This window comes from Brachionichthys hirsutus, unplaced genomic scaffold, assembly GCF_040956055.1.
Source record: "Brachionichthys hirsutus isolate HB-005 unplaced genomic scaffold, CSIRO-AGI_Bhir_v1 contig_700, whole genome shotgun sequence".
Taxonomy (NCBI): Eukaryota; Metazoa; Chordata; class Actinopteri; order Lophiiformes; family Brachionichthyidae; genus Brachionichthys; species Brachionichthys hirsutus.
In genome coordinates, this window is record NW_027180374.1 from 13181 (window position 1) to 157359 (window position 144179).

At 41.3% G+C, this 144179-nt stretch overlaps 5 protein-coding genes across 5 annotated transcripts in view; all 5 read right to left on the reverse strand.

Moving 5' to 3' along the window:
- Nucleotides 1-7220: 7220 nt before the first annotated feature.
- Nucleotides 7221-92525, reverse strand: LOC137914203 (serine-rich coiled-coil domain-containing protein 1-like). Its single transcript, XM_068757807.1, has 10 exons — nucleotides 91533-92525; nucleotides 90422-90833; nucleotides 89625-89809; nucleotides 83670-83760; nucleotides 80513-80618; nucleotides 67604-67778; nucleotides 60965-61042; nucleotides 47031-47108; nucleotides 43583-43663; nucleotides 7221-7970 (listed from the first exon to the last, which is right to left on the reverse strand). Exons 1-10 carry the CDS (start codon nucleotides 92523-92525, stop codon nucleotides 7221-7223), a joined length of 2949 nt encoding a protein of 982 aa, XP_068613908.1.
- A 6316-nt stretch (nucleotides 92526-98841) lies between these two features.
- LOC137914195 (E3 ubiquitin-protein ligase TRIM36-like) lies at nucleotides 98842-118685 on the reverse strand. The gene is made up of 14 exons (XM_068757800.1): nucleotides 118623-118685; nucleotides 113892-114126; nucleotides 111352-111381; nucleotides 108521-108867; nucleotides 107713-107859; nucleotides 106546-106641; nucleotides 106218-106355; nucleotides 105938-106053; nucleotides 105259-105380; nucleotides 102596-102713; nucleotides 102314-102519; nucleotides 99903-100086; nucleotides 99489-99602; nucleotides 98842-99214 (listed from the first exon to the last, which is right to left on the reverse strand). Exons 1-14 carry the CDS (start codon nucleotides 118683-118685, stop codon nucleotides 98842-98844), a joined length of 2289 nt encoding a protein of 762 aa, XP_068613901.1.
- Nucleotides 118686-124347: 5662 nt separating this feature from the next.
- LOC137914202 (geranylgeranyl transferase type-1 subunit beta-like) lies at nucleotides 124348-131583 on the reverse strand. The gene is made up of 9 exons (XM_068757806.1): nucleotides 131456-131583; nucleotides 130915-131033; nucleotides 129570-129634; nucleotides 129110-129261; nucleotides 128855-128987; nucleotides 127811-127856; nucleotides 126700-126884; nucleotides 125565-125673; nucleotides 124348-124551 (listed from the first exon to the last, which is right to left on the reverse strand). The coding sequence occupies exons 1-9, from the start codon at nucleotides 131581-131583 to the stop codon at nucleotides 124361-124363; spliced, it is 1128 nt and encodes a 375-aa protein (XP_068613907.1). The 3' UTR covers nucleotides 124348-124360.
- A 223-nt stretch (nucleotides 131584-131806) lies between these two features.
- LOC137914205 (coiled-coil domain-containing protein 112-like) lies at nucleotides 131807-136263 on the reverse strand. Its single transcript, XM_068757810.1, has 14 exons — nucleotides 136222-136263; nucleotides 135615-135739; nucleotides 135285-135406; nucleotides 134948-135037; nucleotides 134649-134724; nucleotides 134145-134271; nucleotides 133762-133878; nucleotides 133454-133591; nucleotides 133217-133326; nucleotides 132913-133039; nucleotides 132609-132776; nucleotides 132422-132520; nucleotides 132152-132270; nucleotides 131807-132037 (listed from the first exon to the last, which is right to left on the reverse strand). Exons 1-14 carry the CDS (start codon nucleotides 136261-136263, stop codon nucleotides 132007-132009), a joined length of 1491 nt encoding a protein of 496 aa, XP_068613911.1. The 3' UTR covers nucleotides 131807-132006.
- A 7813-nt stretch (nucleotides 136264-144076) lies between these two features.
- The window catches only part of LOC137914199 (protein fem-1 homolog C-like), a 7228-nt gene continuing 7125 nt past the window's right edge, over nucleotides 144077-144179 (reverse strand). The window contains exon 6 of the mRNA XM_068757804.1: nucleotides 144077-144179. This exon is cut by the window's right edge and continues 1678 nt beyond it. The gene's annotated coding sequence lies outside the window, so the exon portion shown is untranslated.

Consider the following 144179-nt stretch of genomic DNA (forward strand, 5'->3'; position numbering starts at 1 on the left):
ACCCAGCTCTCCCGCTACGCTGCGGTGCCGTGCAGCGTCCCTGCGGCCGGGTCAGATGTTCCTTCTCGCCGTGTAGAAAAAGTCCTCCCCTTAGCCGCCCTACTGCTGCTTAAAAAGTTTGTCAGTTTGTAAAACTGACCCCTTCAAAATCACGCTACCAGACCAGACAATTAGAATGACTTAAACCTGGAAAGTCCTTCAGAAATCCTTGAATTCTTATCTTTTAAAAAAAAATAAAAGTGTGGGGACTTCTCATAAACAATACTGTTGGAAATAAACCGACACGTATAGAGGTTGCAGATTTGCACATCAAAGAGGAGTTGGCTATTAGCCTTGGCTTGCACTCTACTAGTTGTGTTAAGCTTAAATTTACTGTGAAGATCAAACTTCATGATTAAATATAACAAATTGATTCATCATCATCAACAGTCTGCGGCAGCCTATTTATTTATTTATTTAACTATGTGTTTATTTATTGTTGAGGTTAGGGTTAGCACGTCCGTGGGTTTAAACTGTGTAACTTTATGCAAAGCTGTTTACAAACGTGCTTGTCTTCACGCTGCGTTGAGTGCAAGTGAGCAATGTTGGCCATGCAGCACAATAATCAAGTTTGCTTTGGACACTTAGGGGTTGGGGGGGGGGGGGGGGGGGAGAGAGAGACAGAATGGGATAATGACAGAGACAGATATGCAGGGATGGAGAGCAGAGAAGCGAGAGAGAGAGAGAGAAGCAGATGGGGCACAAAGCTAAATGGATCCAACTCATCCGTGCTGATTTTGACAAATGGCACGGTGACAGGAGAGCTCTAGCATACTATATGAAACTAAATCCACCAATGATCAGGATTCATCATGATGACAAACACGGTTTGAATCAAAAAAGTCACTCACAGCGATAAAGAATCAAGTTTAATTGAGTAGTAAAGTTACACACAAACATTGCTGTCACAGAACACTGAGCCAACACGTAGTGGCAGTCTTCCAGCGGCCTATTGGAAGCGATCACGCAACAAAAACCTAGCTATGCTAACAGATGAAGAATGTTTGGATAGAAACAGCCACAGCATGCAGACCTGTTGCACATGACAGGATGCTTTTTATGATCAGAATTGTCAACAACAACAAAAAATGGTTTCAAAGATGAAACAATTCAAACAAAAAACCCATCAAATCTCTGCATCATTTTTTAGATAATTGTTTAAAATTAAAAAGTGAAAGTTTCCCAAAAGTGGATTCTTTGATGGTAAATGAAAATGGACCATCTGAGAGGATTCAATATACAAGAGTGCCTTTCCACTGGACAAAATTGTCCTGCAGGGCACCCTTACAGTGGACAAAATGTGATTACTAATCCTCGAGGGTGCCTTTCAGAAGACAAAATGCGATGCAGTAATATCTGTTGCGCTCAATGCTTGAACATTAGTAGGCAACTTGCCTCTAAATGGTTAAATAATTAATAGTTCCCTGAGTTTTTTTTATTGTTTATTACAGAGGTACATTCTAGCATATGAGTCTCATAATAGAACTGCAAGGCCCCTCAGAAGAGTTCATACCTCCCCCAAGTCCCAATAGTCCCTGTTTAATTAAGTTAAACCCTCAACCAAATTCCAACAAGACACGCGTGTCATCAGAATGTCCGCCCTCGGTGCGCTCGCATTTTAAAGAAAGTAAAATCCAAACCTCGTTGGTTCCCTCTGTGGCACATGATTATTAGATTGCTGCAGAAATGCTGTAGTTAATGCAGGAGTTCGTCATCAGGAGGAGTTGAACTGCCGAGGGTCGAACTTTTCTTCTTCTTTTGTTGGCAGGAACCTTTCTCGGCTTCTCCTTTGAGGCTGGTTAAATGCGATATATTTGCAAACAGGTTGATGTGGGCTCTTGTTTGCTGAGTCACACTTTCACTTTTACGCTCAGAACAAAATAACGGCAATAACTGGCGCAAAATGTCGGTTTGATTCTCACATCATCATTCACCTGTAATTACTTAGTACACACACTCACTTCAAAATAACAATATTTACCGATAATGGGTTTGTAGTAAAACTGAATAGAAGAGCTTAAAGATTCGTTGCTAAGGACTGACTTATGCACGCAGACAGAAGGGCGCACGGTGAGAAGTGGGCGCACACAGCAAGAGGGTGGTAAAATGACACACTTTGTTCACCAAATATATCATTACTTCAAGCTACGCAATTTCACAGTTAAAATTTCTAGTAATTTAACATGTGAATATATCTTTTGTGCCAGTTGGCATTGATTTATGCCGTCACTGATCTACAGAGAGCAATCTAATCGAGAGTTGACCCATGGAGTCACTGAGACAAACCTCCCTTCAGTTTAAAGAGTGATTTTATTGTGTGATAATGTACTTCATGAAACATTGTTCTGTAACATACAGCTATTCTTCATTTCTTTTTAATTCAAATAGACAATTAAAATAAGGCTGTTGACATAATTGCTTTTCCTACATTTCAGTTTTGTTAAGCAGGAAAGTACCCCTCATATAGATCTTACTGATCTTACTCTATAATGGTCAATTATCACTCCCTTATTCCCGATGTGATTATTTTCCACATTTAGTTTCCTACTAAAACCTACTGATCAGTAACTTTTGCTTCGAGAGATTTCGTGAATTGTCTTTCATTCCATATATTGTTTAAACATTGAGTGAATTCTTCTCCACACATTTGAGAAAGCACACACCTGTAAAATTACGTGAATGCCAGTTTGAAGTTTTTTTTGTTTGTTTTTTACCAGTGTTGTTTTATTATTAATTCAAAACTCAATATTAAATTTGCAATAAGATTAAACAGTGAAAAGCAAGATTTGTTGACATTTGACATCATTACAATGTTTTGCAACTGTTTTTCTACTCTGTATAAACACATTAATGCTAATCTTACAGCAGCTAAACTACACCTCCCACCTATGGCTTGGTCTGTGTGAACTTCAAAGCTCTGTTAATCAGTAGAGGGTTTACTGATTCGCTGACCTTCGGCCCCATCAATTACATCAAGTTAGAATCTAACCTTGGTTCTCTTAATCCAGTGAGTTTGAGTGAATGTGTGCTCCAGTCAGCCAGTCTGATATCACCAACACTAATTGAGTGCAGAAATGAGACGCATGCACAGGTCCTCCCTGAGGGGTAAACAGTCAAAGTCTGCATCCCACACAGCATGCGCACAAAACTCATTCTAACCTAATTGATTTTCTAAACACTTCCATACTTTATGGTCACTGCCAAATGAAACCTCCATTAAATAGGATGGAGGAGGGGATGTCAAATGAGGTAAACAGACTTCTATCTGCACCTGCTGGCATCTAAAGCCTCTTACAGCCCACAGAAACGCTACAGATTCTTCTCTTTATTGTCGCCTTTCCATTCTTTCCCTTTGGAGCTGCACAGTGAAATCTACCCAGCCCACGTTTCACTGATTCACTGCTTATCGCTCTGCTCCACTTTGGTGGAGGCAGAATCAATTGTCATTGCACCACTATGTCCAAGTCATTTCACAGACACGCCTTATTACATCAGCCGAGGAGATGATGCTCCCACCTTGCCCGATGGTGTGGTCCTGTGCCTAAAAAAAAAGACACTGATAAATTGCATTTGGTGCAAAACATGGCAGCACATCTTTCTTTAAATTGCACAAAATATATGAATATTCAAAGCATGCATCAAACACTGGGATGGAAAATAAAATACATTTTGCCCTTCTTTGTTCCCATAAAAAGATTGTGTCAAAATTGCCTATAATTCTGTATGAGATTCTATTTAGTTGTTCCATACATGAGTTTAACACAAGACATACAGTCTATGGTAATTTTACGCTTCCAGTATGTAACAGTAAGACTACTTAAGGTCATTTACCTTAAATATGCAGAGATTACTGAATGGATTTCCACAGCACCTCTTTAAAAGCTGCATAGATCAAGCAAAATCACATACATTTTAAAGATTTTTACTTGTATGCAGTGTTACGAACGGCTTAGGGAAACCTATATTCTTTTTCTATTGTGAGACCAAGACCAGAATATATGATGTCATAATGAGTGTCATATTCATTCAAAAACATCTGTAATGTAAAATCAGTAAACAGTCTCCAGGTCGCTAGGTCGTCATTAAATTTATTTTAGTAAAATACAGCAATAAGGAGGCAGTGGGGGGAAAAATCATTAGATAAAACATTCCTCATGTGAACAAATAACAGAGTGAAGAAAAAAAAAAGAAACACAAAGGTTTTCTGAGCAAAAATAAGCCCAGCAACCAGTGTTTTTTCAAAAGAGATAACATTTCAAAACAGTTTAAAAGGACAGTGTAAAATTAAGTTTTTACCCCCCACCCCATCAATTTATTTGGGAACTCGTCAGAGACTCACAGTACAAGCCCATTCGATAGTTTTACACAACATCGTGACTTCCGCTATAGAAGATTATCATCATCAGCGACTTCTCTGACTCCGTTGGACAAAAGTTTAGAAAGCCATCCCTGTCAGAGTCTTCTGAAGCAGAATCAATCATATTGCAAAGGCTGGATTTCAAAGTGCCCCTCTTGAATCGGCAGCCCTACACCTCGAAGCGAGTTAACATGCCGTTACATTTCCAATCTAGCAAGTCTTCCGATACGCAACTTCAGCGTGAAACACTTTGGTAAAGGCTCAGACTATTGACTGCAGTTGACATATGTCAATGAAACTAACATTCATTGTTTAACATACTGTGTGACAGCAATGCACGTGAACCCTAAGTGCCATTTATTTGGACACCAATATTATATTATCAGAGAACATCAACAGTTATAATAATCTATATACAATTCTATAATTCAACTTCATTATTACAGTGATTGTAAAGAAACGATACAGTAAGTGCGTTGAAACGCTAAGACAGCGTAATATATGTGACGACAATGACATTGCGATGTTATACCGTCACTTCAATCATGATTGCATTTGAATAATCATGATCATGATTATATTTATTTCTTTGTGCCATGTTCCATTCCGAAAGTAGCTCTATGGCAAGGAATACAAATTAGGCATAAAACAATAAATAACCCAACAAATGAAACACGGGACCTAAATAATGTGAAGAAATCCTTGTTCTGACCTCCGTTTCCCTGCGGTGAAATTAAATATCAGTTTGCTCTTACAAATGTTGTCTGGGAGTACATTAATGTGCTTAAAAGACCTCCAAACAGTGTTTGAGCTGCCAAACTCCACCGTGGGGTTTCCCCTTTCAGGATACGCAAGATAAAAACTACCGTTGTGGTTTTCTGAGTTTAATACGACTGAAAGGAGCACAGCTGTTGGGAGGAAAAAATAAAATACGAGTGGGCAGCGCAGACTGAGCCAAACACCCCCACTGATAAGGGACGTACAGAGCAGATCTCAAGAAGTCATCCAGCGACAAATCACAGTTCACCTGAAAGCAAACCAAGCAGGGAACGTTAAACTCAGTCCACACGACACATTCCTGACACATTCCGTCTGACCAGGAATCTAATATGATTCATTACGCGCATGATTAATTCCTGATTACAGCTGGAAAATCATTTTGAGCTAGAGGTCCCAATGACCAAGAGCAAGAGCACTCCAACAGAGTTTCTGATGGACTACATCAGGTGACAGCAAGATACAAAGATCACAGATTAAAAATGAGAGGAGCATGAGGAACCACTAAGCTTTTATGCAGTCAGGTTGGGAGCAGAAAGGGGAAATATCGAGGTATAAAAGGGGAATAAGTCTTGGCTGGATGGAACAATGCTAAATAAAAAAGTGGTTTGAGAGGTAATGTGCAAGTGCAAGTTAAGCAGACCAGAGGGTTGCAGCTTCCCACACTTGGAGAAGAGCAGTCTTCCTTCAGGCTTTTCTTCACCTCGACCAGACCCCTGACTCATGAGGGGTGTATTACAACACTCGCTCACGCACACACACTGACACACGATTTATACATCTTCCCTCGAGGGAAGTGCCGTTTAGAGATCGACAAGGCCAACAGCTTCTCCAAAACTGAATATATTCTGTGGACAGCAGCAGCGGCGAACCTCTGGCCTGTACTTAACAGGTTCTAAAAAAAGGGCCGCGAGTCTATCCACTTGTGTTAATCTCACTAAATTGGACTGCGTCATGCCTGTTCTTTTTTTTCTCAAGTAAACAATGTTTAGTGCAATATTTGCTAATTTTATCTCTACAAAGAACTGAACTCTATTCAGATTGATTAAAATAATCAAAATTAAAACCTAGATTTTGACACTCATTTAGCAAAAGCACCAATAACATTCATGTTTATTGGACCAGCCTTGATGATATGAGATGCCACACTACAAATTCTATTTCCCAATGGTAATGGGGGGGGGGGGGGGGGGGGATGTAAAATCTAAAAATCTGCTATTTTATTATTTAATTACTTTGGCCAGTAGAATGTAAAATGATTAAAATTGCTGACTTCAATGTCTGTAATGCATTAATTTGATATTGTACATTTATTTTTGTAAATAAATATCACAACAATGTGTTTCTGTAAAAAGTGGCCAAGGATGAAGGTTATGATCAATGTAGTGCCTTCCTGATATAAACAAGAGAATCAACATTCAGACTTACAAATCCAAAAAAAGCATGCAGTCACAGAGTCATGGTGTAGATGTTCATCTACACGTATCTGTCAGTGGATATCAAGGAATAATCTGATGTTTGGCAAGTACGGCGTTTATCCTTTAGTTTATTCCCAGGGGTCCTTCAGCAGTCCATGATGTCACCTGGTAAAACGTAAGGTGATTAACAAATAAATAAAACGTTTAACAATAACCACACATGAATAACCCAATTTCAGTTCACTTTAACAACATGTTATCTGTGCAGATTGTGTATGTGTGTGATATGAGTTGTGAGTCAGCATTCACTTTGTGTGCCCGTGGGCGTAAGCACATCTAAACTGTCAGCATGGCACAACGTGGGAGTTCTGATAGACGGGTGAGTGCCTTTTCCATGCAGTCTGACGTGTGTGTGTGTGTGTGTGTGTGTGTGCCCTTGCATATGAGTGTGTTTTAGCAATCAAATTCATGGGCTGGACTGTAAAGAACGTGTGGTTGATGCTTTCTTTTTTTAGGGACGGGGGGGTCTTGTATCGAAGGAACAGCAGTTTCCCTATAAAGTCACCCATTTTGTCCCTTAAGTCGATATGGCTGCTTGTGCTGAGGACGGTGTTCATGTTTATGTGTCATCAAGTCTCTCTCTGTGTCAGAGCTTGCAGCTCTGAGGTGTGTAGGGAATGTTGGAGGAAGACGTTTTTACGGCTGTAGCTATGCAGAGACAGAGGGCCTCGAGGTGGTTGTCCTAAACGACCCATAAATGTAGAAGATGAGGAAGAGGAGGCTGAGGACGAAGTAGGATGTGGAGGGGAGATGCTTGGAGAGGGGCTCCCTCTGCTTGCAAGACTTAGGAGACTCGAGGAGGAGCTAGTCCCAACTGCACGAGGGATATGGCTCGGGGGATGGCGTTCTCCTCTTCTTACTCCGCAGGACTGAAGGACTCCGCCTCCTACCCCTTGAGCTAAGGACTCAGAAGAGGAGGACACCCACACCGACTGCTTAGTGGACAAAGATGGAGCTTCAGTACGAGTAGCAGCAGCTGAAACAGAGCCTTGGTATTGATTTGAGACTTGAAGCTGGGCTATTTTAGTAGATGAAGCTTGGGGTGACATAGCAGAAGTGGCAGAGGATGGGTTGGAGGAGCCCGGAGCCAGATGTGGAGCAGGGTAAGGGGCTGTAAACTGTGCCAAGACCCCATGACAGTGGTGCTCCTCCCCCACGGGGAGTCGCTCAGGGGGTGGAGGCCGGCCATGCAGCGGTGGATGGTAGCGGTGGAGGTGCTGGCTAGAGTGGTCCCCTCCGAGTGCTGCCCGCGCTACCCTTAGGTCCTTTGGAGGCAGGATGCTGCTGCCTTGTCCTGACAGCCGGGCTGGATGATTGGTCTAACAGAGTAATGCAAGGAGAAACAAGAAAGAGATGAGGATTATTATTATTATTATTATTCTGCCTGCCAGAGTGTATGAGGTGTGAACATGTCTCAAGAAAGAGAGAGGGGGAAAGAGACAAAGACTCCGAGACAGATAGTGAGACAGGCAAAACGAGAGAGAGAGAGAGAGAGAGCACTGCTTTGTGTTCAGTATATATTGTTAATTGGGTGGCATTTGGAGAGCGATGAGAGCGATCACTCTGAGCTCCTGCAGCTTGTTCTAATTGTTTCTAAACCAACCAGAACCCGATCGCTACAGAGCAGATGCAAACAAAGAGAGAAACAAGACAAGTTATTATACGCATGTATGAAGATATGTACTCATGCACAAATCCCTACTCACAAAGCAACGGGGACACACACACACACACACACACACACGAGAAGATGCCATGTAAAGCTAGATGGCAGAAATGAGGGCCACCTGTTCTCCTTCACACTCCACTGCACCCCCTTATGCAACATATCTCCTAACTGTCCCCGCTCTCTCTCCTCACAATACCACAATCACACCGGGTACAAGTGTGCACTCTCTACTAAAGGAATACAGCCTCCTCTGACACTGAGACTCTGGAGAGTAGGCTGAGTTGACAATCAGTGAAGCAATCTCTGAGTGTTTTATTGTATGAGGTGGCTTCAGGTGCCGTATAAGGATGTGTATTTACATTCATATAAATACTGAGTGCACGTTTGTGTGCAAATGCATGCGTTTCTTATTTCCACCGTGCATGTGAATGCAATCATTCTGTCTGTCTTTCTGTGTATGTAAATTAATATCAAATGTAATGCAATTACTGTACTGAGGTCGTCGGCAGCAACGTGTATGAGAGGCAGAAATGTAATTAGCTGGGACACTGCTAACTGAAGAAATACCGTCTAACAGCACCAGAGCTAATTCAATGAAACGGTTCCTATTCATGAGCTAATGCTGTCCCTCTGAAATCAAATTAAAGATGCAAAGATTAAACATTAGTTTGATGCTTTATTATACCCTGAGCTTTCAAAAAAAAACACCACAACTTAGATGTGGCTTGTTAGTTAATTTGATATTAATCTTATTTTAATATCACTTCGCTTAGTTGCCTACGTTTTCTGTTTCTGGTAAATTACGGATTGAAGCAACATTTCATATTTTCCAAAAAGCTTTTTTTGATCATTCACACCCTGCATTGCCCCATCTCCCCCTCCTTTTGTGTTTAGTGTGTACATTTGAAATTAGTAAATATGTAGCAAAGATAATAAAGAACAAATTATCATGATTGATTAAAGTAAATACTAAGTGAAACAATAAATAAAAACACTTTTCTACATGCTACACTATTAATAACTATGTATTAAGGCAGTAAATTTCAAAATGAAATTAATATAGCATTACTCTCTTTTTTGTCTGTGCGAAGGTTTGCAATCTTTTCCATCCCCTGAACACCATCTAACTTTTAATATGCTAATGTGAGGAGCTATTTCCAGATATTTTCTTTGCATTTCAAAGTATGAAATCTTTGAGGATTTAGCTGCGACTGTGCTGGGATCTAATTTAGTCTAAGGCAAGTATGTAGTACAGGGATGTGTAAATATGATAAATAGTAACGGTCTAATACATAATAAAGTCTTAGGAAGGTAACAAATAAATGAACAGAATCCACCTGGGTGTTTTGAAACTTATCTTTAGGATGAAGACATAGACTTTCTTTAATGATGAAGCAGAGCGTTTCATGATCTTGCTGTTCATTCCAGTCAAAGGACGCTACCAGATGTTTTTACTAGTGAGAATCTGTCTCTGTTATCCGGACTATTCATGGGGTTATGGACATATTTAGATGAGGTAGGGTGTGGCCTAAGGAACCATTACATTTTGACACTGAGCCACATCATCATCATCTGTTTCCAAAATGTCCTTAAGTTATTCTTTTCTACTGCAGGTTAAGAGAAACTGCTCGCTTTATTCACCTAACCATGGTGTTAATGTATATAGTACTTGTAATGCGAAACATTTTTACACATTAAAGTCTGATCTGGATCCAACTAATATTTTAGATAATTATTTGGAACTGCCAGAAATTAGTCAATAAGAGGGACAGTGAAGGTTAGACATTTTGGAGATAAGGTCAGAGAGACCAGACTTTAATGGTTTGGACATGTCCAGAGGAGAGACAGGGACTATATCGGTAGAAGGATGCTGAGGATGGAACTACCAGGGAATGCTTCAACTTTCGTTAGATTTGACGCATCATCAAAAGTTGTTTGGGCCCGAAGAAAACCACTATTTGCAAAATAGAATTTTTCTTGCATCCATCAAACCAATAATTAGAATTTAACTTGTGGTAGTGTTTCATGGTCAGTGAGTCATACTATTAGGCTCAAACTCTCATAGCATAATTACTTTTTGTTGCGTAAGACTTAATAGGGGAATTCAGCTGCAAGTATTGTTGACAAAAATTATGCTTATGTTACATGCGTCTGATTCCCCGACAGTTCCTGACATGCTCATTTGATATGTTCTTATTTTTCTGAATTACAACCAAGCAATCAGCTTTTCAAAAGCTCAGCCTCCGTGTCCTTTCAGGTTCAACAGAGAAGAAAATCAGCAGCACCCTGCTAAAACATCAAACAGTGTGGCGTTGCCGATACAGCTTAAAGAGTTTAGGGAGTAGATTGAGGATTTCTAATGGGCTTTAATGGGTGCTGAACACTACAAGACAGATTCCTTGATCTAATTAAGAGGAGTAAAAATGTCTATCCTAGCCCAACTTTGTACAGAGCAGCAGCGTTGTGAAAAGCCATGAGGGAATTGCCACATCATTGAATATCTACTATGACTGTGGAGGTTTATTTGGGGCGGCTTAATTAAGGCTAAATGGCTAATCTTCAACAAACCAAAAAAAAAAACTGTGTTGTTTTTCCACCCTCAGAAATCTGAGAAAACAACAGAAGGTAAGGTGAGAACAGTAAAATACAAATTGGTAGACAACTTTGAACAAAATAATTACCAGGCGCACTACAAAGGATTTGCTGTACAGACATATGCTTGGTATCAAAAGATATTTCTCATCCAAGTGTAAAGAGAAAAATCAAATACAACCAAGGCCTGGGGTAAAGCCGGGCGGGCATATGTGTGAGAGCATAAGGAGGGAAGACAGACGAGAGAGAAAAGGGTCAGGGGCATTGAAACGTGAGTAAACAGATAAAAAAAAGCAAGAAGACAGAAGAAAACAAATGAGAGATGGGCGAAAAGGTGATTATAAACACAGCAATAAAGGTAAATTAGAACCAACTGCAGAGCAGCCAGAAAGGTGTGGAGCGAAAGAGAGAGATAGATCAGGACTGATTTACTAACTCGGGTGTCCTTTCTCAAGTACAAGCTCTGCGGCAAACAGGCAAGCCAGTGATAGAATGGCCTGTATGCAAACATCCAGGAGAGTCTCTGTTACACACAGCCCTACAAACACACACACACAAGTACACACACACACACACACACACACAGGTAAATTAGAGTGATTTCAGGGAGCCCTTTCCCGCAACCTTAGTTTTTATTGGACAGAGAAGAACACAGCAATATGGTAATGGAATAAAGGAGATCCTTAAAAATCTTAACCATCTGTATACAGGGGATTTGAAAATGGACAAACTCTTGTTTTTTTATAATTGCAAGATTTTGTTCATGCACTACTGAAAATCTTGTGAAAGCAAATTTAGAGTACCGGTAATAGCCATGTTGACTTCATCCACATAATGTCAAATGACCAGTTCTTTGATGACATATCAGTAAAAAGCTATGAAAAGTAGGGAGAAGATGATGCCGGTCAGAGTACCACGGTTGGGGCAACTGATTACTGCCGATTACAGGGCCCATGGGTGAAAAGGAATTCCTGATTTTGTACGATTTTGAATACTCTACCACAGAAATGCATGGTGTTTATGTATTTTACATCGCTTTTGTTCAGCCTCTCAGACACGGACTTCATGATTCCTGATTCGCGAACCAAATTAGAAGTAGCTTTAGAGAACAAAACAGGTGTAGTGCAAATGTGTTCAAACCCCCACTGTATCTGCCATGAATCACACACCATGGCTCAGTATTCCTGCACACACAGATCAAATATTAATGAAGGCCACGGGGCTGAAAAGAAATGGACCCCTGACTTTTCCAGTTCTTCACAGCGAGATTAGCGAGATAAAATTGTGTAAAGTTTGTATTCTTATACGCCTGCATGAACAAAGAATTCCTCTGGTCTTTTGAAACTTGGAAAAGCCAGTGATTCTGATTACGGTGAAGGATGGTACCCTAAACGTTATTTAGATGATACATGTTGCAGTCATAATGTGGGAACCCAAACAATACCACTTCATTCGGACTACATTTATCTAAAGGAAATGGCTTATTTTATTGCTGTACATGAATTTGGATGAGTTTCTGAAAGTGGAGCAGTGAAAGACTCAAACAGTCTCCCACATCACCTTTGGCATTTTGCAACATAAATGTGTAACAATCAATAACAACAAAGGGCGATGTTGCAGACGGGTCCCGTGTCTCCAGGCCATGGCATACCTCTATTTTGAACTCGCTGATTTTCATCACTGTACAACTTCCAAAAGAAGGATGCCTCTTGTACAGCCTATAGCGATGTCCTTCTCTTTATTTTGGCTTTGTTGTAGTCATCCATCTTTCTCGTCTCTGCCTCTACTATTTCCCCATACAGCGATCCCATTTTCTGCTGTCTCAATCTCTTTGATTATTATGCTGAATTTCCTTTACCTCATATGTTATAGGAAGCCAAAAAAATCACAACAGCATGAAACAAGAAAATAGAAACAGCGGTCAGAAATATTACCATGGATAGTAAAGGATAGGACACAAAAACAATACTGAGACATAAAAGAGTATTGGCTTCTTTCTGTCTGTCCATCCGCCCATCCATGAAATTACTAAATTGCTGAAATTAAAATGCTAAAAGCTATAAAAGAATAGGAAAAAATTTATCTCAGCTACATCTAGGCAATATAATAGATGTTGATCAGATTGCACATGGTGGCGCAATTAGATCATCCCATACCTGGGTACATTACTTTTGATTGGCCTATATCAATAATGATTATGCTGGCAACAAAAACAAAAGAATCTAATTTGAAACGTTGACATTTGGACAATCAAACAATCACACAACCTCTTCTAAGTCTTGATAGAAGAGGTTTTTACTGCGTGAGTATTTCAATATCGGTGTTTTATTACCGGTATGTTAAAAATTGTGAAGGTGATCCTTAACTATCCCTATCAAAATAATCTGAATGTGTGAAATCAAGAATTCTACTATGTATAATTTGCTATAATTTTAATTGCATAATTTAACCACAAAGACAGATCTCTGTCCCTGTCTGTATCTACTTCCCCTCCCTCCCTCTACACCGCCCTCTTTTCCCAGCCTGCCTTTTTCTCTCATCTCTAAACTTCTCCACCTCTGTTGTCCGTTCCCTTTTCCCTTCACTCTTTCTTCGTTATGTAACATGCTGCTTAAGTATGCCCCCGGCAGGCAGGGCTGAGCAGACCCTGACAGTAGGAGGATTGATGGTATGCTACTACTGTCTGGAGACCAGAGTAAGACGGGGGGGGGGGAATAAAGCAAAAGAGAGGGTTGAAAGATGGCAGATATTGTTTTGCGTTTTTGTGTGGTGACAGTTGGGTTGGGTTGGTTGGGGGGGGGGGGGGGGGGGGGTTGAGATTGAAAAAGACGCAGAGGGCAAAAGTTGAGCTTACGTCGCTGCAGATGTCAGTCCAGCCCAGACTGCAGCAAAATGCCAAGCAGTTGGCGTGACGTTCCTTTCTCGATGTTCCTACTGGAGGCACTCACTCAGAGGCAGGACACTACGGTGATGCACTGCACAGATAATCGGCTCGCAATGCTACCAATCGTGATGCTGTCACTGTACTCAGGCAAAATGATCTGCATTGAACCGATGTTATATTGAGTTATGGCAGCCAGGCGAAGTAACCTGCTGCATCTTACAAGACAGGAGTGTGTGTGTGTGTGTGTGCACGTGTACACAACTCAATAAATATTTAGACTTACACATTTCTTAGACAGGACACCTCTACTGTGCATCAGTGCGGCTAAAGGAATGCGTTACAATGTCTGAGACGGAGACATCTCCAGCCCATCTCACTACAAAGAAAATAAACTTAGTTGCAGCAAGAGCCTGGTGGCAAAAACTTCAGCTTCTCTAACCATACAGAACATAAACCGTCACATGAACTCACACGTGTTCAATAAACTGGAGTATTTCAGGGGTATGTTGACCAGTGTTGCACATTTTGATACCTCTCTAATAGCCCAGCTGCTTTGGTTTCCTGAGGTTGGTGCACACAAATGTTAGCGGTTTCATGGTTCCTGTCCGGCGCACAGAGTTCCGACTTTATGCTAAAAGGATAGCCCCAGTCTATGTGGAGATCCTGGTGAGGGCAGGACTGGTGTGGTAAAAAGCTATACAATAAAATGCTAATTAGTTCACAGTGTCCTCTGATGACTTGCAGTGAATTATTGAGCATAGGAGTCACTGTTTTTTGCTTTATGGCTTCAGAAAGCATTGATAAGAACATTAATGCAAAAGAGACCAATATTTTCTTCACTTGAACGGACAAGAATAATTGAACTACGACATTGACATTCCTTTTCACAAGTGATCTACAACCAACTTAAATGTCAACAGCTAAAGAAATAAACAAACCACATTGTTCTTGTTTATTACTCGCTAATATTACAGATAAGTTAGAGGAAGATTAGTTCAAGCACTTTGCACTTCATCTAGAGTTGAGATTTGTTTGTTACCTCTGTCAAAGTGTCTGCTTTTGTTTGTTTGTTAGTATGTTTGCAGGATAGCAGAAAAACTACTTGACAGACTTTTAAAAACAGAAATTGGAATTGGTTTGATTGTGCTTGAAACGGAGTTATATTCTACTGAGTGACATTCTAGCCTTAATTGTCAGCTTCCTGAGCGTAGCTGCAGTGTGTACGGTAGCTTTTGGGTGTATCTCACAGTCATTAATATGTTTCTGAGTGACACCACTACCACTGTGCCACCCCACAGCTGTGTTGCAGTTCAACTTGGCTCCGAGGCATCTGAAATGATCACCGCCTAAGACTGCAGCTGCTGAATTTCAGTGAAATCAGTTATTCTTATAGTCACTACTTATCCTTGTCAGTGTTAAGAAGTGAACAACCCCCAGAATCTCAAGTTCTTCCCAGAGTGAACAAGGCAGCCTGGCAAGTATCAAAGCCAGTGTCATGCTGTGGCCAAGAGTTCTAATGAGGTTCCTTGGGTGGCTCTGATGGGCATATACGCTGAGAGCCTGGCATTGCTCACCCACTATCATCCCCATCAGCTCTGTGTGCACGCACATACTCATCTCATTGATCGACCAGCCTGTGCAAATGTCCTTTGTAAACACTACCCGGCACCATAAGAAAGAAGTGAGACAGAAAAAAGGCTTTATATGAGAGTAGGAAATGAAAGAGGGAAATGAAAGGAGAGAAGGGAGCAAGAAAGTAAAAATTAATGAATTAAAGAAGAGAGGTTCAAACAAATAAGGGGATGAATGGAATGCAGGTAACATGAAGGTAAAACAACCAAGGAAGAGAGAAGAAGAGGAGAGCACAATACGAGGGTTGACAATCGGATGTGTGAGAGGAACAAAAGACAAATGAGAGCAAGAGGTGACAGAACAGACAAAGTTATAGGGGATGAAAGACCGAGATAATTACAAAGTTAGAGTCAGCTATAAAACGGGGATAGTGGTGAGTAGTAGGGAGGGAGGGGCATCGATATACGGCGAGAAGGAAAAAATGATGGAGTCACTTTGAGGGAAAGCTGTGAACTGGAGACTAACATTAATTATTTTTGAGAAATTAATGTCTCAAGAACATCTATTTAAACGGTCATACATGAGTCCAAATAAAATATAGACTAAATGTTCAAACCAAATGAAATATGTCAAGACATATTTTAATCTGGGATACTTAATAGCAGATGTAAAAAACAAAACAAAACAAACTAAAGAATATATATAAGCCGATATAAGCTTTCACAAACTTTTTTTCTAATCTTCCACAAACACTGCTCGGAATTGCATGCTGGTCACGTGCTGCTGCTTATTTTGACTCAATGGCATTGGTTTCCTGATTTAAGTCATAAAACCTTTATTATCCACAACACCACAGCATCACCCATTGAGCTTCACGCATCCATGTATCCATGTCACCTTGGACATAAAAAGCTGCCAAATGCAATCCATTCACCTTTACAGCGACAGACAAATAGCCGATTTGAATCGTTAATCTTCAGGGACACCATTTTGACTCTTCCTCTCCCATTTTAGTCTTCTTTTAATTATGATGAAAATGTTGAAAGAAAAGTACACACTCGCAGTGAGAATGAGCATATACTAGAATGTACTTAATTATTCAGTATCTACGGTAGTCCAAGTTTAAAAAGCAGAACTGTTTTTACAATTATGAGATGCTATATTTGGTTCTCAGGATTGTGACTCAACTCGGAGGAGGGCTGCCAATTAAAAGTTTTATTGTTTTCAGTTATTTTATATGGGAAAAATTTGATTTGAGTTATGAGCTCGGTCCAGAAAGAAATTATACTGATATCATAATAATAAAATGCAGACTGTCACCAACCAACATTCTCCTTCCACAGAAGAAACTTCTCAAAAACTCTAGTATCCTTTCTGGACTCCAGGTAACACTCTTAAAGAAATGTCCATCCATCACACCCCTTCTGACTGAGTTTTTACAGTGTTATGTCCAATGTGCAACAAGTATTTATTTGAAAGAACTGTAATTCTCCTCCTCGCATGTCGCTGTACCATTTACCAAAACTACAGCCTAGAAAATGTTTATTTTCGTACCATCATCAGTTACCCTTAAATAAACCCTTTACCTTTTCGGTGGACATTCGTGGCTATTAGACATCCATTGAACAAATAAACCTCGATATCTGTCGACACTTTTTAAATTTAACACGAAAAACATTTTCACTGCATTCAGTTTAATTGTTTTTGACATATTGTGAAGTTACTTGATTCAAAGGCACTGAGCAGTGTTGTTCACATTGTGTTATCATTAATGTGACGTTATGTGTGTGCAAAACTAAAATGACAGCTCGAGTTTAATGGGAGAGATTGACAGCATGGAAGGCAATGCAGATTGTAGTTGTGACTGTGTCAGCACTGTCAGTGCGACACGCCATGTGGGAGGGCTCCGGAATTGCAGCAGAAGTGGTGGCTGCGAGTGAATTCAAGCCTCTTCACAAAAATGTATATATATACTGGCTGTGTGTCTACGTGTGTGTCGTTCTGTGTGTAATCGCAATGAAGCCTATAACCCGATGGTGAGTGCTGATGGAGCATGAAGCTGATGGAAGCCAAAACCCCTTTTTGCTGCTTGTGTTTATCAAAGCCTCCCCCAGATGCAGCAGCACACACACATACATATATGTATATGTACTGACTGATCACTAATATTCATGCACACCCATGCCTTTCTGTGCTCACACTATAGTAAATACACACATATTTAGAAGTATGCATCAACCCTCATTATCAATATTATTAACTACCACAAACACATAGCGACCCAACTACCCTTCTGTCATTTGGCTAAGATAAGGTACTTTCCTGGGTTCTCAGTTTGTTCTGTGTAGCCGCCCAGAAGAGCTGAAACAATACAGAAATCTGAAAGGTGGGCAGGAGAGAGATAGCGGAGAATGAAGGCTGAAGAGAAGAAAGCACCGGAAATGTCAAAAGAATGAAAATAAATAAGTCGATTTTCCATCAGCTGTCCACAAGGCCTCATAATTATGTTGCAGCTCCCGCCTGTGTCATCGCAATGAGAACAACTGTGACTGTCCTGCTGCAGCAAACTTTCACTTGAGATAACAGACAGGCAGACCTTCATTGATGGGTAAGACATTAAACAAGAACCTGCTCTGCAGGATCCACCAATGAGGCTGTGGTGACATTTATGAAAATGGGAAATGTGTTTCACTGTTGAACTTATTCCTCTTTCTTCTTCAACGCTGATGTTTTTAATGTGATAAAAAAAACAAAAGTTACATCGTAAAGTTTGAACATGATTTCAAATACAATAAAAGTTGCTTTTGAAACTGGAGATCAAGGAAAACACCTTTGCTACAAAAGAGATTTTTGTTGAAATTCCCACAATACGTGATATTGTTTCGACATTGTGGGCCACATCTTCATGTGTGATGAGACTCGGGGCCTTTCTGTGAGGAGTTCGTATGCTCTCCCAGTGTCTGCGTGGGTTCTTTCCGGGTTCTCCGGCTGATTGTCTGTCTGTGTGAGGCCCTGCAACTGCAATGAACCGGCAGCTTGTCTCGCCCGTTGACTGCTGGGATAGGCTCCAGCACGACACGTGACCCGGTAACAGACAAAGCGGTTAAGAGAATGAATGAATGATTTGATTGGTTATGACTGTTACAATAGTCTAACACACCTCCAGTTAAATCCCCCTTCCCCTCATTTCAAACCATTTCACATCTGTGTCCCAGCTTCATTGGCATTCTGGGTCATGAACCAAATCAGCCAATTACCAGGTACCTGTTCATCATGGCTAAGTGAGCATGTCCTGTAAGTCTGGACTGTGGGCTTGTTCAACAGCATGTGCATAATGCGTCTTGAATCACATAAACAAACAAGTCCCAATTGGTCACTTAACAGTGAACAAGTGACTATTTGCTCAGACAACAAACAAAGAAGACAATGTCAACAGTTTTTAGAGAGGCCATTTCTTTGCTAGAAAGTAGTTTCGGTGAAAACCATTCACAGTGGAGTGATCCACAATTACAGTGAAATAATATTAGACAGGCTTCCATTTACTCTCTTTAACTTTCATATTTTGGTGCTGTAAGTACCAATACTTAACTTTATTCCACCTTATTTCTCTCCAAGCAGATTTCTGTAGCTTAAATAAAAGCAAAAGAGAAGTAGAAAAAAAAGTGTGAACGTAGAAAGTTGTCATCGATTGCGATGCCAATGTAAAGTTTATAATTCTGAGTTTTCTGAAGGACTCAAAATAGATCCAGTTAACAGAAAACATTCCAAGAAGAAGAAATGATGAATCCATGCACAAAATATTTTCTGTTTTTGAGTCAATTGAAGTCGGCTTGACGTAGCTAAAGCTGAACTCGTCTAACTTTGGTCATTACAGCCCGCAGTAGATTTCACTTTTGAAATAGTCCTTTGTTTTATGCACCATATTTTTTTTTTATATCAGAAAGTAGTAACTTGTTATTTCTCGAGATTGTATATATTCTTTATAACTTCAAAGTCTCATTGATTCAGCCCATAGTGCTGACTTCCCCAACAAAGGCACTGGCAGTTATAATGTGCTTGCAGCTAAACAAGTATGCCTCTGGAGACATTTATGATGAATGGCAGGTAAACAGAATGCAGCTGCCTGGGCAGACGAAATACAGCAAGTCAACCCATTAAATGAGTCCGACTAATCTTCACACGGATTTTAAATCCAGAAGTGGATGCTTGTAAAACAACTTAAGGAATAAGGTACATGGGCTCAATACTTCACATTCTGTTTATCTGTGCCTGCAGATATGAATAAATTAAATAATAGTAATAACAGTGTCCCCACATTGTTTGTGCAGACCGTCAAGATTATTTGCGTAATAAGAAGCACAGAAGCAGTTAAAACGACCGACAGGAGAACCAGCAGAGCCGCAGTCATCGGTAGCTATTGTTGGCTCAGACGACGGTCGACCGGGAAGAACGCCTCGATTCACAAAATAAGTGTTTACACACACACTCTGTTTCCCTCCATTAAGTGCAAAGAGAAGAAGACAATTAGATGCCGCAAAGACCATGGAGGCCGTTATTAAAATAAATGTCATGTAAACACCAATACGCTTGTCCATTACTCTTAGATTGTTAAGACAGATCCTCATGAGTGCCATCTCAGTCGGCACAGAGAAGCCCAACACCGGCACAGTAGCTTCGCAGAAGAGAGGACGAGTGCAACAACAACACCATGCGAAGTGTGAACTGTTTAGTGGAACCATTACTATTCAGGGTAGAACTTCATGTACATTTACACACTATATAAAGTGAGTAGAATTGCTGTTGCACAACTCCCGGGAAGAATCCAGAATTTTCCAAATGAGGCTGGACATGGAAAATGTGATTCCATGAGTTATTTTGTTGCAATTATGTTTTAATTAACTATTTTTGTTCTGAATAATTGCATCTTTTCTCATATAGAATCAACAGAGATATTTAGAATACATTCAGGATTAGTACTATTATTGTTTTCTGGCCTGACTCCCATTTTTAGCCGTATTATCAGTGGCTACACTAAAGGCCAAAATTTAAATTGCTGTCCATTACTCAGTGGCCACAAACTACCTAACCTCAATGTGAAGACTATCTGCAGAGCCACAAAACAGCAGCAGCGGCGGCCATTGGGTGTTGCTGAGTGGAGCAATGCTGCTGATAGAATTTCCCTCTGGGATTAATAAAGTATTCTGTTTCTGATTCATCTACGTAAATGTAAAAATAGCTCCTGTGGTAAAAAAAAAAAATTGTATAGTTGTCTGACGGGCACAAATGAGTCAAATTATCACATCTGACTGAGATATATAACACATTAATATTTGAGCAGAACTTTAGAAGCCAAGCAGTTAAAAATATATATCTAACAAATGTGTGTGATGTTTATTCATTCAAACCGCTTTTTATGCTCTTCAACTAATAAAAACAAGTATAGAAACACTTGAAGAAGAGGAAATCTTCATTCTTGTCATTGGGCATGCTGCACACAGTACTACACACACAACAAAAGTAATGTATTCCCTAAAAATGTCCCTCTCAACAATTCAAAGGCCCTTCGGCCCCTCTCCAGCCACCAATTAACTTTCTGTATTTTGTCTGGGCGAGGACTTGAACCAGCAACCCTCCAGTTCCCAACCCACTGAACCATGTAAGCACGGGCAGAGAGATTGGAAGAGGGACAGGACTAAGACAAGAAAACATACACCTGTGGGTGTGACAGTCAGCTGTCACTCCTGGTATTCAAGATGAATAAGTTGTGTTTTAGGTTTGTGTTGTGTTTTCTACACGTGTGTGTAATCGTAGTTTTGTTTTGTGCGGCTGTAATACCTGTGCGTCCAATCAGAAAGCATAGGCACACACACTGGAGAGTTCTACATCTCATAGAGAATCTGAGGGCCTTCAAAGTCCAACACACAATCTGTCCATCTGTCTTGGTCTTTTACTTATGAAACAAGCAGCAAAAAGAAGACAGAATAGGGAAAGAGGCAGAGGGAAAACACAAAGATGGGATAATAAATGGCATGAAAGAGAATAGGTTAATGTGCGTACAGCAGTATTGATGTAAGAGAAGGAATAAGGAAAGATAGAGATGGTAAGAACAAGACTCATTCTATAATTAATTATCCTCATTGCATCCCTGAAAAGCGCTGCGGAAAGAGAATTGTGGAAACAGAAGAAAAACACAGTCTCACACTCACGCATGCACAATCGAGCAGAGCCACAAAGGGTTATGAAAGTTTGAGCAGCGACATTTCAAAAAGTTCATTAAACTTCCCTGAAGTTCTGAGGACAGTACCAGAAAACACACAGCGATCATTTCAAGCGAGGTCGACTTATTTCAAGCGAGGTCGACTTCCTTGATTTGAGTTTCTGATCGTATGTATAAACACTGTACAGAGTTTGAGTCTTGTTATCTTTCATGAAAACAAATTACAACCCACATTTGACTTTTGAAGAGATTACAATTTGGTGCATGAATGCAAAAATAGCCCCGAGCACAAAAAGATAATTTCCCCACACTAAAACATAAAGCGCACACAAAGGCAGACAACAGTCATACTTCTCAGATGGATAATGTTTGATGAAAGGGATGGAAACCACGCTGTTTGACAGCAGACTCAGAATGACAGCAAGACTCCAGGGAATTGCTGCAACTACCAAGAAATACTCCCTCATACTGGATAACCCTCCATAAATCCACAGCTTTCTATTGTGTTCATTTGCGAGCTATAGATATGTCCGGTTTCGTTACAGCTGGACAAAGACAGGTTAGCTGTTTACCCCACCCAAGTGCCAGTTTGTGCTAAGATAAGTCCGCGGGTAGCTTCATATTTTGCATTAAGACATGAGCAAGCAGACTTTCCAAAATATTAACGAAGGGATCTTTGGTTTTCTGACAGCTTCACTTTAACCTCTCACACAGGCTAGGTACAAGTAAGCTGAGTAAGATGTCGTACATAGAAACGTTTGTGTCGGACACATTGAACACAAAAGAATAAACATCTCTGTGTGTGTGTGTGTGTGTGTGTGTGTTGCTACTTTGCCTCTGGGCCATCCGAAATGTGCAGATTCCAAAAGAATAGCTCATCAATATTCATATGAGTTTATGGTTTCATTAATGTTGCAGCAAATTGTCTCATAGCAAACTCACAGCTACGGCATGCGTGTCCACACAAGTCACAGGCGAGTGAGACAAAGTGCGAGTGCGTCTCCGTACATTTGTGTAGGAGCGAGGGAGGGTGACCAGAGAGGGGGGGGCGGCGATGGGAAAGAACAAAGAGAGGGCTCGAGCTGCAGACGGCCTCATGTTTGCAGCACATGAAAAGGAGACTCTCATAAATGAAGGGAAAAGATCATACAGCTGAGTGGAGAAGAAAAGGAAGAAAAGGAGAAGGTGAAGAGAAGAAAGAGAAAGGAGAGAAGAGTGAAGTTCTAAAGGTATCTGCCCTAGTTTGGTTTGACTAATGAACCCAAAGTGTCCTGAATCTGTCCCCGAATCACCGGAGGCCCTGTACAGCCACCCTGTGTTGAAAGAGCGTGCGTCTGTGCCTCCTCTGCTACATGTCTGGAAGCCTGTGAGACATCTTGATGCATGTCTGAGTGACTGTGTACTTGCTGCAAGAGGCTATCTACTGTACACTGAAGCTGCAGGTTGAAGATCAATGCACTGTGTGAGTTAGAAAAACCTCTGTCCCTTCACGTCATCTGACTAGATGCAACACACACATTTTAAGAACATGTAGAGTTGTCTTCTTGCATTGTTGTATTGTTTAAAAAAGCAAACACATATCCCAAGCAAGGACTAAAGTTTCCTGCTAAATAATAGCAATAATGCAGCAACAGCATCCAGCTTCCAGGTCCAGGTCCAGATCTCTCACCAGCATTTGCGTCTGATTCTATATTTTTTAAATAGATAATCCCCAGAGTCTAGACACGTTTCTCTCTGTGTGTGTGTGTGTGTGTGTGTGTTCATGCTTCGGAATGCCCATGCTTCTGACAGTCCATTCATGATTAACCATGTTCAAAGAGGATAATGGGAGTCATGTAATTGGATTTCATGTGATAGATGGGGATATACAGCGGAGAGAATGAAATATCGCATCTCATGTTTGAAACAAGATGCCACGCTCCAATCGGTGGAGGAAATGAATGCTACTGGCCTGGTTTCCAAAGTTAGTACAGCACAAGCCAACACAATGAATGCAAATTATATGTAGACATTCCTACACATTTGTTTTTGTTTTGTTTATTAAGAAGGACAAGTTGCTTCTGTCTGCAATTTGTGGAACTTTAAAGTGTGCTCGATGACAAGGTCTAATTGCAGACAAACAAAAACAACAAGTACTGCATGTACTGGTTTAACTAAAAACGTGTTTGGAGAGAGAAAAAAACAACAACTTTATTTGTATAAGAAGCCAAATATTATATAACACGATTATACAAAATATGATTATGTACCCATCTAAATTGTTAGCTGCACTCAGACTATAGGAGGAGATGATTTGGTTGTTATATAATAAATCATTTGAAAACTGACATTGTAATTTATTTCCTAGTTTTCCAACCAACTAACATGAACTAATTGATATAATGTAACATATCCATGGCTGCTGACTTGTATCTCCTCTTTCTATTGAATGGGAATTTTAACAATCTAAGCATATCCAACTTGTACCTTAGGTGCCAAACTACAACAAAAGGAATCTTCAAGGTATAGTGCATACAAACTCTGAATAATAGAAAACGTGCCACTGAATAAGAATACTTTCAATTTTACTTCCCAATGCAGGGGCTGGAGGGAAACCGGCTTTAACTGGTTTTGGAAATAACGAGCAATTTGTCTTCCTCTCTGTCTGAGTGCTATCTGTTTTCATATGGATTAAATATTTTTTTGCGTCTTGTGTGCGCTTCCTTCATTGGCCTCCCATCAAAATTTTCCACCAATTGAAAGACACCTGTTTTGATCATATCTCTGTCTCTCCATATTTTTGTCAGCAATCATTTCAGCCTTTGTGATTCCAACTCTGCGACGCTTCCTCTCTCCTTTACTACCTCCTCCATACAGCGCTTCCCGTCCTGCACTAATATCCAAGTCCCATGGCCTTTACTCAGATTCTCATAGATGGAGCTCAAGCTAATTGCTTTTTTTAATAGCTTGAATCATGGTTTATTGTGTATGAGTGTGCATCCCCTTGTGTATTGCCTGAGTGTGCAGACGTTCAGCTGTATGGTGATATGATTACTGTATATTGTGTAAAGATGCTGAAAGTATTCTGATTCTCTGTTTTATATCAACATCCTTTTGGATGTTTCTCTAAAGCCTCATTGTAATTTATTTATCTACTTGCCATAGCGTGAAGTGGGAAAATATAATCTTTTGTTTTCCGTCACTAATTCGTTCAAAATTATTGAATCCAACTCTTGGGGATGTCTGTGTGATAAAGCGGAATGAAGAGGGTAATAATATGAACAATTTCAGTATCTTGCAAATCTTTGGGGCAATATAAAATCTGTTACTCGCCTTAATGGACCTGCCTGTGTTTTTTTTTTAGCAAGCGGAATAAGATTGAAAAACTCAAACAGTCAAACGTTGGCAGAGGCATGAAGAATTAATGTGAAAAAAACTGTCATCACAGAAGACAAACGGGAGACAGAAACAGGCAACATGTGGCAAGACGGCGAAGCATGACATGTCACTCTGAGTCAGAATAAAACATATGAATATACGAAGCCAAGTTTATTTTTATTTTTTTAAGAAACAAAGAGGATTGTGGTTTCAAGCTGTATGTAGAGCAGTGTAGAGAGCTCTGATATGGGCCTCCCTTCAAAGACGAAAGGCCTTTCATCTCAGTCTGCAGAATCTCACAAGCATTTGTACGCATACAGATGCAGTATTTATCCCCTTTGGACTTTTTCATCATGTGTTAATGTTTCCAAACTTGAATCACAGAAAATGTAATTAGGCTTTAAAGACTGACCTCTTAAAAAAAAAAAGAAGGGATTACTTCACAAAAAAACAAATCTGTACAAATATATCTAAATTAAGAACAAATAAAAGACAAGATCAGAATCAGAATAATTTAATAATCCGAGAGGGAAATTATATTAGTATATATATACATGCAAGATATCTCCTTGCACATTATATTAAGCACCTTCTAAATCGCTTCTCAGTCATCTTCTTTCAAATGTATCTATTGAGGTGAGAGATGTAATTAAAGTTCTGTATGGGTTCCAACTCTCATCAAACGAAAGGTCCAATTTTTCACATGCTCACAAGTGCAAGGCAGTCGACAGGACAGTGTGCGTGCCCACCATGCAAGAAAAAAATCTGAAAATATGCTTTAGAAAATGAACCAGTAACAAAAGCCTCCACTTTGCAGCGTCACACATCTTAATATCTGTCAGTTACTCCTGTCAGTCATTCTATTCATTATTATTCATTTCCATCTCTCTACCCTGTTTTGCTTTCTATCACTCGTTCATGACAAGTGAATGACGACCAGACCGGTTGCTCTGACAGTTCTGGAACATGCCTCAGATTGTGTTGAGGTTAAAGACGATGCCTGCGGATTGATAGGAGCCTCAAAGTAGTACCGTCTCGATCAAGCCCATTTCCCCTGATCATGATCTAAATCTAATGTTCCATTCGATGACCAACCATCGAATGGAACATTTATGAATCCATTTATCCTGATTAAATTTTTTATTTGCATCATTCATATATGCAGTTTGTTTACGCAAACACGTTGATAAATTAAAAAAAATGTAAAAACAAAATAAGACAGAAAAAGAGTCTTGGTGGCATCATCCTACACTTTATCATTACCACTGCTGCATTGCTGTCTTACTTCTCTTACACAGAGTTGCATCAATACTAGATAAGTCAATCTATCCACCCACCTCAAGCAGACAGAGAAGGAGTTCAAAATGGAGTAAGACAGAATTACTAACAGATCTCATCTTGAATTTTCAAAGATCCAAAGCAGCTTGGCATCGGTTCTTTAAGGAGAGCAACCAGCCATTTCAGTTTTGAACTCCACTTTTTAAACTCTCTTCGGTTTTTGTAAAGGATAAAACTTTAAGGAAATATTGTTAGCACACAGAATTATATTGTGGGAATGTGCATATGGTCATTGCACTATCCATGAAAGACTGTCACTGTAAAATAAACATATATGTACACCCAATAATGAAGTACATTATGGTGCATAAAAAAATGAATATCCCATTTGTACATCATAGTCTTCCAGTCAAATACCACACACTCTCATGCAATTGGTGTCTGTGGGTTAGACATTAAAAAAAATATATATATCCCCCTGTTGATCCCTGCGTGGACAGCGCTGGGTGTGGTCGCAGACTCAGTTCAGGTGTGGGAGCATGCGCACCTGCTGGCTGAATAAAATGACGTGCTAACAAGAGTGAAAAATATAAAGAAAGCACTGAAGTCTCGTCTCATCTCCTGCCCCGTTTATTAATTGTGTTTCTGTGACTTTGTACGTGACAAGAGTCTGGTGGAGTCTGAGTTGTTGCAGATTAAGATTGTAGGTGAAATATTGTTGTCTTGGAAATAAATAGCAAGTCGGTCCTTCAACATACTCTAAAAAGAAGTCTGATTAGCCTAATTATAATTCTCAGTTGTGAATTGACCCTCTGCTGGGACCCTTTGAGGGGGGGGGAAGTTACGCCATCTTTCTTCTAATTTAACCTGTTTGCGCTTTGGTTTTGTAGTTTGTAAAATTCATCCTTCTTCCACCTCCTTCAGGATGGCCATCAGTTCTAGAAAAACAATCGATGTGAGGGCTGTCTCCACATAAATCAGTGGATTGTTACATTTGGCCCTTCAATTCTTGTTCACCAAAATACTTTATTTAAACTGATGGTCAAAGGTCAAAATAATGGTTATAAAAGACCAACTAAAAGTCCCTGCTCATGCAGATGCTCAAGATTACGAGTTAAAACAAATCCCATCGTAAAATGTGAGGTGTTGCTAATTAATAAAACCCGGAGTCCTTGTGCTGAGAGCATCTTAGTCTGCATATGGTCTATGACAGAAATGCATAGTCATTATATAAGAATGCTGAATGAGAAGGAATAGGTTCATGTTCTCTGACCAGTTAACATAATTACATTAGATTACAGAGATGGAAGACACAAACTGATGTTGTTTACAGCATTTTATACTTGATCTGTCCTGCACACTGCAGATGAGGTGCACTGGGCGCACACTTTTTAGAGAAGACAATATTAATTTTTCTCTCCTTTGGTGAGCTATTGCTCTCCTGTGCCACTGTTTTCACTATTTAAGAAATATGTGATGAGCAATGAGACGAGCTGGGAGTTAATAGTTCATCTTCTCACCCATCTGATTTACAGCTCAATCTGCTCCATTCTGTCTTGTTCTTTGGTGCCCAGAGTGCTGCTTTTGTATTTGAACAGGAATAACAAACTATAAATACAACAAGGCCTTGTGTTTTGTGCTTTAATTAAACTCTTTCCTTCAATACATTCAGTGTTTTACACTCTTGTTTTCTGGATGATAGATTTCTGCAACAGATGATTTCAAATTGGTAACATTCTATTCAATGTGCTTTATTTGAAGTTGGCTGGCTACGTTTTCCCCACTGCTCTAAAACTTTGTGCTACATACTGGGCAATATTAATTATGATTAATGGAATGCTTAATAACTTCATACTGGTGGACTGCCGGGTGTATTTGTGAGGAACTCTTCTTTATGATGATATATGTGATGTGTACATGAGATTTTCTCATGTGACTGAGAACATTACAGCGGGGCCCCATTTCTCCATCCAATCAATCTTCATTATACATTTATCAAATTTTCTTTTTTTCTTGAATTCCATTTCTCACTCGGCCCCATCAGCCCGCTATCATTAACATCTCTCTACATCAATGGCTGCGCTTCCCTGAATTCCTGCCCTTCCCTCTCTCTACCAGGCAACATAACCCTATATTTAAAGTGCATGTTTGTTAATTTGGTGTGCATGTGAATCATTATAATATCCTGCCCTCTATACACACATCCACATTGGTAAATGTAAAGCACGTGAGCCCAGAAATTAGCCTGCTGATCAATGGTTCTTTTATGAAGAATCATGGTAAGAATATGTAGAAACAGAATTCTGAAACAGATATTGAGGTGCTTGTGGGCAAAGAGGTGGTTGGAAAGCACATAGGCAATTAATACAAGGACAGCATGTGTCTGATCATCCATCATTCAGTGTTATCTGCAAATATAACCTGTAGGCATTCATAGTATGTTTACAGCCTGACTACCGGTACTTCATATTGTGTTAAAACCCTTTTTTATTTTTTTGCATGGCAGACAGCAGTATCTGCTACGTTGAATCAGAATGGAAGTTTGATCATTGAATACTGTTTATTTAATATATTCATTAATTTTTGGTATGGTGATGGATTATGATCAGGACTGTGATAGCTGCCACCACATTTAATTTCCAACTTCATGCAATCCATATGTTCAGGTGGTGAAGATGTGCCTGCCAAAAGACTGACGGTGTACAGAAGCCCGGCTGTTCCTGAATGTGACAAAAGTATTGCCAACAAAACACACACCAGATAATTAATACAATTACATAGGGATTATCACATATTTAAAAATACTTGCAATGAGCTTGATATAACCCATCCTAGCCAAAATGTCAAGCACTCTAGTACATAACTAGATAGAGCACATACCTGGGAACAGCATGAATCCCTCATGCCCAGTTAAGTGTACTGTAGCTAAAGGAAGTGCTTGGTTAGTTTCCAGGAGAGTTTAAGCAGCTTCCTGTTGTGCTCCAAGGATAATCCCATGTTTTTTTTCCATCAAGACCCTCACATGCTGAGACACACCAGCTGTTCTCCCACTTTAACACACCAACACAAACTCTCAAAGAAAATCACATTGGCTTCACTCTGGCTAATACAAGACGGTGAAATAGGGGTTCACAAGTCGTGCACAAAGATGCATTGGCAGTGACGGCAATCAAGCACACGCGGGTGTAGATTTTTCACAAACTTGCTGATGAAATTATGCGCTATGATCTAACGGCAAAGTTTGATCAATCAATCAATTTTTAATTTCCAAAACACTTTGAAATCATTAATCTATCATCTTATCTCCGCAGGACATCAATCAGCCCATGTATCGGGAAGAAGGGGTGGGTAAAGATGAGGAGTCAGGAGTAAGTGAGGGCTACAAGGGCCAACACTCACTTCACTATCACTCATTATTTGCTGTTGCTGTCTTTATCATTCTACACTTTCCTGATAGAAACAGCAGTATTTATTAAATTCTATAAAATACCATATAGTCATTCTGATATTTAAAAGAAATGTGCCAGCTTCCTACAAATTAACTTCATGTGGAATAAATTCTAGACCTACAATCAATGAAGTGTCTTCTGTTGTTGTTATTATAAGTAGCGGAGTCACATTGTAAATAAAAAGCAAGGCTGAGGAATGGCTATGAAGATTATTCACCTATCATACATCAAAGATTTATATAAGCCTTACATAATGCATAAAATGCAGCGTGCAACAAACAAAGACTTAGATAGAGGAGAATGACAAATATGACTTGTCATGAAATATAGCAACCAGATCTGTGCCAACTGGGCAGGGAAAATCACAGCTCAGCAAATCACCAGCCATGAGTCAAAATGGTCAACCTGTTGCTTCCCTCAATATGAATGACCTGTCAGAAGCAGTTAAATCATATAGCTGGGGGGGGGGGCAACAAATCAAGGCTGATTAGAAATAAATAAATAAATATTCTGCATGCTGATTTTTATGGCTGTTGTCGGTACATCAAAGGAGGCAAAATTGAGTTTTCACATTTCATCAATTTAAATTGACATGAGAGATTCAGATGAGAAATCAAATGGTTGATTAATTCATTTTTTTCTTCATCATTAGTAATTGCTCCTAAATCATTGCAAACATCAATAAAGGATTAGAAAGCGTTGTCTCAATAGACAGTTGTTGTTAGGCTATTAATCCTATCCTTATCTACTTTCTTTTTCCTCTTATTTTTCTGCATCCACACACGTTGCTGCTAGACTATACCGATTTACCCACCTTTGAAGTGAGAGGAGGATGGGAGGAGGAAAGAAGACTTGGCAGGGATAAGGGAGTCACTTGAGAGCACTGAAACCCATATAGAATTAGATTGCTTTGGAATACACCCATGCGGTCACATTTACCATAGTGAAAGTAAATCAAATGTTCAGCTGTCTTGATTGGAGAAGGAAACAGGCTATGCAATGAATGGTTAGATAAATGATGGCTAGATGGCAGATGGCACATACAAACCCGGGCCAGTGGTCAACTAATCCCTGTCTGGAGGGCAAACCGACCGTTAAATAGTCTATGACCTGCCAGACTAGATCAGTCGATTACAAAAGAAATGAAATAGTAATAATAATGGCTACAAAGGAGCAACACATTCATATGGATTTCATGTCTTGTTTCAAAGATGGTGTCTTTCATAACAGGTCTAACTTATATTGAATGATGAAGAAAAAGTGCCCAGAAGTTTGTAGTTCGACTGAACCCAGGGAACCCATACCTGTTTTATTTCCTCCGTCATACCATGCTGCTTACTGTTTCCAGTTGGAGATAGACATGTATGGATGAAAGAAAACATAAGAGGAGACAACATGTGAGATGGCGTAATGAGATGAGTGAGGCGGCACATAGAATACACACAAAACAATACAAGTGTGTATTGTTTTAAATGAACTACAGAAGACAGCTGGATACTCAGAAAACTGAACTAACACTTCAGTAGTTGCTCAAAAAGAAGCAACTTAACAATATGTGTTAGCAAAATGTATCGATTTTCAAGCGCGTTCAAAAGACTAATTGAACTCACGATGTCAGCCAGTGGCATAAAGAGATGCAATGCGACAGTAAGAGAGCCTTTTTGAACTATACAGCATTTGTGCATGTCACATGCATAAAAGGATATCATACAATCTAAGAGGATTGTGGTGTATAGATGTAACAGCAGTATGTTAAGAAGAAGGTTCACACCAGATCACAGCAGCAGTCTAACCCCAGTGAAGCTGATCCCCAACAAGAGAAACACATACATCACAGCAAAACACAAAAAAGCATCAGAAGTAGAAGAAGAAAAAACTGTAAATTCTGCTGAAATTTAGATCTGATAATGGAAGTGAGAAGCCAAGAAAGGAAGCAGGACTTGGGATGACAAGCCAGTAGGAGGTCTGGAAAGGAGAAAAAGGAGAACAGTGGCAGATGAGAGGAGGATCAAAGACCAAGACAACAGGATAAGGAGAGGAGAAAAAATTACCACAAGCCCTGACTATATGTGATGAGCTGTAATTAGTTACTTGTGTTTGTTCAGCGGTATGTTCGTAATGTTGGTGCAGAAAATCTATAAAGTATTCTGATTCTGATTTATTCAATGGGCTTTGCTTGTGCTACAAATACAGAATTGATTTGAATAAAATATGTCAGAGAAGTGAGACAGCATTTCTCCTTCAAATAGAAAATTTGCCACTTGTATAAATTAGTCTGCAAATAAACTGCCATAAAGTGGTAGTGTATCATCTGTGGATCAATTGCTACATGGGCAATTACACTACAATGATGTCACTTTGATGATGTCACTTTACCTGGTCTACATGCTGAGGTTATTTACAAACTGACATAAAAAAAGATATTCATATGATCATCCTCCAACCCTCATAGGCAGAGTTAATCAATTATTCAAGTTGAATACATCAAGAAAATATTACAAACAATTAATTTTAGATAAGCGATAAACAGAGTGCGTCATTAAGCAGAGGTAAAATATATATGAACGTAGCATGGTTTACTGAGAGTGAAAATAGGAGTGAAAAAGTGACCAAAGTTAGAGGGAAATATCCTGATGCCACCTTAAAATGTGAATCTGTTCTTGACCTATTACAACATATCTAAAGGGATGCAGACACGTGCGCACCCACCCACACACACACAGTTAAACTCTAAGTATGTTAACCGATGTCTCAAATAAATTAATATCTGCCCACAGATGAGGTGTTTGGTGCTGAGAGCTGAAGAGTTGGGAAGAGCAGAAGGGAATAACTGAGAGAAAACATGACAGAGGGGAAGAAAAACAGGTGGCGGCAAAAAAAAAAGAGCGACAGAGAGGAAGATAGTCTTTTTAAAGGAGAGGAGAGGGAGCCAAGAGGCATAAAGGACCTTTCTTCATTACTGATAAGAGCAGTTATAGGTCTGCAATATGGCACACACCTCTGCCAGAATGCACGTGTGCAGGTTGTCCACACTAGCAAAGCAACACACACCCTGAATAGTTTGTACCTCCTGGAGCCTTTGAACAGTGATTGCTCTCATCTGTTATTCACCTCCACTTTGAATGCACAGTATCTAAAGGACATCGCATCTGAGCGTTTCAGTGGACGCGGAACACTTTCCGATAGCATCTCAAGATTCAGCTGCCTGTGGAGAGTTTAAAATCTGACATGGCTTCTGGTCCGCACAATAATAGCAACAGTTGCTCATTTTAACTGGAGCACATTGTCTTCAACAGCCCCCTTTGATTTTCTTTGTCCTCCATTACTTCTCCCTGGATTTACTTTTATTTACTGTCTCATCACATCCCATCCTCCTGGTGTACACCCGCTGTCACTGTTCACATAATTATTTATTAACATGTTTATTCCGCCACCGTCTCTGTCTGTTGCGGCCATCTGTGCTCAGCTAGGTGCTCCCCTCCCCTCTGCTTTTCTGCCCTGCCCGTGGGGGAGGCAGCCGTACAGGAGGCCACAGATCAGAGGCTCCTACACAAACACAGGCATGCTCTCTCCTTCTCTGTTCTTATTTCTTTGCACACAAAGCCATACTTTCACCTGCTGACAAACCCCTCCTCCTTCAAGCAGCCCCTGGGGCTAGGTGGGGTTAGATGGCGCACAGCAGTATCCACCACGGTCCCTTCTGTCCTGTCCTTTACTGCTGTTCTCTATCGGTCAGTTGGGGATACTGGATAGAAAAGAAAGGGGTGGTAACAGGAGTGGATTCACCTTGATGAAGATATTTCGAGGGCATAATAGGAAGTCAGCACATTTTGGGGCAAACTAGATAACTAAATACACTGTGAATGCATGATGAAGTTTTAAGCAGTAAATATGGAAAACGGTAATTACTGTTCCTTGAGCTTTTGAAAAACTTTCTCCTTCGGTGCAGAGTTCAACATTAAGAAAATCTATTTTCATGAAGTCACTTTTTCCACGATATAAATCTTTTTTGAATTTATTACAAAGCGTCAAATAACAATAAATAATAGCTAATTATCGTGTAAATTACCAATGTATGGTAGAAACTGCACCCACTTCCTCTTTCATCAGTCGAAATGTGCTTCACTTGATAAACATCTTTACCACAGCATTCTCACGAGAATCAGAACAGCAATGCGCCGGTGCAACTCTAAACAAAGAAGAATGCAAAAAAAGCCATCTGCCGCATTCCGTGTTCATTTCTTTGTGAGTACTTCCCCAATAAAGATACAACATTCTCCAGTAATGTACTGTATAACCTGAAGGATCCATCTGACTGAGTGCCATGTCCTCCATGTTGTGATATGACCAAGGGCGGAGGACAGAGAGAGTGGGAAGAAAGTGACAGATTGGGAAAACAAGGCGAGGGAGGGAGAGAGAAGAATAGAGGGGGGGAAAGCAGTGAAAGCATGAGGGACTGCAGGGAGATTGTCATCATGCATCCATGATCTCAATAAGTAAACTGAACAAATATTCCATATCGCTTCTCCTCTTCCTCTGCTCGTTTCACAAGCCATTCCGTGTCCCCTGTCGTCCATTCCCTGATCATGATCTCTATCTGCTGTCTTCTTCACTTCTTGGCAGTCCGTCTCCGTCTGTCATCTTCTTTGCTCCCCATGACAGTGTTCGTTTCTCTCTGCATTTTTACAACACATCTCTCTCACAGCATAATTATTTTCTCTTTAAATTCTTGGCTCTCAAAGAATAATTGTACCTCCCTGTGTCCTTTTTGCCATTTTAAGTCCAATTGTCTCATTCCAGGTACAATACTTTAAGGCATGCTGGTGATCTTGGTGGCCTCTATCAAAAGAGTGGAGAGGAATGTGGCGTGGGGGTTCTTCTTTAGGAAGGTACCTCATTAATGTGAATGGCTCACGGGAGAGCTTGTATATGTGTCTCGCTCTATAATTAGGAGTCACAGTGAGTAGCGCTGTGGATCAGAGATAGATAAGTGTTCTGGCAGCTAGCCAGTATTCAGTATTCTCTCTCTCTCTCACACACAAACAGCTCCCACCTCAGTGGTTCTCAAATGGCAGTGCAGTTTGGTTGTTGGGAGTGGTTTGGCGCCGGCCTTCTCCTTAATGCACCACCTGCAAGGGGCAGGGGCCAGTTGGATGCATCCATCATTAACCTGACGACATCCATCACAAGCAGAAACCATATTCACATAATATGTACACAAAGCCACCAGCTCATATGCTTGTCTAAGGCAGACAACGGATCCTCACACACATGGGAAAAACTCAAAATAGGGAGCCCACATTCAACTTCAGAAGGGAGAACTGACGTGTGCAACACACACACACACACTTTATACAGCATGCCACCTCCACCTGGGTAAAGCTATCTTTCATCTCATTGTGCCACTGGGCAGGCTTGCAAACACACACTCTTTCATTCCTCCACCTGCTACCCTTTCCTCTTGCTTTGAACAAAGTGGAGCACCCCACCCCCCCCCCCCCCACACACACACACTCCGCCATCACATGCACAGCTTAGCTTGGCAACCGACAAACGTAGAGGTATGTTTACAAGGCACTTAATCACACAGTGTCAATGTATTTACAATTATATTTAATTCATAAGAGTTCATAACAACCTCCTGTGTCCAGGCTTTATGGGGTGCCACAAAACACTCCAAATTAATGGAACAGTTTATGACTTCACAGTTTCAAAACTGTAGCTTAGATATAGTGTCTGTGCAGCTTTACGATGCAATGGCTTTACATTTACCATTGACTTTACAATAAATGCAGTCTTTTTTTTGACAGGTATCTATAGTGGACATTTTATGAACTGCATCATGGGACTTTTGTGGCTTCAGCAATCAGCGACGGTGGTTGCAAGTTCACCTTGCTGAATACACAAATAAGGATTAGGTTCAGAATCAGTCAGAAACTGACTAATAATTCAACAGCACAGAATTATTGTCAGTCCTTGAGGAGTTTAATGAGGGAAGAGAATCACCAATACACAAACACAGACACACACACAAAGGGATTTCTTGCAGCAAATCTTGATGCTTATGTAAAAAAAAACAAAGGCATGGAAACGTGTAGGTGCCCGTGCACGAATTAAGCAAAAACAAATGAACCTCAAATGGTTCCTTTTGTCCCTTAACCTTCAAACGTGGGAAAGGCCTTTTAATGAAAGATGCACACATGCCACACACAACTTTGTTCAAATTACATAAACAGCTCCTTTGTGATTTATAGTTAATATTAGAGTTGCCCATTTTGTGGGTGTGCATGTGCAGTGTAGTCATCATGTGCATTCACGAATGCCTTTGTCTATGATTGTGTGCACATGTTATAGGAATATGATTGTGTGGAAATGTTAAAGCTTTCTGAACAGCTCAACTAGGCCAGGAAAGGTTTGGGGACAGTTTATAGTGCAATGACAATGACAAAGGTTAAAGGGAATTCTGGGACTGCATCCACATGTTGGTGCTCTTAATTCTAAAGCATGCATTCAAAGTTGTACTACAATGCACTACGGGTAGGTGGGCCGGAGCCAGGTAATAGACTAAGTAGTTCTCACAAATTCTGAATGTCAAGTCAAAACACTGAACGATAAAAAACAAACAGTGAGAACAATAAAGAGCAATTTGCTAATTAATAATTAGTTGTTTGTTTCGTATGAATACAGAATATAGGACTACAGAGGAGGAGGTTCATTTTACCGACTCACGATTCAAATGATCTGCATCGTAGAATTATAATAAAAAAATGTAATTATCTATACGAATCACAGATGCTTGAGCAGAGATTTTTTTCCTTCTGATTTACCGGTAAACTACAAAAATGATCCTTTCAATATGGGTTGGGATTATTGGGAAAATAGACAGCATTCCTGTCTACATTGCAGGGCAAGGCAGTGCAGGTGGCATTCCTCACTCAAAGGGTCTCCATGCAAGGTTTGATTTACACATAAACTGGCCTAATCTATCCACTATTATTTCACTTCACATAACTCCCATTGGCTTCTGTAGCACGTTATGTTTAAATGCACAAAACTATATAATAGGGGCAGATATTACAGCATCATTGTTTTTTATATTCAGACACTTACTCCTACTTATCTCTTTACAAAATGTAGACAGTAACAAATATCAAAACCAGTATTTGTCAAATTATTCAGACACTAAATGTATCTAAACCAATGGAATACGCACTAGTTGCTAATTTGCGAAATAAAACAATTGTAGATCAGAATTTAGGCAGGTCATGGACAAGTGTAGATCAATCAAACCTCTGTACAAAGACCCTCTGTTCACCTGTCTAGTTCTGCACATTAAGGTAGGTGACTACAAGACACAGTCACGTCCAGTGAGGGGATATCAGAACAGAGACACTCACTCAGTTGTCTCCTTGATGACAATGTGGCGCTCCCATGCGCCTTGATGCCCTGAAAACAGAAGATATGTTGAAGCCCACTCAATAACAAGAGGGAATTGGAGACAAAGAGGGATTGTTATTAGATCAGAGGATAAAGAAATACTTTACGTTGGGGTACTTCACAATAATCACAAATTTACCTCAAATAGAGAATAGCATTTCTCATTATGCATAAATAGCTGAAAGCATGTCTGTGCAACCTTGAGTGTCAGCGGTATGAAGCACCTCAAAAAGTTTCATTTGGCTTTCCGTGTGGTCGCTGTTCCAGCACACACTTCATGTGACTCACGTACTTTCATGCATGCATCCAAACACTCAAGGCGACAGTACTTGTCTGCTAGCTTCTCTTTCATTTTAAAATCTGCCAATGTGTCATTCACCTCGCCTTTCCGTAGAATGGTGGAAAACGCTTTGCGTCAATGGCACTAGGTTTGATGAAAATGAGAACAAATATCCCTTCATTATGAAGGCTAATATGTATATTTGCCTTAGGCTGTCTTCACACTAGACTAGATGGACAAATCAAATATATTATTTCAATGCGAGTCATACGTCATTAAATATATATAAGCCAAGGTAACATGTCAGAACTGGGTATCAAGACCTCTAGTCTTTCGATGAAGTGTTGTTCTTCATGAGCGCACACACACCAATTTCTTTACCAAACACTGCAAATGTTACTGTAAAACCGATTCCAGGCTTAGAAACTCTGGGACAGAACTGCAGTTTTAGATTTCAGTCTTTCCATTATATTTCCCTCAACATTATCAGCTATGTTAGTCATATTAATGTCCCAGCTGGCGACGCTGTAGCCCATTGACTAATTATTTTGAGATCCAATGGTGTGAAAAAAGGAGCATAAAATATGATTAGAAAACTCCTTTTGCCTTTCAGATACCGGAGAAAACAGTTGGTCAATAAACTTGCATTTAAATGATAATTTGTTATCCTGCTGCTCTCATAGTAATTTATTTCCAGGCGTCTAATTCTAATGTGGTTTCTACATTTTGCTGGCTGCATATTAATGGAATCGACAGTATTATGTGTCTTTCAATAAGAAGCTCTACTAAGGAGCTAAGGTTTAAGTGCATATTCATACATATGACGACTAATATTTTAACTTTAATCAATTTGTTTACTTGCTTTCTTTCTGAGTGTTACAGGGTAGTATTTATAACCCTCTCTATGTAACTGGCGCCTGAAACCAGTGAAACAGGAGGAACGAGGGACCTGCACACCTTCTGTAGGTAAATAAATCTGCCTATTAGAAGCTATAAATTTAACTTCATAGATTAAATCTTTAAAAAAATTCCCTTAATAAAAGTGTAATAACAACTCATCATTGATAACTGTATTGTATTCGCAACTCCGTAGAAAAGCAGCAATGTGTGTGTGATGTGTGTGTACTCTGTGTGCAGCATGCAATGGCAATAATAAAAATGTATTCTTCTATCCATCCTTAGCTGCTCTATTACTCAGTCGAGCTGCACAAAATGATCTAGATTACAGGAATAGAAGTCACAATCAGCACTGGACTCTGCATCCTTCTGCTTAAATTAGCACAGATGTGGAAGCAATGATGATGCAGGCTCATATGATCTATGCTATTATATATTTTGATTCAGGGTTCCCCAGCTCCATTAACCAGTAGCTCGGCAGTCAAGTTTGTTTGAGCACTGTCTGCTGAACATGGTTTACGTTACCATGTGCAACAATAGTCGGTGGAATAAGTACAGACAAGCCAGACCCAAAGCTTTTCCTTTCCGCTGACCACCTGGATCAATACGGACAAAAATGGCAACAATAAAAGCAAAGTAAAAGAGTCAATGGTTGCATTGCTTTAGTTTGTACACATGTTTTCCTAATTATTTTTCCACAAAGGCATTAGTCATTAAGTGTTGCTATAGAATATATGGCAAATATTGGCAGAAAATTCGAATGATGAACACACCACACCTAACGTAATATATAAACAAGCATTATAATTTCATTAATCGTTCCTGAGCATGATGTATTTTCCTGTATCTCTATCTCACTCAGACACACAAACACACTGTTTCACTTGATTGTTTCTGTTTAGTTAGTTAACTGTAGTGGAGGATGTTTTGATGTGAGAGGAGACCTTTGCTAACTGTAAATTAGGAGCCGTTTCTGTTACTGTCAAAGCAAGTTTTGCTAGAAAAGGCTCCGTCTGGTTTTTAATGGCTTCAGCAGGACACTTGAAGGAAACGATTCTCTTTCACTTTCACCAGAAACATCAAACAAAGGACATTAAATTAAATGCTAATGTTCAGCAATCTACACTTTGGTTTGACTTTATCATGCAGTTACATTACCATATAATATAAAATTGTATGTACCATTATAGAAGGTTTTGACCATATCGTCCATTGGATAGTAGCAGCCATTAAATATCAAATGGTGTCATTGCTTTCATCCATGGTTTCAGTAATAAGGACAAGATGGAAAATCAACTCCCCCCAATCATTAACAAATAAGATTTATGCACACACCTGGACTCAAACCTGTTTCCTTTCATTTTTCTCTATGAAATGACCTCATCTATCCCCAAGAGGTTTATTCCTCTGCACACAAAATAACTCACAACTCTTCGAGCCTCAGAATATTTGCTTTGAGATGGTGAGAGGAGGATATGGAATATAAGTCAAAGGGGGAACAATCTGCATGATCGACGTAAATGTTTCCCCATTCAAATGTGATACCTAACAAACATACGATGAGAATCCTCAACTATGCCCTCCGCTTCCTCATTCTTTTCAGAAGGATAGAAAAAAGTAAAGTTGCATAAATCTATGGGGAATAAAAAAAAATGACAGTCATAGAGTGAGAAAGACGGGGCGAGAAAGAGAACAAGAGTGAGCTAAACATAAAGAGCTTTGAGTCCCTCTATAAAATGTTTCTTATAAGAATGCCCATGAAATTAGCTTGCTTCAATCGATTCAATCCCCTCAAAAACAGCCACCATACCTCCAGCTCTGAAGAGTCTCTGTGGGACAGAAAATAGCTTCTTGCCTTTTCGCTTTAACCCTCTTCTTTTCTCTTATACTTTCTTAGTTTCCTTTTCACCCAAACAGCAGTCTATATTGGCTCACTGAAAGAAAGTGGAGAGATCTTTAAGTGCACAATAGGTAGATGGGGGGTCGGCCTAGATTTTTACATTGTGTTTGGCTCGCACATTAACTGCCACTTGTCAGCTTCAGGTGCATGTCTGGGTTCAGCTTGGCTGCACTTTTGACAGGTCTCCAAAAAGTGGCCCAGATGTCCCAACTATTGGAAACTCTCCAGTTTGCACTGATGTTGATACGCCATTACCTCTATCGTAATTGAATGTGAGCAAAGCCGCTTGAGAATCAAGTTTAAATGTGCTTTAAAAGGTAAACGTCAGCAAACTTGAGAAACCAATTATGCAATGTACACATTTAGAGTCGCTAAAACAGACATTCTATTGAATGCTGTCTTTTGGTTTTTGAGGAGACTGTTACATATTAGATACAAACCAATGGACAGACAAGGGCAACTGCATACGACCACGTTGGCTGAATAAATAAAGAAGCAGAATGGTATCTGGTAGATTAAGAGCCCAGAGCCAATGTCAACATGAGAAAGAGAAAAAAAATACAGTAGGAAAACAACAAACAGTGTGTGATAAACACAAAATGATGCATTAGGACCTTTTTCTTCAACTGTGAAACAAGATTAATTATGCTGTGATATAATATGAACTCAAAATTAATGCAAATCATTGAAGAGAGCAATGGGGGGGTGACCAAGAGGAGCAAGGCATGAAATCATGAACCTTCCTAGACATCCCACATGGTAGCCCAACCCACAAGGTCATCCTGTTAAAGACGAATCAACGGAATGTTGAAGCAAGTTGACATGAAGTAGCATTTCAGTGGGACATGACATGAGCTATCCTAAGGACAGAGTGTCGGATGGTTGGGAAACCAGGGCAGGAGAATCCCTGATGCAACGCCTGGATAAGAAAACTTCTGAAAGCAAACTTCCACACTCTCAGGGGAAAAACTAACAAAAGCAGGTGAGGGAGAGCGGAGAATCTGAAAGCAGAAGGACATTCCACAAAAGATGGAAAGAAAGGTAGAAAGAGAGTGCGATGAGAGAGCTGGTCGACCTTGTGGAGTAGCAGAAACAGTAGAAATAGCTGCCCCACTTGTGGACACCTTTTCTGTTGCTTGCCGAGTGTCCTCGATGCACTGTGGTAACTAACCTATATAGGCCTGCTTCATGCTGCAGCACATCCCACAAACTCACTATCAGGCACTAGTCCCTCTGTCTCACAGTCATGCACACGGGAGAAGGGAGGGGGAGGCTAAAATAAGGCTGCACATGCTGTAGCTACTGCTGAGTTAAGTCACCTGTGCTGCTAGCCTAGCTTGCTAGCGGGCAACCAGCTGCTCCTCTAATTAAGAATCCATCTTCTCAAGGATCCTGAGCATATGGAGGACTCTATGGCCAGGTACCAGTTTTATAAGAGACACTGATGCCACACGTTGGAAAACTAGCCAGACTTCTAAAGTTGGACGTTGTTTATAATTAGGACAAGGTTGTTGTGGTCCTGAAAAGACACTACGTACTTGGGGAATTTTACAATACCTCAACATACTTACACTCCAAGACAATGACAAGGGCACTTAAGGCTTGCACTACTCCTCTGTCAAATAACCAATAGGATGGCTGCTATGGTAATATTATGCTGTTTTCCACCTGCGCAGTAGATGAGACATATTGGCACTACTTGAATGCCAATCGTTAATCAAAATAAATCAAGCCAAAGAGGTGACACAATCAAGTGAATCTCAAAAAGATTAAATCTATCCTCGTATACACAGTGGGATCAAGGACAGACACCCGCCTGGTGAGGTAAATCAAGGTGAAATTCACAGAGGTAAATCAGAAGGTCAAACAACATAGTCCATTGTTTTTCTGAGCTTTAGTCCAGACAACATCTTAACAATGAACAAGTGACTACATACATTAGTTTAGCTATACTCCGTACATCTTGTGCTAGTGTGCAGAATTTTAATGTGCAGATGTGAAACATCGCACAAAAACAAACACGACACTGAGTGAATTATAATGTCTGCGTAAAACTATTAGACTAAATTTGCTTTGACACCTTCAGCACCTTCTGTCTAAAGCCGGAACCATTGGCTGCTTCACAAAACAAGCTCACTCTGTCTGTCGCACCTTATGCATAGGCATGAAACAAATTTGCATGATAGAATACATTACTCACATATCCTCACACATATATCAGTATTAGTCAGTAATCGCAGATAGCACACAGGAAGATACATTGGAGATTGTATTTGCCTTCATATGTGTCCAGGAACAAGAAACCATAAATAAATGGTGCAAAAATGAAATGATCCATCCGTCCGCCTTACGGGTCATGGGTGTTGCTGGAGCTTACCTCAGCTGGCTATGGGTGAGAGGCCATATACCCCGGACATGTCGCCAGAGCAGACAACCACTCACACACACACACTCATACACTATAAGCAACTTGACCTGAGGAAACTGGAGAACCCAGAGAAAGCCCATGCAGACATGGGAGAACATGTCTGTCTGTCCTCCACACAGATATGATTCGTACCCGGTACCTTCCTGCTGTGAGGCGACAGCGCTATGTCTCCGTAGCAATTAACAATTAAACTTAAAAATAGCAGCGGTGAAAAAGTTATTCTGTGTTTTGTGCCATAAAAATCAACAGAGGTTGAGTTTTATTTCAGTGCAAATATATACATTCATTTATTAAGAAAGGTCAATCCTTTCTGCTTTGTATGTATCTGTGTGACTTTTGCAGCTATTTGCTTGCACAATGGCACAGCTTTCACCCTCCAGCAATGTTTCTTGCCAACATAATACACAGCAGCGTCAAATGTATAAAAGAACTTTGTGAGGAGAGGAGGAAATGGAAAAAAATGTGTTGTCCAAGAAACAAAGAAACAGACCCTAAACTCCACTCCTGTTTCATAACAAGAAGCCATTTTTAGACAATCATCCATTAAGTCTGCAACGTTCCCATAATGTCAGTTCCTCGGGAAGCCAAAGAGGCCATGTCAGCTGAGGATGCTAGGCAGGTAGGATGCAGCACAGCAGTCTCTCCTTACACTCAGGGAATTGGAGGAGCAGGTAGTGGACTATAATTTGAATGTCACTGCAGTACAACGTCCTTATGGAGAGTAAGATGGATTAGACTAGAGCTCAGTGTGAGAAAATGTTCTTCAAAAGTTAGGAAAGAAAACCGAGAAGGATGGAGGCTGTGACTCAGCATAAAGTTGCATAACCAGAAATGTTACAACAACAATAAATAGGGCTTTAGTTAGCGACATGAAATTTCATTCTTACCCAGAGCATATTTTCAGCGCCAGAAGTGCAGAATGCTATATTTGTGTCTCCGTGCGTGACAAACAGTAGGTGTGTGCGTCTCACCTCTGGTCCCATGTGTTCGGTCTGTGTTGTGCGGTCAGTCATTTGGCAGTCTTTCATCTTCAGGGTAGCTTTGGCACTGTCCTGCATACAAAACAAACACAGACCCTTCAGCCGTGTCCGAAATCGCATAAAGAAAGAACATTAAAATACAAATAAATCAGAACAAACAAAAGCTCTCCCAGCAGACGCGTGCGGCGTCTCTGCTAACAACACTTAGTATAGTGGGTTTCCACTTTAAACAACCTCAATGAAACAAAATCCCCAGCTCCCCTTCACTGTTTCTTCCGGAACGCTAAGAGGTCATAAAACTGGGCTGAATTGCAGGATAACTTTTCTACAGCCAAATACTGGAGGAGTACTCCTCAAAGCGCATCAGTGGAGAAGAATTCATAAAAAACATTGACAGCAAGTTCTGGCCGGCCTGCTAGAGAGGCCCTTCTAGGACATTATTAATAGGTTTCCTTTGGCATATTTACAGACATCGGCGTAGTGCTGCCTCTGTCCTTCAAAAGACTGCACCTTTTCCTTGACCAAGAACCTGTCGACTCCTCAGAGTATTTTAAAAAGGCTGGTTGCAAGTCCTCTGAATGAGAAGAACCCAGCACCGGGGAGCATTTTATTATGATGTCACTAATCATTCTGACATGTCGTCCCCCCCCCCCCCCCCCCACCTTCTCTGCTGCTCATGGGTAGGGGATTAGAACAGGTTACAGCGGCTGTGAGCCACAGAAAAAAAATCATTAACCTTGATTAAAATAATCAGCAACATTAAGGTACAGTATTATAGATGTTTAAACATAAGGGCAAAAAAAAGGAAAATTACACCACAGCTCGAAGCCCAAAGCTACAGAGTCCTGTCTGGCAGCAGTGAGCTGACAGACTGAAATAAAAATCGGTTTTCATTAGTCATGGCTACATGAAAGGCAAAGAAGACTCTGCAGTTGGATGTTGCAGTTGGAGTATGGCGCTTCAACAAAATGCACAGCAAAGAGGCAGAACTCATAAAAAGTGACAGGTAGTGATGGCCAGCCAGCCAGCACATCCCTCTAGGAAATAATTAATAGGTTTTTACTGGCAGGTTTACAGACGCAAGCCAAATGAGGAGAGCTGTGGGGATGAGCTCCCTGTTCCTGATCCTTAACATAGGTAAGATATCCCAATAAGTCACTCACACGTAGACGCAAATTTACCTTTACACATATTTATAAGCAAAACATCCCAAATGTTCACTAGAATTTGAAGGAATGACAGAATTTATGTTTGTTAAACGCATATGGTGCAGGTAAAAATGAGGAGGCCGAAGAGGCCGTGTATTCTGTATTCACTCTTAGACTTCGTGTGATATTCAGTATCTGTATTATTATCAACAAATCCAAGGCAAAAAAAAAAATAACATTGATTTGATTCTTGTGTGCTTTATGTCTCTGGTGTGGCCCGATATTATATCTCATTCCTATCAGACGTAGCCTTTATTATGTTACAAAAACATTTAAAAACACTTCAATAAGCCACACAGCTGCAGAGGCTGAAATGCTCTTCCATTGCCATGACAACTGCAGTTTATTTTGATTGACTCTCATGTAGATCATATTCTGAAATAAATACTCTCTACTGCTCCAAAGCTACAGTTGGAAATAGTCCCCGACTTATAATACTAATACAAATAAATCATTAAAAAAAATAAAAAAATAAACTTGCTACCATGGGAAACGTCTAATTCTTCTTATAAATGTTAAACGTTGATAAAGGTAAGATACTGTTCAGCACAATCAGTCATGTCCTCAGAGACAGCAGGGTGAGATAAATAGATAAATACAATAATAAACTCTGCAATTAACAAGTTATTTTTGTGTCCATGTGTAGATTGTGTTACACAGCAATCTTCAGAGCACATTTTTGTCAGATTAACGAATACAGCTCCATTTTTGAAGAGGGCATCATCAGATAAGGGACAATCTCAAAGTGTAAATAGTGGGTAAGTCTGGACCCAGCAGTGTTTCATGGAGAGGCTGCTTGGGTGGCCTTTTTAAGTCCTCAGGTAAGGCTGAGTATGAATACAAATTTGCCTGGAACTCCGCATTATGTGCACACAATGCTGAATATAGGCCGCACAGACAGAGGAGAGAGGATGACAGTGAGGTGCTGCTGACGGAGGAGGGGGGGACAGTGTGTTATCACAGTCGAAAGAGGACAAGAGACAAAGGAGAGCGAGCGTGAGATAAAGGCCGAGTGAGAAAAATTAGATTGAAAAATGAGAGTGCCAGAACGCGATCAAACAAACAGATGCCAAATGAGCATCAAGTCAGTGACATCTCTCACAGCAGTGTCATAAAGCTGGCACATTAGCCCGCTAAGGCCTGGCATAATGTCTGCACTACACTGCTTTGATAGAGCATTAAAGACTTGTAGATGACAAACAATGTTGCCAAATGGAGCATTTTTGCAGATAATCCAACAATTGAGACGGGTTAGACAACACAATACTCTTTGAATGTAAAAATCATACAATTCATGAGTATGATTTGGCAATTCCAAATATGCAACCATGGAAATAACTCGGTGCTTCTCATCTTTGCTAATATACTAAGCAGGATGCTTAAGCTAACAAATGAGATTAAAATGGGATCCCTGGTGCCAAGTTGTGACATATTCATTGTGTGATTTGTGACTTTGAGCCATCCATAAAGGTATTCAACATTTAATGCCCCCCCCCCCCCCCCACCCCGGATTTTTCTCCTTCCTATCACTCCACCCTCTGCTGTATGTAGATCATCATGAGATTGTTAATTTATTAACAAGAGTAAAACTTACTTTGAAGTGGTTTTAAACTTTCTATGAAAGAAACATTATTTAATTCTTGCAGGGGAAATTTAAAAAAAAGTGCTTCAAAGGCCATTCGTTTTAAATTTATAGGCATAAAATAAATACAGAATTCTAAAAGCATTCAAAGATATCTCAATTATTCATTTTAATTTTAAAAAAAATAGAGAGCAAGAAAAAGAAACTGACAGAGATAACATTAGGGGTGCAAACCTCCCATTTATCAAAGTTTCAGTGTGAATTGCTTCTCTTTTTAGCAGCTGCAAAGACTGCAAAAGCATTATGTTTTACTGGACATGTTTTTAATTTTCCAACACTGCACATCCTGTATAAATATGGTTAATTTTACTACTTGTATTTTTATTACATAATTTTACTCTCTGTGGTCAGCTTGCTCTTCTCTCTTGCTTTTATCTTATCAGCATAATATTGAGTGAGAGTGAGATGATAAAATTAAGTCATTTAGACAAATTAAGCACCGTCCCTGGAAAAGGTTGATTTGGTGCAATGATTAAAAGTACCGGTAATCACAATTATTTAGTCTACACAAATGGTACACACAGTGACAGTGCAGAAAACATTTTCATTTTGTATTGCATTCATATTTGTACCTATCAGTGGACCTTACCAGTTCACTCTGGAGTCTGTGAATGATTTCATCTTTCTCTTTCAGTTGTTGCAGCAAGGCCTCTTCTCTGTTGGGGTCCTGAACAACAAAAGAGATGGTGTGTTACACATTACAGAGGGCACAATGTATCCATGAAGCCATTTTGAAGGTTTATGTGTAAATGCAAGTGTTTTATGTCCATTTATGAGCATTTGGTTTCTTTCTTGTTATTGTGTGTGAGTATAATAAAGTTGTCGTGTGGTGCATGCAGGATTTTGATCTCTTCCTTGCACTACTAATGTGTTCTATTGAGGAGCCCCAGAGTATATGACCTTGTTTGGCCAGGGAACGTTACTGTAGAGAAGACTGAGAGGAGCAACAACGAAGAGGGAGGAGAATAATAATAATGCTAATAGTAATATGAAGTAAAATAACCTTAATTTTACACAGCAGCAACAAAATAAAAATGTCTTACAGCAAAATGTATTTGGTGTTCACAAAGTATAATTTTGCTGTGATTGCTTTTCTTAAATAAAAATATTTAAAATGACAAAAACACTGAAGTGAATACAGAAAAAAAAATCTTCCAACCAGATTTCTATTGTGAATTATTGTGAAGTCCTCCTCAGACCTTACCCAGACTGTCAAACAACCAGCTCAAGTTGGACCATCAACTTAGTTGATCAGTTTTCATTTAAATATTGAACTCAATTGAAAAACCTACAGATAAGACTCATGCACAAAGACTGGCACTGCAAGAAGGAAAGAAAAAAAAACAGAGAAACAGATGAAAGAAATGTGTGAACAGCAGAAGGAGTGATAAATGGAAAGAACCAAAGGACAAACAGATGGACGGTTGGGTATTACCTATTGAAGAACATAAGACCAAAAGAAAAAGAGGGAGGGGGGGGGGGAAGGTAGCGGGAAGGAGAGGACAGAGAGGGCCTGAGGCAGAGCATGATGGTCTGAGACCACAGGGAGCCATCTAGCTAAAGGACAGAAAAAGAGTAAGACGGAGACCACAGGGAACCATATCGCCACGACAACCGTCCTTTTAATGACCTGTCTGATGCAAACATCGGATCATCACACCAACTCTAATCAGAAAAGTGAACAGTTTAAGAATAAAGTCATTAATAACACTGTCAAAATAAAGAATAAGAAACGTATCAGCTCTAAGAAAATGATTCAGTTCAAAAAATAAAAATAATAAAAACACGTCATGAATCACAGAGATTATCTGTCAATACCAATTCAAAACAAATAATATCATCATTCAGATTAAGTTCCAGACAAACCTCAACCTCGTCTGGCCACCCAAAGAGTAAAAGGTGTTCATACCTGTTCTGAGAGGCCACATGTGAAGGTGGATTAAAATGACTACACTCTTATTCTATTGATATAATTTAAAATATTTGGGAAAAAATAGCTTGGCAGTGAAATAAATATCTGTTTCATGATCGTACAAGCCAAACAGAAAAAGGATCATGGGCATTATCCCTTAGAATTGAGCACTGCACCACTTTTTCAATGATTTCTAACATAACAATGCAACTTGGGTTCACATAAACAGCAGTACTAGAAATAGCAATACTTATTTCTACCAAATGCACAGAGAGAGAGCATAGATATTATTAACATGAGATTTGGATGGGCTGAAAAAGCGACAACATGCTGTGTCAATTAGTCATCCTCTAAAATTAATATCATCTGAATAGGACCAAAGTCTGTTCCAGATGAGTTACAAAAACACTGTCATTTTTGTCCAGTGTGTGTGTGTGCGTGTGCGTGTACAGAACTGCCTTATGACAAAAACCAAGTCAACTTCATTGAGTGTGGATGTTGCAGGTCAGAGCTTGAGCGCATAATGCTTTTGTGAGAAATAATGAAAGGTAATTAAAAAGACGGTGAGGGAGTATGATTCATCTCAGCTATGCAAAGTTCTATGAGAAGAAACAAGGGACGCTCACTTGACCTCAGCGTATGGCCGACAAAAAAGAGCGAAGGTATCTAACTGTCAATTGTATAAAATACCTTTGCAAAGTTGCTTTACCTCTTACAACGTGGAAAGCATTAAACCTGAAAATAGGTTTAGCTTTATCGTTGAAAGAGGCACAACAATGTGCATTTGGTCACCCATTAAGGTGGCATTCCAACCAATCTCTCGTCTGAATTGAATGGAAAAGGCTGTGGAGGGAAAGTAGGGTATTCAAATTCATTTCTAATACGATTGGCATGGCCTCAGAGGGGATCAATCTGATGGAAGCCATTGGAGTGCATCCATTTTGTATAAAAGTTGAGGCCCCTCTGTCTAAAATCAGCAGCAAGTTGGAGAGCCTATGGAAATGAATTGAAATTTACCTTGTTAGAAGAAATGATTGCCTTCGTCTTATTTTGGAAAAAAAGAAAAAGAAACACTTTTGAGAATTTCTTTTTGGATATTATTTCTACACCATTTTCCTTCAATTTACCAAATGGCCTATTACTTGAAATTGGATAAAGTGGTGTGAAGAATAACAACATAATAAAATCCATTGTTCCTGTTACCGATTTAGACAGCTTTAAAGGTTTTAAGAGATTTAAAATGATATAATAACCTCATATACAAGAAGAATGTATGTTTGTGTGCTCGGACAGATGGACACAGAGAGATTGTAGCTGCTATTTAAAGGTCTTAAGCCCAAAGGGAGGCAGTTCTAGTGTTTTCAGCAGCTGTTTCAAAAGAGCAAGCACATTTGGTTTAATGTAGCTTAACTAAAAGCAAAGTTGATTAGAAGATCTAAAAGGAAACACATTCTATCAGTACTTTGTACACAAAGTATATCATACACACACTGTAGTTTTTACACAGTTTCAGACGAAATGACATCAACATGTGGACATGGCCTCCATCACCACACCAGTGTGTGCTGTGATTATATGAGTTCTCTGCTGGGAAAAAATGCACTAAAGCACCTAAAGCTAATAAGTCTTCTAAAAGACGTGCACACAAACAAACCTGTGCACACTCAGCCAGCCTTACATTTCCAAATGTTGGTATGGAAGTCTGTCTTTATTTGCTGCTTTGTCTGTGTTTATCTACTGCTTTATCATGTGTACGTCTGCCTAACTCAATGGCGTGCCATTTATGCAAACTGACAGGGGAGGGCGAGGGAAACAGCATACGTGTTAAAAAAGAAAAAAGACAAAAGGTGATGAAAAAAATGCAATTTGCAAACACGGATGTGTTATCATGCCTTTGTGAAAGTATCATGAAAATCATGACCTTTTACCAAGTGTCTTTATGATTTAAATCAGATGTCGGTAAAATCTAACGTCAAAATGTATACATCTATTATCTTCATAAGTATCCATGATTCAGAAGTTTTAAAAAGAAAAGAAAAGAGTCTCTGGACATGAGCATGAGGAGCTGCAATGCTGTAGGCATTACGCATAAATTGAACACCATGTCATGTCTCATGATCAGCAATAATAAGGCAGCAAAGCTGACAACAGTTAGACAGCCTGTCGCACAAATTCTGCAACATGCAAGTTTGTTTGAAAAAGAAAAGTGACATCACAGGCCTCAAGGTAGAACTGAGCTGCCTTGTGAAGAATTATCACTGGGGGACATTAAGTATAGCACAAGCACTAAAAATTAGGTTAAACAAATGCAAAGACATTGACTAGTTCTGTTGCATTTCATGTCGCAGAGATAGGAACCCACAGACAAATCAAACACTGTTGTAAAAACTCCAAAAGACTGGATCCTGGTGGCACAAAGACAGCCGTTACCTACGTCTTGGATCTGAAAAAGAAAAGTGTCAGATCCCAGATTGAATACTTGGATTGTTGAAGTAGGATTAATTTTCTGTTCTCCCTGGATTACAAATCTTTTGAAATTTAAAAAACCCATTTGACTAATCCTACCCAGGTCTATTCATATTGGTGGACAATGCATATCTTCTAAAATAATTCTGATACGAGTTAAGATATTTTACAGTAAATAGCGAAACTATTATGGGAGAAGTAACATTTATCTATTTTATATGACTAATTCTGGTGTCAATAGTCTTTCCACTGGTTGTGGCATCCTTTAGTCAGCACTTGTCCCAGATTATTATTATTTTTCAATATTTGAACAAAGCTTTTGACATGACAAGACAATAACTGACCAAGTACAATGCAGCAGATCAGTCATTGTGCAACAGCATCAGATTAAACTGACTTTTAGAATCTAGGTGTAATTAATTTTTTGAGGTGCCATCCTTGTGTAATTAATTTTTTAACACCGACGCCGCCTATTCACATTTCATCATTAAGCGTTTCCGTTTCATCTCGGTGACTTTTATCTCAGAAACACGAACATGAAGGAACTTGAATTTACTAGAACATATGGAATTCAAGGCAGAACCGTCATGGAATCAAACACTTTTCACACACTAATGCACTTTTTGCCAGGATATGGGAAATCTGGACATCCTTGCTTTGCAGCTTGAAATCGAGTCAGGAGACAAGATTATCTTAAATGAGACGCAAAAAAACAAAGATGAGAGAAGACAGATGACGTAGACAATAGTCTATTTGGTGCTCTGGGCTTTTCTACAATGCCAATTTCTACATGTTTGTACATGTCTGTAAAATAAATTAAAACATGATATTTAGTTATCAGGATTATTTTTAGAATCCCCACAAAACCTTTTTCTGGAATCTTTACAACCCTGTCGTTTTGTTGCTTTTGCAGAAACAGTGATGAACATTTCACTTTTAAAAAGGTTTCTCTTGCCAGCTGAAAACAAATGTATACAAATAATAATTAGAAACATAAGTTGCTGTTTTTTAAATTAGCAAAAGATCTGAACACATTTCTGGCAACACATCATGTTACATTTTTACTTCTGCCTTCTAAAATACAGTAGAGCACTTCAACTGGGACACAATCGAACAAAAATCATGTCATATGCACTGAGTCTAGATTAAACTAGGGCGCACTGTGACACTGCAGCCTCTCAAGTGGATACCGTAGATTATTTTTACACCCGCAGTCGTTTTCTGGAGCGCCAGGAGAAATTCTCTTCTTCTTGCCCCTCCTTACAACCATGTTTTTCCTCGCCCCATTCGTCCCCTCTACTTCCTCACACTCCCCCCTCCTTTTTCCGCTCATGTTCAGCTCTTGCACTCCTATGCTAATTTGTTTAGTTCCATTAGTGAGTAATCATTTTTAATGTAATTGAATTCAATGCATTGTCTGAATGCACATCAACTGTAGCATGCACACTTGTTTCCAATCTCTTTCTCCCTAATTCCCTCACATTTCAATTTCTCAATCTACCGGTATCTTTCAGTCAAGTACAGGGATATCCTATTCTCAGCATTACAATTTTTTTTCCCTTGCCTCAAGCTCTATCAAAAGGTTAGCCTTTTCTTTCCACCTCCTTCTTTCTCTTCTAAATATATACACAGACTCACTTGTATACTTCATCTACCTGTTTCCATCTGCTGTCTAACCTCAACTCTTGCTGCTTTGTATCTACTCTTTATATGAATCTCAAAGCCGCTGTCACAAGCTCTTACTGAACCACATTGCATCAAAAAGGAGAGGCTCAAGATAATTAGAATGAATTATAAATAAGCAATACATTTGAAAAGCCACAAGATACATTGATCTGCTTACAGGCCTGCAGTTGATTGTGTATTAATAACTTTGGCATATTAATATTCTATTAATCTAGTGCACAGATTTGAGATTTATTTTTTGAAAATCATCAATAATGTTTTATAATCATGTTCTCATGCGGGCAGCACGGTGGCACAGTGGTGGCGCGTTTCTTCACAGCAAGAAGGTGAGGAGTTTGTATGTTCTCCCTGAGGCTGTCTGTATGTGGCCCTGCAATGAACTGACAGCATCCAGGGTGCAACCCCGCCTGTCGTACAGTATATATTCCTATTCTCAAGAAAGTTCTCAAAACTCATTTGTAAGAACGTATCACAGTAAGATCCTCAACCCTGACATTCATTAGAGTAGGATCTGTACACAGCAGCACATATTTATTCACCGCCAGAGAAAGTCCAGCCTTTAGTTCCGTTTGTGTGACTGAATTATTGAATATTTTGTCATTGATTTGTTATTGATTTGTTTATGGGTTACATGCAAAGTCTTTATATTCAGACTGTTTAATCAAAACCTTGACCTGATTTGTTTTCCCTCTCCGTGCCCCCCCCCCCCCCCCCCCCCCCTCCACCTTCTTGTCTCTCATTCCTTCATGGGAGAGTTGGAGCCAAAACCGCCGTCTGCATGCTGTGCTCCTCGCTACATTTGGAATAATTCCTTATCATCCAGCTGCCACAATACTCCATGTAGGTCAATAAAGGGAGCATACACTCAGATAAACAGTCTCTGTCTGCCCCCCCCCCCCTTCTCACAATGTGTAACAAAAAAAACATGTACATGCACAAATATTCAGTAAACAGCCATAAACTCAATAATTGTTTACACTATGTCAATACTGGATTGTGTTATCTTTAATTGGACAATATTGTATGGAAAGTTGGGGAAGAAAAAACATCAGACTCTGCTTTCAGTTCAATAAAACACAGTCTCATCCCTTCCACTCCTCTTCACTCTAACAGTCTAACAAGAACTCTGCTGCCACCTGTGTTGGCAGTTTTCTGTTACTTTGAATAATTGTATAATAAAGACACATGATTATGTAAGATTGGTCTTTAATTATTTTACCAAGGCCTTGGGGCTTCAGTCATACAAGCAGAACACCGGTTGTCCGACTGAAGCCAAGGGCAGTGAGCACATCTCGCTTATATAGGCACACATTCATTGGTTCTTGGAACAGTAGGCAGGTGTTTATACAAGGGAAACGCTAAGTAACAATGTGGGAGGAAGTCATAATTTCTAAGTGTCAAACACGGAGACTAAGTGTCAAACACGGAGACGCAGTCCAGAACTGTTTATCACGAAAACTCTGCCGCACACGAAGGTCTTTCGGTGAAGCGTGAATGGGAACCTCTGCAGACAGTTATTGTCCTACTAACCGTCCCTGTAGATCAGTTACTTAACATTGTTCAATCTCCACTTAATGATTACTTGATTGCTTTTGCAATTATCAATTATATAATTGTCATTATGCTTAGTAATTATTCTATTGCCAATACAATTTCCCCCTTTGATCACATCTAAAAGTGATCACTAAAAATGAAGAAGATAGGACAGAGAACCAAAAGCAGTGAGATGTCATACACCATACTAGTTGCGGTCTCTGCGAACCACAGACAATTCAAACATGTAGGCAAAACTCATGATTCTCGAATGGCAGAACGACGGCACCAGGAGTTATGCATGAAATGATGATTATAATGTCCTGTATCTTCGTAGTGCTGTCCCTCTCCGGCCCAGCGAAGTTGGTGAGAGCGATGAGCAGGGGCAGGAGGTCGAAAAGCAGCGGCATCAGGAAGGATGGTGTGCACAGGGGTCGGTGGAGTGATGCGTTTTTATTCACCAATCACTCTTTTCTTCCATCAGGGGCGTGTGATGAGGGGTCGGTGGAGTGATGCGTTTTTATTCACCAATCACTCTTTATTTCTGGCACAGCTTCTTCGGTCAGGAGTGTGTGTTGATGGGTCACTTTTCAGCCGTGTGGGTCGTCAGCTGAACTTAGAAGGGATTCCGCCACTGTTGGTGTGTCCAGGACTTTCGTCGGGTGTTCTTTACCCGCACGAAGTCTCTGGATCCGATGTTCAGGCAGGTGCATCTGCTGCTGCTGCTGGCAAGACGACACGTCCTCTCTCTTTGGTCTCAGTCAGTACCTGCGTCAGATTCATGCAGTATTGGGTCAGTGCATCATCACACAGTGTGCTTGGCCATAGGAACCAGTCCAGTGGTTGGAGGTCGTCCAAACCACACCTCAATTGGCGACGACGGATTATGCTGTGGTTTAGTTCTCATCTGTAATTGCATCAGTACCAAAGGTAAACATTTAATCCAGGATAATTCCAACATAACTTCGTTCAGTGTGGCGTTGTTTCGTTCTACAGCGCCACCAGAGTGCGTCTGGTAACTGCAGTGTGTCTTCAGGTCCAACTTGAGTCTGTCACTGAGTTCTGAAAGCATTTTGTTAGTCATTGTTGAACCATTGTCAGATAGAATCATTTTCTCCATCGCTGAAGCACTTTGTTTCTTTGTGCTTCAACCAAATTTGAAAGCAACACATCCTCCCCTTTGACACATGGTCAAACCCATGGGTCAATTTAGCACAGGGCAAAAACAGGTTCTGAGGGAGGCACGGCATCTCATCAGGGCCAAGCCAAACTACATTAACAAGGGAGGCCCTCGCAGGCGTCGCCCGGTGTGGAAAGAAGATTTAGGGATGAGGGAGACAGGCTGACAGTTCCTTATCAGGCCGACATCATGTTTATGGGCAGCCCAGAGTGAGGGGGGAACTCGAGAGAGGAGGGGAGACACACTCCGAGGATCCACAGCAGGGCAGAGGAGCACAGGAGAAGGAGAAACAGCTGTGGAGGGCGCGTCCTCAGAGAAGAGACACAGACAGACAAAGGGAACCCGAACGTTCGGCAGGAGGCGGAGAAACGGGCACCACTGGCATCAGGGGCCGACCAGTCAGCGGCCGCCACAGCAGTGTTCACAAAGAGGTCCAAGTCCTTCCAGCAAAGGCCCCCATGTCCTGACACCGAGATGTGAGGAGAAGAAAAGGCGACACCAAAAAAATTGTAGCTGAACAGGATTGAGATTCACCACAACCGCGGTGAACATAGAATTAAAGAACACATCAGTCACAGAAAGCATGTCAGAAATGACAGAAACATAAAAAAAAAGTTTCAAAGTCTAGGTCCGGACCACGAGTCACGTGTGTGGTGCAATGTAGGGCAGAGGCGGACATGACATAATGAGACGTGCCAATAAAGGGCATGACAGAGTTCAACAAGATCCGATCATCAGGTTCATTCAAAGACCAGTTGTATACAAACAAAGAACGTGCAACCATCAGAGAGACATCAGTCAACAAACAGGAAGGGTCAGAAAGGTCAGGAGGCACAGTGTCAGAGCCGTGGTCAGGACAGTCGGGGCGCATGCGCGTCATGGCGGCGAAGCCATTAGAATCACAAAAAGTTGTTTCAAAGAAGGCGTCATGAGATCATGACCAAACGAAAATAATCAGAACATAAAGAATACGTAAAAACTCTGTGATACTCTAAGTCTAAAACATTTATCACAGCTTAGATAGAGGTTTGTGTGTCACAGCATCAGAATCAACTAAACATAAAACATGAATCGCATTCATCAATAACAGAACAACAGGATGCTGTTCATAAGCTTTGTGTTTTAACGTGTGTTGCTGCTGTTTGAGCTCATCTCTCCTTGCATCATTAAGTTTAAACATCAGTTGAGCTGTGTGTGTGTGTGTGTGTGTGTGTGTGTGTGTGTTTGTGTGTGTGTTTGTGTTTGCATCTCACGTGAACCGGAGGGCAATCCGTCAGTCAGTCAATCCGAGCCAGCCACAGAGAAGGAGGGACCCCCGCCCCCTCATCCACGACACCGCTGTTGATCACCCCGTATCTTCCGTCGGTCCCTCAGTGGTTCCGGTCACTCCCTCATCCAGCGTCCCCTCTGACCACAATTGAAGCATATGTCTGGGTCTTCGCTCCTCCAACGGATCAGAGCACGTTCTCTTCTTTGTTCCTGAAGATGTCTCCCACGGGACGTCCTCTCACGGGAGGCACGCTGCCTTGAGACATCGAGCGTTGCATGCTCTTTGGAGGAAAGTCTTTTTCTTCATCTCTTTCTTCTTCTTCTTGTTTGACGTGACGCATTCAATCGGTCAGTCTGTCGTTAGCCCCACATATCATGCTCGAGTAAGCAGTGTGGGCTGGTGGGGGGGGGGGGCATTGGACCCTCAGTGGAGTGCACCCTGAGGTGGACGGGGACCTCTGGTCTGATGGTGATGGTGATTGATGTCTTCTGGTCGTGGGCGGTGGGAGGAGGCACCCAACCCCCAGTGGCTGGAACAGAGTGACCCGCGGGGGCCAAACTCCAGCACAGTGGAGCAGTTTGTGGAGCAAAGGAAAACAATTAGTTCCTGCATATTGACTTAATATTTCTGAATCAACTTTCTGCTCCCCATTTTTAGACATTTATCACGTTTATCACATAATATTATACCATATTACATCAACCGACTCGAACCTCTGAGCCTAGCATGCTATCATCTTTTGTAACATAGACCTGAGACATGGTAAAGCGCAGGAAGCAAACAGTAAGAGAATAACAATCACAGGAGTAATGGCTTCCAACAGAATACACATTCTTTTTTTTTTTTTATTAATTATTAGTATTAGTATTATTATTATTATTATTATTATTATGATTAAAGGCACATAGATATTTGTGCCACTATCTCTCCTCTTGAGGCGTGGCACCAGAATCGACAAGGAAGGGAACAGCGACGTCGTTAACAAGAAAAGTAATTAATTGAGGGCAAAGTTTGATAAGCTGCATGTCTTAAAAAGGCATACGGGCTATGAACATCATCAGTAGCATTCGCAGGTGCCTGTGGTTTAACCGGCGATGCTAACGTGTGTGTGTGTGCATCTCACTGTCCGAGGGCTGTTCGACGGTCAGTCAGTCGGAGCCAGCAGCGAAGGAGCCCTGGCCACCTCCACGTCCACCACGGCCTAAACCATCACCTCGGAACCGTTGGCAACCATTCCGCCTTTCATTCCACCGTCGTTGGGGACAGTCAGCAGCCCAGTGTCCAAGTTTCCACAGAGGAAGCAGACATCAGAGCCATGGGCCGGAGGGGGAAAAGGGGTGAAGTCCCTCTTTCTGTTATCACTGAAAGGAGGGCCCCTCCGGGGTCCGCGTCCCCTTGAAGGAGGCATGTTGGTCTGGAGCATGGTGGTCAGTGCAGCGTTAGACGACTGCAGGACATCCAGTGTGGTCAAAGCAGATGCAGCTCCCCCCTGTCTTTTTTCTTCTTTTTTTTTTTTTCTTCAGTTTCTTGTGCTTCAGCATGTTTGGCGTGACGCACACACGCAAGCAGTCAGTCTATTATTAGCCCATCTCCCGATGAGACTGGTGTGAACGTAGGCTTGAAGGGGGGGGGGGGCGTCGCAGGCCAGGTGGAGGATGCAGACGGGGCGGTGGAGCAGCCGTGGACGGAGGTGCTGTCGGCCTTTGGCGGCGCGGAGGTGGGGCCCAGTCCTCCATCGGTGCCGGTCCAGAAAGACCCGCGAGTGCCAAACTCAGATAGAGATGAGAAGAGAGGAGAGGAAGAAAGGGATTGTTATTAGAACAAGGTGGGGGAACGGAAGCTGCAGGTTTAGAATCAAAATTGATTTGATTAGGAGTTACCTCGGTAATTCTGGCTACCTGATCATTCACTTTAATTTCTGCTTTCCATGTTTCCTTTGGTTTCCCTTTTTCAGTACGGAGGCGGCACTCTGTCTCCCACATTTTAAGGCATTTATTACGTTCCTCCCATGCAGCCAATTCAGCAGTCTTTACTGAATTCTTCTGGAGTAGTACAGTTTTCTCCAGGTCAACCTTACTTCTTAAAACGGCCAGCTGGCGACTACTCAGGCTCCCAGTGTTCGGGAAGCCATACCGAGATACAAAATGTGGGAAACAGTTAGCACTTTCCTTACCGTATTTCCTTTGCATGTCGACATTATTGGTGATGTCCAGACCACCTGATCATCAGAATCCTTCATTTGTCTGCCGCCTGAAGATCCCGTCTCCGGCGGTTGCCTCGGCCAGATATTCAATACCTAATCAGAATATCTCGGGCGAGCAGTGCACCAATAACCAACTAGACGTCTCTAGTGGCCGTCAGCAACGAGCGCAGTGCCTCGGCCAGATACTCAGTACCTAATCAGAATACCTCGGGCGAGCAGTGCCTCTATCTCCAGCTACCACTTTGTGTGCGTAGCGAGCTTGCTGACGTTTCCCCTTTCTCACTCAGAGGCCCCGGGGGACTTATCACTTGGAGTCCTGAAACACCGGCGTCTCGTCTGGACATCAATACCCTAGCAATTATTATGAGGAAAAATGGAAAGCAGTTAACAAGTGTAAACATTAAATTTTTCTTACCAGTAAATCGTTGGAGGCTTCCTTTTTCTTTTATTTAGACCCGTGGTGGCGACCAGAAGTCAGCGTGAACAGTCCTCTCCCCGTAACACTGATCGGACTCAGAGGCAGATCTGCTACAGATCTGGTGGCCTTCACTGTTCACCCAGACTCCGGCGGCCAGCCAGGGCATCCCACTTCTGACACCAAGTTGTGTTGGCAGTTTTCTGTTACTTTGAATAATTGTATAATAAAGACACATGATTATGTAAGATTGGTCTTTAATTATTTTACCAAGGCCTTGGGGCTTCAGTCATACAAGCAGAACACCGGTTGTCCGACTGAAGCCAAGGGCAGTGAGCACATCTCGCTTATATAGGCACACATTCATTGGTTCTTGGAACAGTAGGCAGGTGTTTATACAAGGGAAACGCTAAGTAACAATGTGGGAGGAAGTCATAATTTCTAAGTGTCAAACACGGAGACTAAGTGTCAAACACGGAGACGCAGTCCAGAACTGTTTATCACGAAAACTCTGCCGCACACGAAGGTCTTTCGGTGAAGCGTGAATGGGAACCTCTGCAGACAGTTATTGTCCTACTAACCGTCCCTGTAGATCAGTTACTTAACATTGTTCAATCTCCACTTAATGATTACTTGATTGCTTTTGCAATTATCAATTATATAATTGTCATTATGCTTAGTAATTATTCTATTGCCAATACACACCCAACTAAATCCCAGAGAAAGGCTTGACAAAAGCCCTCCCTTGGTAAAGCCTTGCACACAAACACACACAGAAACACACTTCCTGCAGAGTCACACACCTGCAGAGATTAAGGAATCGCATCTAGAGCTCACAGCTTTGATGGACTAAGTTGACAGAGGGGGGTATATAGGGCCCATCGGTGCCCCTACCTCTCTGTCTTTTCATCACTTTCTCCCTATAGGGTCACTTTAAAATTCCTAGAAGCTGGTGTGGGGAACAAAAAAAGGATGTTCATTATTCTAACAAACAATGATTAATGGAAGTTAAATAGTTTTATTTATTTTTTTCTCAAATAGGCTGCTGGTCTCTTTTAATAATGTAGCTGTAAACAGCAGCTGTGGGGCTGTATCGTTTTATTGGAAGTTTCCTTGAAGCAGAACAACTAAGCTACTCATAAATGCTGTGTGCAAAGTTATGACAATAGTTAGGTGTAGCATTTGAGCTTGGTGGTCTTTTTATTTCATCTTATTCTATCTGACTCACGTGTGTGATCAGCATTTCTAAATATTAATAGCATGTAACCGTTACGCTCACATTATACTGAACCATCGACCGCCCAGAACATCCAAGTATGCAAATTGTCAATTGAAAATGTATGTAAGGTTATTCACACAAAACAGCCATGTTGAGGAAATGTCGCATTCCTGCAATTATAAACACAAAGAATTAAAGACTTGCAGATGGCTGTAAACAATATGCATCAAAGTTCCCCAATAAATCACATAGACACAAGGATTAATGCATAACATGTAAAGCCAAGCTTATAAAATCTTTTGAGAGCAGACTAAATTATGCAGATATACACATTTTGCGTCCCGCTTGAATTTAAAGCACTGTCGTCCGCCGATCAATCAGACAATCATCCGTAAGGACAACCCTGAAATGGTTTGAACTTCAACCATTCAGCCTCATTCTAGAATTTCTTGGCAGATACGGGCCTTGAACTCCCTTAATTTGAAAGACTAGCAAGAAGCCTCTTGACAGATGGATATGTTATTGAATGAAAAGCAAGTCCGAGCCACCGCGTAAAAGTTTGGTTTCTCTCAAACACAAACACACAAGTTCAGTGCTGCGCGCACACACCTATAAAGCAACTTCAACTGGTCTGCTCACCTTAAACGGAAGGGACTTTTCAGTGCAAGGGCTAATGGGTAGGGACTGGAGGCTGCTGGCAGGACTTGCTTCATTGCTCTGCAGAGAGAGAGAGAGAGAAGGATAAACATAACATGAAATACTCTGGTTTCTGGACTATGGGTCTGTTTCAAAAAGGAAATAAAGGCTGATTACTAAAATGAAAATGACTGAAGGTCTTGGGCCCTCCAGCAGAAGGCAATTTGATGTTTACTAGCATTTAGGAATCCAATTCTGAGTGACGTATTATCATGATGATGCAAAAAAAAGCCCAACGCATAACAGGCTAGTCGTAGCACTTAGTGATAAAATACAAATGATTGAACATTTTCCCTGCCCTACATGAAAGGTGTGTGTATAAAGTTTCATGGAAAAGTTACTGACTAGTTTTTGAGTTATGAAATCCAATTTTTAACAACAGAAATGGAAAGAAAAAAAAACACATACATGCATAAATATCAAAAGGTACTAAAATCTCAAAATCTTAATGATATTTAGACTTAGATGGTGGTTGTTGGTACATACTTTTGACTCACAGTCAACATTATGAAAGAAGCCGTGGGAAAATCTTCAGGGACTAAATGTATGCAAAGCATTAATTTGATGGTTTATTGGCTGACATTTTGAAGAATATACCTCCCCATCAGAATTACAGGTGGTCTATGGTAATATGCCAACAGTGATCAATTATCTTTCTCTCTCTCTCGCTCTCGCTCCCTCCCTCACACTCACACATGCATTATCTTTAAGGTCACCCCTGACCCACAAGCCTTAACACACAACTGTATACACAATTGCAAGAGGTTCACTAAAAGCCTTTCAGATTTAAGAATAGACAAAGCTGCCTACATCCCCTGGATTTAATGACTTGCACCACCCTTAGGCTAAATGTCCACAGATGATGAATGGTCTGAGAAAAGAAAGCATGTTTTGTAGTTTAATAGACCTCTTTAATCACATTCACAAACAATTTAATCAAGAAAACCTTCAGATAACTCCAGGTATGATATTGCCCACTATTTTTCACTGACATTTGGCTTTTAACTGAAAGGTAGCACCGTCAGCAATATCCTGTTATGCACTTTCTTTCTTCCCCCCACAGTATTTTTATTCCTATTTCAAACACAATCCAATATAGAGAAAGAGAGAAAGAAACTCGAAAATATTCCTCTTGTTTTAGCAGACGCTACACTATACAAGAGGATGTAGACCAATTCTTATGGATGGAAAACAAACATCTGTCAAATATAAATTCTTAGCATAATTGATAAAGTGCAAAGTTATTATCTGTTTAGACTTTAATGGGAGGCATGAAAACATCTGTTTATCCATTGACTGGGTACTTCCCTTGTGAATGTTTTTTCCATAACCATTATACAGTATTTCTTTACGTAAAGTAAGCTGAGATCTTGATATGCGTAATTATTTTCTTGTATACATCAACGATGGGTTCTTACTTCTCTTACTCCTTCCTAAAATATTAAAATCGTCACCCTGTGAGACTTCACAGGGTGAAACGTAAATCATGTGCGATGTCAACGCTAGGAGACCAGGTCAAAGTGTTTCCTCAGTTGGTGTATTCCTTATTTTGTAGGGTTGTACTTTTTTAAATACTCGCATAGCCTTACACCACATGTTTTTTTTAGCCTGTGCAACAACAAAAATTGGTTCTTGAAGGTTGGAAACCTCCTTCTTAGTGTTCTCGGTGGTGCTTTATGGTCCCTCATTTGTCTGAACAACAATTGAGGATAGACGAGTCATAGTATTCCTTGCCAATAGCACCAATAAATCAATTGAGAGTGATTTAATTAAAGTGACTTCTTTTTAACATGGGGCGTGGGTGTTGTCGGTCTATGCCCTCTGGCAGTCCACCAAGTCTCAGGTTTTTCAAGATCTGGTTTCAAAATCCAGGTTATCATCCATAGTCTTACAATTTAGTTACATTATCTCCGGTGCCTGATATCCATAATCCCACCTGTGACACCTCAATGCAATCACCAACATAAATCTGTCAATCTTGATGAAAACTCAGCTTTTGTCCAGCTTTGCGATGCCAAAATTATGTCGCCTTTCTATACCAAGTTAGTGTTTCTATACCGGCCGCCTCCTCCATATCCTTGTTTCTTTTTGTATTTCACCACAAATTCAAAGTAACCTTGGCGTGGTTTTCTTTACTTAGTTTGTAAAACTTTGGCATTACAACAGGCAAGCAATAATGTGTGTGGCATTTTCTTGGAAGAGATTATTTCCAGTATAAATTTGAGTTAGTAGTTATCAGAGCAATGTGGGTCATCTTTGGTCATCTAAATGCTCAATAAGTAAATTAGATTTTCCACCTCTGATCAGACATTTCTGTTGCACAGGTTAATGTTTTTGGCTTTAGTTTATTGTGTTCAAATAAAACTGCAGACTTTAGTTGAAGCTCACCCAAAATTGTATTGATTTTGAGCGATAGCACATTAACCACCTTCTGTATCTGCTGTTTTTGCTGTTAACCTGAAACATAATCCTTACCGCTTGCTTCTGTAACACTGCTCCAGGCTCCATCATCTTTAACTCAAGCTTTGCCAGATTTTGGCGTAACAATTACTACAGCGATAAATTCCGCTGTCTGAAATAAATGTTATTGTATCTGTAGCTTTTCTTTTAACAACAATAAATTGTTGAAAATATTTAGCAGATATAGCAGGAATATACAGCTGCCCTCAGTCAAGCAGTCGCTGGGAGGTAAAGGTCAGTGAGCCGAACAAAGTGGCTACAAGTGGCGCAAGCTAACTGGGCCTGACAGTGCAAGTGCCAATGGAGCACAACCCTGCCCACATGCTGTGAGTTTATTTCGTAACAAATGGGACCATCACATTTATGCTGGAATCGGTGTTTGACATTGACAAATGGGGATCACAACATGTCAGGCAACATGAATGAACACATGGAACGTGACATTTTGAAAATGTTTCTCTGTGCAGCCAACAGGGTAATCTGCTGCAAGATGCATTAATCAGTGAAGGACGGAGCGTCTGCAACAGTCCAAAATGCGCTACTTTGAGAAATACTATAAGCAATAAATATCGGAATTTACAGCAAATCAACGTTCTCCACTTCACCCTGTCCTTTGCATCGTCCTCACCAACACCAGCCACTCTCATGTCCTCCCTCACTACGTCCATGTATCGTCTCCTGGGTTGACCTCTCACCCTGTTCCCTGGCAGTTCCATCCTCAGCATCCTACCGGTATAGTCCCTGTCTGTCCAAACCATGAAAGTCTGGTCTCTCTGACCTTATCTCCAAAACGTCTAACCTTCACTGTCCCTATTGTCTCATTTCTAATCCTATCCAACATGGTCACTCCCAAGGAGAACCTCAGCATCTTAATTTCTGCCACTTCTCGCTCCGCCTCCTGTCTTTTCCTCAGAGACACTGTCTCTAAGCCGTCCATCATGGCTGGCCTCACCACTGTCTTGTAAACCTTTCCCTTCATCCATTTGCTAGCAGATCAACAGATGCAATTTGTGGAGATGAAGAAGTTGTTTTAAAAGGTTGCAGATGTTAAAATGATTGTAAATGTATCCAATGAGATTTTTATTGAATTCAGCAAGGGAGGACGTATCTCTCTCACCCTGAACTTGATTCATTGCTGGAACAGGAGTATAGAGTATGAGCTGCTGCCAAATGACACAGAGTTGTTTTCTTGTAAATTTAAGTTGTGGTAATTTGAGCATGATGTGGTAATTTGGGCGTGATTCATATTAACAAAGCAGGATATCGTCTTCACGTTGTTCTCGTCTTCCCATGTCATTTTAGGAACATGCATCAAAACCATGCAAACACCGCGTATCAGCATTTCTTCTGTAACCAGTAACATACATTCTTCTCTGCATAGGTATTGCCACCAATATCAGTTGATTCATCGGCTGCAAAGACTAACAAGATGCACTGTGAACAGCAGCAGTGAGCTGTGACTGTGCATCCTGTGCCAATACGTCAGCTCTTTTTAAAGCTGTTGCACTTAAAAGATTTTTGAAAGATTGTTTGAATACTCTCTTATCTCATCTTTCTTCATTTCTATCAAGAAACGATTTCAGATATTTCAACAACAGACTCCTTCACTATTTCATTCATCTTCATGGCCGCTTATCCAAAATTCCACCTGTCTACGGGCCAGAGGTGGGCTACACCCTGGACAAGCCGTGAACAGTTGGAAAAAAAATCTAAATCTTTTCAGTTGCTTTGTGGATGATAGAACTGTAAAGTGTTATGTGTTACACACAAAGTTACCGCTGGCAAGAAAATAGAAATTAAAGGGCCCCAAAGGTTAGGTAAATATAAGAAAAGAACAAAACAATGGGGCTCAATATGAGAAGGTCAGGCAAATGTTCAATGCATCAAGACATGCAGAGTCACCCTCCCCCCGCTGAAGAATGGATAACATCCTCTGATGGAGGGTAACAGAATTTGCAAGTTAATGACACAGCAGAGCAAGCAAAGAGGGCAAAGTATCTTCTTTCATATTCATGATCTGCTGCTGTGTAGTCTCTCTCTCTCTTGCACTTCCATTAGTCTCTCCATCACCACTCTAGTTTATGTTTCTCTCGACTAATTATCATTTTTATCATTTCCATGTCTCATGTCTCTCCCACACTGGCCCTGGGAGGAGAAAAACAGAGAAGTGAAACAGTAAAGAGGCAGGGAGAAAGCCAAACATATTCCTCTGTGGGCTGTAATTCACAGCTAGCTTTTATCTTAGTTTAGAGGCACTAACGGCGGCGTGTTAAAGAAGGTCTGGCTACATTTTTAAAGGTCTTTTCACAAATTCAAATTTGTGAGTATGGGTCTTATTATACTGTTAAATTTGGTCAGGCACCCATGTACACTACATTACAATTTCCAAATATTTGATTCTACTGAAGCTGCATTTAACATAACAATACAAGTTCTCAGAGAATCCAGCAGAAACATAGAGAAACTCTGTAAAATACAACTCTGTGTAATAACCAACACGCTCTGATTACAAAAGAGCAACGTATTTAGGTGCTTTGTGATGCCAACCAAAATAGACCAGTGTGCCATTCATTTGGCTGCCTCACCTACATATTCAGCCTGTATTTGAGCTCCTTCGATTAATCAGCACAATTGCTCCCAGATAGCTTGTCATTTGTATTAGAATTTACATGTATTAGTATTAAGAAGGAAACACTATCATGGCAAATTAGGCAGCTATTTCAGTTTTAAACCTTTCCTGGAAGCGGCGGCCTTCACTGTCAACTTTCCTTTTTCTACTTAGCGTAGCAAAGACAACTGAAGAGTTAGAGAACATTTCATCCGGGCAATTAAGTGTTGGCTTCGAACACCTGCAGAGCTCTCTGGAGTGACAACCCCTCCCAAGCAAGATTGCTTGCATCACACAGCGTGGGCTATGATTGGCCCATTTTAAAGGTCTTCTTCTCTGAAGGTATATGGCAGTTGACAGACATCTGTTGCACGACACTGCCTCCATGAGTTGAGAATAGGAACCACATGCTTAATTTGCGTGCCGTCTGGCGGGTCAAAAGTATCCCATTTTTAGACGGGTTTTGAACTCGGGCCGTAATTGGCCCACGGGCCGGACTTTGGACATGCCTTGTCGAGACACATCAGCAGAAACAGAGTTTTTTCCAGTAATGGGGCATCTATATCATTGAGCACAAACGTTACAGTTTACGCACTGTATACATACATGTAATTATACAGCGATGTATTGATAAAAATAACTTATGTCATTCCAAAATATAGCAAAAACCTGTAAAGACATGCTTTGCAGATGAAACTGCTGCAAGGTAATTCCTGTAAATTTATAATGAAAGTGTGTACAGTGAGGGAATCTGAACAAGTCAAGCTCTGAAAATTGCTTTTACACCAAATAAAGCAAGTAAATTACATTTACAACGATTATGTTCTCTTTATATGTTGGTCTGAAGTAGCCCCTTAGTGAAAAATACTGCACAGGGTTGCTATCAATATGGTTTCCACAATTGGAGTCGCAGCTACTGGAACTTATCAGTGCTTTACTAAGTTACCATTGCAGCTATAATCATGTCTATAATGATGTAAATGTCATTTCACTGATTACAGGACTTTCACACCGAGATGACCTCATAGCCTGAGGTAAGCATTTGTGCTTTAAGCAGGTGAAAGTATTTAAAGTGCACAGTAATTTGTGCAGTGAGGATGTGTGCCTTCACCCAATGGTGGAAAATGCTTAAACATTCTCCAAAGAGTTGATTAAATTCAGAAAAGAGAGCCATAACACAGATTTATAAAGGCAGGAAAGCATCCAGTGATATCACTGACATAATATTGATTAAAACAGGGAGTGAAGTATTTGTCAGTAGGGAACTTTTCTGTTCTTGTTCACGGACTTTGGTTTCATGCTATTTAACTATTTGCCTGCTGAATCAAAACAGCTTGATGTGTGTATATCTTGTAACATCAGAGATGGATATGTAAGCGTGACATAAAAGAGCGCATCATAAAACAAAATGTCAACCTGTCTTGGCACTAAACTTATTCACTTTCATGGTCACATACATTTAGTGTTGCATGGTAAAAAGAAGCGTTATGCTTTTGATGGTGTGCCCATCCCACCTCCTGCAGTGTCCGTCTCAACCTGAGGAGCAGAGTTTTGACAGCAGTGCAGTCCTGTTGCATCAGTCTCAGTGGAAGGGTATCCAGCCCAGGAGGTAAAGACTCATCCTCCTTTCCCAAAGCCAGTCCAAAGCTCCAGTCAGCAGGTAGCAGGCTGGTTGGACGGATGGGCTCCCTGGATGAGAGGTGGAGTGAAGAAAAGGTAGAGCAATTAAGAAATGTTATTATTTGTTGTGAAAACTTGATCATTGGCCTGTCTTCGCTGTTCTTTGTTGTCTAAATTGTAAAACAGTGGACAATTGAAATTCAATTCAGGCTTACCCCAAATGCATGAGTTGTTATTAACAAAAATCGATCATGTTAAGTTACGTACCGGTACTTCCAGACTTAAAATGAAAGTGCATGCAAAACTACATGGGTGACACAAGTCCAACACCAAACCAACAATACAGTCAGCGCCATATTCCCCCTCGCTCTGATTCTACACTGTCAGCTTGTTTATTCCAGGTAAACTACCAGCTCTAAGCGACAGACATTTTAAGTTCAATGCTGAACCAGCAACGGACCCACATCTTTGTCCACAGTGTTCACTACTGTCGTGATTTTATTTGCAGTGATTCACATCCAGAGCGTTTCAAAGTGGGTTTAACTCTCGAGAAGAACAAATATGATTTGCTTGGTGTCATGTCAATTACAAATGTTGGTGAGGAAAGAAGTCTCCATGTGCATAAACATTTTTCTCCCGCAGTGATTAAGGAGCCAGCCAGTCCGGTCATGATACAGCAATAAATCACATATTGTACACTAAAAATAACTACAAAATACAACCATTTATAGTTGTATGTCGTCCCCCCGTGGCAAAATAAAAAGCAACGTCACTCATGTGAGAGAAATGTATGTATTGGAGTTCTGGGAGACAGTGTGACATGATGTGTTTAAGTACAACATACTGACCTGGAGGGGTATTTAAATAGTAAAAGACAGATCAATGACTCTGGAGGACATTCCACAAATGGTTAAGACTGATGGGCTCTCTAAGAAGCGAGGGAGTGAAAGATCTAAGGGTTGTAAATTATGCATCTGTTGTTGGGAGAGGGATGAAAAGGGCATAAAAGCCGACATGTCCTCATTGTTGTTAGGGAACACTCAGAAAGTCTTCCCTCCATGGTGCATGCGAGTGAAGAGATTTGATTCATCACACGCCGTCTGTAATTCTACAGAGAACTTGCATCTCTCATTGAATCAGGAAGACGTTCCCAGACACTCCCCCAGTGGTGATTTGAAGTGCCTCCCAAGTTTCACAGCACCCCTTCCCCTCTCATGATGAGCAGTCCCTAACTGTTGACATTAATGAATATTTAGCATCCTATAGGCTAGAAATTATGCATTCAATACACCATTAGGTGAAGACATTCATTTCATAGGTCCCGAGCAGAAACCAATGAAAATACAGATTTAACCAGTAAAAACAAACTTTTAAAAATGGATGGATGGACGGACGGAAACTGAGCTAAGGGTTTGAAATAACTGCAACATTTGAAATAATATCGTCAAGTCAGGATCTGAAGACAAATTAGGTGGTAATATCCATATATCTCCTGCTCCTAAGTATCCCAAAGGTTCTCAGAATCCTTTAATGGTGTATGATGTGCAAAAAATGGCCAAACATGTTTTTAAGCAGAACAAATACAAGAGAACATTTTCGTACAAAGCAGGGTGGAAATAGATGAAGACCTGCCACATTCAGAATGCACAGCAGCTGCTCCACCGGAGCCTCGAGTTACTCACATTTAATGAACACTCAATGTTGTCATAAGTCTGTTTTAAGATGATCTAAAACTGAAAACATGAGGCGATAAGACTCAAATACAAACTAACACAGACAAAATGAAAGCACATACAAATGCCTGCATGTGTGACACGTACACAATAACACATTCAAATATCAAGCCAGCCTCAAAGCCTTTGCCTCACCCTGATTATCAACTCAAAAAGATACTTCATTGTCAAGAGCTTTGATTCATTATGCTCGGTTGCAGCTGCTTTTTCTGTTCCTTCTACTTCTAATATATTTTGTACATTTCCTTAATTAAATTATTTGCATTGTTGACCTCAATGATTCTTTTGCAGAAATAAATTGCTGTCTGTGTGATTGCGTGTCTGCGAGTGCACAATTAAAAACACCTTTTTAATTAACAACGCTTGTCGTTGTTTACCACAGTAGGCCTTGCTGTTGGGCAGACCTTTCCAAAATAGACAAGTTCATATGTCACTGCTTGAGCACTAATTTTTAACAAACCTGCAAATCAATGTTATTCTCTCTTCCTCCACTCCATTGTGACTCCTCGGTAGTGGTCTGGGATTGGATTCAGACACACATGAACAAAAAAGAAAGATGAGGGGGAGATAAACCAGATCCCTATTTAAATTAACTGTCCTATTTGAGAACACACTCCATTAAATGGTAAACAGGTGTCTGGCGTAGTTTGTCTTTGGTTGTTGGTGCGTGGGCTCTGTTCTTTGTCTCACCTTCAACACCCATTTAGTACAGCAGAGGACAGATATTGGGGGGGGGGGGACTTTAAACATGATCAATGTCACAGAAACCCTCATTTTTCTTTGCCTTCCAGGCAGCACTAAAGTGCAATCGAAGCGTCACAAGGAAAATCACTGACCTTATCGATAAAACGCTTAATAGTCATTCAGTGCTCAGTGCCAAAATTACAGCTCTGTTTGGGAATTTTAATTTAACATGAGGAGTGTTGTTCGTGACCTAAAGCTACTTTATATTCCACCAGATATGAAAATAGTCTCAAAACAAAGATCAGGCTCTGAGGATTTGTAATTGCAAAATTGTCAAAAATAATTATTCGTCTCATGTTTTAATTTGGTCCTTAACATCTTGCCTAGCTGTCAGTGTTCATAAGAATTAAAATATATTTGGAAATTAATTAAACATCTTAACTCTTCATTCTACAATTATAACACCGACACCGCCTTAGAAATGAGGTAAACAAACTGATCATGTGATTCAGATGGGATTCAAACCCAGTACCTTCTTGCTATAGAGGAGATAGTGCTAACCACTCATTTACAACAACAACAACAACAAAAGTTACTTGTATATTTTGAAATTAAATTCAGGCTTCCCCCAATGCGTACCGTAGTTGAAACTTATATAACTGGATTGCAGCGACTCTTTGATGTGAGGTGAAAGGTCTTCAAGCTTTTCCTACAAGTCCGGCTGACTTCATTCCACAAAGAAAGGTCCTGCCTGAACATTTCTCTGCCAAGAATTCTTGACACAAGGGCATGGAGGATGACTGTGCCTCACCTTTTATTTGACATTTTCAAAAGGGTAGCTGAGATGTACCAACATCTTGTCTGAAAACCACAGAGACAACTAACAAGTTTGGCGCATAAATATCAAGACAAAGAGGTGAGGTAAAGATTGCAGAGTAGAGATGCAGGCTGAGGTACTGAAAGTGAGAACTCTGTAACATTAAGATGTTCACTTCGACTGATGGCCATTTAGAGGGACAATAGGCTGAAATGAAATGCCTTTTCTCCGATTTTCCCTGAAAACACACAACATAAACAACGCAGGGGAAGCATTAAGTCCGACAGTGAATTCTCTATGAAAAATGCTCTTTGAATAATACAAGCTAATATCACTGAAATATTTATCAATATAAGCCATTCTCTCTGAAAAGGCTGTTTGTCCTCTTGCGTTATTCTTCTTCACCCACCCTTCTTTCGTCATCCATTTCAACTCATCAATCTGTAACCCTCGAATGCTCCGCATTTCTCTCCTATTTCTGTATTCGGAGAACAGGTAAGTTCAGTTTGTCAAGAAGACGAGGGTTCTTTTCCATAACTTTATTCTTTCTAGCTTTTGTTCCTACCTGTTATTTCAGGTAAGAGCACACCCTCTCAATTTATCGCTGTGTTGCTCTGCCCTTCCATCTCGGCAGGATGAATTGACTTTAAACCAAATGACATATGATCAATCATAAAGCCTTCTCTTTGACAGCTTGTGTCAAGCGGCACAGTGGCAATGCCCAAAGAAAGTTTTGGTTTTCTCTCTAAAGTTGATTTTTGTTTTGTTTTTCCATATCTCTGACACTTCACTAGCGCTCACGAGGGCTTTGGTTCGGATTCTTATTTTACTTCTGTGGTACACATCAAATCCATAACAAGGAACATGAGTGGGTGAGGGATTCAAACAACACTCGCCTCCCCCAAACAATAATCATAGCGGTGCCCTTATGTGAGGCATTTACTGTTACTGTTTCAGGAAGTGGAATATTTTTGGTTCGAATGAGCAATTGGGGGGCTGCACTAATGCATTTTTAGGGAACAATTCAACTTTGCATTAATTTCTGGATCTTTTCGCTCAAAGATAAATTAATTTCTATTTCTTCTCAATAAATTAATAAATCTAGTCTTCTAATCTCTAAAATAAGGCCCATTGTTAAATAATTGTACTGTATTCCTGGTAGTAGAAGATAAGTAAGGGTGCAAGTTTAAGGAAATGGGTGGATATGCAAGTGCCTTTTCTATTCACAAGACACCAAGGTTAAAGAATATACAATCATATATTTATTTAACAACAATGTTACACTTCATGCAACAAAATGAAATAGTTAATTAATTTTAATTAATTTGCTATAGCAAGCAGACATTGTAAGACAAAACAATTAAAACGTTGGTAGTATAAGTGACGTACTGCCAGCAATGGGCTCCACAAATGCTACAACTGTCCTTCCAAGTGTTACAATAAATTAAACAAATGAATGAAACTCAGGTTACACTCTAGCTAACTTTATTCGTGTGTGCCACAGTATATTTCTTATACATTTTTGACTCCAGTTACAGACTACACAATGCAGGTAATTATCTCCACATATACAGTATGTGCGCACAGACACACACACACACACACACACAAGGGAGAGCAAGACACTGTTTAAGACAAGTCTGTTCAGCGATGATAGATGTTATACAGGCAGGGAGGCCCTTCCACAGACAGGGTCGTCAGTCTTTTCACTGTCTCAAGCAGATAACCCGACACGCTTGCCCCATTTCTCTTCCTTTTTTTCTTACAACTTGCGTGCTCTCGTATACACATTTATATTGTTGAACAGGGGAAATGTGAGCTCGAAGATCAGATAAATGTAAATAGTCGTGGTTTGCATTTATATAGATGTAGTATAACGCCAGCTAGTGGTTGAAGCTGGTATTGTGTCATCAGTTTATTTTGTCCTTAACATTTATTTTATCCACGATCCTCCTCTATCCTGCCTTCCATTTTTCATTATATTTTTCCATCTTGCTAACTTTTTCTCTTTTCCTGTATTTTCTGCTTTTCCTTTATTCCTCACACTCGTCTCTCCATACACGAGTCACCCGAGAAGCTATTTCTCAACAGCAGCGTTAGAAGTGATCAATTTCACCAACCTGAAGAAAAAGCCAATTATATGCCTTTTTATGACTTTCATTATTTTATCACTTGCACAGTGTTTTATTACCAGGCCTTTGGTTAGCCGCACCGGCGCATTGCTCCACACGCTTACAAGAATCCCCATTCACACAAGCAATATTCAACACACACACACACGGCCAGCAACCAAGAGACACACTTTCCCATATGATAGTCTGGGTTTACATAATGTTAAGACAATGTGTGAATTGACAAATTCATGACTGCTCGTCAGATGATTTTTTTGCAATTGAAGGGTATTATCTTTAGCGGCATTGAAAATGAGCGGGTTGCACGCTCGTCAATCAACAGTATAAAGACTGGATTGTCTTATGAAACAATAAAAGGCTCTTTAATACTGAGACATGACAGAAAAGGCAATAAGTTCTCTATGAAAACTTTTCCCTCATTACTTTTTTTTACTGACAAGTAATATCTTTATGGAGGCATGTATCCTATATATGTGTGTGGGCATGTTCAGCTGTGTACATGTGTGCAATGAATTCAATGTGTCATGCATATACTTGCATGCATGCACCAGAAAATTAGACCAGTACACCACAGCTATTGGAAAATGATCACCCTCATTCCTCACTCCTTTTCTCTATCTGACAGACACACTTTGCTCATCTGCATTCAGCACCTGGGGCTACAAGTGTTTAATGCTGCCATTAAACTCATCTCCAACATAAAGTGCATCTGTGACTAAAGAGCGAGCACAAGCCAAGCTCCAGGCGGTGAATCTAATGGTGAATCGAGGTCTTCAGACACAGAAAGGGAGACAATAAAAAGAAATGTGATGGGTCAGGGGTAACTTTCTGATTCAAATAATTGCCCTTTTTGCTTCCCTTTGGTCCGAGCCTGTGCTTGTTTAGCCATAAAGCTGTGCTGCATGCCAGTTCTCCTTGTGCATCCATCTTCTGGGTGATGATGCGCTACCTACTGACGATGTCCTCTCATCCTGAGCCTTGGTATCCAGTTAGTATCATCATAATACAATATAAAAAGGAGGCACCTTTGGCACCTAATTACTGTGAAAATGTGTTGTTGCTTTGAGAGCTCTTCATGTTGGTCCCATGTGTCAGAGTACATTTTCCTATCTCAGAGCACCAAGCCACGTTGTCCAAATTCCATCCTGTGTTCAAGCCTTAAAGCGACATTCCACTAAAGGAGAATATTCACACTTTCCTGCACAAATACCCGGCTATTTTTCCAACATGATATCCTCTAATGTGATTTAATGTACTAATTTGTTTGCCCAATTTATTTAAAAGTAACAAGGCCTGAATTATGATTAATAATGACAGTTGACTAAAAAACCTGAATGCCAAATATGACACTATATCTCAAAAACTGATGTTTTTGTTTGTTTTTTCAAATCAATAAATCCATGCTAAAAATGGTTTTTAAATGGCACGACCAAAGGGGAAAAAACTGTTAATGTGCATCTATTCTATTCATTACTTAAGGACATGATAATTTCAGGCTAGTTATCCTAATGGCATGATGATAAAGGACCAGAATTTCAATCACCTTATAATGTGTTGGGGTCCCATTTACTCAGGAAACCTCTGCCTCCTTATATTTCACCTGACCCTGCAGCTACAAGAACCTGCGAGCCCAAATTCTGAAACTTGCAAATGAAATGTTACAGATACAGAATCATAATCTATACCGTAATACTGTGATACACGTATGATAATATATTCCAATCTTGAATTGGCAATGTGAATCACCTGTGACAAGCCCATAATGCTAATCCGTACGTGTAGCACAGAGCTCACACTATTAGATGATGCATTTTGAATGTAGATTTTCTAGAACTGAACAACATGGGAGTAGATTTGTACGCTTAGGCTGCAACATCCCAGTCAAGATAAGCTTTACGAGGATGTTCTATAACAACATCAGCAGCATCCAAATAAATCAAAACACTGTCGATGACTCGCTCCTCATCTCATTTCCTCATTTCACGATCAGGTTGCCTTTTCCCCTCAGAGAGACAAACGGTGTCGATTGTTTTGGATGACTCATTTTTCCTATTTGTTGTTTGTTTTGTTATTAGGAATGTGCTAAAATAATGACACCGGTCAGCAACTGTTTCCACACCCAGCATTCCCTTATTTTATTATGGATCATTTAGTCCTGATGTTTTTTGGATTTGGTGAACCTAACATAAATCCCTGCTTATAATCACCAACACAAGTTCTGATTTGGATTTTTAAAAAATGGAAATGTGCCCAGGGGCCATGAATAAGCCTTTTTAATGCGGTGTCTTTAAGGTAATATGCTTATTATCAATCCATTTCCAACAAAATAATGGGAAAAAAATCTTTTTATGTTATTTATGTATGATAATGAAATAAAAGCATATTTCCTCGAGAGTTCAACTATTTATTTAAAGTTGCTGTATTTACTCCTGAAGCAACAATACCAAACTATAAAGTACACATGGTCTACAAGTGGAATACTTTAAGGGATAGGTTTCCCCATGTTTTTCTCTATGGATAGTGAAAGAGAAGACAGTGTGTTCCATTTTTTTCATTTCATTCTTTTCTGAATGTTTCCCACAACTGGTCAGTGACCCCAAATTTCCCGCCGACCTTGATGTGTGGCTGTATAAGTTATCTGGGGTTCAAATCTGGTGTCTGGTCATGCCAAAACGTCATTAATTTATTGTAAAAATTATCACTCATCTTTATTTCCCTTGTGCAACAACTTTGCTCTTGGAAGCAAACCCTCCGATCTAGGCAACACAATATTGCTGTGGTTGACCATACTGTACATAAGGTTCATGCGTATACTGATATGTAAATGCCAGATACAAGAAGCATCCCTCCCTATACTGTAATTCAATTGCTGTGTGGAGTTTCGTTATGAGCTGAATTTTTCGCCTGATCTATGAAGGCAGCACACCGATCAAAACGTGGCTCATCACTCCACAGTCGTCCTGACATTTACATATCAGTATACGCATGAACTTACAGTATGGCCAACCACAGCAATATTTTGTTGCTCAGGTCAGAGGGTTTTAAGGATGACACATCTTGTGTTTGCCTCTGTTCAGTAAAATAAAGCACACGTGCACTTGGTCTTTCTCACACTTCCCTGTCTGCAGTGATCTGTGCTCAGTTAACACCACTAGGGAAAATTGCTCACCATCCTTCTATGTGTTTGAGCACTAAGCAGCAAGGGCAGCAGCATGATTTCAGAAGTGAGGGAACAGACTGTTCACAAATAAGACAATTGTCTGTCTCCCTGGGTAAGGGGAACTGTTCAAGACTCCTGATCATAAGCAGCCCTTCATTTTCAAACACACTTAATCACAACATCTTGAACCTTGAAAAATTATTTTCTGGCTGCACCCTGACCACCCCTGCTATTTGTTCACATTCGCAAAATCGGCATATATTTAATTTGATATGATCAAAAATATGGAATTATGACAAATAAAAGGAATAATTCAAAAGTCATGTTTAGTTTTAGAAAAATCCAAGAGAAATGGTGATAATTTACATCTCACCATGCCAATGCAGGAATATGTAACTGTTTTAGCCACAGCTTTAAAGTGATCCCCGACTGTTCGGACAGATTTTATAGCTTATAAGAAATAATTACCGGTATATATTTTTGTACACGTATTTACGTAGTAGAGGTAAATTCTTGTGTTTTTAGACCCATTTGTCAAAACAGTCAGGGATCACTTTAAGGGAACAAAGACTAACAAATGTCTACAGCACATTCACAGACAAGGACACAAGTGTTTGTATGTCTTCTCTTCAGACTACCTGTGTTCGGCATAGTAATCATCAGCCATAAAAAAAGAGAAAGGGGGGGCAATCAACAAGCAGAGTGCTGTTGCCATAGCGACAGACAATCTATATCCGAACTCTAAAAATATAAGTTCCTTTGTGTCTTTTCCTATAGGAGAGGTGAGAGAGAAGTGGATATCTTTTTAACACAGATCCAACAATGTACTTCATACAAATATTCAGTATTCACAGGCCTGAAACGGGACACGCCTTTCTACAAACCACTGGACATCAAGGCAGACTCATTATTGTATGAGTTCAATAGACATAGAGACACTGCATAGTCCTTACCCTTAAATGCATAAAAGTCTATATTTATTCATATTATACAATGATGGGAACCCCTTCGCTATTAGCTCTTAGACATGAGGATTTTAACCGTGTATCTTATACACAGCAAATGGAATATATTTTTTTACTCATGTCACACAATCCATGCCATTAAAAGATATGACCTTCATTATTAATTTATTTATTTTTATACAGCCAACAGACAGATTGAAAGAATAATCAACATTTTAATCCCAAATGGCAAACTGCTTGTTACAGCCCTGCAAGCCGTTCCATGTGCCCACAGCTGTGCCACCGCTCCACCACGGGCCCCACACTCTTCCTGTCCAATGTGTTCAGACATGGTATTGTACACCCCGTCTCTGTTGTTTGATTCTGTTCGCCAGCTTTTGTACACCCTGTTCAAGGCAATGGAGGGAACATTTGATGCCATAATTCTGTGAATGTAGGCCAAAAGCTTTCTAGTCTTCCTCCCATCTCCACACTTTTTGCACACTATGAAAAAAATATACAAGTTAACATTCAGCACTTGTGTTTGCTGCTGTGGCTTCACCATTAATGTTATTAATGTTTACAAAGACAGAAAACTCAATGCCTACCATCAAAATCATCCAACTGTGATACATCGCACAGGGTGTGTGTGTGTGTGTGTGTAGCAGATGTTCTGTGCAGCCTGTCAGACCGCCAGCAGTATCCTGCAGCTGATACTCTCTCTGGACATGCTGACTGACTGACAACTCGTGTGTGTGTGTGTGTGTGTGTGTGTGTGTGTGTGCGCGCGCGCGCGCAGAAGGGAGCTTGCTTTGCCTCCAGCAATTCAGTGTCCCCTTGAGGGGATGTGGAACCTGAGACAAAGAGCGACGAGAGAGAATGGGTGAGAAGAGCAAACCCAGCGAGAACAAATTTGTTTATTTCTTTTCTGTCCTCTCGCTCCAATTTCAGCTTCCTGGTTCACAGATTTGATCATTTTTTGAAAATTAAAGTCTGCATTCAAGAAGATATCAGATTTCAATCTGCCATCGTTTAGAAATAAACCCAACCAGCAGTTTCATGTTCGTTATGCTAAGAACGTGACGCCATTCCTTTATCCACCAAGGAAATGAAATCTAAATATGCTGAACACTGGTATGGATTCCCAATGCCACGCAACGCTTACACATATTTTGCAATAACAATTGAGAGGAGTCTGTAAAAAAAATATTTGTACTGAATTGGTCAGAGTTATTTTCTTTAGCTCAGCGTAGCCATACCTTCTCTAAAATATTTTTTGTCACTGTATATTCCGCTACGCTGCATTGCACCTGCAAATTTCATCCACTATGGTGAAGAAGTTGAGTGAGCACACACTTCCCTCTAGCCCTACTATATCATACCTTTGTCTCACTGGCAGCAGTGCGTACACTCTTCAATTGTGTGATGTGTCGACAGTTTTAAGAGTGAATTCATCTTGGAATGAAAGGTTCGAGACTTTTGCAGACTGGTGGGTTGTTGTAAAGGCAGCATATCAAAGACAAAAGAAAATCAGGTCATCCATCAGGTACATCACGACTTGAATGTAAGTGTACTGCATACTTTTGCAGCCGTCTTTACATTGTATTTCCAAGGATAGGAATTTTCATCAGTACTCTGATCCACACAAAAATAATCTATCATCTCTTCCCTTGAAATTTGGCGGCATATAGTCAGCAGTGTAATGCAGCCCCATGGGTAGTTAGCAGGAGCTAACGTAGCATTGACAGTTTCTCCCAAGGCTGGATAAATGCAGAGGGCCCGTCAGTAATCTCTTGACAGAGCAGAAGGGGACAGTGGCCGACTTTCAGACCTTTGCGGAGGAAGATAAGATCGGTGGATAAGATCGGTTTCCTTGGTAGGAATCCGTCGATCGCAGATCCCGCAAAATTGAGGAAATTGGTGCCGATCGATCGGCAGGTCGATCGATTGGTGCATCCCTAGTAATACATGCTAAAAATCAGGAACAGAAAATAAAGAATTCTCATTAGTCATCTTGAAAGCGGAAGAACAAACTAAGATTGCCGTATTTGAAGCTACACAGCCTTTATTCCTTTGTCCATCCATTCATTCATCTATCTATCCATCCATTACTGGCCAGGCAAATTGTGTGTGTGTGTGTGTGTGTGTGAGACAAAGAAAGAGACGGGTCCTCCCAGTGCTTTCACAGACAAGCAGAGAACTCAGTTTAATTGAAACCACCAATTAAATGTCTGACACAAACCTTGCGGCTGAAAAGGTTGACTCCCAGCTTGCATGACTCACTGGCACAGTCTAGACATGGAAATTGTCTATTCAGAAAAATTGTAAATAGTGATATAAAAACCCTCATCAGGGTGTAGCGTACTGTCGGTGTAATAAAAATCCTTGAACCTCTGCTGGAAAACCAACCACACAGTTTGACCTGCAATGTCTTTGTTGGAAAAATATCATAACCCGTACATTCAGGGGAAGACATGAATAAATGAAGAAAAAAAGAAATAACCATAGGTTTGAACAGAAATGAAATAAACTCAACCATGGAGAAACGAGAGGTAAACCCCAAGTGCAGAGCTGTTATGCAACTTTGTCCAGATCAATGGTTGTGCTTTCATTTCTCTGTGAGCGTCCAGCAAGAATAATCAGGATTCTTGAGATAAAAGAAACATGCAACCGAAACCAGTCAGCTTTAAAGCCGAACTTACCAATACTGCTCGCACAAACAAACAGAAACTCTAAGTAATCTCCTTCAGCCGACGGCTACTGGGAGACGAAAGAGAACAGAAATGCAGTTCTCATATTCATTTGAGGAGTAATTATTTATTTATATATGCTCTGTGTCACTGTGCTGGAGCCTATAGTCTCATCTCGAAGGGACATAAAACATGTTACACATTAGATGGAACAGTCAAGCTCAGCAATTCCAAGAATAGACAGTAACCATCTCCCTTGCTCTGTATGTCTCTCGTGGCAACGGAGTGTGTAGCACACACAAAAAAAGATTATAGTTGTAATGCAATTAGGCTATACTTTACAGAGGATAAACGGTCCTGTGGTCAAGTGGATAAGGGAGTAAGTGCAAGTGCATCAAAACACATCCTTGAGCAATTTATACACTCCAATTAGATGCTGTGGGATTCTGTTTAAGACCAATAGTAAACCTTGGCCCATCTTTCTACAAACCTTTCTGTATCACTGTGGTCCTATTACGTCCAACAAGCCAACAAAGCCCAACACACACACACTTCATGTGTGTGTGTTGTCATTTTCCTTCTTGCGCCACATTTATGTTCCTCTTTGTGTACAACAAGAGGTCACATGCAGTATATTATCTACCTTTGATTGGTTTCTTTGCCCAGGACAGCGTCTCCTGATGGATCCATCGGGGAGGGCAGTAGGTTGAGACAGGAGACCAGGGATTGGCTGGAGTCTTCTCTGTACACTGTGCACACACCCAACACAGACATACAATCTTTACATCAATTACCGGTACATTTCTAATCTCATTTGCCATCTAAATATACATCTAACCTGACCAGTATCTCTACTTACACTCTCCTTCCAAATTAAATTAAAGCCATAAATGTCTAAGGAAAGTTATTAAAATTCACAAGTGATAGGTTTAAGTAATAAAAGTTTATAATTTTAAATGGTACATTTAATGGATTGCTGAATTACACTCGATGATGAAGCTGAGATTTGTCACTTCTTCATCTGTGTGTTAGTTAAAGCAGTGCTTCTCTTATTGTCCCAGTCTGATTTCACAGGGCATGAGTCACAGTTGGAATAGGAACACAGCAAACCGCTTTCTTTTTAATAAATGCTTCAAGAACCCATCTGAGAGAGCTAAAAGAAAATAGTGTGCGTGCAGGTGTTTTGTATGGATGTGTGTCTTCAAATGTGTATAAAGGTGGTCCTCACTTAACGACGGAGTTAAGTTCGGAAGACCCCATCGTTAAACGATTTCTTCGTTGAACAAAACCCCCGTCAACCGACTTTTTGTGTGGTCCAAAAATGCTTACGGACAAAAGGTCCCTGCGATGGTGCTGGCGACACTTTTGGGGTGCACCCCGCCTCTCGACCATAATAAAGCTGGGATAGGCTCCGGCAACACCCATAACCCGCAAGGCTAACAAATAATAAATACTGTACATATGTACGTACTCACTCACAACCCCACAGCCAATGCATTCCGCTCATTGTAACAGCGATTCCTTGTTGCCAAGCACACACTTTTACATTTCTGAAAGCCCGTCGTAACTCCAAGTAGTCGTTAAACGAGTACATCAAGGACTAGCTCTACTGTATATCTTCCTGTGTACCGGTAGGTATGTACGTATTCATGTAACCGTTACATTCATTCATTCATCTTCCGAACCGCCTTGTCGAGAGGCGGGGTACACCCCGGACAAGCTGCCAGTTCAGAATTATGAAAAATCTCAAGACACCCTAAAATGTGATTAAAGGTGATGGCCATGACACACACACACACACACACACACACACACACGCATATAAACAATAAGCGTTTGAGAGTGAATGGGTAACTGACTTACCATCAGTGGGAAACCTAAAACTGTGAAGATGCAACAAACAGCCCTATTCCTGCAGGGATTGATGAGAGCCAGACACATAGCTCACGTCTACACTGCTCAGTCACTCTCTGTACTTGCCTTTGATGTAAATTATACATAATAAGTCACTGACAATGGTCGCAGAATTACAATGGCCCTACTTGAAACTACTTCTCCAAAACCTGTCAAAAGACATGTTTTATTTTTGATATGCGATCATCTCGGATCGCTGAAAATTGCACTCGCAGTGGCAAGTCTTTGGAGTTTTTTTTTTGCATTCAGTTCATCGAGATGACTAAAAAGTACATGAACTTTGCACACCACTAAGCATTTGTAATCAGCTCTACATCTACAGAAATTTGTTTTACTTGGAATGTTCAGAGTTTTTCTTTTAACTAATACAGTCCGGCCAAATAGTTCTGGGCAGTGTCCGTGGAGTTGAATTCTATGATGTGAGCAACATCAGAATATTTTTGGATCATATCTGTCTTCCTGAACGGGTGGATGTAGGTAGGTGTGCTTGCATTTGAATTCCTTTCCTTTAATTAGAGTTTGTGGAAGAAATCTTACATCACCAGCAACAAGTCTTAGACGCTTGACTTTGAGAACAATTCATCAAACATTTCATTTCATGCTACAGTCTGCAAACCATTAGGTCTAATGACTAAGAATGCACATTTGTGTTGGTGTGTGTATTAATAATGGTCCTTCCTTCAGCTCTGCATCTGCCTTAGCTGTGTGTGTGTGTGAGTAGGTAGGGGCTTCCTCTCATGACCCTCCCTTTCAAACCACTCCAACTTGCACAACCACAGAAAATTCAGTTTATTAGGGCTGAAGATCCTGTTGTACTTACTCCACAGTGCTTCTGAACATTTTACTTTATTTGACTGCAGCTGTAATGGCCTATGAGTCCATCTGGGACTTAAATGTTGCCTGAAGACAGATGAATCTACCCACGGATTTATAGGATACGACTCTGAGAAATGTTAGATAATCGTCGAAGTAAAACACCAGATGAGAGTCAAGTTGAGGGTAAATGCATCCTGTCACTATAGTAACAGTCAAATTCGATGTGCATATATTTGAGTTACCGTACTTGAGGTTGTGCTTACACTCACGCACACTCAGCCACCAACTGCCAAAGATGAATAGTTTTTCCGGTTTGATGGGTTGCAGTGACGCAAAACAGCTGCAATTTTAAATCATTTAAAACACTTTTACGTAATTACAATAATGACCCCATGAGGAATGACTAAATACGAAGAGTGCTTGCAAATGAGATCAATCATGTCACATTACTACGTCTGCTGATAGGAAAATGGCAAATTAAATTAAAGATGTGAATTTATTAGGTTTTTCTGAATACAAACTAAGTTGTCACATATGATCTATGCATGGAGGTTAAGGTTAATATATTTTCCAATTCATGTTGCACTACGGCAGAACAAGCAAAACAAATTCAACCAGATTTCAACCATGTCAGGAGGAGCGTAACTGAAATGCCAAAAAACACAAGACATAAATCGCTGTAAATGAGGCAGCCACATCAAAGTCCTGGAACATGTTAAAAGAAGCAGGCAGAGAACTGGTTTCACGTTTTAACGCGATAGACATGGATTAATGGAAGGAAAGAGGAAAGGAACAGAGACAATGAAAAGAAACTGAGCATGAGTGAGAGGCCGACAGAAGAGAAGTGGGTGAAGAGAGGCGGTGCGAAAAAGAAGGAAGAAAATAAACGTGTCAACAAGAGAATATGACCAGACATGTACACTTGATTAGAGAGAAGAATAGATAAAAAGAGCAGACTTTGATATGACAAATAATCTTTAGTCGGATAAAGCTTTTCAAAAGTTTTTCCCACATGAACCCAAAACAACAATTCGTCATAAAGACTTCAAGTTTCACGAAGTTAAAGTTACCATGTCGATGTCGCTGATCATCAGAGAGGTCTAGGTCAAGCATGAGATCATCTTCATCCAGCTCTGAAGAACCCAGGTAGTTTAAAACATCCTAAAGAGAAACAGCAAAATTTAAACCAGGAATCATTTAGTCAACGTCTCCTTGCTCTTGGTGTTATGATGTCATGTACATATACATATGCATGATAGTTAATTTGGATCATCTTAATTTCACAAGTAATGCTGCCACCTGATGGTCATACATGACGTTGCATTGTATAATATTAATATTGTAACTGGGAATAAATAATGAAAACTAAAATTGTAAAAAGAAAATAGGACAAAATAAGACGCCACACACACACACACACACACACAGAGAAGAGGTGAAGAACAGAAAGACTTAATGGGCTCTTAGACCACAAGTTTTATTTTGACTACTCTTGACCCAAAAATAGATTATAGTAGGAAATATTTCTGTGAGTTTGATTTGAACTCGCAGCCATAATAAATGTGCCTGGGTGTGAAAAAAAATTATTACCTGAGAAAACCTGTCTGACAAGCTTTAGACAGGCTGAGAAATCACCACAGCGCCTCAGATTAGAGGCTCCATGAATGCTTCACAGAGTCCGAGTGGAAGTCACATCTCAACATCGCCTGCTCAGTGGAGACTGCCTGAGTCAGGTCTTCACGGCTGAATAACAGAACCACTAGAGAGGGATTCCAATAAGAAGAAAAGTAGAAATCTGTCCTTCAGTCTGATGATCTCACATTTTATTTTCCAACTGGTGTGTTTTTGCGAGACACGGATAAGGGGAAAGGATGGCATCTGCATGCGTGCTTCTCACTATGGGAGATGGAGGGGGAGGTGTGATGGTGTGGGAGTGCTTTGCCGGTCAGACTGCTGGTAATATATTGAACATTAAAGGCCCATTTAACCAGCATTCTGCAGTGGCACGCCAGTCCATCTGGTCTGCGCTTCGTGGGACCATCATTCATTTTCCAGTGGGACAGTGACCCAAATCACCTCCAGGCTATGTAAGGGCTATTAAACCATTCAAAGCCAAGCCAAGTTGTCGGGAAACGGGGTTTCATTCAACGACAGAATCATTCAACGACTCAATTCAAATAAAAATCCATCCATCTCGCCGTACACTTTCTGCAACCTCTAATTCTACTCAGAGCAAACAAACTACCCCCCAATAACGTGACACACGTGAGCTGCAAACTCCTTTAGTGACAGCTGTGTTTGTTCCATTTAAAGTTAAGATTATGACACCCGTGATCTATTATTTGAAGATTCATTGAAAGTAGCAAAAACTGACGCCTGCCGGGCCAAGAAAAGATTCAAAGAAGCTACAGGCTCTAAAACTTGGATGCATTTTGGCAGTACAGTTATGGATTTGAGTGATGGCGAGAAAATAGTTCTAAAGGCACATTATGATGTCTTAATGTAGTTGACCTTTTGGAAATCAGCCATTATCCAGTCATTTTATCTCTTTGGACATTTATGTTTGATTTGGCCAAATGTATCCTGAGGGCTAAAAGACTCGTTTCCAAGGTCACAGTGGCCTCGACTTTTGACCAAGTGGCAATATCCTCAAGTCATTCTTGAGATGTCAGTTTCACAAGGATGGAACAGACGTGCAGACAACCCGAAAACATAACCAGGCCTCGGGCCACAACTGTCGCATGAATGCAGGAGCTGAAATTCCAGCGACTAATTTCATTCAGCTTTCATCACTGTTGATGGAATGAAAAATAAAAAAAACTCACAACCACACCATGCAGCCATCCTTTCACATCTGAATCTAAGGGTCTCGATGCTCAGTGACATTCTTAACTATTCAACCACACCTCTCACCACGTGTGTGACTGAGTGTGTGAGTCGGTGAGTGTGCATATTGTGTGAATTATAAAGTCGATGTTCCTCAAGGCACTACCTACAGCATATGCCCCTTACGTGAATGTATATATGACTGATTTTCACCAGATACTTAGTACAGCGAATACAAGAAATAAGCTGGAAATTTGTTTTAGTGTAGTGCAACTGAACAGAAGACCTCATTCCAGGCATTAAAGCTAATAGCTATAGTATTGAAAAGGAAATGAGGAAGCACACCGTGTGATGCTGATGCGCACACAGACTTCATTTGAGGCTGAATTACCCATTTTAATGGGCCCCTCCAACCATAGAAATGTGTTCATACGAGTTTAGAACCCATCCTCTGCACCTTGGATGTCTGATCTGAATGAGTATAATCTTTGAGTTAATAGATATAATATCAGTCTCAGCCCTCATTAAAAGATGGCTCCATCTCTTTACTGCCAAGCAGAATGATACCCAAAACTGGGGCGAGAGGTTGTTTCCATCCATCGAAAGGCCACTGTTTTCTGCTCAAACTCAGTGGAAATCACGCATAGGGTCTATGAAAATACAATAAAAATGTAGCGCTTTAGGGTAGGGAAAAGAGATTTGCCTTTGCAGCAGGGTATTACGCCTTGTAGCGACGGAAAATATACAGAATAACAAGTTACTTTCATTCTGACTTCAGCCGACACTTCACAGCCAATTGTGTTTACGATGTGCCCAAGGCAGTAAAGGATTGAATGTCCAGTCAAATTGAAAATATGTTTGTTGAGTTTAAAAAAATAAAAATAAATCTGGCTTTTAATGCAACCCCGTCTCGCTGACACCACCCGATATTTTTAAACAAATAGGTACAAGAGCAAGCAGATATCCTTTTCAAAATAAGCAAACAATGTTATTTAAGATGAAGGGGAGGGAAATAGTATGTCCCAGTGGTTCATTCTGTTGATTGTGAGCAGCGGAATCCAAGGTCATAAATTTGAGGTGAAATATTTTTTTTTTTAATTCAGAATCATCGGGATTAATTTGTAGAAACAGGAATTATAACTCGATCTGGCATGTTCTTTGTCATTAGAAAAATCCATACACAAATTCTGTGTAATATTTTTAGTCTCTGTCATGAGTCATAAATCACGATGCCTATTTGCCTAATTTGGATGCATTTTACAGCTTAGATCAACAGAGAGATACAACGCAGCTCTGAATCTATTAGTTTTCCTGCTTTTCATGGCTGCAAATAGAACTTTAGGTCCTCATTTCATTTCCCCTGCATTGCAGCAATCGACAGGCGGAAGAGAAAAAAGTAGAGCAGCAAAGACACAGCGCCCCCCCCCCCTTCCGTTGATCAACGGTGATTATTGTAAATGCTCTGATTGCTAAATCTAAATTAATAACGCGCTCAGTTTCTAATAACAGTTTCTTTTGTTTCAACCATTATCACCAATTGCGGTACGTTCTGCTGGAGGCGCTGCGTTTTGTGACTTGTTCTCCTGGCCCCACCTTCTGATTTACAAATAAATGAAGTACTGCAACCATATTGTTTTAAAATCTAAACCATTATGAGAAGAGACTGAATATCAAGTGGAATATCTCCATTTAATCATTACCATCACGTCTACTTCTTCAATAGGTAGTCTTGGTAAGGACGGAATTTTTGGAATCTGTATGTTCCGTTTAAGAGCACGCATTTTTAAAGCAGACATTTCTGTTGACTACATAGAGTAGGTGTAATAAATTACATTTAAAAAGATATATATGTATTCTATGCGAGTACTCGAGTTTCCTGGCCACGGTTCTCCAAATGCTGGATCACGCTTGATTAAAAGTATTGAAGGGTACAGAAAAGAATACTGTGAATATTTATTATCAAAAAGCTATTTAAAGAATCATCTTTGAGCTCTTCAACCTCATTACCGCCGATGGGAAATCTTTATGAATAATACAAAATGTAAGATAATCAAATCCCAATCCTTGAGTTCAGCAGACTCTTCCTCCTCACTGCGAGCTAATGATCCCCAACTTGATAAGCAGTGTACCTTATTTCCAGGTACATTTACAATTGAATTAGCCTCCATCCTATTAATACAAATTAACAGATTTAGAATATGAACAAGTTCTCACAATATAATCACCCTCAACCATTAATATCAGTACTTATATTACAGCATTTATAGCTCATCTAATCACAGGGGCTGATAACTATTAACGGTCATGCATTATCCATGAGACAAAAAAATGAGAAGCCTAGACTGAAAGAAAATACCTGATTGATCTTTGACAATACTTCCATGACAACTTATAAAATTATATTATACCATACACAATCATACCATAATATATACTACACCATTCAGACGATACTTCTACTTGCAAATTTATCGCTTTTCATTTTAAACCCAGCTCTCTGTTGGTGGTTATTACAAATTCTGCCTTGGAGGTGAATCCTTATCTATTGAGTGATTAATGCAATTGTAACAGACGAGACATACCGTAGCTTTCACCTAGCGGCAATCGGACGAGGGGATATGAAACCAAGATGCACACTATGCCGTCATTGTCCAAAACGACGATGCAACCGTTGACGTGCATAAGTAACAGTCAAAATAAAGTGGATTGCATTTGCAGCTGAACTTTTCTGCCGTTTACGTCCATCAAACTACACACAAACATCTCCCGTCACGTCAGTTCAGCTCGCCTCAATGTCAGTGGACAAAAACAGCCGAAGACTGAAGACGTAACTTTGGGAATTCTCTCTTATCTCGGCCAGACTGCCTCTATATTATCACAGGTGTCACTGGGAAATTTATGAGCAACCAACACTGTGTATGCTGGTAAAATATATATAGCGTAGCATTAAAAAAAACCTTAAAATAAGACCCAACCGGAATGAGAGCCCCAAATAGCTGGAATACACACAGCGTAACATCATTTATCACTGTAAACCAAATATATGGTCTGTAATGATACAGCAACAATTAATTACACTCTACAAGTATACAGTACTGTTTAGTATGGGCTGTAGTACAGTCTGATTAGCCTGACTGCTATGTCCTTAAAGCCGACACTACAGCCAGCCAAGTTGTATAAAGTATGGATGAGCTATGTGCAAACCCCTCTCTCCATTTCCTTAAAGTAGTCACAATAATCATATATATATATATATCAAGGGTTACTGCCTAACTTAGGCTACTGAAGAATCCATCATTGGTCGGAGGAAGAAAAGAGATAACTGGGTATTTGGTACTGCATGTCAAGCAGGAAGCGCAGACTGTGTAAGCCATTTGTCAAAGTCTCAAGTCCCTCGTGAAATAAATTGGATTGCTTAAACTACCTTTCCTACCTCAGACCGTTTTCGTGCGTCGTAAGACTAACCTACAGACAATAGTCGATAAAGCCTTTCCTGGAAGATGCTATAAAATTACCTATAGATGTTTTTCAAAGTATTGAATTTTTAACTTTATTTGATGTTTTCCAGAGCATGCTGAAACACAGACAGTAAATTAAATGGCCAGAGGCCTCAGCACTGGATGGCATTGGAGAGAAAGATTCCTTACATCCTTTCCTATAGTGTTTCATCAAGGAGTTTGTAGTTTTCATCTGTTCTCTTCATCACATTTAAAAGCAGGGCTCTTCCTTTAATGATTTGTTCCTACAAAGAAACTATTATTATTTTCCTGCACATGCTGAGTTTTAAGTGTCATTACACGACTAATGGCAGATAGTGCCTTTTTTTAAGCTGGATTCAAATATGTGTGCTAATATTATATATTTGTTAACACAGCTGCTGCACTATTCCCACATATGCACTTACTGCATAAATAAAAACCTTCTGTGAATTTTTTTTTGGAGCGTCAGCTTCACACCTCATAGCACACACCATTCAGTGCAATCTTCCTCATCATTAAATCCACGTTAAGAACAACAGAAAAAAAAATAACATGAAAAAAGAAAAGAATATCAACAGCATTTGAATCATCTGCAGCAAAATGTTCTTTATGTCAGTTTTAATGATGACCCTGATGAGACAAGCTCCCAATGATTTTCAATGTAACACACACACACACACACACACGCACACACACGCGCACACACCCGTTCCAACCTACCAGACTTCCCAGTTTGGATGATGAGGAGTTGTTTCTCTGTTTAAGCAGACCACATCCCTCAGTTCCTGGGACATCCCTGGTGTTTCCCTGGATGCGAGGTCCACCAGCCCCCTCAGACGAGGACCGCAGACGTCTTTCCATTCGCATCACCTCGTGATAGGGGCTGACGCTGCTGCAAAGAGACGCTGCAGGAAAGATGTAAAGACAGGCAGAAAGTCAGAGAGAGAATGAATGAAGGTGCCGTCTTTAACATCTATTTATTTATTTATTGGATATAAATGTTTTAATCACATCATTTCGAATATAGTTTCAGAAAGTAAGATTTAGTCGCCATCCATTTACTTCTTAATATAAAGTTTCAAAAAAGTAATGTTTGCTGCTCTGGATAATAAATTATATCACATCTTTGTTTGTAGCGCTCATGTAGTTCTCATGCCACGACTTACTGGTTCATGAACAGGAAATAGGACCGCGTGATTGCCGTGTGGACGCACAAAACATTCAGGGAAATCTTAATCTGAGCCCTGCTCCTGGGTCAATAACACAATGTGATTAATCACAGTGAGAGTTACCAGAGAAAGGGAACGCGTCACACACAGCACAGCAAACTCAACTGCATTTGTTAACTTTGTCCCCACTCTTTAACACTGCATGTCAGACGGTCACAACTGTTGCCGACTTTGAGATCACATTTCCTGGTCAACAATTTAAAGGCGTGTGATATTTTATGGTTGTGCTTCTGTGGGTGTGTGCATATAAGTCTGTGACTCATGCTAGCATTGCATGACCTTTATTACCTGCATGTGGTTTCCTCAAGTGAGAGGACCTGGGTTCATGGCAGCCGCAGAAGCTTCCTCTTTCTTGCACGAAAAGCATGTTTCTTGTCCTCTTTTCCGTTTGCTCCGGGTTAGAGTGGCAACCCTCGCTGCGTACAACGCACGCCTCGCTCTCACTTGTGGTCTCCGTGTGGTAACCGGCCTTCCTCTCCTCCTCTTTACCCTTCTCCGGAGACACCTCTTCCCTCACTTCCTTTCTTTCTTCCTCTCTCTCCTTCCTCTCTTCCAGTGATTGTCCCTGCAGCGGCAGGCAGGGCACGGCCGTCTCTGGCTCCGAGAGAGAAATGGCAGTCTCATAGTCTGTGTTGTTGGCTGTGCTGGTGTCAGGGAGTAAAGGTCTTTCAGTGCTGGACTCAGCTGTAGTGAAGAAAACCTGAAGGGAGGACATCAATGAGTGTGTGTGTGTGTGTGTGTGTGTGTGCAAAAGGACGAGAAGCATTTTTAAATGTTCCATTCACAAGGAAGGAAAGGGCAGCGGTCCCATTAGGATAAAACTGGCTTCGGGGAAAGGACAACCCTCTTTTGCTCTTATTTACTGAGTGAATATTTTTGTCCTTAAGCACCAGTGTATGTTTAGACAGCAGTCATCTCGTATTTATTCTTCAATGGCTGCAGTACACAACCTTATACTGGATAAATGATTTCCTCTCAAGGGTGGAATCCACCAATAAAATAGAACTGATTCTTTGGAGAAAAAGTTGTGAGCACAAAAGTGTCAAATGTGGAGAGCAGCTTGCAGACATGCGTAGGTTTTCATTTTCATGCCCTGGCTCTTTCGATAAAAGGACTCTTCATGCCTCGTGCTCAATTTTTATGCCGAATTTCACAGATTCTACTGGTAAGAACGTTCTTCTGTTCTGTTCTCGACATACAAGGACACCTGCGATTGTTTTGTCTGTTGCACTACCATTTCCATCTTTTTGAAATTGAATTCCTGTTAAAACAAACAAAATGGTTTGCTGTTCAGGTGTTTTAATGTGCTTGTAGAAAATAAACCTTTTTTTTTTACAAGTTTTATCTTCATCTTCCATATCAACAATAAAAGAGCTTAAAAATAAATGAAACAAGTTACCTGGTCAGGAGAGGCAGTCACGTTGAGGTTTTCTGGAGCGGTTTGGGCTTCAGGTGGTGCTGGAACAATATCTAACACAGTCCCAGACTTGGGTCCCGGGTCCAACCCAGACCCGGGGCTCGGAGCCGGCAGAGCATCCACCTCGGACACGGAATCCTCTGTGACATGGACGAATTCTGAAGGGGTAATGGCTGTGGTTCGGTCCTCTGATATCATAGGAGACTGGAGTGAACTCTCGCCACCTGCACCAAGCAGCTCCCCTGGCCATGACCCTGGAGTGAGCCCTGCTGCCCCCGGAGCGGTGGTGGTGGAGGAGGTCGGAGGTTCCAGACTCACTTCTGGGGGTCTGTGGTGATCCGAGGTCCGGGAGAAACGATGGTGAGCTGAAAACGATTTGGGCAGAAGCTGTTTCTTATGTCGTGACGACCGTTTGTTGTTATTACTGCCCCCACTGTAATCATCGAGGAACCCGGAGTCGTCGCCCTCACTGGCCCCCGAGCCGCTGATGCAATTTATAAACACATTTCGATTGGCTGTGGAGGAGGAAGATGATGCTTTGTCAAAGTCCTCGGTCTGAGAGCGTGTGATTTTCCTCTTGTGGCTGCCGAAACCAAATGAATGTCGCGACCTGGGTGGCGCGCCGCCGTCACCGACGCCCGCTGACGATGATGTCGTTATTGCCTGCTGGTTATTCCCATTGGTGTCAGTGGCCTGCGTCAGTGGCGGCGTGAGGTTCAGGTTTATAGGCTGGACACGCGGCTCGCTGTTGCGCTTAGCAGTGAAACTGAGATTTGGAGTTCGGAAAAGGCTCCGGCGCTTCCCAGTGCTCCCAGAGCTGGAGTTGGTGCTGGAGGGTGAAGAACTGTGGATGCCATTTCCCACGCCGCCTGAAGACGGAGAGGACGGGAGGGACTCCTGCCTCTTACTGCTGCTCCGGCGGAAGATCGGCAGACGAGACACAAGCGTGGACCGCCGTGAGCCCGCTTCACCCATCTAGAGGCAAGGGGACAAGCACATATAACATTTAATGCATATTACATGTGTAAAATGTATCCAGACAAAATCCCAGCCAAGAAGAACAGATTTTGTTTAGAACCTGCTGCTGTTTGGCGATGAAGCATTTAATAATTCAGACACTTACATCTTCCAGGTTCATTTATTTCTCCTTCTATGACACAGGAAGAATCCAAATGAGAGTTCTGATCCCTTTACGCAACACAAGAAAAACGCTTTTATAGAGGAGTGCAGAGTCTGAGCAGAGACGTTTCACAGCCTGAGGACAGAAGCTGCCCTGAAGTCAAGTGATACAACAGCAAATGCTTAAATTCTTTATCACTTGCCACACGACATCAGGGTGAATGTCTTCTTTCTTTTAGCACCCTTTGGGCGCTACACTTGCACCTAAGGTTGGGAATCATCTGGAACATAAATGATTTGAATTCTGCGTTTCTGTTCCGGGTCTCAACAGCTCTCGATTCCGCTTATCTGAGGGGCTGGATCAAAGTCAGCCACATGTTCAACTTAAAATAGAAAATGTACTGAAAATAGTGTTGTTAACCGTAAAGGTATACAGTATTCTGATTAGATCATATATTGCACACAAAAATCCAAACTCAGTAAAAAAAAAATATCACAGCCCTTAACATCCAAGCATGTAGTTCATACCTGGCTCATATTCCTAAGAGATATGATCGATCCATAAAAACTAAATAATAGAAAATCTCTTGCAATTACTCCAGTTGTAATTTAGGTTTCTCAATGCTGCTCAGCATTCACACACAAAACGGAGACTTAAAGCCAAGATCTAGTCTTGAACAAATACGAGTCTCCAGTTAAAGTTAGGACAATCCTTTTATTTTCCGGCCAGTGGCTCAGCTACATCGGGAATATTAACTCTCTACCCTCGACAACACTGAGTGTAAAAGTTGATCTTCACAAGATCTTCACTTACATTTTCTTCTACAGTTTTACAATTAGCAAAACTTGAATGTAACTATTGAGCCCCTGCTTATGAGAACAAACAAGTTCCACACATTAAGATGCAGATTTAAATAATGCATGGGATACTCACATTGGTCAGTGTTTCCGCACTCAATTAGCCAAACAGAGTCCGAAACAACGTTGCAGGATCTGCCTGTTAGAGCCGCTGAAGCCCTGTTTTCGATCTCTGTGTAATAAGCTTACTTTAACACCCTTTACTGAATTGGCTTAGAAGCATGCCGCCTCCTTGAAAGTAAATGTGAACACGTGCTAAAAGAGTAATGCCGTTTGCTCATTTTTAGCTCATGCTATATTAGTACACACAAATAAACAGATTACGTCATATCGTGATCCCTCTTTGGTCACTTCATGCTGTCCATGCAAGAAAAGTAAAAGCATACAGCAGGTTAGACTTCCTAATTCAAATACTTCAGTACTTGGGTTTTGTTTCGCCTCTTATCACCACCATACGGCCGTTTGACCAGGTCATGGCATTCTGACCTCGCTCAAACAAAGTAAAACAGCCAGCTAATTAGACAGATTAAAACAGATAGAAAGCGCCCGTTTACCTTATAAAAAGGTTCGTAAGAAAATTCTGAGCCCATGCCTTCTCCATGCCAGGCTCTGTGAGCAGTAAAAAAAAAAACTCTGACAAACTCTTAACACGATCACCAATCGAATAACAAAGTCACTGACAGGTGAGGTGATGAATATTTATCATGAATTAACAATGCAATGTCAGTTAATGCTGAGGGCCTGGCTTCATGTGGATGTTTGCATGTACCGTGCACCTAAAACGTTTACCACACCACTTACTTTCATTGCATCACTGCGTGAAATGATAATAAAGTGCTATCCTAAGAATATATCACAAGTCTAAAAGATACATATCAGCCTGATGTGAATAACTCATCAAACGGCCTGTTGATATTTTGGTATTTGACAACAGTAACCAGATGTTGAAAGCAATAATCTTCTTCATGCAAGTGGATTTCACATATTAGGTAACATGGTTGACTGGAGAACAACGTCCTCTACCGAGATTAGGCATGGGCAATATGACCTCCACCATTTTAAACTCTGATTGGTGAATGATTAATATTTTATATAGTATTTGAGTCCACTGCCTGACAAGCTCTGTGCTGTAACTATACTGAAGTACTACGCTCCTCTGGTCGGGACCTATTTGTTTGCTCCGTTTTTGCATCCATGTCCTGCATGCTGCTTTGTTTCTTCATTTTGAGCAAATGCAAACAGGACAAGGCGAAGACGTGAGGTTGAGCAGAACATAGCGTTAGCATACCCGGAAGTTCATGAGGGAAGAGTGCTATTAAATGAATCCACATAACAAAGATAAAGTCATTTGGAGGCTCCAAATGTAGACCTCGGCGAATTTGGACAAATTTGGCGGGCCGGATTAAAGAGCCCCCGGGCCGTAGTTTGCCCATGCCTGATCTAACCTATACTCATATAAAAAGGCACGAGAAAAAGACAGGCGAAAGAATCCCACCGCCGGGGCAACACGACCAGGACTCTGGCATTCTGGAGGCAGTTCTGAAGGGCCGCTGATGACCCGGTGAAGGTAAAGGTAGGGTGACAGTGGGCGGCGGCGCGGTGGTTGAGAGGGTCGTCCTATGATTGAGAGGTTGGCGGTTCGATCCCCGGCTCAGGCGCATGTGCGCACGCGGCGACCAGCGGCAGACTACAGCTAGAAAGTGTAACTGCTGTAAACCAATTCTACCTTCGGGTACAGATAAAGTCACCTTACCTCTGACCTGAACCTAATTACCTGCTGGTTTGATTCGAGCAAGCACAAACATCGTCCCACAGGCTGAGGTGGCTGCCCGCCCCACGGGCTGTGGCAATCCATTAGGTGCAGGATTACTGCTGTTACATGCTGATGGGGCACACTAATTACCGATTGTGTAAAACGCCATACAATCCAATAATACAGAATAGTAATGGTTGCACATATGCAATAATAATTAATCTACCCTTTGTATTTACCGCGGTAAAATGACAGCTATGACTTGGCTTTCACCCTGGTGGTAGCAGCAGCTGTTCACCGGGCCTGCTCCGTCCATTGATCAGCTGTCGCTCGTTACCAGCTGCGCTGCAACCAGCATGTCAACAACGCGCCGACGAACGGAGCCCAGCTAGAGCTAGCTGCGTCAAAGCAGACACGCAGCGCCTACAAACACATACTGGAGGTGATATTCCACGAAGCCTGGTAGAAATTAAACGTAATACAAGCCGCGAATGCCCGGAGGACGCACTGCAGCGGGCACCGTCCGGCGTTTGAGCCGGGCTGGCTAGCAGCAGGCGGAGGTTCACGTACCGTAAGCCGGTAACCTTCAGCGTATTCCCGGTGCCTCTGTTGAAGCCGCTCAAAGCATCTCCGACTTGTGGTCAAATTACTTAAATATTCAATCCAACACGGGAATGCGTGGGGAATGCGTGGACAACCCACGGAAGCCGTCCTGCGCTATCACACCTCAGTGACGTGGACTTGCTTCTTTTCCTCCTTCGTCGCTTCCGCTTTGATCACCGCGTGACGTCACACCCCCCACTCCTCCAATAGCGCAGCATCCTTCAGCAGGTGAAGGAGCGGATTTTGATCATCAGCGTCTGATCGATAGAAACCCATCGTAGTGGGTGAATTTTCCTTTTGTATGCTCTTCGGTGTCGGTTCATCAAAGGGCCAACACAATTATCCACAGGGAATTTAGAGTCACCGGCCATCCCAAGTTGCAGGACTTTGTTTTGCGGGAGGATATTTGTCTGCAACACAATTGCTTACCCTCGCCACAATGTGCCATAGATCTGGTATCAGTTACTGATAATTCTGTCAGTCAATTACAAGCACCGGTAATTGAACCTGTCTGATTCTCGCTTTATCTGAAAACAGTTAAAGAAACCTCAGTAGATGAACAGTGTTAACTTGCAGTCATTTTTATACATTTCAATTTCTTCCAGATAAGGATTTAATCTAAAATGATCAGGAAATAAATTTACAGCTGCACAAAATTGAATAATATTTGGAGCCAAGATTGATTGAAAAACACTAGTTTTATTTGATGAACTCACAGAAAATGAAAGTAGCACAGCAAAACAAAAAAAAATCCACATCTTTGCATATAAACATACAGAACCCCACTTACACACCACATCCAAATCCTCTGGAGGAAATGCACAGGGAGAAACAGATTTCACATAATCATAGGTTCTAGAAATGTAACTAAGTTGACAATTCACTTTGTTTTAAGGAAAACCCCATTTGGAAAACACAAAATTTACTTTTAACAGTGCAAATTGTCTTGCTAAGCCTACGCCCATCTATGCTACAGCCTGTTTAAAAATATTGCACACACCTTTTATATACACCTGCAGAGCCAAACTGTTACCAACATGCTCCAGATTATTTTTAAAGTGCCATTTTAGAATTCTGATGATTATTTGGTTTTTAATCTGCCAATGAAATGCAGGCTTTGATGTGTGAAGCAGTTGTGTACTTTGAGATTACAACCCTTAAACCACATTTCTATAAATACCTACATCTGTGTTTTGACTCCAATAGGAAGAAACCGGGGGGGGGGAAGAAAAACCTATGCTTGAGCATAAATTAAATTGATTTTTGAACCTGCAGGAAATGTATGCTCCGCCAAAAGGTCATGATTTATTTAATGTTTGAACAAAAAACAAAGCACACGATCTGTTCTACATCAAACCGACACCACAAATAAGAAAAACGTTGTACTATAAGGAACAACAATTTGCGGTTTCCACCAATCGTAAAACAAATCCTTCAGTCAAACGCAAGCCAACATTGAGATTCACTTTACGTAAATAAAATGAATGTTATTCGACTCGATATGTACATGCAAGTAAAAATAAACACTTGTGAAGATCAGCTTATTATCCGCCATTAAAGAAAAGGCAGGGATCTTGAACCAACCATTATGCACAAAGCTGCAAAACTAACCCAACACATTTCTGTGAGGAAGCATACAGCAGTTAAGATTTTCCAGGCCCCGCAGATAGAGGTAGGACAGACTGGGACCCTGTCTGGGCCAGAAAACTGAGAAAACACACACCGATTACTCTTAGCCTGCAGAAACCAGAAATGAATGTAGAAATGAGCCCATTTGCAGGCACATTTAAAGGACACACCAATAATTTAAATATACTAATCAAAGAAAATTAACCATTTAGGTGTCTGACAGCCAAACTCACCAAAGACAAAGTAATGTGCTACACCCGTGTCCTGCACTGCAAGTAAACTGTAGTTTCGATAGTAAAAAAGGTACCGAGTAGTGTCTTATGATAGCACTCTGTGTACATGTTTAAAGGCTGCTAGTGACCCAGAGCCAAGTTGCGCACCTACGTAAGCACCAGAATCGAAGGGAATTAGGTTATTAATGACTTTGCATTTGTCAAACTGATGTTCTAAAAACCGTGTTTTGATACCAAGCTGGTTTCACGATAAAAAAAAAGTCACATTCAGTGTCATGCAAAAATTGAGAGGCTTTCAAATTAAAGGAACTACTCCAGGGAGTATGTGCTGCATGTTAAAAAGGTAAATTTCACACGACTACCAGAGTGAGAAATCAACGTGCCGATCATGTCTACAAAAACTTTAGGTCAAGAAGCAAACTAGGTAGTGATCAAAATGTGATTGAAAAGATTATCATGCGTGAGGCTTCTTTAACCATGTGCAAAAGCAGCAGATTAAAATTGTGACAAGGTTGAAAAGTAGTGCTGAAGAGTAAATGAGTAATAGGTCATTACAGATAGTATTAACGGTGACACCAGTGAAAGTGATCAAACAGTAAAAACTCACGGACAGCATTTACGCTTTTCAGTAATTCCACAATGCTTTTGCATAATACCAATGTCTGCTAGATCAAACTCAGCAAGCCATTCCCTAATAAAGGCACAAAGGTATAAGCTTTTAAAAAAAAAAGTAGCTCCAAGGCTCTGTCAGGTCCACCAATACCAAAAAAAAAAAAACATATGCTCCTACACTTCAACACAGTTACAGAAAAGTAAAAGCAACGAAGACTATCCCATCATTAACTCACATAAAATAATCTATGAATATAAACCTACATGGCAAAGAGAGTGAGTGTAAGCTTGAAGGCGTTCCATGTTAAAAAGATGGAGCTTTGACTTTGGTAGGTAGAGAAGACCTTTTACATGCAGTATACCAGCCTCTGAAGACCTCCGTATGTGTGCATTGATGATAAGCATTCCTCTCTCCAGTAGCCAATGGGTTCTTATCCCAACAGTCAATAAAACCCACCCTTCCAAGAACACTCGCCATCTCTCCTCAGAGGGTCAGTCGTTTGGCAGTGATGAAATCTTCCAGTTGAACCTTGCCACTGCCCATGAAGCCAAAAGCCGGATACATCGTTCCTGAGCAATCCACCTGCCTCTCGTAAAGGCACCTCATGGTGTCGGCGTCGTAAAAATACACCCGGCACGTGTCATAATCCAGACACACACCCAAGCGTTGGGGCATGGGAAGCACTCGGTTTCCATAGTCGGCGTGTGCGGTTGCACTTGCTGCAAAAGCAGAGGAAGATGAAGAAGCTTTGGGGATGAAGACTTTGCCCATGCCCAGGGTGAGGAGGGTGAAGGGTTGGGAGAGCTCGTAGCACGTGTCCTCACTGCCGCTGTCATGCCCACTGTCATGGTCATACCTGGGAGGAGACGGCCATAAATAGGATGACACTTATGAGCTGGTGCTGCATGAAGAAAATGGCTTCCCAACATGCTCAACGGTTTTCATCCCAGGCAAGCTTACTCTGTGACTAAGCGCTTTACGAGTTTAAACTGGTTCTCCTCTTACATCACAGGATTAGGTATGACTCAAACACACTTAGCGCTGCTCCGAGATTGTTTGACTGACGCAGGAGAGTAAATAAATATTGTAAGAATTGTGTTGTATGTACAGAGACATATGCTTGTGCTTACCTTGGGCTGCTGGTATCTCTGGGATTGTGAAACCATTCTAGCAGTTTGGAATCTGATGCGACTCCAACTTTCACCATGTAGGAAGAAGGCTCCACCTTAAAGGCCCAATAGTGTCTGCAGGACAGAGCAATTCACACATTTCACCTCAGAACTGGAAATCAATACCAATGGCACTACGGTACTTTTCTGTGCGCACCCCCCCCCCCCACCCAGTAGTTCCCATAATCACCAATCAGGCAACTCATCCTACAAGATTAGGATTAGAACAAACAAATAAATGGTTGATATCCAGATAGCATGAGACTCCACATTGTGTGTTGCACTGCCCGTGTCTTACCGTAAGAACACATTAACTTATTGAAGCGCACTGGACAACCCCTTTACAGAACGTTCCAGTGTCATTTTTCGGCATACCTTCCCTGAGTGATGCCAGTGTCCCCGATGATGTAGTCCAGAGCGACGTAGCTGCCCGTCTGCACACGATCAGCCGCGAGGAGAAAAGCCATGCCTGCTACATTTTCCACAGTGTCCCGTCTCTTGCTAAGAATGAGCCTCTCAGTGCTGAAGCCACACTGATCACTGAATAGGAAACCAAATGCTGTATGTGAGGATAGAAGAGTTAGAGAAGACAAAAGAGGCAGAAAGAGGGGGAAAACAGACCAAATATAAATCACTTGTAAGAGGTTTCCTCCCTCTGAAGGGGACTAAGCAGGTGTGGATCTGAGGTGTTGACACACGAGGGCGCTCTCGCTCAATCTTAAAGTCCTACACAATAACCGACTTGCCATTGTCACAACCCCAGAAAGGATACGAGACCTTGCAATCCACATTTTGTGCGCGCAACGACCGTTTACATTTATAACGCCATTCTATTAATATTTTATGCGACCACAATTACCATAATCCGGGGTGCATGAACCGTTGGCCGACATGATTATGTCTGTCCACTCAAGCATTTCATGCAGTCTGAGATGCACACTGAAAAGACCAGTTAATTTGCATGTTGAAAACCCTCCAACAACTAGGCCATGATCATTATAATATTATAAGGTTGCCTCTGGGGTGACCAGACAACATCTTTGCAGTTTAACATGTTGTGTAGTAGTGGTGCAGAGATATTAACAGCAGTTGCATCAGGATTAACTGGAAACCAGGTTTAGCAATATAATGCCTCTTATAACCCCATCAGGGGGGTAACTGGATGGTTGTGCCTATCCCCTCCAAGTGTTACCATTATTGTGTTGTAAAGAATATTTTGTCTACGTTGTGTTGAATTGGCAATCACTGCAAGAGAGACAACATTACTGATCACAACCAGGCATTGAGATTCTGCAGCCATGGGATCAAACAAAAAAAAAGCTTCATATCATCCAGTCAACATTTTGGTTCCACGAAAAGATGCAAGGGACTCAATAATGCACTGCTCAGTACCAAATGCCTAATCAAGAGTGAAAGTAGGTTAAAGCACAGCTGTGAAAAATAAACATTTGTTGTCTGCAGCTGTCCCTCATTCTGAGTCACGAGAAGCTGCGTGTGTGTTTGTGTGTTTTGTCCACTGCATTTCACTCAGGCCTGAATTGTCACCCCATCACTGCCGCACGCTGAAATAAACCACGCGGTCCCACAGAAACTAGAGTCCAGGAATGTGGGAGATTCAATAACGAGGCTTGTTCAGAACTCTTAGCACAGACCGGTGCTTCATGTATGCACATGTTCAATGATTTTTGAATGTTGCCATTAGGAGGGGAAAACAACAAGAGGCAAGTGTGCCAAAACCCACAGACGCTAACCAATGCCGGTCCAAAACTGACACTCCTACACTCAATGCACAATGTAGTGATTACATACAAAAAGTCAGCTTCCTCAGGGAGGATACGATTTCAATTCAAGTTCAACAGATGGCTGGGGGTGATGATCATTTCGTTCGGAATCTCACCTCGTCATGCAAGACTAAAGTTTATTTGGAACAGATGCAGTTTTATCCCCACACACACGAGCCATACAAAGCAATCCCCTTCAACGATCAAAGGCTACAGTATATTAACAGTGATGAACAAAAACAGAATTGTTGTTTCTTTACCTCCCCTGTGCGTGCTACAAGCTTTGAAAACAGAGAGCGTCTGTCATTGATTAATCATCCTGTATTCAAGCCCAAAACAAAACACTCAGATGTGCTCTGAGACATGAAGGAGAGAGCGGAGCTCAGCCGCCGCCTTGGGGGGGAAAACAGCTCAATAAAAAGAAGGCTGTGAGAAAAATGCAATACAAGTTCATGCTCCTTTTTATAAAAAATAAAGACGAAACACTTTTCAGGCTCTTATCCAACATCTTCAGACGGCCTCTAAACCTCAGGGCACGCGAGGGGGAGCCACACCCCTCAGCTGGGCTGTGACACACACTGCACAGTGCTCTGATACAATAGGCCCCATCTCTGCCTCTTAATATATTGGGATTGAAATTTCATAGAAATTATTAAACAAGCTCAAGCTCTTTCTCCAAGTCCAGTTGACCTGGAATCTTCATAGCCAATAGCTACATTAGACTAAGGGTTCCTTTGATAAGGACTCGTGACATTTATACAGTATCCCTATACAACACCTCCACCGTGCTAAAAAGCATGTCTACTAATGTCGTAGCCTGTGAGGAAAAAATGTCAACGAACATGAGAGCAAATAAAATAACATAAAACACCCATGCAATGACAATCTTGAATAATTACTGCTAATGCCGATGGACCACTCGCAGCACGCGATGCTGATATGATGAGTCAGTGCAAGTTAGTGGTCTGTACGCGTTTGCTGTGCCGCAGTGCCTCCCAGACTCACCAGGTGCCGGCGGCGTGTGGAAGGTGACCTCGGGGCTGAAAGGGCTGAACATGGAGTTCCTGCAGCTCCGAACCCTGAATGAGTACAGGCTGTTAGGATCCAGGTCACACACCACAGCGCTGGAACCGTAAACGCTGCCTGTGGCCCTCCAGACCCTGTTGTCCTCAGAGTCCTCCAGGGATGGCGGCTGGCTTGGGTCTCCAAGTCTGAAGAAGAAGGAGGATAAAATCCAATCGTGTTGGTTCGTCTATAGCTCGTTTGTGCATCTCTGTTTGTACCCACCTGCAGTATTCAAGCACTTGGTGATCAGTAGGTAGATGGTCATCCGAGAGCCTCCAGCAGATGGAGGCTTCATTATAGACTTTGCTATTAGACAAGTCAATCAGAGGAGGGTCGAGAACTAGACACGGGTAGAAAGGAGGAAACAAAACCACAAAAACCAGTCAGTAAAACAGGCCAGTGACACAGGTCGCCCTTCAACGTAGCAGGAGCCATGGGTTAACAAGAGGACAGCCCTCCTGTTGTGAGAGTGTCTGGAGCGAACGGAAAGCACACAACTAATGTTAATGCTGCTAAATTAGGTACAAGCAAGATGTAACAGATCCTAAAGAAACATGGAAAATTAATCGTAACACAAAGGAGATTCAAGTTAAAGCAAACATCTTAAGCATAATTAGTACAGTAATTAAACGCAGCAGCTTAGGTTTTAGCCAATGCAGTAGCATAAGTGTGGTAAAGATCAGATTTGTCAGGATCAGGTCTGCCTACATGGAACAATGGAAAACCTTGTCTCGCATAACGGAGACTGTTAAGAGCTTTTCACATCGACTGGCTGCTCGGAGATGCACTTTGTAAAGTACTACCAACGCTACTTCTCTCCAACCTTTGCCTCTAATTTCCCCTTTGTCCATTATATTTTTATGAATCGTCTTTTCTCCTATTGATGGAAGCTCACTCTCTGGCGAAGCACTGACCCGACTCTCCATCCATCTACATAACTCCACCACCACTTGTTATTTGTCCTTCTGTATAAAAAAGAAAAGCAGCCAGTCTAGAATGATTCAGTTAAATTCATCATGCACTGGAACCACCAAAGACCATTTTGCACGCAAGGATCGTGAATTGTTTTTTATACACTTCATTGTTCTCGTGAAAATTATTTGTCCCTTTGTAGCATTTCATATTTCTCAGTCTTTTTACGGAAGCCGTTACCAGGTGCTGCAGTACTTTCTACACTTACAAAGTCACTTTACTAATCCTGAGTCTCCCTATAGTCTTGTTCTCCCAGGCACACGAGTTGTACTCTTTCAGCTCGCCGCCTGTTCTTGTACTCCATTGCCATGATAGAAACACCCTGTATCTGTGGATGTTTCTCTTTTTTTCTTTTATAAGGGTGCCTTTTATTGCTTTGCCCAGGGACATGGAGGAAAAATAATCATAAAATAATTTCTGGCTAAAAGAGTTTGCCTAATCCTCGAACGGACAGTCTCTAAGAAACAAATATTTTCCTTTTTAGTATACTCATGACTTTAATTCCTTCCCTTCTTAAACCACTGTTACACCCTTGTACAAGTAGGGAGAAGTAACAGCAGTGAGTGACCACGCCGATAAGTCTTTGATCAATGAACAAGTAGCAAGAAATAACATGTTTTTACCCATTTCCCAAAGACAAGAACGTGTTTCTCTTGCGTCTATTTCGGCCGGATTCCTCAAAAACACATTCTTTCCTGCACTGGCTTTGGAGGAGATGGGAAAATAGCTCGGTTATCAATTTTGTATTTTAGGAAACTAATTTGCATTGGAAGACAAATGGGGTTTAGACTTGACAAACCCAGTCTTCCACAGCCTCTGAAGAACCAGAGCATGGGGTCAAAGCCCACAGCTGAGATAATATGGGATCTATTCCATGGCGGAAGATAAAGCAACATGAACAAAAAGCTAAAATAAAGGTTTTATATACTTTCCAAATTTGAAATTAGGAGATTATGCTTTTCTCTAGTGAGTGGAATATGTGACCTATAGCTAAATGCAGCCTCTTTTTTTATTTTTTATGAAACATAGCTTTCAGGTGTACAGTATAGGAGCCGAAACGCCTTTTATAAATTATGCTATAGGGATTTTATACAAGAGCATCATCTGTCAAGAGTTTCATTTAATTACACACTGCAGTAAGTGCCCTTCATCTTATATCCTTCCTCTAATCAAAGGGCATCCCTCATGCTTTGATTAAGAACACATCAATATGACCGCCCAATTGCTGTACGCAGCACTTTCCCAAAGCATTGCAGCGGTGATTTAATTTAGGGTGCATTGTTAGATTACTAGCTAGTTTCCTCTGGCACAGGGATTAGAAGATGGTCTGAAGGAAAACTACTAGTATCAGTTAATAGATCAGACTGGAAGCCTCAAAAGAAGACTGAGTAATCTTTCTCAGAATCATGTTTATGTCCAGGTATTATAGATTCAAACCAAAAACTCAAATAAAACATTATTGTTTCTATTAAGTTTCTATTTTCTGGTTCAAAGTTTAATCACAAACAGACTTGAATCTATCGAATTGGTGCGAGTGGAAATGCATGCTCTGCAGTTTAGAACAATAGACAAATTGGTTCTGGAGATGCATGTTTTGCTATGTTTGTTGTAATGACAGAAATTCTCGCCCTGTTTTACGATAATCCTTTGTGTGCTACGTGTAAATAGTATCTGCTCAGATGATCGGCTTTGAAAACGCCACAGACAGTTAATGACGGTTTAGGCTGATAATTATTTCGTTTTTCAGAGCTCGATGCTCCAGGGCACAGACAAAACACACATCTCATCCCATCATAGCATCTGAGACACCATGTGTGGAAACCGGACACATTTCTAAACTATTCTTGCCATTTTATTCATCGCATTTTTAGGAATGGGTGCATCTGGAGAAATGAACTTTTGATTGGCTGTACCTCCACCAAAGCATATCTCTTTGAGGAGTGTTTCTTCTCTTGATGTGTCCAGCACAAACTCATCGAAGCAGGGGTCAGCTGAAGGGTGGAACGTCCTCAGAGACTCTGTGGCCTTCTGGATCCTGAGAAACAAAGGGGATGGACATAAAATAGCAAAACTGTATTTATCAGCGGAGGCTCGTCTTCACAGAAAAACACTTCATTAAACGAACGCAGGACCATCACCAACTGCTTTCCCTCAGTGGATTATGCGCAAGAGAATAAAGGTATCCAGGTTATCCGAAGCTGCCCAAGGGGATCAATTATTCCACTTAGATCAGATTACTCTGGTGACTTGACTGGATGCTGTGGCATGACAATTTAAATGCTATCAAGTTTGTGAACCTTTACTTCTTTGCATTCCTGACAGTCTAACCCCCATAATCAGATTGTTTTTATATTTTTTATTTTAGAGAGCGTCAGACTCACCCCCATTTGCGAAATCCACCAAGACATTGCTCTTGTAAATGGTAACAATATTTCAGTTTGATTCATTACAACAAAACAAAACACATTCTTACACATCGTATTTAGCTTTTGGACTTCGTAATTTTAACTGGGAATGTTTACTAAAGTTGTCAATTCATTTGACAAATAACTGAAATTTACAGCCAAGATGTCGGTAATAAATTGGCTCTACCTGATGTGGAGTTGCTTTGCAGTTTGTACGAAGCAGGATTGGTCCGTCTCTTTCAGCACCTCCTGAGCGTAGCCCACGAGGCCACTGTTCTCCAGCATGCCCTGGTATTCCTCCACCTGGGGAGCGTTTTATAGTTCCAGTCAGTAAAACAGAACGCTTTGTGTACTGAACAGCAGGCCTGTTCCTTAGAATACTGTCTTTATGAGTTGGAATCAAGTATCAATTATATTTATACGTGTCAGAATGGTTGTGATCATGGGTGGAGGTACCCAATAAATACCTGGGCCTTGAGCTGATCCATTCGTCGATTTTGTGACTGTTCGATAGAACTCAGCATCTCGGATTTCCTCTCCTGCAGCGTCTCAAAGAGACGCTCAAAGTGTTCACTGGCTTGACGCTCTGCCAGCTGGCCATTTTCCTTCAAGAAGAATTTTGAGAAATACGTTAATTTGTATGTTTTTACAGTTGAGAGTTTTGAGAAAAAAAAAAGAGACTTTAAAAAAATGAATATAAAGGAAAATGGTTTCCATTTCACAGAGCACTGCACAACTGTTGGAATAAAGTGAACAGGGATGTTGGTTTGCAGCAGCGCCAGTCAGCTCTCTCACCTCAGTCTGAGAGATGAGCAGCTCAAGATCTGTAATCTGAGCCCTGACCCGGTCCTCTTTACTGATGAGGTAATGGATACTCTTGGAAAGCTTCTCCTGGTGAGAGAAAAGAACAGCAGCGTTTAAATGTGAATGAGTTTCGGAAGCTCTTGATGCTCCGATACGTCCACAATGACACCGCGTTATGACGACGGAAAACTTCTACATGCAATATACATTGAGGATGTATGGACATGGGCATGTTTGACGCAGGGTGTGGGCTGTTAGATCTGCCAAACCCTGACTTAGTATCACAATGTAACCGATACGGTTCAAAGCAAACGAAACCCACACCACTTCCTGGCTGATACAGCCTTCCAGGAGTGTTCATGGCATCCAATGTGACAATTTGAAGATACAGAACAATGCAGAGAAAATCATGGGGAGCAAAACGTAAACATTAAATATTAAAGTGGTTTGTGGGTCAAATCAAACCAGCAGATCGAATCTCACACCGATTCTGCTGCAACTCGCTCCACGTCCATCGTGTTCATGGCGACAACATTTAATTGCCGTACTAGTTGTTATACATTTTCAAGGATTGACATGCTTTTTTGCAACACTTGGAGCATTCATAGCAGCCTGACATACAATGCGTGTCTCCATATAAGCTAAACCAAACCCTTAAACGGATTGAAATTTAATTCTACCCAGTGGAACACGAGTGAATCAGTGTCAACAGGGCAACGTTTCAGGTTCCAAACAGAAGCGCTATCCATGTCAGGAGCGTGCCAGCACAGGCACAGGTCACACACCTATATCGCATCAGGAGATGGAGAGTTGAGGTCCAGTCAGTGGGTGACGCAGCACAAAGAAACAGCTCTTTAAGGTTCATTGTGAAACAGCCTCACAGCGACTGAACACTAACTTCACCGAGTGGAAAGACGGTCCTCATCAGAAAGCTTTCACTAATGTTCAGGTTTTTAGATGCAGACACTGAACCTCTGAGGATCCGTCTGCCTTTAAAGGATGCTAATGGGAACTAAGACGAGTAATCAGATAGATTACTCATCTCCTGGGCTTTGGCATCCAAAGGCAAAGCCAGCTGTACAAATTAAGACCAGATACACAAACACAGAGCTGCACCCCCCCCCCCCCACAAACAGTATCACTTTCTACATTTGGTACCTTCAGGATCTTATAGGCACTGGTCATGCTGGTGACTTTGTGGTTGGCATGGGATCCTCCCAGCTTGCACAAGTGGCAAACAGGTCGTCTGCAGACCTCGCAGTACATGTTCACCTTCTCCATCTCGTGCTCCGGACACATGAGCACCTGTGATATTTACAGAGCAAGGAGTTAAAACTCTCTCACACACACACAACACCACACACAACACCACACACAACACCACACACAACACCACACACAACACCACACACAACACCACTCTGATGCATGTTTAGGAGCCTTTGCTGATCAACACTAAGTGAATTGAAACAGGAAGATGAGCCAAACAGAAACGTATCTGTGGGCCATTTCCTTAAGCGTCTGCTAATGGAATGTGAAATCAGCACTTTAACTCAGCTTCACTGACGCAGCATTTTGAACAACAAATGGCCTGGAGGTGACAAAGCACTCCACCGATAAACCCATTTATGTTAATAGTATTTTATGCTCAGTCAGAAACACAAGGAAATACAGTATCGATTTACACATACTGTATATGTGTTTATGGGATTACAACAGAATGTTCTGCGAGTCGAGCTGACCTATCACAGAAGGATCTTCCAGCTGCTTGTGTTCCTCTTAATCATCTTCATCCTGCTCCATCATTTACTACTTTTAACCATTTAAAGCAAAGTTACCTAACCGTTTTTTTTTTTTATCCTGTGACAAGGTGAGAGACGTTCAAGGTCCAACTGGAGGAAACCATTTGAGTCTCTTTAGGTTAAAACTGATATTACTCGTTCCCCACAGCAGTGACTGTACTTGCCTTCGGCTTGAAATTTGTGGTGGGACCAACGTACTCGTGCTGAGCTTTGGGTGTCCCCCAGGGGTGGTGCAGTTTGAAGCATTCGTTACAGTAACTGGCTTTGCAGTCCATACAGCTCTTTGTGGCCTCCTGCTGCTGCAGAGGCTTACAGATGTTGCACATGATTGCGACGGCCGCGCGGGCGGCCTGGCGGTAGCGCTCCACGATGCTCTCGAGGGTGAAGTTGCGGAACAGCATGCTGATGCCGCGCTCGCCGAGGTCGATGTCATGCTGGCAGCCGGGGCACGGGATGGTGGTGACACGGGGAGTCACAGAACCTCTGCGCCACCCTTGGGATGAAATGGAGCCTGGAGGAGAGCAGAGGATGAGTGAGAAAAGATTGTGTGTAACAAAGATTCAAAGCCTTGGATCATCCAGTTTCCAATCATGTCTATTTCCACGGAAGCCAAATAAAGGGGCTTTTAAAATTTGAATTCCCCCCTTTGTGTTCAACAGATCTCGGGTCAGTATTCACAAAAGCAGTATTACATCATCTACGTGGCCTGCCAAGTATGATCTTAGGCCCAAAAATGCCTTTGCCATTTGATAATGGCATCACAAAAGGGGGCTTTAATACGTCTCCCTTTGAGCTTCATTTCCACATCGGCCACTGCTCCATAAAGACACAAATCTTACACAATGCAGGCAATTTATCAAGCAGCGGCCGTACAGGGGAATAAGTCCAGGGGGAGAGACTTGCCAAATGTACCGGGGCAAATTAAAGAGTAAGGGGTCCATGGCGCTGACAGAGAGATACTTTGCACAATGTCAGTTAACAGTTACCACAGGAGTGAGGAGTATTGAAGTGCTCATGATGATCTGGACAAAAAGGGAAATAATGACATTTTACAGAAGTGGGCCATCAAAAAAAAAATTAATGGCATTCATGAAGTCCAGCGACGCAGCTGAACGGTGTGAGAAGCAGAACCAAGGCAATGAACAGAAATGTCTTGCAATGGATCTTTAAATTTCACTTGTCCAGTTCAATGCATCAACACCAAAATCAACACAACTCCTCTGCAAGCGAAGATGCTTTCCAGAGTTTCTGCTTGTTAGTGATGCAGCGGCATCGTAACAAGGCAGCAAACAGTCACACGGAGCCGACAGAAAGGAACATTTACACAGGGGCTCATCACAGATGCAAGCAACGGGGGGGCCGCAAACACTTTCCCCACACGAAACACAGCCAACAAACTGAAATCACGGCAAAAGAGACATAAATATTGCTTCACGTTTTTGGGGGACAGGGGAAACGAGGAGTGCTGGATTTATCTCAGTTTGCAAGCCAGAATTTCCACTTCTCTTCCGAGGACCTGGAAATTAAATCAAACACTCCTCAGGTACAGCAAAATAACTTCAACATAGCATTTTGGTATGAAACATGTACCGGTACAGCTGTGAGGGGGGGGGGGGGGGCAGTGGAATGAAAGCAAACAAACTGAGGCGTTATGTGTTGCTGTGTGACGCGAGTTCAGCCGATGACTCCAGTAAAGCTCATTTTAATACTTGGAGGTTGATTCTATCTGATCTGACAATTTGCACTCCAGAGCATTGCTGCCACACATCCGTTATCGTTCTTACCTGAACCCAACTGTCTGACAACGTGATGGGAAATGTCATCCGACGATGGCGATGAAGGTGAAACGGTCGTTGGATGCGAGGGGGAAATCTGACCTTGGTATCCAGAAAGGTACTGTGAAGGCTGTGCAACCGTGTGTGTGTGTGTGTCTTTATTCTTGTGTGTCATCAACTGTTCTAATGTGCATGCCGACTCCACTTCTCTGGTCAAGAGCAAAAAAAATAAAAATCAGACAGGTGATGCCTGCAGCAAATTGTATTTAGGTGCGTTGATTTATGGATCTGGAGAAACTGATGAGTGATTGTAAAGATAAAGGTTTTATATACGGAGCGCCTGATGCTTGAGCACTAATGTTTTTAACCAACTCGTCATGATGGTGATTTTTGTTCTCTAAAGTGTCTGCAGATTTAAATAAAGAACGTTTGCTCATTTTGCATCAAAATATAAAATTATACAATTGAAATTTTCTGAGTAAGTTACTTTGAATTTATTTAAATTAGTTTGACCCAATTTTCAGGTTCTCTTTAACTTCCAGGTTGCTCGTATCTTTGTAGAGAATATTATAGAAAGCTCATTTCTGAAAAACATTTAGAGAACGTATAAAATAAGTTGTCAATAAATAATAGTCGTCAGTCTTTTGTTTTACTTGGCCAGCAATCTGCCGTTTCTCATTTCATTGGCCTAAAATGATCAGTGGTAGGCTGACCGGTTTGTGTTCTTGCACAGGACATGCATTCCTGTCCCACTTCAAATCCTAGGACATGTCCTTTCCTTACCGCCTTCTCACCAGTTTCATTCTTTCCCTTCCTTTTTGGAACTAATCCTTTAAAAAAAAAAATTTTTAAAATCATTCCCTTTTACTAATTTTTCCAAACATGCAAACCAAATTAAATGGATTAATATAACATTGCCTTTTCTTAGCTTATCTTTCAAAGTCTTCTATATCAGTTTCATTTTCTTTTTTTAATTCAATTTAATTCTCTGAACATTTTTAGACCCTCTGCTTGTGAATATTCAGATAAATATTATTCAAATGGATATTAATTTAAGTTCCCAGAAGAACTATCCTAAAATAATTCTGTCTACCTTATTTGTGGTGTGAGTTTGTATGGTTGTGTCGACGGGGCTAACAAAGGAAAGGCAGGTATTTTAGGGTTTCTAGTAACACTGTACTCACTACTACAGCTAGTCAAAACACGGCGCCCACGTCTACCTCGACTTCCAAACGACCTTCGCACTGTGGCTGCAAGCAATGAACAGAGAAGTGAGGTGAGACCAACAATAAAAATGAAACAGCAGCATGTGAAGTGAAGCTCGGTTGTTTTTCTTTTCAACATTATGACATGGCAGGGACAAAGGCAACTCAAAAAGTACACCAAAGGACAAAATGAATAAATAATGTAGCTCCGAGTGAAACGCGAACCTGTAAGCTGGGCGTGAACATACACTCAAGAGTTGGTGCATTCATGAACAAATAATCTGAGCTCAATCCATTGACCAAATAGCAGGAATAACACTTTTTTTGGGGAGGGGACGATACACCTTCTGGTGGCACTCGTCACGCAGCCATCGTGCTCTGCTCTTCATATTAATTCTATTAAAGTCGACATTTCGGGATCTTTTTTGAGAAAAGTAAAAGAAAATGTGTTGTTTTCTTGCAGAATGCCATTATTTAAGGATACTTAATGCCCAATCCACTGATTTAAGACTTTAATACTGTATCATGTGTAAACGATACCGACTCAGTATTGATGCCTTGCAAAGTGCAGAGAGAACGTTTTCCACTACTCTTTCCGGATCATTTTGCAGATAGGAGCTTTTGCGTCTCGGCCATCGATAACCTCCTAAGCTAAGCTACCTTCTACTAGTGTAGCAGTTGGCTAATGTTCATGCAGTTACACAGCACAAATAGGGTGCACTATTCAAGAGTCTGCTGTTGAAGATCAAGGCATAATGACTCTGAGTCCTGGGAACGTAAAATTAAATGAAGTGAAGAAAATGGTGATGAAGTCTTCCTCAGTCCAAGAACAGCAGGCCTGTCCGAGCTGCACATGATAAATATAGCCCTTAAGTCTTTCCTTTCTCTCCCTTCACCTAATCCCTGGTTCATTCCTTAAAGGACGGTTTGCGTCACCATGGCCACCAATGACCTGATCGGTGTCGAGGCTGGTCGGGCAAGTCGCTCAAGTCGTATGCTCACAATGAACTTTAAGACTTTCTAAATATTCTAACGGAGAATTTTGCGCTTCGTAATCTGGTGATTAATTCGGCAAATGTTATTGTGTAATCCTGATGAGAGCTCCAATTGTGCAAAACCTGGGAATGAGTCACAGCCACTGAATGAACTTGAAAACCATGTCTTATTCACAATCACTGACTGAGAATACAGAAATCAGCCTGTGCTCTCATCGAGGCATGAAATTTACTCTAAAGCAGGATTTGATCATTTTCTGCATCAACCGATGCAGACCAGCCAGTAAAGAATGAACTCATTCAGGTTGTAATGGAAGGGGGGGGGGGGGCTGAAGAAGGAAGGCTGTGTTTACAGAGGCAGAATGGTTCCCAGAACCGTTTTCACCCCACTGTAGCTCCTGCAGACATGCTTAGAATAAAAGGTGTGGATTTAAGACCTGACTGAACCCAGTGTGAATTTCAAATCTTCATATTTGTGTGGCACACAGAGTTACACTCGATAGCTTCTACAGCTTGAAGATGTCAAGTCGGGCAACGCAAACTCTTACTGAGCTTTGACAAGTGACCAAAAGTTACATCATTACAGACGCTGCCGGTACGCAGAGCTCTCTCACATCAGAACAGCAGCTTTCTGTCTCGCCAGGCTGTGTAAGGGTCAGACATTGACCTGCACAAGCTTGGCTGCTGCAGTGCCACGCATTTAGCACAAAAGCATAAAGACGTTGTGACACGTTAGCTCCCTGAACACCCACACTCTTTCTTCAGCTCGGTTTTAAGAGTTTAAACGGCTCTAAACGGACACAGATTTGTGCTTTGTTCACTCACGAACAAAATATGCACTTATCTGATTAAGAGTGGAGTGAAAAGTGATGGCTTCTCTGCTCCTGTTGAGCCCTTAACATGATCAAAGGGGGGCAATTGATGCCTCTGGGCCATTAGACACAGATGGTGAACTCAATCAGGACTGAAGCGCTTGTCAACATTGCCTTTATGTTGCTGAGGAGCAACAGCTTGTAGATTTCCTCTGCGGTTTCTTAATGAAGCTTGCAGAAGCAGAATTAGCGTTTAAAGTTAAATCGTCGTCTCGCTCGCTCTTGCTCGTCTGGGGCATGTTCGCAGACGTCCCAAAATTATGCTTGCTCAACCTTAACCTCAACGTTGGCCAATGATTTGGTCCCGAAATCCTCTCCAGTTTCTACTCGTAGCCGAACGCATCCTCATTGCAGACGTATTTTCGAGCCTTCTCTCTTCTTTATGGAGATAAATCTCAGGCTGCAGCCGATGACACCTTCTGAATGCCGTGCCGAAAACTGAACTCGGACTCAAGTTACAGGAAGTTGGCATGACTTGTATGCCAAACTCGTACTACTGTCTCCAAATAGCCTTGATACTTGCATTTCCCGTGCAACCCGACTGTTAGCTTCCATTACCTCAAATATCGATTCGCCTGACGAGACGAGCCGGATTAAACGCGCCGAGCTGAGCTGAGCTGTACATGAGAAAAATCCCAGGAAAACACCTTTTCAATCCAGAGAAAGCTTTTGTTCCTCTGGGACGCACCTGATCTCACAAGCTTGTCGAGCCTCTCCATGGAGGGGGAAGGCACCCGGGACCTGGGGCTGCCCGGCAGGGAGCACTCGGAACCGCCATCGAACGAGTCCTCGTGGTTCAGCATCAGCAGCTCCCTGACACACTTGTGGCAGATGCTGTGCTGGCAGGGCAGAATCAGCGGGTGGGTGAAGAGCTCCTTACAGATGGGGCAGATCAACTCCCGCTCTATGTTCCTGATCGGGACCTGGTGATGAGACACGATTATCAAAATTTGCCATAAATACCCTTAAATTGTACAAACTTGACATTTTTTCACTGCCAACATGGCTCTGCTGTTGGCATACAAGCAAATTAAGAGGATGTTCAGGGACCAACAGCAATAGAAGCAGGTCGTCTAATACTTCGCAGTGATGAATTAAAAACAGATTATCTGTAATAGAATTTATTAAGATGAGCCACTGCTGAAATGTGTTCGTGTTGGAATGTTCCACATTTTGCATGTACTTTTCAAAAGTAATTAACTTCCCATTTTACCCTTTACCCTATGGGGTAGTCGTTTTAGAAGCTCCCCGATCATTCAAACCTTTGTTTGGTTACAGCAGCTTATATCCGTTATGCAGGAAGATGCAATTTGCTATTTGACCCAATTTGTTATCAAAAGGGTCCTGGGTTCAAATCCACCTTTGTGTGGAGCCTGCATGCTCTCCAGGTGTCTGGGCACCAAAAACAAGCGATGCAAGTGAACTAATTACCAAAAATATCAACCACACAGGCATGAACGTGGGGCCGGGATTGGTCGTCTGTCTTTCTATGTGCAGCCTCGCAAGTCAACTGGAATAGGCTTTAATAATCAAACACCGATAATAGCAAACGGTATCGATGGTGTGGGCGACTCCGAAATAGTTTCTGTGAGGCCACTGGTCTGAAACCAGCATGCCCATCTTCAGAAAGGACGCAGCTGTCCAGAAACAATGGCCCATTCTCTTCTATTATAAGACGCTTCAAAGGCAGCCCAATCAGACCCATTGTCTGACCTCTAATGCGACTATTGTATTTTTGCTGTGTCAGTGTGGGGGGGGGGGGCGCAAAAACTGGGCTTCCGTAGGCAGGCTCAGGTAAATATTCATCCCGCATAATGTCCCGCACAATAAAGCCAAGCGGTCCTTACAGATGCATTACATAAGACAGGATTAAGTTCGGCTAAATATAGAAAACCTTTATAAAAAAAAAAAAGTTTCCAACGACGCACGTGCGAACAAACACGACTTGATTAGATCATTTAGTTCAGGTGCCGCGTCAGAAACCCCCCAATGAGCCGTATCCTCCTTCTGCGTGCGTAAACTCAAAAAAACAAGAAGCGCATCCAGACGCGAATAAAAGGCGACAGCCCGAAGGATAGGAGGAGGTTTAAACAGAAACGAGACGAGCAGCGCTGTTTGTTCAGACTCGGAGAGACACGCCGCAGGACGCGCAGCTTCCCAAGAGGAGCCGAAACTTTCTGTACGTTTCGCCTCCTCGGCGCGCAGAGAAGGGGCTGCGCGCTGGTCACCGATAACGAGCCAAACGGCGTCTTACCACCTCCCCAGTCACTCACCCCGGCTCCGCTTCCACGGCGCGTCTCTGCAGACATGCTGGGGAGAAAGTAAACGGGAACAGACCTAAAACAAATCCGGCCGAGCTTTCTCGCTTTTTGTTTTTTATTCAACTTCTGGGACGCACGCAGAAGAGAAAGATGCCGGCAGCGACGGCGGAATGGATTTAAATAGTGACGCTGCCGTGGTGAATCAGCAGCCTGCCACGCTCTGCTGCGACGCAAGGAGGAGGGGTGTGTGGGGGGGGGGGGGTCTCCATAGCAACTGCTGCTGCCTTCGTGCGCGTCGTAATTTTAACCCCTCCACCATTGAGAGTTGGTGAGAGTGCGTGATGACATCTCAAAACGTTGTGGAAGGAATTTGATGAAACTTCGTGTAAAAATGAATCTACAGCCGAGGAGGAGACGATTCCATTTTTGAGGTGGATCCAAGTACTAATGTATTAAAAATAACAAAAGATCAATCAGGATAGAAATGCACAGCGGGTGCAGCTCGATATGTTGTGTATAATTCCACAGACAGATTCAGTGCTGGGTTATTAAAACGTGGGTCAACGTGTGTCGGGTCACAGTGTAGAAACAAAGTGGTAAAGACATGGCACTCTCCATGGAGCTGAGATGATAAAGATTCAGCTTCAGGTAAATGGGTGTGAGTTGAGAAAGGTCAAGACTTCTCAGAGAGAGATGAAAAACAGATCTGCCATCATGGAAACTTTTTATCTGTTAAACTACTAATGGCAAATATATGCTTTCACATGCTAAGATCCAATCATCACTCTTTTTCCATCAGATTAGGAGGGGAAGTATTCAGATCATTCACCGAAGTAAAAGCAGAACAAAGTGTAAAAAGAGTTTAGAATTTAAGCCAGAGCAGCGATGAACACTGTGCCAATGAATTAAAGCGTAATTCCCTTTTCCCTAAATAGCACGTACACTTTATACATCGTGCTGCAGAGACAGTGCCAAAACCTCAATGTATACACCCAATGTTGATTTACAATACGTGATGATTAATGTTTGAGGGCTCCATCAAAGCATAAAACTGCCAGTAGGGGGCACTGTCACTATAACTGAACATTGTTATGTTGTCTTCAGGTCTTGTGCATCAGCTTAACTGTGAAGGTAAATACACTGTCATACTATAACATCAGGCTCCCTTTTTTTTTACTGTACAAACACGACTGAAAAACAAAATGTGATGAGACAAGGGGAAGTGAAAGCAGAAACTCCATGGGGAATGAATTACGGCCATTCCACTAAACAAAAGTGCGTACACTGTGTTTTATAGTACAAAAGGTAGAAGCGCTAGGCTAGAGGATGGCAGAGTGATTTAGTTATAGTCAATTACTTGTTGGGTTCTATAAACATATATCAGTACTTACTGTAGATGCACATGCATGTAAAACAAAACTCAAATTTCACATTTAATGATGCAGATCCTGTTAAAGAAGTCTAAGGTTAAGGTGTCGGGGGATTACCTGTAAGGTACTAAAACGGTCGTATTAGGTTTCATTGGTTATTAAAAGGGGCTGCGTACGATATAACCTATTCAACGTACAGCCTGTACTAATGTCAGCGTCCCTGCATTAGTAAAGGGAATTTACGGCGTGCTAATCGCTGCAGTGGGTCTGCAGTTCCTTTTATGGTACACGGGGGGGCTAGCATGTCAGCTCCACAGTGATTTGGTTAACGACCAAAGACCATAAAAAGCTTTTGGGGTGTCATTTAAAAGGACTCTGCCAAGTCATTCTATTTTCCACCTGCACATGTTGGCAGGAAACCCACTCAGTCACTAGAGGTAAAAAGAAAAAGGTTTATTCCACGTCTGTAAAACACAGGAGAGGGGATGGTACCAGCTAGGAATTCAAATGGATGCATCATTTGCATTGCAAAGGATTTCTCAATTTTTCAACAGTAAGTATGAGGCTTGAAAAATTGTATAAACAACCAGTTTTTGTCCGTGTAACATTTTATACGATGTGTGGTTAATTTCCAGAGACCGCGTAAGCCTGAAACATGCAGCTTCTAAAAAAGATCAGTGACCCGTTCTTTTCACTTTTTGACAGATGGATGGATGGATGGTCGACAACATGTGATCAAAAAGGATGCCCAAGGGACCATAATGCTCCTGTGTGATGTTAGCCATGTTCATTAGTATTACATGTTGACTTGTTGTTTCCCATCGTTTAGACATTGCAAAGATACAAGTGAAAGTTCTCTTTCTGGCAGACAGGCCGGATTATATTTTGAATTATCTGAATTAAACGATTTGGTTGACTGCGCAGTCTTTTTTGCATCAGACATATGAAACGCAGACAGTTCACGCATGGATGCGTGCCGGAGATCGTGCATGCTGGAGCGAGTGTGTTTTAACTCGTCTGTCAGTCTGGAAACACACACGCATGCAGGAACACACACCTCAGTGAGTAACCCAGTGCCTCCGTATCACCATACAGCTGCTGCCAAGTGTCCCACATACAGCATTGACTGGAGTCTGTGATCGGCCTGCAGCACTACAAACACCGAGGCCTCTAATTAAACACTTTATGTTCAGAAGGGTTTTTTTCTTCTTCTAAAAATAGGTGAACCTAAGCCTGAAGCCATGACACAGAATCCAGCACAATGGAATACAATACAAAATGTGTGGGATGTTCATAGACTGCAGAAAAGAATCTCATAGCAGAGGCGATTTTTACTGCATCAGAGTCATGGGGAACTATCAGTCCGTTAGGCTGCTCAGCCGGGCCGACAGTCCCCTTTAATTCAATTAAGCTTCATTCAAAAACCAAGATATTTGCCTTTAACTGTAACTTAAGGTTCATGGATTTGCAGCAGCCACCAAATTAAATCAGGATTGTTATTTGGATCCACATCAAATCAAGCAATGCCCCGAAATATATTTTTGAATTTCTTTTTTATTATTATTATTATCAAGTTCCTAATAAATTGAAAAAAGAAAAAAAATCTTGATCTGCACCAGATAGATAGATAGATAGATAGATCGATGATTGATTGATAGATGGATAGACAGATAGACAGACAGACAGACAGACCGCGGTGCAGGCCGACCCCGCGCTGCTGCCGTCGCCCCGCTCTGACAGGCAGACCGCGGCTGTCGGAGGATCGTAGATCATCCGGATGAGACTCACCTCTCCGCGCTCGATCCGCTCCACGATGCTGGCGAACTCCGTCATGTCCTCCGAGTCCGACATGGCTGCAGGCGATGATGGATGTGGAGTCCGCGGACAGACCAGCAAACAATGATGTCAGGAATGCAGAGAAACAGAAGCGGGAGCAGCGGCGTGAGGAGGGGGGGGGGGGGGTAGAAGCGCCACTCCTCAGACCTCCTCCATCTCCCCCCTCCCTCCCGGTGCGTCCCCGGTACATCTCCGGTGCATGCGCCGGCTGCAAGAAGCCGCTTTTCTTCTGCTTTCTTTCGGAAGCCTCGCCCTCCCCGCCTCCTCCTCTCCACGTCATCCCTCAGCGGCGACGAGAGCTCTTTGTATTATTATTATTATCATTATGGGTTATTATCACATCGGTCCGTGCACAAATGTTATAACATGTATTATAATCATCTCTATCTGAACATTACGCGCATGGCTGCCTGCCTGCGCTTCTTATATGGACTAATGTCTGCATGTGTGCAATGTGAAGCCGGATTAAATGCACGTTATTAATTGTTCTGGCATTGCCACTTGTTCCGCGTCACCAGATGGGCCTCATGGCTTCACGCACGGGAAAGGGAGATAAACGGTCTGTTCTTCCAGAGCCAAACAGTGCGTGACAAAACAAACAAAGAGCTCGCAGACTGATCACTGTATAAAAATAATAATAATAAATAACACTGATGTAAATTAATATAATCAATTATCCTGTTGAGCAACGTGTTGGTGCCAAAAGACAATGTTTAAAAACACAACGTTTCACATCTATATACATATCTAATTCTATTCTAGAGCAGATTATGCAAGTAACACGAATCTGAAGCAAGACAAGTTGTTTATGTGCAATTGACAGAATAAAACTAAATTCATGCCTCGCTGTTCAAAGATGTAGAAAAACTCCTTAAATCTGTCTCTGAATCCATCCCAATATGAACAGTGTTCTTAATGTCTAAATACATAACCCTCCAAGTTTTATGAAAATATACATAGTGTTTTTTTTGTGTGTGTGTACGTGTGTGTAATCCTGCAATACAGGAAAACAAACACGATACTGAAAACCCATCCTCCTTGCAGAAATGAACCATCTATAATCTATAACCTCCTGAACTGATGCAGATAGGAGAATGAATAAATAGCGCCTCTTAAGGTTTGCTGTTCTCATGCAGCATTATAATACTCCTTGGAACAGACACCTGGCATGCCCCATAAAAAGACACAGAACTAAACCTCATTCTCTACTCCTCCACTAATCAATAGAACATATTGATTAACGTGTTCTGCTAAGTAGAAATCATTCACAATAAATAACAGTGAAGAACAGAGGTTGTCCCCGAGGGCCTGCGAGTCAATAAAAGTGACTCACTGAGCCGCATGATTTAAACCATAGCATAAAGCATAAAGTACTCGTGCACTTGTTGTGTAGCTTAATTCAAGAAACGTCTTCATAAAATTGTAGGAAACAACAATTCTTCTGTGTCACGCCTCAAAAATGAACTTGTTGGTTAATTATAATTCTTAGATTTCATTCTCTTGTATATTATTTTTCAATTTTTCCCATTTATTCTGATCTTTTTACTGTTTCCTTCGGTTCAGCCTCTCCTCATGAAGGGTGATCCTGTATAAGGTTACATGTGAGGTGCCACAGGTGTACAAGGCTCATTGATCAGAGAAGTAACCCCCCCCCCCCAAAAAAAAGGAAGCCCAACAGCTGCAGCCACGGCTGTCAAGGGAGCCTCTGGTTGCTGAGGCTGTACTCACATTTATAAGCCTTTCTGGGTTGTTTTTACTTTCATTTATTTTTAATCATGGAACTCTTCTGTTTAAATACTCTACTGCCATGTGTCTCCATTCAAAGTCTTACTTACACAGAGCCAATCCCACATTTTCCAGAGTTTATATACATATATAAAATAACATTTATTAATTGTGACGCATCTTAATATTGTGCTTAAATTGTAATCCCCTCCACATCCAGATTGGATATCCGTGTGTGGAACTGGACTGCGATTGTCTTGGATTACCGCGTCAGCGCCGAAACTGGAGTCAGACTCTGCCATGCAGATCCCAGGTGGGACTGTGTGATTGTTAGCATCTGTGTTCAATGCAACTCTCCTTCCCTTTTCGTTTTTGTATTACCGGTATTATTATTTATTTACTGACCTCGAAGAAAAAGATAATCAGACTGTGTCTCTGTAGAGCATAACTAATCTAAACTGTCTTATAAAATGGAAGGCCAATGCAGAAAACTGTTGACCAGTTGTCACCTTTGAAGTTAAAATTAGGGCTCTGAGTCATTGAATCCCAGAGTCGACCATAAAAGGAGCTGGAGCGTGGTCTTTTATGCCGACACTCTGATGGCGCGTGGTCATCACACCCGAATTAGTGACTACTTTCCTTTTCCATAAAAAAAATACGTAGTTTGATTTTGGCTGCTTTCATCTGTGTGGGTAAAGAATACGGAGACGTGACCTAACAGATGTGGGATGTGAGGTTAGGCTCAGGACAGACATGGCAAGGACGGATGTAATCTAATTCCTACAAGAACAGAACCTTTTGAGTTTCAGTTTTACCTGTAATAACATCTTGGTCTGATTAGTTACAACACAAAACCAACAAAAAGAGCCAGTCATCAATATCGGCGACCACGAGATGCTCGTTTCTAATGAACATTTGGGCTCGTTCATTAAAGGCATTGAGGAGCAGCAGTAAATTTCACACGAGGTATGTTTGATCTACAAAAAGACAAGAATTCTCATCAACAAAATGTAATTCCTCTGAAACTTATCCACATGAAAAACATGAGGCATTAGGAGAGTGAAATCCAAATCCAGGGCAATATAAAGGTGTTTCTATCCTGATATCCTGATGTAAAAACACACAGACACCAGAATAGCTGCAAAACGTAGGTGATTTTATTCATCATAAACACAACGCACCGCCAAGCATGACTCAAATTTACTGTCCGCAAATTCTAAGCTGAAGTACTTAACATCATATATCAACATTTGTCCACCCACCTCCTCTAACCATCACACGGATGCAGCTGTAAACATTTCATCTTGAGCACTTGCATAATACAAGTTACATATTAATCATTTATTTACATTGTTATCTAGGCTCAAAAACTCAACCAGTCATAGAAAAAATAAATCCCATCATATTAATTGTTACGGTATTTATTGTGATGACCGGGCAAGGATTTATTTCACATCTTCAGACCTTCTAAATAAAGCTGGCGTGGCAAGTCGTGCCACGTTGTGGATCCGAGAGGCTCTACTGCAGCATGACGCAGCAAATCATAAAAATAAAGAAGAATGTGCTGTAACAAGTGCCGAGCTGCAGCCTTCATCTGCAGCGAGAGGCAGACCCATCAAACCAACCGTCCGCTGATTCTTAGTGAATTCTCCCCCATTTAGAAACAGCCGAGCTATGATGCTGCACATGCAGGAAGCGTTCAGAGTAACGCTCAGTGAGGCGCAGTGGAGAGTTAAGATCGAGCGAGTAGTTTTGCTATTCAAAGGGAAAATCACGAAAGATGCGTGGAGGACGAACATTTTATTTCAGTGTCATTTTTCACTCTCAGATAACTCGGACCACTTCATCACAAAGCTTCAAACCGCGACTAATTCAAGTAGACTATTGAGGTGCTTCTGCTATAACGTGTCTGAGGCTCAATTCTGCATCTGCAACGAGATTCATATGTACAATGTGCACATTATGATGGATCCCACTGCCTATTTTGACTAGATCTACCCCTTCACTGGTTGGTTAGAGCTGGGCTAAGAACATCCGGCTAAACCAATCGGAGACGGAGCAGGGTGGGGGACAGTGAGACCCAACAAGGATCAAACAAAGAAAAGAAAACAAAAAATACAAAACAAACAAAAATTGGCAAATGAAGAGTCAGTAAGATCAGCAAGACAAGCGGCTTAAGAAAAACAGCACCGTAGGACACAACTGTTGTAGCGCAGGAGCAAGGGTATAACACTGGGGGGGGGGGGGGTCGGTAGGGGCTCGCCGGGGAGAATCCGGTCTCAGACAGTTGATAATTAATAATAAATGGTTGAAATGATTTATTCAGTCGCCGCTCCTCCTCTCTTTTCTACTGTTTTCCTGCTTTGTCCGTTAAGACAGAAAACAGGGGGCAAATGAAAAGGGAGAGGAGACTAACACAGGAAGCATGTTGCAGGGGGGGGGGGGGGATGCATGCTGACCTAATGTGATAATATCATCTCATTCATCATCTGGAGGCGCAGGCGTCTGCTGAGACAAAGGGATTAAGAGGAGAGGAGGTAACTAATGCAAATGCTACTTGACGGCGATCAGAGGGCTAAAGTGAGAACGGAAGACGAGCTGCTAGGATTTAAGAATAGACACAATTCGTAGCCCAGCTGAAGAAGGCCGGAAGGTCACTTATATTCACTTGGCTTTTCATGGCTGGTTGTCCTATTGATCAAATAGTGTTTGGGAGTCAATATCCGCGGAATGGAAGTGGCCGTCGTATCGGGTAACGACCGTTTTGTTAATTTGACTCTGATCGACACATTCTGCTCTTTTTTTTGTCCTGAAAATAATTCAATCGTCAGTGCTGTAGAACAGAAAGATTCTAGTGGCGATTGATGTCAGTGGTTTTGTCCCTGAAGGGAGCATGAATGCTGGTCCAAGAGAGTCCAATCAGCACAATGTTCAATATAGGGGGTGTCCGGAGACCTGCTTTTTATCTGAATGTCTTGAGAGGTTCAATCTATTTTTATGTTAGCCTCGAGTATGAAATACAAAACCTGTGAACTTTCCAAGATCTGATATGATAAAAGCCTGTCGGTGAAGATTGTTTGAACTTCTTTTTTTGGAGAGATGTTATATATTTTGGCCCTCTGGTTACTTCTGGTTAGCGGTTTGCTTTTTTTTTTTCCTTTCTAACAGGCTGGGCTCCTCTTCTGAACTTCAGACCTTGAGGCTTTGAGCACGGATGAAGACCTCAGAGGGTAGAGAAGCACAAAAGAGGAAAGGCAGTGCCTCAGGAGCGTTTTTGTATGATGAAGGGAGGTCAATTCAAAGTAAAAAAAAAAAAAAAGTAAAAAAAAAAAAATGTAATTTTCCTCAAGTTCTAGAATTTTCCGCAAAAAAAATAATCCATTGTCGAAGAAAACATTATTTATAACATTCTCTAAATATATGAAGCATTATTCAGCAACGGTGAATGCATAATTGATCAACTAAATACATTTAAATCGGCCCACTGAACAACCTTTGACTACTAAGAGATGTTCCGTCCTCTGGGTCTCAGGCTGTCTATGCGAAGGAGGCCAGCAATGTTCGTCCTTGGATGGGAAGACCTAAAGCAGGTTGTATTTTTGACCACGGTGACGAAGCTAAGGAGCACAACACTTCCAAAACATAATCTAAAAAAAAAAGTTTGTTTCTTCGAGTCTCCAAAGACTCAAATAGGATTTTCAGGTACATATAAATCTCTTAAACCAAAACGCACATCGTTATTTACTGCAGTTTTGTCTAAAGGCAGCAGAAGTGTGACGCATATTGCTTAACAGAAAAGCCACTTTAGTACTAAAAATAAGCTCTTCAAAGTCACTCGTCTGTAACTACCAAAAAAAAAACAAAAAAACAATCCGATTCCTAAAATGAGGAAGTCTCTCAGACGTGTTGAAGAGACGCAGCAGAAGTTCTGTTTCCCGTGACGAGCCCACCGGTATTAAACCTGCTCATAGGCAGAGCTGTGGATCACTCTGCTGTCTGCGGCAGCTGCCGGCGCCGGCCCCCCCCCATGCCTGCTGCAGCTGCTGGAGGTGCTGAAAGGCTCTCTGGGTGATGTTAAGAGCTGGGTGGACCTTCCTCAGATTGGGCTCCCCGATCAGAGACAGCCCACACAGCCCAAGGTAGGCATGCAGGGGGTCTGGTGGAGAGGAATCGAGAACGTAGCGACAGAAAGAGGGGGGGGGGGGGGGGGGGGGGGGCAGGAGAAACCAGGTCAGAGACGCAACATGCAGTCCTATGCATGTGACAGACAATAGAACAGAGACAGGATGTTTGTCACGTCACTCAATCAACAAAACAAAAGCCTCGTTTTCTATCGAATCATTGTCATTAAGACAACTGCTCCACGAACGCTGACGTTTTGAGCTCACGTCTCAAATGTTCAAGTTGCATTTGGCTATATTCAGTGCGTATCACCTCGAGAACTATGCAGCCCCTCCTTTTGTTCCACGTCTCCGTTACCTTCTTATCTTTTCAGACCGGTCCCTGGACGCCAGTATCTATCTGCACATTACACCGAACGCCGTCAGCACCCAAAGAGCAAAGAGTCTCCCGTATCATTCCCTACAGGTCTCCCTTGTTCAATAATATTTACGAGACCCGGTCAGAGAAGCGCTTGTTTCGTTGTTTCCAGCATTTGATCTTCTCTGCCCTTTCTCTGTAATGCGAGGAGCTTCGGCTCCCGTTTCTTCGGGCTGACGATGGACCGACGCATCGACGTTTACGCTTTACGTGGGGGAGCATGTACACGCCTGACGTTTAGGGTTACACGAGTTCCATTGATCGCAAATGAGAACTGACAAGGACGACCCCACCCTGACCTCCGTGCACCTGTGGAGGGCAGGAAGAAGAAAAGAAACTGAAACTGCTGAAACTTTTGTCCTCAAGACCTTTGATGATACTGAAAAATAAACAGTATGTTGAATAGTAACATGATCTGCTTGCTTCAACAATATGGACATTAAACACCCCCCCCCCTCACTTTTCTTATGGCCTTTTTATATAATGGGATTTGTGCCACTCTTCTATTGACAGATATCCACCCCCCTGTGGAGACAAACAGAACTGCACCATGAGAATCTGACCAACAACCATTTCTTTTCACTGGCGGCTTGTCTATTTGCACTTTATCTGATCGATGTGGGACGTTACCTGGATGGCTGTCAGGCCACTTGGCGAATCCCCCAACCAAGCGATCCTGCGTGGACAGGATGAAGCGTCTGTTTCTGTCAAAGTTTGTATACTGGAACGCATCTAGCAACTAGGGTCGGAGAAAAGGTAAGGGGAGAGTGCGGGAGAAAAATCAATATGAAATATCAATATCATTCCCACACCTCACATCTCATTTAGAAGGTTGTTCACCGTGTTCCACAGCAACAACAGAGAGTTTCTGGGTCAAAGCCGTCAGATGAACCAGTTTCCCTGCGTTTTCCCAGACAGCATGAAAGAGTCCATGTAAATTTGCATGTACGTGATCGATCGACATGCTACCCAGCAAACAAAATGATCTCGTGCTTCATGACCGACACCCACGGACCCTTCACCCCCCCCCTCAACTGGGCCCTGTTGGGTAGATCACCTTCAAATTAAGTCAAGCAGTGAGAGATCATCAGGCGATTGCTTTGTATCAATGACTGTTTTAAACATTTTACCGGTATATATATATATATATATATGTATATATTTTATTTTTTTCTCATTACAGCAAATGCAGTTTCAGGAGCAAACCTAGAAATCTGAAATGACAGCAAATGTTAGCTTCTAAAATATATACCGGTATATATTTTTTAAACGGCTCTGAAAAAACTCACGATTTATTTGAAGGACTGCTGCTTTGAACAATCATTTTCACTCTATGAACCGAAATCGTGTGAAATAAGACACAAAACTTTAATCGGCATCGCTCAGCGGTCAAACTGCTGCGCCTCACGGGTCAATAGTCACAGCTCATCATTGGTCATTCGCCATTAATCACATTTCTAATGTTTAAGAGTTGCCCCATGGGAACTGTGGATTAACCACAGGCCCACAGATCAGACTGCCATCCACGCTCGGCATCACTGCACATGGGTGTGGAGGGTCCAACCAGCTGTTCTGACGGTGCGAATATACACACACTGCTATTTATACACACGCCCCGTGCTATTAAGCTTCTCTATAATCTCTTATTACAAGTTTAAATTGTGTAAAATTCTAAACATTTTCGTGCTAAAACTACTTAAATGCACGCCCATGCTAATGAATGCACAAGTGAGCACATGGCTGCGTCCGTTAGGCCAGGCGGTACCTCCAGCGTCGCTCCCACCCAGAAGGAGTAGCACGTGTCGACGGGTTTGTTGGGGCGCCCGTGGAAGCCGCTCTGCTGCCTCATGACGCACCAGCGGCGGATCCTGTCCAGCTCCCGCTGACTCAGCGCCTCCTCTAGTCGACCCATTAGACACAGAGAGGCGATGGCGCAGTAAGTCCAGCCACCTGGACGCAGACAGGAAGGTGCGCGACTCGCTATCAAAGCGATTCTGGGTCATGTTTAAAACTAATGAGCCAAATCAAGCCTGGCTGGTTATCTGCGTTCGGGTGTAAATCTGCGTATCAAGACGTCTCATTCCTGAGGAGGCAAGATCAAATAAAAAATCTGGATAAAACAGACGTGTGAAGAATGCTAAACCACCAACGCTGGCATTCGGGTCGGGACTGGGCGTAAGCTTCAGTAAAAGAAACGACATCTTCTCTAAAACAGCCTCTGGCACTCTTTTCCACGATGATTAATATTCACAGTTCAACGCAGCCATTTCTCAACACGGCCCACAACCAACGACGGGGAGGTTTCCATGTGCTCTTAACTGAAAACAAGATTACATAACTGAAAGATGAAGCGCTATAAAAGGTAAACATGTTTGATCCCAGGAGGGTAAATGGACGTCGACTGAATATCCGATGTGAAATTTGTGAAACAAGTCACAGTGAAGCCTCTCATTGTCCCTTCATACCGGTTTAATTCATTTTTACATGCACGCAATGTCAGAAGGTTAAGAGGAAATGCTCTTAACCACGTCACAAAGGTGACTGAAGGATTTTGTTTCAGAATAATAACGTTTAATTTAAACCAGGGAGGATTAATGAAGACAATGAATCTAAAAAGGTTTTATTGGCTAATCCTTTAAACCATTTATTCCCCATCAGCCACTTTCATGCCCTCTACCACATCCCACCAAAACACACTCGCAAATGCTTCGATCTCATAAGAACCTTTTTGACTTAAAAATCCAAATAATATTCATAAATCAAAATGTAATCTGAGATAACAAGTGTGTATATTTTTAGACTCATGATTTCACCTTCTAATTCAGCTTTCTGATCGTGTAGGCAAGCAAGACGCTGAAGAAGATGAGCGAACTCACCATGCGACTCTCGCCCGGCTCCCTGGCCAAATCCACTGTCGTACGACTGAGCAGGGCACAAAGAAAAAGACAATATATGACAAGCAGAACATATTCGGAGGCAAGAACGCCTGTTGAAATAGGCCGTTGTCTGAAGACACTGAAATGCATAAACTAAGCCAAAGCAGAGAGGAGGATGTCGCCATCTCTGCTTTGGCAGCCGGCACAAGAGACAGGAGCAACAAACACATCAAACGTCTGCCAAAAGCGGACTCGGACTTTGAGCATGTTTTCTCCTGGTGGGGTGGGAAACCCTCGGCTGCAGCTTTAAGACCAGAATGCACTGCTCAAACATGCCATTCATTATTAACTAAGTATTTCTAAGCAGAGTGGCACCTCCGGAAGGTCGACGGTCAGTTCCCCTCGTTCAAGGGTAGAAGCCCCGCTTCGAATGAAACAGAGGCTGCACCATTAAAGGGGCGGGGCTATAAATCTCTCCTGCTCCTTCGCTAGCGCTGCAGCTAAAGCTTCATTTCATAGTTTTAAATAAGGCTGCACATTATTTGTGTGTGTGGGTGTGGGGGGGGGGCTGCCATTGTGATATCGGGTTTCTTCTATTGATGCATATTCTGATTTGAGAAAATACTGGATGTTACAGACATGCACTCTCATCTCATCACCGCCTAGTTAAAAGCACGATACTCTTCAAGCGACCCCCCCCCCCCTCCCCCCCTCCCCTCGCTTCTCCTACGGCTTGGCCCTCTGCCACCGCTCCACTTACAGTTTCACAAATGTGACCTGGACAAAGGGGGAAGCGAGCAGGACAGTCCATTTATACATTTTAAAATCTACACGATGGAAAGAAAAACAAAACACAGGATTAAGAGGAAACCAGAACTTTCATGAAGGTCAGTCAGATAAAAGGTTGCAGCCTGATGCATCAGAGTTCACTTGCCTCACTGTAAAGCCTACCGGTACATGCTACGGTGTGACCGATGCACACAGGGACACGCAGCTATCCTGATGGTGACATATTGCTCGGCCCCGTTTTTAACAGCTACTCACCAAACTTCCTCTGATGTACTCGATGGCTTTTTGAACGTCCATGCCTGACCAGTCATCCAGCATGTAACAGATACTGGCTGCGCAGTAAATGAACCGGATATCGTTTTCACTTCCCTCCGGCACGGCATAGAAACTGGAGGCGAGAAGAGACATTTCCATATCCATATTCAGATTTTGAGACTTAAGGTGAACTGGTATGACAGCTCAGCGCGCGCGCGTGTGTGTGTGCGTATAAGTGTGTGTGTGTGTCCTGACCTGCCATCTTCAAGCTGCAGCGCTCTAAGACCGGCCAGACAGCCCCGTTTGTTGACTCGGCTCAGGTCGTCTCCTAGAATGAGCAGCGAGCAGAGCCCAGTGTACGTCATGGCAACATGGCCGCTGTCATACGGATGGGCCACGCCTGGACCCTGGAGAAAATATCAGGAGGAGTTATTCAGAAATATGATGGGTAGAAATACACACCAAAAAAAAAAAAGGACATCATAGAAGGAATAAAAATGTAAATCTTGTAGGGAAAGATCCAGAATTATAGTCAAAGCGGAAATTAAATATTTTATTGTTTAATAAGATTTACACAGGAAATGACTCAGTATTACATTAAAAATGTGTCTCTGGGGGGGATAAATCCAAAACGTGAAACATTAGACAATTACAATGTCTGATGATGTAACTGCCCTGCCGTGATGACAATGGTTTGGATGAAGAGAAGCAGTACCGTAGTGGTGTGAGGTACTCCGATGTGGGACGACCCTCGAAACCCACAACGACTTAGGTTGGATTCTAGAAGAGAACAGCAGGATAGGGCCGATGGAGGCGCGACAGAAATCATTATAAATAGTGAAGATCAAGATAACTCGGGTCTGGAAATGGCTACGTTGGATCTGTCTCAAATATATTTATTTTTATGTTGCCATTAACCCTTCGGCAGGCTCGACGAGCACTGAATTAGCCAATGAAAGTGCACTGCTGCCATCTGCTGGCCGTTTCGAAGCATACTGTGTGGTGCAGAACGGTGAACAGAATTTCATCAAATGTCAAAACTCTAAAGAGATCATATCAACGTTTGACTTTCCTTTAAGGCACTATTTTATTTGTCAATGTTACGCTTACTTAATATGGAGCTTGTACTTTTACAATATAATATGTATGCAGCATGCTAATTTTGTAAACACAATTGTATGCTAAACAATTCAGATTTTAAAATTCAATCGGGGGCAGGTGTCATCAGACACATCTGACATAGTTTTGGTATTACATAGATCCTGTAATTCAAAACGCAAGTGCTTGAATGGACATCTTAACAGTTTCAAGCTAAAACGTTTCACGATTCTGATGATGTATTTAGAGAAAATAAAAACACCCAAATCTGTATTTCCACATCTCCGACACTTAAACATATGGCAGGTATAAAAAAACTAAAACAGCTATTCTCACACGGGTTCTGTGAAGGTCAAAAAAATAAATAATAATTTACCAACTGGGCATAGAAAGATGGCTTTTAAGAAAGAGATAAAAGTCGAGGTAATTCAGAAACGGATCGTATGAAGGAGACACCCGGGGGCAAAATTAAAACGTCTGAATACAAAACAGAAGTTCCTGAAATACTGGCAGACTCCCCAAACGATAGTAATTTAATATGAGTTTTATTTGTATTGTTAAATGTCGATGATTTATGTACGAAGGACTTTCAACGGAAACAAGACAGCAAGGGCCTTTTTGAAATGCTCCTCTTAGACAGGATGTTTGACTGTACTTGTACTGTAATACATGCTACTGTTTGACTGTACTTGTACCCTAACATTCCATCTAATAAATACATTCATCATTCATCATCATCACCACACACAACCTAATCCACTTGTTGCCTTTCATGTAGGCAAAATTATGCACACAAACACACAGTACTTATATTGTTGCCAGTATTTAAGGTTTTCTAGAACAGGGACAACTTTACTAAACACAACAGTTACACTCTACAGCGCAGTGATCTATGATGTATCAGAAATCATTAATTAACCAACTCGTCCACACTCTGGTGTAGAGAACGTGAGAACACTTACGATCCTCTGTAGGTAGAACCTGTAACGAGTAGATCCACTCAATAACGACATCTCTATCAACCCCCTCCAGAGCGCCCAGAACATCAAGGCCAGACACGGCAAAGAATATGACGGTTAGCCTGGAAATGAGACAAATAATAGTCAAATACTGTTTCTTTGGGGGACAGAAAACACGCATAGAAGCTGCGAGAACGAACGGCCGACACACATATGAGCATTCACACTAGAGTAAAACATAACTAAACATTATTGGTCACTGACTTCGTTCAACTACTGTTGATGAATATTTAACAAGTTAACAACTTGACAAAGTTTAAACTATGTTGTATAAACTATTTACACCGACGCCATCACACAGCATCTTGGCCTGTGGCCCCTCATAAAGTCGTCCATCTCGCGTAAACTTCACTTTCACATCATTCTATTACTAGTTGATGTTAGCACGCTGGCTACGCTAAGTAGCACTAGCTTCCATTCAGAACAGCTGGGCCCTAGCTAGCTAGCTAGCTAGCTCGGCTGCTCTTCACTGCAGTAAACGTACCTGGTTGTTTCCAATGAGGCGTATCTCTCAGGTAAAACCTGAAGCGTTCTCTGGAAGAAGCGGACATGTCTATCCCTTAAAAAATCTATTTGCTCGAATTCTTCAAATTCATTCTCCTCTTCCGCCATCTTTACATCCGCATCTATGAGGTATCTTTTCCGGTGCGTTTGCTTTTCAAAATAAAATCTCATATCAAAGCACATATTTAGTCCAAGGCACAGATGGGGTAGTTCGAGATTTGATCTCTATTGAAGACGTGGAAAAGTCTGGATATTCACCAATAAGTAATGATAAAGGTTTTTATTTCCATAAGTTAGCAGTTGATGGCATCGACACAACGAAATAGACCACAGTCCGACATTTTATTGACAACCTTCTATGGTTTTATTACAATTTGGCTAAATCTAAATTCATTTAAATAACGCATCATACAGAGTTCATTCAAATAAAGGCACACTCTGGTTGAAGTTCCATCATATGTATTTTAATAGAATATCATTTCTGCGCTGAATAGATTTCCGGACGCTTCACTTGAATTCCGCTGCTGCTCATCACAGGCCTTGTCTCCAAGAGGGAACGGCTCTGTAACAAACCAACAGCGATAACAATGACTCGGGAAAGCAAACAACTATTTGACTCAAAACCTTCCTTTCAAGAAATCTAGCCTAATAACAGAGAAATTACATAAAATCCGACCTGTGGAATATTTGTGTCATCGGCCCTCCTCCTGAAGGTCCAATGTGTTTCATCCGCTCTTCCCATCCTTTAGTAGGACGAGTAAGCCTGGAGGAATCTCTGCTGACGTGGACGTTCACCTGAATTAAGAACAATAAAAACATCAAACTCTCTTTATATAGGACTTGAGACTCAACTCTAATTTAGACGATTGAAAAGACATTTCCTTATGTTAGTGATTCCGAGAGACCTTGTGATATAACACTAATTTATCAACGGTTCATCCCTTACCTTCTCCTTCAACTTAGCAGCAATTCTCAACCGTCTTTCCTCTTCTTCTTTTTCCCTCAGCTGTTTTGCTCGAAGCTTTGCCTCCACCTTGTGAAGATCCTGCAGAGAAGCAGACAAGTGTGGAATTTTGGAAATGTTCTTATTATTATACAACCACACATTAAAAAATGCTGTGCTGTCCTTGTACCCTTTCATTAAAGCATTTGATTCCCTTCAATGCCTCCTTTCTCCTTTCCTCCAATTCCCTCTGCTCGTTTTCTCTCCTCCTCCTCCCCCGTTCCTCTTCCTCCTCTCTCCTGAGTCGTAGGTGTTCCTCAACTTTAAGTTTTACTTCCAGCTGCCGGCGACGTTCTTCCTGGCAAACAGATATCCTTTTTTATTGGTGCAGTAAAATGTAGGCTGACATGCTTTTCTTTGCATTTCTATTGATTGTCATGCTAAAAAAATAAAAAAATAAGCAGGACTATAGATAAATCACTTTGAAAAAGCACCTTTGCGTGTCTACTTTTTTGTATCTCCGCAGCCATTCTCTGCTCTTCTTCCTGTTGGATTTTTCTTCCCGTCTCTTCTCTCCACTCCTTTAGTCTCAGAGCTGCCTCCTTCTTCTCCTCCTCAGTTCTGAAACACAATGAGGAAAACAGAAAAGTGGCAAAAACAAAAAAGATTTAATTTCTCTTTACTTGAGACAACAATTCAACATGTTGGGTGCTCGTCAGATCTGCTGGGATGGTTTGACTCTAGAGAGGATTTCACTGCTTTAGACATTGAATGAATTCAGTTCCATTCCTGACTCACCTGTGTAGATATGCCTGGCTTTTGGCTTCTCGCTCCTTCTTTGCCTCACCTGCCTCCTTCTGATTCTGTATTCTGGTCTGGACTTTACTGGATTTCCACCGCTTAATAGCCTGAGAATGGGTAAAATAAAAAGCGATGACATTTTCTTTGCTGATGAATGGTAAGACGCTATCTTCCATCATAATTTTAGTGACAATTGAGCAGTTTTCTTTTTTACTAACTGTGAAAGTTCTCCACCTCTCTCTTTCTGTCCTGTAGATAGATCAGCTCCTGATGCCAGTCCTCATGTTGCTCTATCTCCTCCAATGTCTTCGTAAACAGGTACAGTTTGGCTTCTTTCCTGTAAACAGTTTGCCCTCTGTGCTTTGTCCAGACCTAGAACTCAAACGGATTAGAGTACCAGTAAGCCAGAGAAGAATCTTAACTCAGTTGAAGCAAAATATTGAACAAATAATCTGCAGTTGCCTGCAATGATTTGTGAGCAAAATGTGGCAAGAGAGACCGGAGTTTCCATTATAAATTACAGAATGACCGTAACGCCTTACTTTTAGGAAGGCTTGGTGTTCATATTGATCCCAGCCCCCATAAGTGCCTCCAGTCTTTAGCAGAAAAGCTTCCAGTGCTCTAACCTCTGCAGGGAGGCCTCTGTCCAGGAGTTTGGTCTTGAGGAAAATATAATGCTATGACTCATGTGAAGCATTTGCAACAATGTTAGATGCATATTAAAAAAATGTTACTGAAAATATAGGAATGGTTTTTTTTTAAATTACTATTACAGACTCCAAACACTAAAACAGATGCTGTCTCATGATTTCAGATGATTTTTCCACACTCTAATGTTAAGAATTCAAACACAACTTCACCTCTCCATCCTCTTTTAATAAATAATTAGAAAAGCCACAAAGTCAACAGGTAGAGGAGTGGAGACCTTTACACTGGGAGCTGCAGGTTGTTTGTGGTCAGAATTGACAGCAAGGCTCCAGTTCTCAATCTTTTTCTCATAAGCTGTGATCTCCTGTCTGCATGTCCTCTCCTCCTTCGAAAGATCCTCCAAGCTGTGAGGAGAAACACAAAGGGTGACTTTTCATATGTTTTATTAAACTACAAGTTCGTTCTAATTGTGTAACAAACACTGATCCCTCTCTCTCGTGCATTCGTGCTCGCATGCACACCCTCACACCCACAGAGAGAGATCATTGCTTAAAAACACACTGGTAGGCTACGTTACAAATGCACTAATTGGACTAAATATGAATTAAGAGGGCTTTTTACTAAATGCAAGCATCTATTGTTTATAGGATTGTGCTTTCTATGTATGTATTTAATTAACTTAATGTTAAATGTTAAATGTGTTTAAGCTCATTTCGTTCCATAGCGGTTTCTATTTTTCTGGTTACTACATGGTTTTAGGTCGTTCCCTGTATCCCGTTACCATGACCGCTGCTCCTCTTTGAGGGCGTTCGTGGAGATCTCCACCTCTGACATTATTTCCTGAAGTCTTTCAATCACTGAAAACCCAAGTACAAATACCAAAAACACGATTTACAATCTGACCCAAGACAATCTTGATTTCATTTGTACTCTTAAGGATATTGCAATCAACATGACTCTAGTGAGCTGTGTGACTCCTGTGTAACTATTAATGGTGCCTAAATATCTCACAAGATGACTGAATTAATTATATTGTAGCATTGTGTTTCGGGTAAAAATACTGGAGAATAAAACTCTTACACGCAGGAGTTGGCTTCACATCAGCTAGCTGTCTCTGAAGTTTCCTCACACCATTTTGAATCTCCACGAGCTGCTTTTGCAGATTCATCTCTATAGAAGAAATACCAAGGACAATGTGAAAAGCAGTTTTTTTAAGTGTTGATGTTGGATGTATCGTTTTCTTTCCTGTAGTGACCAGAGAGTAACCGGAGAGAGATCATAAGAAAAATAAATATCAGTTCAATAATTAAATCAGGGTAGACTGGAGCACATGGCATGGTGATAATGTCCTTTCTGAGGCTGTGTTGCCTTCCTGCAATGAAATGTCTGTGATGAAAATATTCAAAGGAAGACCCACGCTCAGCATTTTTTTCTTCTTCCAAAATGTTCCCATATTCTTCTAGTTCTCCAGACACATCTGTCCAGCCATACGTTCTGCACTGCTTGATCAGTGTCCTTTCTCGCTCAAGCTTTTCAATCCTGAGAAGAGAAAAAAAAGGAAGAAGCATTGAATCGGTGTATTTCATTAACGAACCAGTGAAAACACAATCATACGTACTTCAAAGACAATGCGTCACATGGATTGTGGTCGTTTCATTTACAGAATTGACTGGAACCAGTTTTCCTACTTTTCATGAATGTATGTGGAAATAATTAGGATTCGCAATCACATCTAAATGACACTTACTGCCTCCTGTTGGTTTCTGCTTCCCTGAAAAACTGAGCCTCTCTCTGCCTGGCCAGCTTGTGATCCACGCTGTTACCGGCGATGAGTGGTGAGCAGGGCTGATGGAGAAGAGACTCTCCCTCTCCCTACAGTTCCATTTAGTGAAAGCACAATGGAAAAGACCGGTCATAGCGCGATGTGCCATAACAACAACTTTAATGTTTGGATTCTGAATCTCTTCAACGTCACGTTCCATAATGGGAAATACCGGAAATACGACATCTACATATCTGTAACTTCCATTTTCTGATAGCCAATCGGGAGCAAACAATGCTCTTGGAAAAACCCAGAGAAAACATTAAAATGTTAATATAATTAATGACTAATGGTAACCAGATGCGTTGCCGTGGGTTTGTGGGTAGTAAAACGCAAAATATAAGCAAACCATTTCGTTAGAAAATGTTTTCTTAGACAATTTTAGCTAGAATTTATTACGGAGCGAGCTCGTCGTCAAAACATATTCCCGCGATTCAACTCTGAAACATTTAAATCAATAAAAAGGTTGTGAAAACAAGTTTGCGTCAGTTCTAGAAAAAGTGCTTTCTAAATAAATATATATATATATTACCGCTAGATTTTCGGATTCACCTTCGATTGCTAGGGTCGCCATGTTTAAGCGAAACTGTAAACAAAGCAAACTTTATTTAAACAGGATGTCGTACAGTTGTAATTACTGAGTCATACCAGTAGTGGACGCTGCAGATCACAAAATGATTTAATGAGAAACCTGAACCACGATATCATATTAGGTTCCTTCAAGGGATGATGATCAGAAAACAAAATGTCATACTTTTATATAACTAGACTTGTTTTATCTTACATTAATAAGATAAAGATAAATGGGTGGCGCCTCACACATGGAACAGCGTATAAAAATACATGCAGTTGAAGTTCTATTTGCTTTCAGTCGGTTGTCCTCTTTATCAATAAGTCTGTGCTCTCTGGGTTGTTTGTTTGTTTTTTACCCTTGAATGATAGCTCCCTCAAAAATTGCACAATATTTAATTGACATTTTATTTCTTTTCCAGAGGCACAAAAACATTTGTGCATCTAGATACACCTCGCTGTTGCTACCTAATGCATCTTACTCTATCGTATAAATTGCCGTGGCTATTTCTGTACCAGCCATTTTATGATGGCCAACAGCTATGATTATTAAGATTGCTGGCCAGTAACAGTCAGAGAGAAAAGCAGAGAGATTAAAAATAGAAACCTAAATCCATTATTGAGTGCAGATTGGGAATGGTCTCTCCCGTGTGTTCAGTGGCAGAGTTGTGATCGCAACAGAAATAGCAACCGCTCTCTTTAACGAAGAGTGTTATAATTTCCGATCTTCGCCAACAGCCAAGGGACTTGCATAATTTGATAAAAGAGGCAATCTGATTATCTTAAAACAAAGCAGATAAAATATGCTGATATAAAATAGAAGAAATCCAGACCGAGCATATCTGGGCACAAAAACAACTTAATGTCATAAGGTTCTCACGTTCTTCCAGACTGGAAGTCTGACAGCCCAGATGTTACCGCTCAGGTCAAACAGCAATGCAACAGCAGTGGGTGAAGTATTCTGGCATTCTATTAAAGTACAAGTAACATTATCACAGTTTATATATATATATATATTAGCAAACAACTATTTAATATGGCTTTTGGATACAAGAGGAAAGGTGAAGAGACAGACTTTGACTTCATCTTAAGAGTAACTATTTGGTAATGTTATGAGTCATTAACCCTGAGAAGTGGGAGGACAGTTTCATGGGTGAAGGAACTCGGAGCTTCTCCCCCGCCTCGACGTCCTTATTTATGGCGTCAGCCTCTGTGTTTATTGCTGTGGTTCCAGTGGTAGAGTCCTGGGTTGCATTCGGACTCTTACACCTCAGGTGACTTCTGACATGTGAAAGCCCTTCTGTCCAGCTTGTATATCGACCCGTTTCTAAAAGGGGCTGTTTTTCTTTTTTTTAGCTGGCATGCCTGCTTTTACAAGGATTAACTATTTGGACAAATGCACAGAAACAACATCCACAGACAAAAGTGTATTCCTGTAAAGAGACACAGAAATGCACACCCACTGAGAGCCCACGCTATTTGTTCTGACACCTGACTAGTGTTGTAATTTTATATGGTGTTAAAAAGTAATAGGATTTTACTTTGTCTTGCACATATTGGGCCTAAGGCTCAGATAGGCAATTTCATGCACAGCCATTGGTGTGTGTGTATTTGTGCATATCAGTGAAGTACTTGAACAGTGTATGGTAGAGCTTGTGAAGGAAGCGGGGAAGTGATCAGACTAATTTCTTATCCTGTTGTGCTTCACGCTCGTACCCCGGCTCTCTGTTGATCTCTGTGATGCCAGCTCCTCACTGAATCTACCTTTTAGTCCAAGTTGAAATAACAAAACACAGGCGAGAATGTGTGTAACGTCACACAAAAGGCAGACGTTGCTGTGTTGTATGTCACGCCTCTTGCTTGTGGAATGCTGGCATGCTATTTAAAAATCACACACTGGAGAGACATGACGTTGCTGTCAAAATGGCCAAGTGAAAGGGGTGGGGATGTTTTATCCTTTGGAACAAAAGGGACAAGGAAATTACCATGTCAGCGATAATAGCATTTCTTTCTGCGGTATAGTCAACCTTTATGACCAAACCCATCTTCCCAGAGCTCGAAATATTACTTGAGATCTTCAGTTTATCAGAAGAACAAAAAAAATAATCAAATTTAAAATCACCACTTTTTGAGATAGACTATGTGGTTTTCATTGGACAGGATGGAAGAATTTAAAAAAAACAGCACCTGCAAGGTAATCCAAAAAGTTACCAGCCCATAGTTTTTTAAATGTTGTTTCTAAAATGTTAAAGAATAACATTTATGCATAGAAACAAGGAGGAACCCAAGTGTCCCCAAGTCACCCTGCACCAATGTAGACGAGAAAGCAACATATTTGGCATCCCAAAATGTCCGAGGTCTTGAGCATAAAAAATGTGAGAGTAAAATTATGTATTGTCATCTTTCACCTGATACTCTGAAGTGTCCCACGAGCAGCTTTGTAACAACTGGAAGAAAGAGAATGAAAGAATGGAGCCTGGGTGTTCAAATCAAACCAAATCAAATCAAAGGCATTTCATTAATCCTGAAGGAAATTTGATAGAAAGAGCAGTAAAAAAAAAAAAAAAAGGTACGTCATGCAAACTGTAGTGTTCTGCCATGCAGCTCTGTAACCAATCACAGGCAATTTCATGTTCTCTCTCTGTGTGTGTGCGTGCAGAGAGAGAGAGAGAGAGAGTGCTAATGTTACAGATAACATGTGGGGCTTTGAGAGGGCTTGATTGCAGGCATGCCACTCAGGGTTCACAGGGTGTGTGTGTGTGTGTGTGTGTGTGTGTGTGTTGATTAATGAGCAGGTCCTCTTTACAGAAAGAATACATTGCTCCAACATGCAACAATGAAATGGATATATTTCCAAATATACATGACCTTGCACCACTTACGACTCGCTTTAAGTCTATGGCGGCACTTTGCTGAGACATTTCCAGGTACCATCATTTGGACCTCGGGTAAGAACAGGTTGGATGTCGGGCCTTGAACTCCCAAACCACCAAAGTGCAGCAGGTTGGACGCACTTTCCAGCTCCTAAAGTACAAAAGGTCTCAGCAGTGTAAATGTCACTGTGGTGCTCATCCAGAGGACATGATTATTGTGAATGGTTCAAGAAGATGCTGCTTGTGTGAGATGGCTCATCAAACAGGCAAAAAAACAAAGGAAGGCAGGGAGCGAAATCAAGAGACAGAGCGATGTAGAGGCAAAATGCATGGCGATGAGATATAAAAGGAAAAGGGAGGATTCTGGATTGTCGAGAGAGCGTAGGCGAGTCAACATGAGTCAGCGTTGCTTTGTGGCAGATGGCTTGGCGTTGGCAACAAGTGTGGACTCAGCTAAACGTTTCGACGGATCAAGAGGAACTGCTGTTGTCCAAATTTTATTTGGAGTGAGAAAAATAAAGGCATAAAAAAACAAAAAACTTAATCTCACTTGAAATTAATTCCTCCAAATGTGTTGGAAGAAGAAGAATTCACAGTGACAAACGCAGAGCATGAGAAACAGTGTGAGCTGGAAATTTAGTGTATTTATCCTCAGTGATCCTGCTTATTAGCTCAAGTTACTGTCGCGTCCACATTTAGAGGATCTGTCTTGTGTGTGTTTGTGCTGGTTGCATGTGCTGGTTTTTAATTTATATATTTGTTGTCATCATGTGTCAGCGTGTGTGCGTGCGTGTGTTTGTGTGTGTGTGTGTGTGTGTGTGTGTGTCCTTCTATTTATATGAGTGTTGCTTTGACAGCAGACTCAAAGTGAATAGTTTGGTACCAGTTTGCCTGGAGAGCACCAATCTCTCGCTCTTGCTCTCTCTCTCTCATACACACACACACACACACACACACACATTAGCAGCCCCTAGGTTAAACACGAAGGATAAACGGTGTGTTTGTGAGGCAGAAGAAGGAGCAAGGCAGAGACCGAGGTGTCCAGTCCAGACCGGTATCACATTTAGTCCCCAGTGATCCCCATGTTCATACTCTTCCCATCTATTTTAGCCACAGGGTCTCTTATGTAATCGGTCCCGTTTTTCAAACCGCACTTTCTCAGTCATCGCCTTCTTATTTTACATTCAGCAGGTGCTCCTCTAATCAGTGCTCTGGTCAGTCCCAAGGCTGATAGATTTATCGTAAGGATCAAAAGGAATTAGAGATGGGGAAAGTGTTCAAAAAAATGCAATGAGTTCTTCTGCAGGCGTTCACACCAGTGTCTTAGAAATCACTAAAAAGCTGTATGTCTAGGTCTTCAGGTTAAAAGGAAGCAGCAATGCATCAACGTTTTTGGAATTCAAAAAATCTTGAAAAATATACCCGAGGAATGGGATCACAATGTTCCACCACTATTGGATCCAGGTTATAATCCAATCTGGGAGGCAATATGTGCAACATGTATTTGGTCACAGTTCAATAATATAACAGAGAGGAGGAGAAACACGGTGCTGCCACAATATGTCGCTGAGATCAGGCAGATCCAGAGCCATGGCATTCATTTTATTTCTTTGTGAAAGGTAATTAGTTCTCTCTAGATGACAAATAAATAGGTTTCCACTATTATGGAAAATAATTTGTCACTAACTCAAACTCTGGTATGGTGTACATTCTAACTTTTTTATTCTTTGCTGAAATCCGCTTGATTAGCCAATAATTCTGACATCGTGGTGAAACAGGTCAAAGTCCTCTCAGCAGTAAACTGTACATTTGTGCCAATGGCCCATAAAGCTGAATCAGCAAGTTACCGATCATAACCCTCACTCTAGTTTTATAAATAAATGTAAAATGGGAAAAAAAGATGTACTACTGTACTTCTGGCTTGTCTCTTTTTATGCATTTGTGAAAAGTGTGCATTGAGACAATCATCATACGTTCACCGAGCCATCCATCTAATCACAGAAAAGTCTATTTTCAAAAGTGGATTTTTTTTTCAAATGTTAAAGAAACAGTTAAAAAACCTTTTCTTTCTTTTTTCTTTTTTAAAGAAGGGGTGTAAAATGTTTTTAGAGTTTAGTTGTCTGGGCTGCAGAAGTGGAAACAGGCAGAAAATTAGTGTTTAGAAACTGCAGATGATGCGTTCTAGATCGGAAGGTTTTAATAATGAGCAGCTTTTTTTTTTAATGTTTGTCAAATAACGCAGACTGAACTTAATCAGTCGAGATTGAAAAACACACAAAAAAGAACCCAGGTCTTATCTCTCATTCATAAATGTCCTGCCGTGCTGCTGCTCAGGGGAATGTTCTCTGCTTTATTCCGACTGTCTGTAGCATAGCAGCAAAACGTCAGTGCCCACAGACAGACAGAAGCACAGGGACAGGGGACGTGTCTGGTGAATTCACCGACAGGTACTACTCACAGCTGGGAGGACATGTTTAATGTGGGACAGTTTGCCAACAGAGCATTCTTCTGCCTAAATATAGAAAGGACAGAAGTAGGCTGAGCTAATAGACCCGCCGAGAGGGCACAAAATGTGCCGTAATGTGAAGCCTGGTGCACAATACAGCAAGCGAGCAATTCTTATGTCCAGCATTGTCTTGAGGTTTTATCGATCCACAGACATTATAGTCGTTGCCTTTGTCTGACCTTCTGTTATAATTCTCCCCTTTGCCTTCAGTCAATCAGGATGAGAAAACAATGACCTTTCAACACACCAAGTAAAAATTCAGTTCATGTTTGAGATTAAAATCCTGAAGGCATTTAACTTCATTTAATGACGTCAGTGTTATAACCCAACACAGGGTTATTCCTGAACACTGAAACACATTCATCAAATCCATTTGGCAATGAATCTGCTTTATTCATGTTGATGGCAGTAGCATGTCGCAGTTATCCACCATGACCCAATGTATATATATATTTATATCGGGTATATATATATATAGTGATCCAAATTATGAGCTGGATCTAGGTGCAGATCGGCATAATAACAACAGTTTCTCATAAATTGTCTGTCTGGGTATTTCTTATAAGCCTAATATTGTTGGGTTGTGAGAAAAAAAGCAATGTGATGCTAAAGTGTGAAAAAGAGATCCAGAATTTAAACAGACGTCTGGTTCTACCTAAACATTTGATCAACTCTTTCTTGACCTTACTTCTATCAACATTGACACCATTTTTATTTAAACAAAATGATGTATTCAAATGCCCTCTTCCACAAACTTAGGACAGAGACAGAGTATTTATTGACAGGATGAGGATCCTCTTTGAGACTGGGTCGTTGGACCAGATCCCGCTTCCTGCCATCAGAGCTCCCCGAGGCAGGGAACCTGCCGGTAACACGGAGTCACCTTGATTGTGAGTCGCGGAGCTCGAGGCAGCTCCGCTCTTTTCTCTCTTGTGGCAGCCTTGTTAATTTTTCCCCTCATTAGGACGACGCCTAGTTTAACACAGGGCTTGTGACATCGTGAACCTCTAGAGCTGGTTTAAAGTAGGGCTGCACATTTTACCATGTGCTCCGACAGGTCTCGCCTTGATACCAACCACCGACACCTAGAAACACCCCAAGAGGCATACCAGCGTTCCAGCTGGTGAATGTAACACGACTGAGACCGTGCTTGGGTACTTGAGGGGGTATAAATGACGTCAAAAGTTCCCATTGTTATGCTGCTCGTCACACTAGGTACAAATAAATCAGCATGTACCGGTATTCTTGCTCACGTCACAAATCTGCGCTAATTGTAGGAGGTCATGACAGAGCAAAGCTCAAAGACACACCTCAGAGCAGGCCGGTGAGTAAACCCCATCTTTCCATTCCTTTGTTTGTTTCCAACTGGTTCAGCAACCTCTCTGGGAACGCAGAGACTCGTAGTCCCATTTCTTTCCTTTTGGAACGAAGCCTTAGACTTTCTTGCGCATGCTGTAGTCCTCAGAAGCAAATACCAAAATAGATTATATGGGTTTCTATGACACTTCAACAAAAACAAAAACACCCAACCAAACCTGCTCTGTTCTCCCCGAGCCGCTCGACACACATGCTCGCAGCGATGACGACTCCTTTAGAAATTCCCCGCTGCCGCTTTGTGACGTCTTGGCAATGACTAATCATAGAGCATTCAAATAGGAGTGACATTCTGGGATAGACTGTTCTCGCTGCTGTGGAAACAGGTGGCCAGACTCTCGGATATCAAATTCAGATTCGCATTTCAATTTGTTGCATTCAATGCTGTACTTGACTTCTCTGTCATCATTAAGTTTCTAAATGACAGTTCTTCCAGCCTTTCACTATCTTCAATAGAGTGGAGAAAAAAAAGACAATCACAACTAATCTATGAGGATGAGTAATTTCAGACCAGGTTCAGTATACAGAATAAAACCGAGATATATGGATCGCATTTATCCGGACAGTTCCTGGTCTGAGTTAAAACACGCCGACACCGTCAGCCGCTGAACCTTTTCCTCTTCCGAGCAAAGCATTGCTCTTTTATTGCTTCCAGCAACAGATAAATGCAAGCAAGCCATGACTCAGCATGTTCTTATTTGGGACAACCTCAAATCGACTGAACAATATGAGCAACCTGTTAAATCACTGCATTCAAGGAAGTCGTGCAACCAACAACAAATACAGGCCGATAGTTTTGTTCCACCACGAACTTGGCATCCAAGTCGCCGGGGGGCCCCAACGAGGCCAGTGTGGAATGGTGCTGTAATTCAGGAACGCAACATGGTTAATATTACACTTAGAGACAACGGAGGAGTCAACAATAACCGGTCCCTGGGCCCCGTTTATCAGCCGAGATATCTGCCTATAGAATATATAACATTTGAAAACCTTTCTGCCAACAGAAAGTACCAAATAACACAAGAGGGAGGGGGGTTAACAGACATTTGGACCAAGAGACGTGTGCAACATAGGTTTATTGTCAAACTGGTTATTAAGACATGAACTTGACTAATGCCATATCGTATCTCAGACTCTGCTGTAGTAAAGTGCAGATTCATTCATCCA

Bases quoted from the DNA above. Each gene is read 5' to 3' on its own strand.
- LOC137914203 (XM_068757807.1), bottom strand. From the start codon at position 92,525: ATGGGTGAAGCGGGCTCACGGCGGTCCACGCTTGTGTCTCGTCTGCCG. The intron at 67,779-80,512 runs GTAGATAATATA...CCTCTCATCCAG, and splicing joins GGCAAAGAAACCAATCAAAG to GGAGCCCATCCGTCCAACCA. The intron at 7,971-43,582 runs GTGAGACGCACA...TTACTCTGTTAG, and splicing joins CCGAACACATGGGACCAGAG to ACCAATCATCCAGCCCGGCT.
- LOC137914195 (XM_068757800.1), bottom strand. From the start codon at position 118,685: ATGTCGGACTCGGAGGACATGACGGAGTTCGCCAGCATCGTGGAGCGG. The intron at 111,382-113,891 runs GTGCGTCCCAGA...CATTGCTTGCAG, and splicing joins CGACAAGCTTGTGAGATCAG to CCACAGTGCGAAGGTCGTTT. The intron at 107,860-108,520 runs GCAAGTACAGTC...TAAATATCACAG, and splicing joins CCACAAATTTCAAGCCGAAG to GTGCTCATGTGTCCGGAGCA.
- LOC137914202 (XM_068757806.1), bottom strand. From the start codon at position 131,583: ATGGCGGAAGAGGAGAATGAATTTGAAGAATTCGAGCAAATAGATTTT. The intron at 129,262-129,569 runs GTACTGCTTCTC...TATTTTCTCCAG, and splicing joins GAGTACCTCACACCACTACG to GGTCCAGGCGTGGCCCATCC. The intron at 125,674-126,699 runs GTACCGCCTGGC...CTCCGACCCTAG, and splicing joins GGGTGGGAGCGACGCTGGAG to TTGCTAGATGCGTTCCAGTA.
- LOC137914205 (XM_068757810.1), bottom strand. From the start codon at position 136,263: ATGGCGACCCTAGCAATCGAAGGTGAATCCGAAAATCTAGCG. The intron at 134,272-134,648 runs GTAACGGGATAC...TTCTCCTCACAG, and splicing joins AAAGAGGAGCAGCGGTCATG to CTTGGAGGATCTTTCGAAGG. The intron at 133,327-133,453 runs GTGGAGAACTTT...ACCCATTCTCAG, and splicing joins TACAGGACAGAAAGAGAGAG to GCTATTAAGCGGTGGAAATC.